General features: G+C 41.5%; 3 protein-coding genes across 3 annotated transcripts; 1 reads left to right on the top strand and 2 right to left on the bottom strand.

Annotated features, from left to right (window-relative positions):
* Positions 1-19273: 19273 nt before the first annotated feature.
* Positions 19274-31180, top strand: LOC133545403 (protein SGT1 homolog). Its single transcript, XM_061890956.1, has 3 exons — positions 19274-19760; positions 25172-25344; positions 30547-31180. Exons 1-3 carry the CDS (start codon positions 19280-19282, stop codon positions 30646-30648), a joined length of 756 nt encoding a protein of 251 aa, XP_061746940.1. The 5' UTR covers positions 19274-19279; the 3' UTR covers positions 30649-31180.
* An 8874-nt stretch (positions 31181-40054) lies between these two features.
* Positions 40055-98484, bottom strand: LOC133545399 (leukocyte cell-derived chemotaxin 1-like). Its single transcript, XM_061890949.1, has 7 exons — positions 98356-98484; positions 98133-98273; positions 76686-76826; positions 74622-74735; positions 60766-60916; positions 47253-47359; positions 40055-41006 (listed from the first exon to the last, which is right to left on the bottom strand). The coding sequence occupies exons 1-7, from the start codon at positions 98425-98427 to the stop codon at positions 40785-40787; spliced, it is 948 nt and encodes a 315-aa protein (XP_061746933.1). The 5' UTR covers positions 98428-98484; the 3' UTR covers positions 40055-40784.
* A 14407-nt stretch (positions 98485-112891) lies between these two features.
* LOC133535205 (protocadherin-8-like) lies at positions 112892-116562 on the bottom strand. Its single transcript, XM_061874807.1, has 3 exons — positions 113975-116562; positions 113665-113890; positions 112892-113602 (listed from the first exon to the last, which is right to left on the bottom strand). The coding sequence occupies exons 1-3, from the start codon at positions 116408-116410 to the stop codon at positions 113250-113252; spliced, it is 3015 nt and encodes a 1004-aa protein (XP_061730791.1). The 5' UTR covers positions 116411-116562; the 3' UTR covers positions 112892-113249.
* Positions 116563-119416: the final 2854 nt, after the last annotated feature.

Below are 119416 nucleotides of genomic sequence, written 5' to 3'. Positions count from 1 at the left end.
AAAAATTTTTAAAACTTCAAAAAATACAACAAGCAACTGGGAACTGATTGTTATTGTTTTTACCCCCTTTTGAAATTGCTGATAATGTTCCCCTTTAAGCGATATCTTCCCGTATCCTACCTTCTGTCTCTTAGCAATCAAGAATATCTTCAGCGTTCGTTTTCATCCTTACTTCACTGTTGGGACATGTATTGAAACAGATGGTCGGAGTATGGAGGCAGATAGCGAAAACGAAATTGAAGAAGAAATTGAAGCTATTGAGCGAATAGCTATTGACGGTATTCGGCCATAGCGTGGGTGTACCTAATGAAGTGGCCCATAGCATGGCTGCCTTATTAGCATCGCCGGTAAAATGTGCGGACCAAACGATCAGGACTTTCGCATCTTGTGACACTGGAGCAACTTAAATCCGTCGATTGGTAAGTGTTTGTTTCGCATTAAATGTGGGTATCTAGTTTCAAATGTACATACAGCTAGCGTAAATAGCATGTTAGCAACGATTAGTGTAGCATTTTAGCATCGATTAGCTGGCAGTCATGCCGTGACCAAATATGTCTGATTAGCACATAAGTCAACAAAACTCACCTTTGTGATTTCGTTGAGTTAATCGTTGCAAATGCATCTGCAGGTTATCAATCAATCAATCAATGTTTACTTATATAGCCCTAAATCACTAGTGTCTCAAAGGGCTGCACAAACCACTACGACATCCTCGGTAGGCCCACATAAGGGCAAGGAAAACTCACACCCAGTGGGACGTCGGTGACAATGATGACTATGAGAACATGATACTGTGAAAGATCAATCCATAATGGATCCAACACAGTCGCGAGAGTCCAGTCCAAAGCGGATCCAACACAGCAGCGAGAGTCCCGTTCACAGCGGAGCCAGCAGGAAACCATCCCAAGCGGAGGCTGATCAGCAGTTTGGTTATCCATACATCTTTGTGCCATGTCTGTCTTAGCATCGCCGGTCAAATGTGAAGACACTCTGGTACATTCAATGGGGGTCTGGCGGCAGATTTCTTGCCGGTGGTGCAACTTGAATCCCTCCCTGTTAGTGTTGTTACACCCTCCGACAACACACCCACCAGGCATGATGTCTCCAAGGTTCCAAAAAATAGTCGAAAAAATTGAAAATAACAGAGCTGAGACCCGGTGTTTGTAATGTGTTGAAAATGAAAATGGTGGGTGTGTTACCTCGGCGACGTCACATTCTGACGTCATCGCTAAAAGACCGATAAACACAAAAGCATTTAATTTGCCAAAATCCACCCAATTAGAGTTCGGAAATCGGTTAAAAAAATACATGGTCTTTTTTCTGCAACATCAAGGTATATAGTGACGCTTGCATAGCTTTGGTGATAATGTTCAATCAATCAATCAATGTTTATTTATATAGCCCCAAATCACAAATGTCTCAAAGGGCTGCACAAATCATTACGACTACAACATCCTCGGAAGAACCCACAAAAGGGCAAGGAAAACTCACACCCAGTGGGCAGGGAGAATTCACATCCAGTGGGACGCCAGTGACAATGCTGACTATGAGAAACCTTGGAGAGGACCTCAGATGTGGGCAACCCCCCCCCTCTAGGGGACCGAAAGCAATGGATGTCGAGCGGGTCTAACATGATACTGTGAAAGTTCAATCCATAGTGGCTCAAAGACCGCAGTGAGAGTCCCGTCCACAGGAAACCATCTCAAGCGGATCAGCAGCGTAGAGATGTCCCCAACCGATACAGGCGAGCGGTCCATCCTGGGTCTCGACTCTGGACAGTCAGTACTTCATCCATGGTCATCGGACCGGACCCCCTCCACAAGGGAGGGGGGGGACATAGGAGAATGAAAAGAAGCGGCAGATCAACTGGTCTAAAAAGGAGGTCTATTTAAAGGCTAGAGTATACAGATGAGTTTTAAGATGTTCCCCTTTAAAGTCCTACTGAAAGCCACTACTAGCGACCACGCAGTCTGATAGTTTATATATCAATGATGAAATATTAACATTGCAACACATGCCAATACGGGCCGCTTTAGTTTACTAAATTACAATTTTAAATTTCCCGGGAGTTTCGTCTTGAAAACATCGTGTAATGGCAAGACGTCACGCGTTTTTAGGAAGTATGAGCGCTACGCACACACAGCTAAAAGTCGTCTGCTTTAACGGCATAATTATACAGTATTTTGGACATCTGTGTTGATGAATCTTTTGCAATTTGTTCAATTAATATTGGAGAAGTCACAGTAGAAAGATGGAGTTGGGAAGCTTTAGCCTTTAGCCACACAAACGCACGGCGATTCCATGTTTAAATTCCCGGAGGTGAACATTTACTATGGATCACAGCGCGGTCAAGCGAACAGGAATTCAGAGCAAATGTTACCCAGCAGGTTTCGGTGAGAAAATTGTGGTTAAAAAGTCGCTTCTTACCGGAGAAAAGCTGAGCTTGGGCCGTCCATGAAACTGCCGTCGACTCCCCTGAGACATTAGCGTCAACACACCCGTGGAGACACCCTTCCGACTATCAGGTACTATCAAACTTGACTATCAGGTAATATTAAACTCACTAAAACACTAGCAACACAATAGAAAGATAAGGGATTTCCTAGAATTATCCGAGTAAATGTGTCTAAAAAGATCGGAATCCGTCCCAATGCATTTGCGTTTTTTTTTTTTCCTAGTCCGTCGCTATCTATATCCTCAAACACAAATCTTTCATCCTCGCTCAAATGAATGGGGAAATTGTCGTTTTGTCGGTCCGAGTAGCACTTTTTGTTGGAGGCTCCCATTAAAAACAATGTGAATATGTGAGGAGCCCTTAACGTGTGACGTCATCGTCTGCGACTTCCTTTTCTCTTAACACCGACAGTTGCGGACTTTATCGTGGATGTTCTCTACTAAATCCTTTCAGCCAAAATATGGCAATATGGCGAAATGATCAAGTATGACACATAGAATGGACCTGCTATCCCCGTTTAAGTAAGAAAATCCCATTTCAGTAGGCCTTTTAAAGGAAGACATGGAACTGCTACAGTGAAATACCAACAAAAAAAGAGAAAAAGCCACCAAAATAAGAATGCAAGACAAGAAGTAAAACACTACACACAGCAAAACAGCAAAAAAGTGAAAATAAGTCATGATGTGATGTGACAGGTGGTGACAGTACACCTGCTTTGAGACAATAGCTACAGTTGTGATCAAAATGATTCAACCCCCACACAATTTTGGTGTTTTAGCCAGTTAGACATTTATTCCATATTTTGTTTATAGTCATATCAAATGGTTTCCTGTGGACGGGACTCTCACTGCTGTGTTGGAGCCACTATGGATTGAACTTTCACAGTATCATGTTAGACCCGCTCCACATCCATTGCTTTCGGTCCCCTAGAGGGGGGGGGGTTGCCCACATCTGAGGTCCTCTCCAAGGTTTCTCATAGTCAGCATTGTCACTGGCGTCCCACTGAATGTGAATTCTCCCTGCCCACTGGGTGTGAGTTTTCCTTGCCCTTTTGTGGGTTCTTCCGAGGATGTTGTAGTCGTAATGATTTGTGCAGTCCTTTTAGACATTTGTGATTTGGGGCTATATAAATAAACATTGATTGATTGATTGATCAAATAAAGATGTGTCAAATAGACAAATGCAACTTAAATTGTAACACTGTATTTTACAAAATACCAAAAAAGGACATTTTTCTTAATATCTCATTGACAAAAGTATTCAACCCCCTAGTTCCATGCATCTTTAGTACTTAGTAGAACAGTAATGACATCCTTCAAAGGTGATACATAAGCTTCTTGCAAGCATCTCCAGGTATTTTAGTCCATTCCTCTTGGGCAAAGGCCTCCAGTTCTTTCATATTCTTGGGCTTCTTCAAGTCCCACCACAGCTTTTCTAGAGGATTTAGGTCTGGCGACTGTGAAGGCCACTCCAGAGTCTTCCAGCCCTTCTTCTGCAACCACTCTGATGTTGATTTGGAGGTATGCTTGGGATCCTTGTCCTGTTGGAAGCTCCAACGTCTCCCAAGCCTCAGCTTCCTCACTGACTTCATGACATTTGCAGCTAATATATCCTGCTAGGAAATAGAATTCATAATGCCTTGAACGCACGGGAGATTCCCGGTACCTGAGGCAGAGAAACAGCCCCAGAGCATGATTGACCCCCCACCATGCTTAACAGTAGGAAAGGTGTTCTTTTCTTTGTAAGCTTCATTTTTTTTCTCCTCCAGACATAACGTTGATTCATAGGCCCAAAGAGTTCCACTTTTGTCTCATCACTCTATAGAACAGTTTCTCAAAACCTTTGTGGTTTGTCCAGATGATTTTTGGCACACTGGAGTCTATTTTCTTGTGCCTGGTAGTCAGAAGTGGGGTGCGCCTGGGAGTTCTGGCATGGAGGCCTTCATCTCGTAGTGTGTGCCTTATTGTCTGGGACGAAACCTGCGTTCCCCCCTCTGCAATGTCCTGTTGTAGTTCCTCAGCTGTTACCCGGGGGTTTTTCACCACTGTACGCACACAGCATCCTCTTTCTACCACGCCCAGGTGGTGTTTCCACTGTGCCTTTAGCTTTAAACTTGCGAATTATGCTCCCAACTGTGTCTCTTGGAATGTGTCTTTGCTATTTTCTTATATCCATATCCTTTCTTATGAAGAGAAATGACCTCCTCTCTTGACTTCTTTGACCACTCCCTGGACTTCACCATGTTGCAAATACACCATTGAGCATCTACAAGAAGCTGAGCGTCACAGTCTTTTTCAATCAGTTTAATTGTTGCTCGTTATTGTTCTAATCACGTCTACAGGTGTTTTCAACACCTGATTTTAAAAGACCTTAGTCAAATTCTGTTCTTAAGAGTTATGATCTTCAAGGGGGTTGAATAATTTTGTCAATGAGATAGTAAGAGAAATGACACTGTTTGGTATGTTACAAAATGTAATTAAAGTTGCATTTGTCTATTTAATGCATCTTTATTTGATATGACTATAAACAAAATACAGAATAAATGTCCAACTTGCTAAAACACCAAAATTGTGTGGGGGTTGAATAATTTTGATCACAACTGCATATAAATGTATGCTTGCTTATGCTTTAAGGTCATATCCAACAATTGCGACAATCACATTTTACTCTTAAGTGAGTTTCAATTTTAAATAATTTCTGCTGATGGTGCGCCTCCGCATTTTTTCAACGCAAAAAATGTGCCTCGGCTCAAAAAAGGTTGAAAAACACTGCCCTAATTTTAAGAAAGAGAATGCATTGTTCTGGAAGCTGTTGATGTCAACCAATGTCAGGCTGCCAGTCTTCTTATTAAGGCTTCCTCTCCTCGCTGGTTTTAAAGACAACTTTGCAGGGGCAGGCTTATGGAGGTTAATTGGTGTCTTTATTGTGTGAATGCTGGGCAGCACAGGTGAACAGCGGTTAGTGCGTGTGCCTCACAATACGAAGGTCCTGAGTAGTCCTGGGTTCAATCCCGGGTTCGGGATTTTTTGTGTGGAGTTTGCATGTTCTACCCGTGGCTGCGTGGGTTCCCTCCGGGTACTCCGGCTTCCTCCCACCCCCAAAAACATGCACCTGGGGATAGGTTGATTGGCAACACTAAATGGTCCCTAGTGTGTGAATGTTGTCTGTCTGTCTATGTTGGTCCTGTGATGAAGTGGCGACTTGTCCAGGGTGTACACCGCCTTTTCCGCCCGAATGCAGCTGAGATAGGCTCCAGCAACCCCAAAAGGGACAAGCGGTAGAAAATCGATGGATGGTAGTGTGAATGCTCCAAAGCATTCACACTTATGGTTTTGTACACCAAAATTAAATCTATGTATCTACGTTTGTCGTGGTATAATACGGGACGGCTTTGGTGAAGTGGAATAGTTGCCGTCCGCAACCCGAGGGTCCCTGGTTCAATCCCCACCTAGTACCAACCTTGTCACGTCCGTTGTGTCCTGAGCAAGACACTTCACCATTGCTCCTGATGGGTGCTGGTTAGCGCCTTGCATGGCAGCTCCCTCCATCAGTGTGTGAGTGTGTGTGTGAATGGGTGAATGTGGAAGTAGTGTCAAAGCACTTTGAGTATCTTCAAGGTAGAAAAGCTCTATAGAAGTACAAGCCATTTATCATTTATTATTGTGTGAATGCTCCAAAGCATTCACACATAAGTTTTCTACACCAAAATTAATCTATTGTTATTATAGCATTCACACTTACTGTATGGTTCTCTACACCAAAATTAAATCTATGTATTATTGTGTGAATGCTCCAAAGCAAAGGTAGAAAAGCGCTATACAAGTACAACCCATTTATAAGTTTTGTACACCAAAATTAAATCTATGTAACTACGTTTGTCGTGGTATAATACGGGACGGCTTTGGTGAAGTGGAATAGTTGCCGTGCGCAACCCGAGGGTCCCTGGTTCAATCCCCACCTAGTACCAACCTTGTCACGTCCGTTGTGTCCTGAGCAAGACACTTCACCCTTGCTCCTGATGGGTGCTGGTTAGCGCCTTGCATGGCAGCTCCCTCCATCAGTGTGTGAATGTGTGTGTGAATGTGGAAGTAGTGTCAAAGCGCTTTGAGTATCTTGAAGGTAGAAAAGCTCTATATAAGTACAAGCCATTTATCATTTATTATTGTGTGAATGCTCCAAAGCATTCACACATAAGTTTTCTACACCAAAATTAATCTATTGTTATTATAGCATTCACACTTACTGTATGGTTCTCTACACCAGAATTAAATCTATGTATTATTGTGTGAATGCTCCAAAGCAAAGGTAGAAAAGCGCTCTACAAGTACAAACCCATTTATAAGTTTTGTACACCAAAATTAAATCTATGTAACTACGTTTGTCGTGGTATAATACGGGACGGCTTTGGTGAAGTGGAATAGTTGCCGTCCGCAACCCGAGGGTCCCTGGTTCAATCCCTACCTAGTACCAACCTTGTCACGTCCGTTGTGTCCTGAAAGACACTTCACCCTTGCTCCTGATGGGTGCTGGTTAGCGCCTTGCATGGCAGCTCCCTCCATCAGTGTGTGAGTGTGTGTGTGAATGGGTGAATGTGGAAGTAGTGTCAAAGCGCTTTGAGTATCTTCAAGGTAGAAAAAGCTCTATATAAGTACAAGCCATTTATCATTTATTATTGTGTGAATGCTCCAAAGCATTCACACATAAGTTTTTCTACACCAAAATTAATCTATTGTTATTATAGCATTCACACTTACTGTATGGTTCTCTACACCAAAATTAAATCTATGTATTATTGTGTGAATGCTCCAAAGCAAAGGTAGAAAAGCGCTATACAAGTACAACCCATTTATAAGTTTTGTACACCAAAATTAAATCTATGTAACTACGTTTGTCGTGGTATAATACGGGACGGCTTTGGTGAAGTGGAATAGTTGCCGTCCGCAACCCGAGGGTCCCTGGTTCAATCCCCACTTAGTACCAACCTTGTCACGTCCGTTGTGTCCTGAGCAAGACACTTCACCCTTGCTCCTGATGGGTGCTGGTTAGCGCCTTGCATGGCAGCTCCCTCCATCAGTGTGTGAATGTGTGTGTGAATGTGGAAGTAGTGTCAAAGCGCTTTGAGTACCTTGAAGGTAGAAAAGCTCTATATAAGTACAAGCCATTTATCATTTATTATTGTGTGAATGCTCCAAAGCATTCACACATAAGTTTTCTACACCAAAATGAATCTATTGTTATTATAGCATTCACACTTACTGTATGGTTCTCTACACCAAAATTAAATCTATGTATTATTGTGTGAATGCTCCAAAGCAAAGGTAGAAAAGCGCTATACAAGTACAACCCATTTATAAGTTGTGTACACCAAAATTAAATCTATGTAACTACGTTTGTCGTGGTATAATACGGGACGGCTTTGGTGAAGTGGAATAGTTGCCGTCCGCAACCCGAGGGTCCCTGGTTCAATCCCCACCTAGTACCAACCTTGTCACGTCCGTTGTGTCCTGAGCAAGACACTTCACCCTTGCTCCTGATGGGTGCTGGTTAGCGCCTTGCATGGCAGCTCCCTCCATCAGTGTGTGAATGTGTGTGTGAATGTGGAAGTAGTGTCAAAGCGCTTTGAGTATCTTCAAGGTAGAAAAGCTCTATATAAGTACAAGCCATTTATCATTTATTATTGTGTGAATGCTCCAAAGCATTCACACAAAAGTTTTCTACACCAAAATGAATCTATTGTTATTATAGCATTCACACTTACTGTATGGTTCTCTACACCAAAATTAAATCTATGTATTATTGTGTGAATGCTCCAAAGCAAAGGTAGAAAAGCGCTATACAAGTACAACCCATTTATAAGTTTTCTACACCCAAATTAATCTATTGTTATTCAACTTATTATTCTTCTCCACATTTTGGCGCGCTCTACCTTCCACATTTTTGACCCAATTCAAGCCGTTCCAACTTCAAACTGTTTAGCCTATTAGGGAATTGCGGGCAAATTCCAAAAACTCCCAGAATTCCATGTTTTCCGGCACATTTTTTTTCCAATTCAAAATGAATTGGCTACTTTTCAAACTTTCACCGTTTCCACATTTTTCAACCGTTCCGCCTTCAAAACACATTCCACCATTCTGGAAATTCAGTTAAATAAATGCAGTGTAAAAAAAAAAAAAAAAATAGATTTTGTAGCTAGATGAGGAAATTCCTGAAGAAATGATCCAACTACTACTCAGGGGTGTCAAACTCAAATACAGAGCGGGCCAAAATTTAAAACTGAACAAAGCCGCGGGCCGCGGTTGAACAAATTAACCCTTTAATAGGGACCCAAACAAGTTTTACATTGAATATTGACCAAGCAAGGCTTATATAACTTTATAGTGACATGCAAAATCGAGTTTAAAATAATAATAATAATAAAAAAATATCAATGGCATATCAAATAAAATAAAAATACAAATTGAATGCCTCTTTTCGGCAGGGTTTGGTGGTAGCGGGGGTGTATATTGTAGCGTCCCGGAAGAGTTAGTGATTCAAAGGGTTCTGGGTATTTGTTCGGTTGTGTTTATGTTGTGTTACGGTGCGGAAATGTGTTTGTCATTCTTGTTTGCTGTGGGTTCACTGTGTGGCGTATATTTGCAACAGTGTTAAAGTTGTTTATACGGCCACCCTCAGTGTGACCTGTATGGCTGTTGACCAAGTATGCGTTGCATACACTTGTGTGTGTGTGTATGAGCCGCATATATTATGTGAGTGGGCCGGCACGCTATTTGTATGGAGGAAAAGCGGACATGGCGACATGTTGAGAACGCTAAAGGCAGTGCTTTTACGGCCCGCCCCTAATATTATTGTCCAGGTGGAAATCGGGAGAAATTCAGGAGGGGCACTGAACTTCGGGAGTCTCCCGGGAAAATTGGGAGGGTTGACGAGTAGGAGTATTAGTGGGCCAGCTCTAAGGGCCAAATTAAATTACACGGCGGGCCAGAGTTTGACACCCATGGGTTAGAGTGTCCTCCCTGAGATCGGTAGGCTGTGAGTTCAAACCCCGGCCGAGTCATATCAAAGACTATAAAAAAAAATGGGGCCCATTACCTCCCTGCTTGGCACTCTGCATCAAGGGTTGGAATTGGGGGTTAAATCACCATAAATGATTCCCGGGCGCGGCCACCGCTGCTGCCCACTGCTCCCCTCACTTCCCAGAGAGTGATCAAGGGGATGGGTCAAATGCAGAGGACAAATTTCACCACACTTAGTGTGTGTGTGACAATCATTGGTACTTTAACTTAATTTTGAAGTTGGAATCAGATGAAAAATGTGGGAATTGTGGAACTTTGAAGAATTTCCCAAGAAATTGGGAATTTCGGGCAAATTGGGAATTTTTTGAAAATGGTAAAAAAAAAACAGAGTGGTCTGAATGAGTTGAAATGGTTGGTGTTGAAATTGTTCTAATCAGTCGTGAAATGCTAAAGTGGTAACATGTTGAATTGAGAAATGGTATTACGGAAAACCGGGAATTTTTCCAGTTCCAAAAACTTTTTTTGTCCTGATTAAGAGGAATGTTTTGACGGTGGAACGGTTGAAATGCCTTGAAAAATGTGGAAGGAGTAGTCTCCAGAAAAAAAGGGGCGGAAATAGGGCTTTGGAATAGCAGGAATTCTGGAAAATCCTGGAATTTTTTGGAACTTGGAAAAATTTATATTTGTTGTTTCAGAATGGTTCGAATAGGTTGAAAGATGTGGAAACGGTGACAGTTTGAAAAATGGCTAATTCATTTTGAATGGGGAAAAATGTCCCGGAAAACCTGAAATTCTGGGAAACGTGGGAATTTTTGGAATTTGACAAGGGAAAGCCAGTGATTCCCGAACAGGCTGAGCAGTTTGAAGTTGGAACGGTTTGAATCGTGTGTAAAATGTGGAAGGTAGAGCGCGCCAAAATCGGGAGGAGAAGAATAAGTTAAATCCACACTGATTTTTTTTTTTTTTTTTGCTCATTTAAAGGCCTACTGGAACCCACTACTAGCGACCAAGTAGTCTGATAGTTTATATATCAATGATGAAATATTAACATTGCAACACATGCCAAGTTTACTAAATTGCAATTTTAAATTTTGCGCAAATTATCCTGCCGAAAACGTCGTGGTATGATGACACGTATGATGACGCGTGCGCGTGACGTCACGGATTGTAGCGGACATTTTGATCCAGCACCGATCCCAGCTATAAGTTGTCTGCTTTAATCGCATAATTAAACAGTATTCTGGACATCTGTGTTGCTGAATCTTTTGCAATTTGTTCAATGAATAATGGAGACGTCAAAGAAGAAAGATGTAGGTGGGAAGCGGTGTATTACGGCCGCCTTTAGCCACCCAAACACAGCCGGTGTTTTCTTGTTTCCTTGTTTACATTCACGAAAGATGAGGGTGAAGCTTTACTATGGAACAGAGCGGTCTAGCGAACGTGGTTCCCTACCACATGTCAACCGGCAGGTTTCGGTGAGAAAATGGTGGTAATAAGTCGGCTCTTACTGTAGACATGAGCGGAGAGCTTGCGGACTCTCTTGCCTCCTCCCACCGGCTGCCCCTGACCGTTGGATGCTTACACCGTGGAGGAGGGAGGGGAAAAAAAAATCTCAGCCCGGGTGCTTTCGCCTCGTTGAGAAACTTGGCTTTCCTCGGAGACACTGGCGGTCGCCACACCCCTCCGACTTTCAGGTTGTACAGGTGCGACTATGTAATCTCACTAAAACACTAGTAACACAATAAACAGATAAGGGATTTTCCAGAATTATCCTAGTAAATCTGTCTAATAACATCTGAATCGCTCTGCCGTCTAGTTTATTTATTTTTTTTCTTTCTAGTCCTTCACTTTCACTTTCCTCATCCACAAATCTTAATGGGGAAATCCTCGCTCTCTCGGTCCGAATCGCTCTAGCTGCTGGTGGCCATGATTGTAAACAATGTTCAGATGTGAGGAGCTCCACAACCCGTGACGTCACGCGCACATCGTCTGCTACTTCCGGTACAGGCAAGGCTTTTTTTATTAGCGACCAAAAGTTGACAACTTTATCGTGGATGTTCTCTACTAAATCCTTTCAGCAAAAATATGGCAATATGGCCAAATGATGAAGTATGACACATAGAATGGACCTGCTATCCCCGTTTAAATAAGAAACATCTCATTTCAGTAGGCCTTTAAATAAGAATACAGAGGCCAAACTGTAGTCTTGACAGAAAGTGTTGTTTTTTTTTGTCATCGGTAGCACATTATCGTCAGTATGACCTCTTCCTGTCCTCAGCAACAAGAGACATTCCAACCGCAGGGGTCACCGCCTCAACAGGGAGCCAATTACACACCATTGTGTCTGATCAGAACAGACGGCTGATACGTGCGTGCATGTACAGTACGCGCTTCCCCGCAAACACTCAACGCGGCTTTGAATCCGCTTTTATTTGACCGTTCAGTTCCTCCGCAAATAGCTAATGTAGCGTCGCCCCTCTTTAATTTCCACGCCTGTCAGCGTTGGAAATGTTTAGATCCGTTTGTGCGTCTTTCGAGCTGAGGCTGTTTTGAAATTCGCAGGGGCTTTGAAAAACAGAGATGCTTATGAGGGGGGGGGTGGTGTTGACAAGTGACATGAGACCCCACTGCCCTTCTGTAAATAGCATGTGTGTGTGTGTGTGTGTGGGCCCCGAGGTCCTGATGGTGGTGGTGGGCCCTCCATGTGGCTCTGCTGTCACATCCCTTTACGGGCCGCCGCCGTTGCCTGTCACACACACGGAAACGCACACAGCGTCGGCCTGCCATGTCGTTAAAAGCCAGGAAACGCAGATGTGGCAGCAGATTAATGTTGTATGGCCCAGTTGCACGCACACCGACAGATTCACACCCAACACACACAAGGGGCGCCACATTTAGCACCGGCAAAATATTTGACGTCCCCTTTGTCCCCTGGAACACTATAGGAATGTTTTCTGACTTTGGAAACATGTATTTTCCTCTTAAATAAGGTTTTATACGGGCACTTATACCGTATTTCCTTGAATTGCCGCCGGAGTGCTAATTAAATTAAAAGCTCTTCTCACTCCGGCTTTTACCAAAGGCATGCGGTAAAGGCAAGCATGCGCAAATTATTTTATAACCTCTTCTCATTCCAGCGCTCACCAAAGGCATGCGGTAAATTTAGGCCTGCGCTTATGAATTTGAGTGTGATGTAATGATACCATCATGAAAAGCACATTTAATAAAAAAAAACATTATGGTCTTACCTTTACTTATAAATGAAGTCCATGCGCAGCTCCTTCTGATCAAAAGCATCGATAACTTGTTTATAGAATCAATCGATCATCAATCAATGTTTATTTATATAGCCCCAAATCACAAATGTTTCAAAGGACTGCACAAATCATTACGACTACAACATCCTCGGAAGAACCCACAAAAGGGCAAGGAAAAACTCACACCCAGTGGGCAGGGAGAATTCACATCCAGTGGGACGCCAGTGACAATGCTGACTATGAGAAACCTTGGAGAGGACCTCAGATGTTGGCAACCCCCCCCCTCTAGGGCAGTGGTCCCCAACCACGGGGCCGCAGAAGAATTTTTTATCCCAAAAATTTTTTTAAAATTTTTTTTTATTAAATCAACATACAAACCACAATATACACTTACAAATAGTGCACCAACCACAAAAAACTCATTTTTTCATGACAAAGAAGAAAAAAAAAAAACGAAAAAAAAATGACATCCCCCCGGGCCGCGGGAGAAATTATTAAGCGTTGACCGGTCCGCGGATACAAAAAGGTTGGGGACTACTGCTCTAGGGGACCGAAAGTAATGGATGTCGAGCGGGTCTAACATGAAGTCTTCCTTATCTTTCTTCAGTTTTAAAAGTCTTTGTCTCGATGGAGATCTTCCTTTATTACCCCCTGCTTCGATTGAAAGTCCAGTTTAGAAAACAGTTTTATTTTAGATATGTAATCCTCCATGTTAAAAGTGCAAGCGAGAGGAAAAAAATAAACCATCGCTGCTCACTCTTGCTGCTTGTTGTCACTTCTTCTGCAGCCGAGTTGGGGCAAGAAGGATCACTAGCGCCCTCTACCACCAGGAGGCGGGAGTCATTTAATGACTCATATTTGGCACACGCAGCTACGGTATATTAATAAAACATAGCTGCTTACTGTTCTTTTTAGCATATTCAATAGCTTGGACCTTAAATCCTACTGAATATACTTTTAATCTTCTTCCCTTTATGCCATTTCAAATTATTGAAATCAGCCTCCTCCATTTTGAAAATGATGACAGGTGAAGTGTCACTCGTGACGTGACGAGTTTGACCCTGCGGAAATTCTAGACATGCGCTAATAAAAATAATAATCCTGAGCCGGCGGTAATGCTAAGCGTGCGCTAATTATTTTGCGAAACGAGTTTGACCCGGCAGTAATTCTAGGCAGGCGCATACTTTATACCCGGCTGCAATTCAAGGAAATATGGTAATAATTTATTTTCTACCACTTGTCCTTAATTTGACAAAATAGTAGAATAATACATTATAATAAATTAGGAGCACTTGTTTGTTTTCTTACTAAAAAAGACAAGTTGTCAATTATGCACACTATTTTATTTAACTTAATATGAAAACAGCCTTCCCGGTAAGGTTTATTCAGGTGTACTGGAGAGGAGGCTACGCCGGATTCAGGAGGAACAGTGTGGTTTTCGTCCTGGTCGTGGAACTGTGGACCAGCTCTATACTCTCGGCAGGGTTCTTGAGGGTGCATGGGAGTTTGCCCAACCAGTCTACATGTGCTTTGTGGACTTGGAGAAGGCATTGGACCGTGTCCCTCGGGAAGTCCTGTGGGGAGTGCTCAGAGAGTATGGGGTATCGGACTGTCTTATTGTGGCGGTCCACTTCCTGTGTGATCAGTGTCAGAGCTTGGTCCGCATTGCCGGCAGTAAGTCGGACACATTTCCAGTGAGGGTTGGACTCCGCCAAGGCTGTCCTTTGTCACCCATTCTGTTCATAACTTTTATGGACAGAATTTCTAGGCGCAGTCAAGGCGTTGAGGGGTTCCGGTTTGGTGACCGCAGGATTAGGTCTCTGCTTTTTGCAGATGATGTGGTCCTGATGGCTTCATCTGACCGGGATCTTCAGCTCTCGCTGGATCGGTTCGCAGCCGAGTGTGAAGCGACCGGAATGAGAATCAGCACCTCCAAGTCCGAGTCCATGGTTCTCTCCCGGAAAAGGGTGGAGTGCCATCTCCGGGTTGGGGAGGAGACCCTGCCCCAAGTGGAGGAGTTCAAGTACCTAGGAGTCTTGTTCACGAGTGAGGGAAAAGTGGATCGTGAGATCGACAGGCGGATCGGTGCGGCGTCTTCAGTAATGCGGACGTTGTACCGATCCATTGTGGTGAAGAAGGAGCTGAGCCGGAAGGCAAAGCTCTCAATTTACCGGTCGATCTACGTTCCCATCCTCACCTATGGTCATGAGCTTTGGGTCATGACCGAAAGGATAAGATCACGGGTACAAGCGGCCCAAATGAGTTTCCAGGTCCCTCCCTTAGAGATAGGGTGAGAAGCTCTGCCATCCGGGAGGAACTCAAAGTAAAGCCGCTGCTCCTTCACATCGAGAGGAGCCAGATGAGGTGGTTCGGGCATCTGGTCAGGATGCCACCTGAACGCCTCCCTGTTTAGGGCACGTCCAACCGGTAGGAGGCCACGGGGAAGACCCAGGACACGTTGGGAAGACTATGTCTCCCGGCTGGCCTGGGAACGCCTCGGGATCCCCCGGGAAGAGCTAGACGAAGTGGCTGGGGAGAGGGAAGTCTGGGCTTCCCTGCTTAGGCTGCTGCCCCCGCGACCCGACCTCGGATAAGCGGAAGAAGATGGATGGATGGATGGATGGATGAAACATATGTTTACTTTACCCTAAGATTTTTTTTTTAAATTAAGCCAATAGTGTAATTTTTTGTGGTGCCCTTTATTTACAAAAGTGCCGATCAAAATACATTTTTAACCAGTACCAATATATTGGTACAGGGACAACACTAATCTGAACCATTCTTTTTTTTTTTTGTCACTTACCCTCTGTTTTACGGCCCTTCCTACTGTAGTTGAGACCCAGAGTTAATTTTGTCTCTGCATGGATGCATGAAATTGTGGCCCTTTAGTTGGTCTTCAAACACAAAGGTAATTCATTAGGTAGCAGAAACCTTGGTGGTTTGACACAAAGATTAGTGTCGGTCCTCTTCTGCTTCCCTCACCCCTCGCTGCACTCCTTGCCACTCTTGCCTCATATCACTAATGTCGTCCACCTCCGGTTCCCTCTCCAATCCCGGCCCTCATAAATGAAGCATTGCATTGCCCAGCGGAGCAGAAATGTTCCCTAATTGCACCGACATAACCAGCGCTGCCTTCCACATGCACACAGATACACGGGTCATTAATGGGTGGTGGCAGCACAGTAGTGGGGGGGGGGGGGGGGGGGGGTTGGTTACAATGGGCCGCAGATTGCGTGCCTTTCTGGTACAGTCGTGGTCAAAAGTTTATATACAATAATTTCTACAACTTTAATTTACTTCTACTGAAAATGTGAGCAAATCTGCTGGGTCAGAAGTATACATACAGCAATGTTAATATTTGCTTACATGTCCCTGGGCAAGTTTCACTGCAATAAGGCGCTTTTGGTGGCCTGTGGAGGGGGGCGTGGCCTACAAGCCTGGATTGATTGATTGAAACTTTTATGAGTAGATTGCACAGTTCAGTACATATTCCGTACGATTGACCACTAAATGGTATCACCCGAGTACGTTTTTCAACTTGTTTAAGTCGGGGTCAACGGGGTGTGCCAGGACTGACCTCAAAATCAGCGAAAGGTGCGTAAATGGCCCAGGTGGGCCTGTTATCTAATCACCTGTCGCCCTGTATAAGCAGCCGCCGGAGGGAGAGAGAGGGCAAGACTGACAGACTATAAAGACAATTGCTGGAAAGCAACCTGGGGAAAGACTGACTATATAAAACTGTATTGTAACTAGAGCTGTGGGAAAAATTGATTCTAATTTGAATCGCGATTCTCACGTTGTGCGATTCAAAATCGATTTTCATTTTTTTTAAATCGATTATTTTTATTTTATTTTATTTTTATCAATCCAACAAACCACTACACAGCAATATCATAACAATGCAATCCAATTCCAAAACCGAACCTGAGCCAGCAACACTCAGAACTGCAATAAACAGAGCAATTGAGAGGAGACACAAACACCACACAGAACAAAACAAAAGTAGTGAAACAAAAATGAATATTATCAACAACAGTATCAATATTAGTTATAATTTCAGCATAGCAGTGATTAAAAATCCTTTTGACATTATTATTACACATTTATAAAAAATAATCAAAAAGAACAATAGTGTCACAGTGGCTTACACTTGCATGGCATCTCATAAGCTGGACAACACACTGTGTCCAATGTTTGCACAAAGATAAAATAAGTCATATTTTTGGTTCGTTTAATAGTTAAAACAAATTTACATTATTGCAATCAGTTGAATAAACATTGTCCTTTACAATTATAAAAGCTTTTTTTTTTGTAAATATCTACTACTCTGCTAGCATGTGAGCAGACTGGGGTAGATCCTGCTGAAATCTATGTATCGAATGAATACAGAATCCTTTTAAATCGGGAAAAAATCGTTTTTGAATCGAGAAACGTGTTGAATTGGGGCTTCACGGTGACAGAGGGGTTAGTGCGTCTGCCTCACAATACAAAGTTCCTGCAGTCCTGGGTTCAAATCCAGGCTGGGGATCTTTCTGTGTGGAGTTTGCATGTTCTCCCCGTGAATGCGTGGGTTCCCTCCAGGTACTCCGGCTTCCTCCCACTTCCAAAGACGTGCACCTGGGGATAGGTTGATTGGCAACACTAAATGGTCCCTAGTGTGTGAATGTTGTCTGTCTATATGTGTTGGCCCTGTGATGAGGTGGCGACTTGTCCAGGGTGTACCCCACCTTCCGCCCAAATGTAGCTGAGATTGGCGCCAGCGCCCCCCGCGACCCCAAAAGGGAATAAGCGGTAGAAAATGGATGGGTGTTGAATTGGAAATTTTTTTTTTTTTTTTAATAGAATCGTGACCCCAAGAATCTATATTGAACGAATTGTGGGACACCCAAAGATTCGCAGCCCTAATTGTAACCCTGAATCAGGCTCTCATGTCGGTACTTGGTGGTCCGAAGAACCCCCTGGAGGGTAACCTCCACAAATTGCTTATACAGGGCGGCAGGTGATTAGATAACACGGCCCACCTGGGCCATCTACGCACCTGTCGCTGACTTCGAGGCCGGTCCTGGCACACCCCGTTCTGCTGCAGGCCTGCAGGCCACGCCCCCCTCCACAGGCTGCCAAATGCGCCTTATTACAGTGAAGCTTGCCAAGGGACATGTAAGCAAATTTTAACATTGCTGTATGTATACTTTTGACCCAGTCACATTTTCAGTCGACCCATAACACATTCATAAAAGAACCAAACTTCATGAATGTTTTTTTTTGTGACCAACAAGTCCATCCATCCATCCATCATCTTCCGCTTATCCGAGGTTGGGTCGCGGGGGCAGCAGCCTAAGCAGGGAAGCCCAGACTTCCCTTTCCCCAGCCACTTCGTCTAACTCTTCCCGGGGGATCCCGAGGCGTTCCCAGGCCAGCCGGGAGACATAGTCTTCCCAACGTGTCCTGGGTCTTCCCCGTGGCCTCCTACCGGTTGGACGTGCCCTAAACACCTCCCTAGGGAGGCGTTCGGGTGGCATCCTGACCAGATGCCCGAACCACCTCATCTGGCTCCTCTCCATGTGGAGGAGCAGCGGCTTTACTTTGAGTTCCTCCCGGATGGCAGAGCTTCTCACCCTATCTCTAAGGGAGAGACCTGAAAACTCATTCCGGCCGCTTGTACCCGTGATCTTATCCTTTCGTCATGACCCAAAGCTCATGACCATAGGTGAGGATGGGAACGTAGATTGACCGGTAAATTGAGAGCTTTGCCTTCCGGCTCAGCTCCTTCTTCACCACAACGGATCGGTACAACGTCCGCATTACTGAAGACGCCGCACCGATCCGCCTGTCGATCTCACGATCCACTCTTCCCCCACTTGTGAACAAGACTCCTAGGTACTTGAACTCCTCCACTTGGGGCAGGGTCTCCTCCCCAACCCGGAGATGGCACTCCACCCTTTTCCGGGCGAAAACCATGGACTCGGACTTGGAGGTGCTGATTCTCATTCCGGTCGCTTCACACTCGGCTGCGAACCGATCCAGTGAGAGCTGAAGATCCCGGTCAGATGAAGCCATCAGGACCACATCATCTGCAAAAAGCAGAGACCTAATCCTGCGGTCACCAAACCGGAACCCCTCAACACCTTGACTGCGCCTAGAAATTCTGTCCATAAAAGTTATGAACAGAATCAGAGACAAAGGACAGCCTTGGCGGAGTCCAACCCTCACTGGAAATGTGTCCGACTTACTGCCGGCAATGCGGACCAAGTTCTGACACTGATCATACAGGGAGTGGACCGCCACAATAAGACAGTCCCGGTACCCCATACTCTCTGAGCACTCCCCACAGGACTTCCCGAGGGACACGGTCCAATGCCTTCTCCAAGTCCACAAAGCACATGTAGACTGGTTGGGCAAACTCCCATGCACCCTCAAGAACCCTGCCCAGAGTATAGAGCTACTCTATCTAAAAAAAAAAATAACATTTGTAAAAATGACTGGAAACTCAAGACAACCATGACATTATGTTCTTTACAAGTGTATGTCAACTTTTGGCTGTATGTGCCCTGTCAATGCAGCTCAACTCCAAATGCACGTCCATGCCAGTGTCGGCCGCATTGTGTTCCGCCTCTCCCTTGTTTTCCCGATGTAATGATTGGCATCAGATGCTCCCGCCACACCCTGCTCATTTCATCGCTCACACCGGCCCTCTGGCTGACAGGCGTCTCGTTAGTGCACCGTGTCTGTCGGCGAAGTACGAGATTGAGCTGTGCCCTCGTTGTATCCCCGACGTCTCCTTCCCGCACGGTCTGAGTCGTCAGCCGAGAACAGACGGTCCTCCCTGGCCCCGTACCTTCAAGATGTCACTTTTATTAGAAATGCTATTTCTGTCCCCCTACGCACCAAAGAAAAACATTTGGTTTCACGTTGCCTCCTTTCTTTCCTCTCGCTTGTCTGGTCAGGTGGAGATGAAGATGAAGAAGACCGAGGCCATCCGATGGGAGAGCCTGGAGGGAGAGGGACAGGAATCCAACATCAAACACTTCGATCCCAGTCAGTCTACAGTTTCTGCATTTATCAACTCTCCTCCTTTCCCCTGCCTTAAACCCACGTCTTCATTCTCTCACAGTGCGAAAAAAAAAAAAAAAAAAAAAATCACCGAAATGAAAGTGGGCAGTCCAGCTCTCAAACGGTCTTTTCAGTCGTGTGACAGCCAAAACATGGACAAAAAGGCAGCGTTCTGACAGCTAAAGTGACTCCATATTTCAGCCCACACGCTCCACCGCCGACGGGATTAATGACTTTTATATAAGCGTGCAATCAAACTAGCCGCTGCATTCAACCAGCTCAACCTCAAGCTTCCTGTTTACTTGTGTCCCTTCTGAACACAAGCCTTGACATGCAATATTGTGAGATCACAGTGCCGTATGTCCGCACTTGGCCCCAATATGTCTGCCGCTTTATTTATGCAAATCTGCGTCTGGATTACATGTATCGCCCTTCCCCCTTCATCGCTTATTGCAAGGAAATGCAGAAATGAAACGATGTGATCCCTCCATTGAAAAGCAATGTAAAAAAAAATGTCTGAAACAAAGTTGTTTAGCTGACATCTCATACAGCTACAAACTGTTCTTAAAGGCCTACTGAAACCCACTATTACCGACCACGCAGTCTGATAGTTTATATATCAATGATGAAATCTTAAAGGGGGACATTATCACCAAATCTATGCAAGCGTCAATATATACCTTGATGTTGCAGAAAAAAGACCATATATTTTTGTAACCGATTTCCGAACTCTAAATGGGTGAATTTTGGCGAATTAAACGCCTTTCTGTTTATCGCTCTGGGGGCGATGACGTCAGAACGTGACGTCGCCAAGGTAATACAGCCGCCATTTTCATTTTCAACACATTGCAAACACCGGGTCTCAGCTCTGTTATTTTCGACTATTTTTCGGAACCTTGGAGACATCATGCCTCGTCGGTGTGTTGTCGGAGGGTGTAACAACACTAACAGGGAGGGATTCAAGTTGCACCACTGGCCCCAAGATGCCAAAGTGTCTGCCGCCAGACCCCCATTGAATGTGCCAAAGTGTCTCCACATTTTACCGGCGATGACAGACATGACACAGATGTATGGATAACCTGCCGATGCATTTGCAACGATAAAGTCAACTAAATCACAAAGGTGAGTTTTGTTGATGTTGCTCACTTATGTGCTAATCAGACATATATGGTCGCGGCGTGACTGCCAGCTAATCGATGCTAACATGCTATTTACCGGCGGTGCAAAAGCAGACATGGCACAGAGATGTATGGATAACCTGCAGATGCATTTGCAACTATAAAGTCAACGAAATCACAAAGGTGAGTTTTGTTGATGTTGACTGCCAGCTAATCGATGCTAACATGCTACGCTAATCGATGCTAACATGCTATTTACCGGCGATGACAGACATGACACAGATGTATGGATAACCTGCCGATGCATTTGCAACGATAAAGTCAACTAAATCACAAAGGTGAGTTTTGTTGATGTTGCTCACTTATGTGCTAATCAGACATATTTGGTCACGGCGTGACTGCCAGCTAATCGATGCTAACATGCTATTTACCGGCGGTGCTAAAGCAGACATGGCACAGAGATGTATGGATAACCTGCAGATGCATTTGCAACTATAAAGTCAGCGAAATCACAAAGGTGAGTTTTGTTGATGTTGACTGCCAACTAATCGATGCTAACATGCTACGCTAATCGATGCTAACATGCTATTTACCGGCGATGACAGACATGACACAGATGTATGGATAACCTGCAGATGCATTTGCAACGATAAAGTCAACTAAATCACAAAGGTGAGTTTTGTTGATGTTGCTCACTTATGTGCTAATCAGACATATATGGTCGCGGTGTGACTGCCAGCTAATCGATGCTAACATGCTATTTACCGGCGGTGCAAAAGCAGACATGGCACAGAGATGTATGGATAACCTGCAGATGCATTTGCAACTATAAAGTCAACGAAATCACAAAGGTGAGTTTTGTTGATGTTGACTGCCAGCTAATCGATGCTAACATGCTACGCTAATCGATGCTAACATGCTATTTACCGGCGATGACAGACATGACACAGATGTATGGATAACCTGCCGATGCATTTGCAACGATAAAGTCAACTAAATCACAAAGGTGAGTTTTGTTGATGTTGCTCACTTATGTGCTAATCAGACATATTTGGTCACGGCGTGACTGCCAGCTAATCGATGCTAACATGCTATTTACCGGCGGTGCAAAAGCAGACATGGCACAGAGATGTATGGATAACCTGCAGATGCATTTGCAACTATAAAGTCAGCGAAATCACAAAGGTGAGTTTTGTTGATGTTGACTGCCAACTAATCGATGCTAAGATGCTACGCTAATCGATGCTAACATGCTATTTACCGGCGATGACAGACATGACACAGATGTATGGATAACCTGCAGATGCATTTGCAACGATAAAGTCAACTAAATCACAAAGGTGAGTTTTGTTGATGTTGCTCACTTATGTGCTAATCAGACATATTTGGTCGCGGCGTGACTGCCAGCTAATCGATGCTAACATGCTATTTACCGGCGGTGCAAAAGCAGACATGGCACAGAGATGTATGGATAACCTGCAGATGCATTTGCAACTATAAAGTCAACGAAATCACAAAGGTGAGTTTTGTTGATGTTGACTGCCAGCTAATCGATGCTAACATGCTATTTACCGGCGATGACAGACATGACACAGATGTATGGATAACCTGCCGATGCATTTGCAACGATAAAGTCAACTAAATCACAAAGGTGAGTTTTGTTGATGTTGCTCACTTATGTGCTAATCAGACATATTTGGTTGCGGCGTGACTGCCAGCTAATCGATGCTAACATGCTATTTACCGGCGGTGCAAAAGCAGACATGGCACAGAGATGTATGGATAACCTGCAGATGCATTTGCAACTATAAAGTCAACGAAATCACAAAGGTGAGTTTTGTTGATGTTGACTGCCAGCTAATCGATGCTAACATGCTACGCTAATCGATGCTAACATGCTATTTACCGGCGGTGCTAAAGCAGACATGGCACAGAGATGTATGGATCACCTGCAGATGCATTTGCAACTATAAAGTCAACGAAATCACAAAGGTGAGTTTTGTTGATGTTGACTGCCAGCTAATCGATGCTGACATGCTACGCTAATCGATGCTAACATGCTATTTACCGGCGGTGCAAAAGCAGACATGGCACAGAGATGTATGGATCACCTGCAGATGCATTTGCAACTATAAAGTCAACGAAATCACAAAGGTGAGTTTTGTTGATGTTGACTGCCAGCTAATCGATGCTGACATGCTACGCTAATCGATGCTAACATGCTATTTACCGGCGGTGCAAAAGCAGACATGGCACAGAGATGTATGGATAACCTGCAGATGCATTTGCAACTATAAAGTCAACGAAATCACAAAGGTGAGTTTTGTTGATGTTGACTGCCAGCTAATCGATGCTAACATGCTACGCTAATCGACGCTAACATGCTATTTACCGGCGGTGCTAAAGCAGACATGGCACAGAGATGTATGGATCACCTGCAGATGCATTTGCAACTATAAAGTCAACGAAATCACAAAGGTGAGTTTTGTTGATGTTGACTGCCAGCTAATCGATGCTAACATGCTACGCTAATCGATGCTAACATGCTATTTACCGGCGGTGCTAAAGCAGACATGGCACAGAGATGTATGGATAACCTGCAGATGCATTTGCAACTATAAAGTCAACGAAATCACAAAGGTGAGTTTTGTTGATGTTGACTGCCAGCTAATCGATGCTAACATGCTACGCTAATCGATGCTAACATGCTATTTACCGGCGGTGCTAAAGCAGACATGGCACAGAGATGTATGGATAACCTGCAGATGCATTTGCAACTATATTACGTTTCCTTCCATCCACATTTAATGCAAAACAAACACTTACCAATCGACAGATTTAAGTTGCTCCAGTATCACGAGATGCAAAAGTCCTGATCGTTTGGTCCGCACATTTTACCGGCAATTCTAACGCAGCTATTCGGCCATGCTATGGCTATGAATAGCGTCAATAGCTATTCACTCAATAGCTTCAGTTTCTTCAATACTTTCATACTCCAACCATCTGTTTCAATACATGCGTAATCTGTTGAATTGCTTAAGCCGCTGAAATCCGAGTTTGAATCCGAGCTAATGTCACTATATCGTGCTGTGCTATTCGCCGTTGTTTGTTTACATTGTATGACGTCACAGGGAAATGGATAGTCGCATCGCAAATAGCGAAAATCAAGCACTTTAAAGTTTTTTTTAGGGATATTCCGGGACCGGTAAAATTTTGAAAAAAACTTCAAAAAATACAACAAGCCACTGGGAACTGATTTTTATTGTTTTTAACCCTTTTGAAATTGTGATAATGTTCCCCTTTAACATTGCAACACATGCCAATATGGTCGGTTTAGTTTACTAAATTACAATTTTAAATTTCCCGCGGAGTTTCTTGTTGAAAACGTCGCGGAATGATGACGCGTGTTTGTGAAGGGGTCAGCAACCTTTTTGAAAGCAAGAACTACTTCTTGGGTACTGATTAATGCGAAGGGCTACCAGTTTGATACACACTTTAATAAATTGCCAGAAATAGCCAATTTGCTCAATTTAACTTTAATAAATAAATCTATATGTATGAAAAAATGGGTATTTCTGTTTGTCATTCCATTGTACATTTTTTTTCCCTTTTCCGGAAATTTTTTTGTAGAAAATAAATGATGAAGAAAACACTTCATTGAACGGTTTAAAAGAGGAGAAAAAAGTGAAAATTTAATTTTCAAACATAGTTTATCTTCAATTTCAACTCTTTAAAATTCAAAATTCAACCGAGAAAAACTAGCAAATTCAAATCTTTTTGAAAAAATTAAAAAAAGAATTTAAGGAACATTATTAGTATTTTTTCCTGATGAAGATTAATTTTAGAATTTTGATGACGTGTTTTAAATAGGTTAAAATCCAATCTGCACTTTGTTAGAATATATAACAAATTGGACCAAGCTATATTTCTAACAAAGACAAATCATTATTTCTTCTAAATTTTCCAGAACAAAAATTTTAAAAGAAATTCAAAAGACTTTGAAATAAGATTTAAATTTGATTCTACAGATTTTCTACATTTGCCAGAATATTTTTTTTGAATTTTAATCATAAATTTGAAGAATTATTTCACAAATATTCTTCGTCCAAAAAACAGAAGCTAAAATGAAGAATTTAATTAAAATGTATTTATTATTCTTTACAATTAAAAAAAAAAAAAACTTGAACATTGATTTAAATTGTCAGGAAAAAAGAGGAAGGAATTTAAAAGGTAAAAAGGTATATGTGTTTAAAAATCCCCAAATGCGTTCCTCAACAGACGAGTACCCGACATCGTCCCAGCACAGCCGCAAATGGGACAAAATCGTGGTGGACATTAGCGAGGAGGAGAAGAACGAGAAGCTGGAGGGAGACGCGGCCCTCAACAAGGTCTTCCAGCAGATCTACACCGATGGTTCAGACGAGATCAGACGTGCCATGAACAAGTCTTTTGTGAGTGTGACTCTCCATACTTTATCGTTCGTTCTCTCCTCTTTACAGCCCTCATTAGGCAATAAATATTCTCTTCTTTTTTTGTTTCATCCTATACAAGCCCAAACCAGTAAAGGTGGCACATTGTGTCATTTGTAAAAAAAAACACTACAATATTTTGCAAATCCTTTCAGCTTATATTCAATTGAATAGACTGCAAAGACAAAATATTTAATGTTCCAACTGAGAATTTTTTTTTTTTTTTTTTAAATTATCATTGCAAAAAAGTTGGCACATGGGACGGCGTGGCGCAGTGGGAGAGTGGCCGTGCGCAAACCGAGGGTCCCTGGTTCAAATCCCAACTAGTATCAACCTCGTCACGTCCGTTGTGTCCTGAGCAAGACAAAACATAAAAGGAAAAGATCACAGACATGCTGACACACAAGGTCACTAACCCAGCAGCTGGCTGACTTGCAGCATTGTCGAATGCTTTGTAATCCACCGAGTTGCCATGATCCAGCGGGTCCCAATCAAGACGGGCACGCAGCCCAACCGCAGTAGCCTGAGGCGCTGACACCAGCTGGACAGGAAGGCCCCAAAAGTGCCCCCACCTCAAAAAAAAAAAAAAAAAAAATATATATATATATATATATATATATATATATACGGTGGCAGAGGGGTTAGTGCGTCTGCCTCACAATACGAAGCTCCTGCAGTCCTGGGTTCAAATCCAGGCTCGGGATCTTTCTGTGTGGAGTTTGCATGTTCTCCCCGTGAATGCGTGGGTTCCCTCCGGGTACTCCGGCTTCCTCCCACTTCCAAAGACATGCACCTGGGGATAGGCCCCTCCCACCTCCAAAGACATACACCTGGGGATAGGTTGATTGGCAACACTAAATTGGCCCTAGTGTGTGAATGTGAGTGTGAATGTGGTCTGTCTATCTGTGTTGGCCCTGCGATGAGGTGGCGACTTGTCCAGGGTGTACCCTGCCTTCCGCCCGATTGTAGCTGAGATAGGCGCCAGCGCCCCCCGCTACCCCGAAAGGGAATAAGCGGTAGAAAATGGATGGATGGATGGATGGAATATATATACATATATAGGGACGGCGTGGCGCAGTGGGAGAGTGGCCGTGCGCAACCCGAGGGTCCCTGGTTCAATCCCCACCTAGTACCAACCTCGTCACGTCCGTTGTGTCCTGAGCAAGACACTTCACCCTTGCTCCTGATGGGTGCTGGTTAGCGCCTTGCATGGCAGCTCCCTCCATCAGTGTGTGAATGTGGAAGTAGTGTCAAAGCGCTTTGAGTACCTTGAAGGTAGAAAAGCGCTACACAAGTACAACCAATAATATATATATTTTTTTACCATTGTGTTACATGGCCTTTCCTTTTAACAACGCTCAGTGAACCTCTGGGAACTGAGGAGACCAATTTTTTAAGCTTTTCAGGCGGAATTATTTCCCGTTCTTGCTTGATGTACAGCAGGGGTGTCCAAAGTGTGGCCCTGGGGCCATTTGCGGCCCGCAGCTATTTGTTTACCGGGCCACCACACATTCTGGAAATGCTATAGGGGCGGTTTAGCTCGGTTGGTAGAGTGGCCGTGCCAGCAACTTGAGGGTTGCAGGTTCGATTCCCGCTTCTGTCAACCTAGTCACTGCCCTTGTGTCCTTGGGCAAGACACTTTACCCACCTGCTTCCAGTGCCACCCACACTGGTTTAAATGTAACTTAGATAATGGGTTTCACTATGTAAAGCGCTCTGAGTCACTAGAGAAAAGCGCTATATAAATATAATTCACTAATTCACTATTGCAAAAATAACAAAAAAAATGTAAAAAGTGGAATGAGGTGAAATATAACTAGAACAAGTTGCAATGTTGACACAAAGCTGTTTTTTTTCTTTTGTCTCTTTGTTTTTCTTTTTTTGCCATCGCTCCCCCCCAAAAAAAAATCAATGTTATAATGAATTATTGACCTATTCAACGCTCCAATTATTTCAAATATTTCACTTTAAAATGTTTTATGTGGAAAATGTTGCATATTTTGTGTGGTGGCCATAAAAAAAACATTGTTTTCTTTGACAAAAGAGCATAAAACCAACAAAATAATAGTTCAAATGTAAAATCGACAGATATATCTGAAGTTGATCTAGTAACTTGATTGTTGAAAGTAAAAAAAAAAACCTAATAAAAATGTATCACTTTCTGAGTGGGGCACCTTTTGAATCCCAAATATATTTATTGGGATCTATTTTCACTGTGATTACTCAAAAATAATAATGAATTAAAATCAATGGTGTCCTGCATTATTGATATTTTTAAGGCTCTAATTACTTCGCATCAAACATTGCTTTCTGAATGTTTTGGGCATTGGGGAAAATACTGCATATTTCAGTTGTCTTTGACAGAAAAGGCATAAAACCTTTTTTTTTTTTTTTAACTTTATATCAACCTGAAGTTGATATACTGTAGATATTTACTATAAGCATTAAATAATAATTAAAAAAAATAATAGTTGTACTTGTTTTTAACATCTGAATTATTTCCCATTCTTGCTTGATGTACAGCTTAAGTTGTTCAACAGTCCGGGGTCTCAGTTGTGGTATTTTAAGCTTCATAATGCGCCACACATGTTCAATGGGAGACCGATCTGGACTACAGGTAGGCCAGTGTAGTACCCGCACTCTTTTACTATTAAGCCATGCTGTTGTAACACGTAGCTTGGCATTGTCTTGCTGAAATAAGCAGGGGCGTCCTTGATAATGTTGCTTGGATAGCAACATATGTTGCTCCAAAACCTGTGTACCTTTAAGTATTAATGGTGCCTTCACAGATGTTTAAGTTACCCATGCCTTGGGCACTAATACACCCCCATACCATCACATCACATAATGTGAATTTTTGATACTAGGTTTAACTAGCTTTTTTTACCTTATGTTGTATTTTTCCTTTGTATAATTTTTGGTAATGCATGTATTCTTTGTATTTTTATTTTGTATGCTAATGGGGATCCATTCGATAAACAATAAACAGATGCTGATGTTGCTACACGTGGCTTGGCTTTGTCTTGCTGAAATAAGCAGGGGCGTCCATGATAACGTTCCTTGGATGGCAACATATGTTGCTCCAAAACCTGTATGTACCATTCAGCATTAATAGTGCCTTCACAGATGTGTAAGTTACCCATGCCTTGGGCACTAATACACCCCCATACCATCACAGATGCAGGCTTTTCAACTTTGCGCATATAACAATCCGGATAGTTCTTTTCCTCTTTGTTCCGGCTGAAAAAACAATTTGAAACGTGGACTCGTCAGAACACTTTTCCACTCTGCATCAGTCCATCTTGGATGATCTCGGACCCAGCCAAACCAGCTTTGTTTCTGGGTGTTGTTGATAAATAGGTTTGGCTTTGCATAGTAGAATTTTAACTGGCACTTACAGATGTAGCGATGAACTGTAGTTACCGACAGTGGTTTTCTGAAGTGTTTCTGAACCCGTGTGGTGATATCCTTTACACACTGATGTCACTTTTTGATGCAGAACCGCCTGAGGGATCGACGGTCCGTAATATCATCGCTTACGTGCAGTGATTTCTCCGGATTCTCCAAACCTTTTGATGATATTACAGTCCGTAGATGGTGAAATCCCAAAATTCCTTACAATAGCTCATTGAGAAATGTTGTCCTTAAACAGTTCCACAATTTGCTCACGCATTTGTTCACAAAGTGGTGACCCTCGCCCCCCTCCTTGTTTGTGAATGACTGAGCATTTTTAACGGAAGCTGCTTTTCCACCCACCTGTTCCCAATTAGCCTGTTCACCTGCGGGATGTTCCAAATAAGTGTTTGATGAGCATTTCTCAATTTTCTCAGCCTTTTTTGCCGCTTGTGCCAGCTTTTTTGAAACATGTTGCAGGCATCAAATTCCAAAATGAGCTAAAAATAACCTTTTCTAGTTTGAACGTTAAGTATCTTGTCTTTGCAGTTTATTCAATTAAATATAGGTTGAAAAGGATTTGCAAATCATTGTATTCTGTTTATATTTCAATCAATCAATCAATCAATGTTTATTTATATAGCCCCAAATCACAAATGTCTCAAAGGACTGCACAAATCATTACGACTACAACATCCTCGGAAGAACCCACAAAAGGGCAAGGAAAACTCACACCCAGTGGGCAGGGAGAATTCACATTCAGTGGGACGCCAGTGACAATGCTGACTATGAGAAACCTTGGAGAGGACCTCAGATGTGGGCAACCCCCCCCCTCTAGGGGACCGAAAGCAATGGATGTCGAGCGGGTCTAACATGATACTGTGAAAGTTCAATCCATAGTGGCTCCAAGACAGCAGTGAGAATCCCGTCCACAGGAAACCATCTCAAGCGGATCAGCAGCGTAGAGATGTCCCCAACCGATACAGGCGAGCGGTCCATCCTGGGTCTCGACTCTGGACAGCCAGTACTTCATCCATGGTCATCGGACCGGACCCCCTCCACAAGGGAGGGGGGGACATAGGAGAAAGAAAAGAAGCGGCAGATCAACTGGTCTAAAAAGGAGGTCTATTTAAAGGCTAGAGTATACAGATGAGTTTTAAGGTGAGACTTAAATGCTTCTACTGAGGTAGCATCTCGAACTGTTACCGGGAGGGCATTCCAGAGTACTGGAGCCCGAACGGAAAACGCTCTATAGCCCGCAGACTTTTTTTGGGCTCTAGGAATCACTAATAAGCCGGAGTCTTTTGAACGCAGATTTCTTGCCGGGACATATGGTACAATACAATCGGCAAGATTTTTACCATTTACACAACGTGCCAACTTCACTGGTTTTGGGTTTTTGTATAATTATTGTAAGATGATGAAGAACAGCGGTTAAGATGCAGTTCCCACAGCTGAACATGTTTGATAAAGTTCTCTCTAGGTGAAAACACGCAGTGTACACTTTTTTTCTTGTATACAAAGTTTTTAGAAGGCAAACTTTTGGTCTTTTTTCCCCACGAGGCAATTCATCAGCGTGAAGTGCTGACTGTCAGGCCGACTGGATCTTCTGAGTCGGGTTGAGCCCTTAAGTGTTCTTTTTTTTTTTTTTTTTTAATGAATAAAACCAGTACTGCTGTCGTCAACTAATCTAAGCTGTGAGCGTTTTAAAGCAGAGCGAAGGTGTTGCATAACCAGATTGCTAATGAAATAGCGCATTCCACTGCAGTGATTTTTTTTTTTTTTCTGCAGACGGAGTCACATGGCACAGTTTTGAGCACCAACTGGAAAGATGTGGGCAAGAGAAAAGTGGATCCGAGCCCGCCGGATGATGTCGAGTTGAGGAAGTACTGAACCTCCTTACCTCGCTCTCTCTCCTCCGCTTCCTTTCCCCCCCGCCCCCCTCTCAGTTTGACCTCGGTCCCTGCATTCCACTCAGTCTCCTCCTCCGACCTGTGGTCTTCCACCAACCAGTACAGTTCATTTCAGTCCATGGGAATGCAGTGGAACCTCCATGTACAAACTTAATTGGTTCCTGGACTGGGTAGATGAATAGAAAAGTTCCTATATGCGTTTCTAAATATTAAAAAGTCTGCTTACAATAAAGCCTAAGGGAGCCGCTCAATTTTGCCTATAAAGCAGCTAAAAAAACTCCATTAAGGTTTTATATACATCAGGGGCGTCACCCTTAGAGGGCTGCTTGTTACAATAAATGTAAGAATATAAAAGTATAATCGCCTCATATTATTGCACAATTGCCTATGCATTTGGTTATTTAATTTGTGCACGTACAAATTGTGAAGTGAATTATATTTATATAGCGCTTTTCTCTAGTGACTCAAAGCGCTTTGCATAGTGAAACCCAATATCTCAGTTACATTTAAACCAGTGTGGGTGGCACTGGGAGCAGGTGGGTAAAGGGGCGGCATAGCTCGGTTGGTAGAGCGGCCGTGCCAGCAACCTGAGGGTTGCAGGTTCGAGTCCCGCTTCCGCCATCCTAGTCACTGCCGTTGTGTCCTTGGGCAAGACACTTTACCCACCTGCTCCCAGTGCCACCCACACTGGTTTGAATGTAACATAGATATTGGGTTTCACTATGTAAAGCGCTTTGAGTCACTTGAGAAAAGCGCTATATAAATATAATTCACTAAAGTGTCTTGCCCAAGGACACGACGGCAGTGACTAGGATGGCGGAAGCGGGAATCGAACCCGCAACCCTCAAGTTGCTGGCACGGCCGCTCTACCAACCGAGCTATACCCCCCAAATTGATGGATAACTTGCTTGGAAATCGTAAGTCCAGGTGACAAGCAGATATTTAAGTATTCATTGTTATTTTTATAAACTGTCCATCCATCCATTTCCTACCCTGTCTCAGCTACAAGTCGCCACCTCATCCCAGCTATAATACGGTATATAATAATCAGGGTGCTAATTTTTATATTTTTTTTTTTATCACATATGAATCCCAATTTGTGATCATCTCAATTGTAAAATTGTCTAAAAAAATGTCAAATCGCTTTTTTTTTTTGGGGACAAATTAGCTAAAAAAAACCACATTTGACTTAATTGTCATAACGTCAGCAACCAAAAATAGATTTTGTAAGCTGTTTTGTTAAGGTGTTATATAATTATTATTGTACCAAGTAATACGTTGATTAAATCGAATCGAGAATCGGGTTAAATCGAGTATCGATTATGAATCAAATCCTCACCCCAAGAGTCGTAATGGAATGGCTAAGGTGCCCAAAGATTCACCAATAACCAAAGTTTAAAACATATGAAATTTCCCGTATTACATGTTTTTTCTGTCAAAATGGAAATAATTGATAACATTTAGTCAGAAAGATGAAGTAGCAACATTTTTCCCAGGCTTTCGCAGGCCGAAATGACTTGTCGGGCCGCATCTGGCTTGAATTTGAACCATTTATAATATTATTTGATATGTACGTATTTTTGATCGTTTTAAGTATACGCGGCACATTAATTTCTAAAAATGCATCACGACGTTTGCTTTTTTCTCAACTCCATGACTGATTATTACTCACGGCAAACTTCGAAAGCCAACAAACATAGTAAAACATCACTTACTGTACAATGTCTGCTGTCATGAGGATGCTGACTGATAGGATTTTTTAATATGTTCCCTTTTAGATGAGGAATTACTCAATTCTCACAAAAAACAAAGCTGTCTTTTCGTGTCATCCTCGCCATTTTGAATAAATCGGTTTGAATCGAGAATCGGGTTAAATCGAGTATCGATTATGAATCAAATCCTCACCCCAAGAGTCGTAATGGAATGGCTAAGGTGCCCAAAGATTCACCAATAACCAAAGTTTAAAACATATGAAATTTCCCGTATTAGATAAAAAAAATTTCTGTCAAAATGGAAATAATTGATAACATTTGGTCAGAAAGATGAAGTAGCAACATCTTTCGCAGGCCGAAATGACTTGTCGGGCCGCATCTGGCTTGAATTTGAACCATTTATAATATTATTTGATATGTGCGTATTTTTGATCATTTTAAGTATACGTGGCACATTAATTTCTAAAAATGCATCACGACGTTTGCTTTTTTCTCAACTCCATGACTGATTATTACTCACGGCAAACTCTGAAAGCCAACAAACATAGTAAAACATCACTTACTGTACAATGTCTTCTGTCATGAGGATGCTGACTGATAGGATTTTTTAATATGTTCCCTTTTAGATGAGGAATTACTCAATTCTCGCAAAAACAAAGCTGTCTTTTTGTGTCATCCTCGCCATTTTGAATAAATCGGTTTGAATCGAGAATCGGGTTAAATCGAGTATCGATTATGAATCAAATCCTCACCCCAAGAGTCGTAATGGAATGGCTAAGGTGCCCAAAGATTCACCAATAACCAAAGTTTAAAACATATGAAATTTCCCGTATTACATACATTTTTTTTCTGTCAAAATGGAAATAATTGATAACATTTGGTCAGAAAGATGAAGTAGCAACATTTTTCGCAGGCCGAAATGACTTGTCCGGCCGGATCTGGCTTGAATTTGAACCATTTATAATATTATTTGATATGTGCGTATTTTTGATCATTTTAAGTATACGCGGCACATTAATTTCTAAAAATGCATCACGATGTTTGCTTTTTTCTCAACTCCATGACTGATTATTACTCACGGCAAACTCTGAAAGCCAACAAACATAGTAAAACATCACTTACTGTACAATGTCTTCTGTCATGAGGATGCTGACTGATAGGATTTTTATATGTTCCCTTTTAGATGAGGAATTACTCAATTCTCACAAAAAACAAAGCTGTCTTTTTGTGTCGTCCTCGCCATTTTGAATAAATCGGTTTGAATCGAGAATCGGGTTAAATCGAGTATCGATTATGAATCAAATCCTCACCCCAAGAGTCGTAATGGAATGGCTAAGGTGCCCAAAGATTCACCAATAACCAAAGTTTAAAACATATGAAATTTCCCGTATTAGATACATTTCTTTTCTGTCAAAATGGAAATAATTGATAACATTTGGTCAGAAAGATGAAGTAACAACATCTTTCGCAGGCCGAAATGACTTGTCGGGCCGCATCTGGCCCCCGGGTCTTGAATTTGAACCTTGTAATATACATGATGTAAGTATATATATAACAGGCACATTTATTTTTGATCATTTTAACTATACGTGGCGCATTAATTTAGAAAAATGCATCACGACGTATGCTTTTTTTTCAACTCCACGACTGACTATTACTCACTGCAAACTTTGAAAGCCAACAAACATAGTAAAACATCACTTACTGTACAATGTCTGCTGTCATGAGGATGCTGACTGCCAAAATGTTCATGTTTTCCCTTTTTAGATGAGGAATGATTCATAATTCTCGCCCAAAAAAAGCTGTCTTTTTGTGTCGTCCTCGCCATTTTCGAGTCTAAACTGGCTGTCAAAGTCTACCAGCTCGTTGGAATACGTCCTCAGCCTTCTGCCGTCCGGGTGAGAGGCGTGATTTATGATCTAGAATAAACTTGCAAGGAGCAGGGAAGTAAGGAAACAACTGAACACTGGATGATGTAAACATTACAAACAAGCTGCTATTAATAGTCTGTCTGCGTTAGCACTTATAATAACAATATCACTAATACTTTATTAATAGTCAAGTCATAAAATGTAAATGGGGTATTGTTGGCGCCTTTTGGAAGTTTTTATTGGATTTTATGGCCCTTTTAGAGGACCTCACATTGGCTCTTCTGTAGAATGCATTAAAAAAAACATCTGTCATGTCTTTCATGATTATGAAGGATAGGCAAAATACCAAAACAAGTGCAGTTTCCCTTTAAATAAAAGCATATTTCTGTTCCTTTCCTATCCAGTTGCTCCCTGGCGGTATCGAATCTTTGTCAGCCAGTAAGCAGACCACAGTTGGTAACCAGTGAATGCCAAAAGTTTGAACACCTTCTGCATTTTCACTGAAGGCATCAAACCTACTAATAAACACATGAGAACTTATGTACTAACTAAAAACATGTTTTATATTCTAGTTCCTTCAAAATAGCCACCCTTTGCTCTTGATTACTGCTTTGCACACTCTTGGCATTCTCTCGATGAGCTTCAAGAGGCATTCACCTAAAATGAAGTGAAGTGAATTATATTTATATAGCGCTTTTCTCTAGTGACTTAAAGCGCTTTACATAGTGACACCCAATATCTAAGTTACATTTAAAACAGTGTGGGTGGCACTGGGAGCAGGTGGGTAAAGTGTCTTGCCCAAGGACACAACGTCAGTGACTAGGATGGCGGAAGCGGGGATCGAACCTGGAGCCCTCAAGTTGCTGGCACAGCCGCTCTACCGCCATGTATTCATATAGTGATGAATACATGGCCTATAGGACATAAAGGTAGTGTGTGTATAGTCTGTGATATCATGAAGAACCCAGCAGAAGTGTTGGGTTTGAGAATCAGGGAATAAAAGCAGTCGCATGACTTTTGGAAGGGACTAATAAAAACCGAGGTATTGCTGGAATTGTGAAGTGAATTATATTTATATAGCGCTTTTCTCTAGTGACTCAAAGCGCTCTACACAGTAAAACCCAACATCCAAGCTACATCCAAAACAGTGTGGGTGGCACCGGGAGCAGGTGGGCAAAGTGTCCTGCCCAAGGACACAACGGCAGTGACTAGAGTCGGGGAAGCGGGTTTTCATTTCAAAGCTGTGCTTGATTGAAGCTCATCAAGAGAATGCCAAGAGTGTGCAAAGCAATGATTAAGAGCAGCGGGTGGCTATTTTGAAGAAACTAGAAAATAAATCATGTTTTCAGTTATTTCACCTTATTTTGTTGTGTTCATTCATAGTTTTGTTGTCTTCAGTGACAATCTACAATGTAATTAGTCGTGAAAATAAAGAAAACGCATTGAATGAGATTTGGTCTGTACTGTGTATGGTACCGTACTGCTTGGTGGAAACAAGGTCATAGAGTTCCCATTATCATCTCCCCAGACCTCCTTGTCCTCTCCTGTCAATTTGAAAAGTCAGTAGGACAGAAGGATTTGCATTGTAGGATTTCCTTAAGGCCAAAGTACTTAGAAGGAAAGAGTGGATTAGAACATGACGGACAGACCTAAAACAATCCAACCCGACGTTCATATCAGGGGTTTTAGTACATAATTCAACCCTTGTCTGTTTGCCTTCAGCATTTCTATGTTAAAGCCCTTTATGACTTCCCGTTATCAGCACATGTATAAAAAAAAAATGTATAGTTAACAATGAGAAGTAATTTAGATGTTTTAAGCGATAACTCGGAGTGATTTTCTCGGCTTCCGCACCCACGCTTTGCAAGATATCTCCGCGCCAATAAGTGGCTTTGTACCGCTTGAGTGCGATTCAATCCAAGGTATGAATAAAAGGCTTGTCCGGCTAACGCTCTCAGGAGTTTTGTCGTCTCTGGGAACTGTTCCATACAGGTTGGAAAGTCTCCGAGTGGGAGGGGATGGTTGGTTAGCCCGTCAGCCCCCACGAGGGTAATATAGGATGGCAGGGAGCCACATTCTGTATGTGTGCCGAGAGGAATGAAATGTGGCGTCACTGATACCAGTGAAGGGGGGGGGGGCTTAGATATGTCCTGCAGCTGCAGCTTTGCCTGGGATAGTCTCGGAACGCCGGGAGATGTTTGGCCCTTCTGCAACTTAAGAGTTGCAGAAGTGGGAAGCGGCGACCATGAATGGGCGTCCTTCCGTGGAGAAAGAGCATTAATATGGATCAGCCCCCTAACCGCCTCGTCGAGCCGCTCGCACTCAACCACGTGCGGAATTCTTCACACACCGTTTCATCTCCGGGGACGATCAAACGCTCATTTGTGGCTCAGGATTGAACTCTTCATTTTATGGCGGCTCCATCCAGGATACTTGACACACACACGCCACTCCGCTCGTCTTTACCCAACCCAAGCCCGAGGCGGCATTGGGTGACATCAAAAGGAGCTGAGCGCTTTGCATCGTGGGTACGATCTGTTAGCATGACGGCTAAGGAGTCTTTAGTCCCATTAAAGACTTCGAGAGATGCAACTCTCACGGTAAAGAACTCTGGAAAGTTATTTCTGCAGGGTCCTTTTGTTAAAGTACCAATGATTGTCACACACACACTAAGTGTGGTGAAATTTGTCCTTTGCATTTGACCCATCCCCCTTGTTCACCCCCTGGGAGGTGAGGGGAGCAGCGAGCGGCTTCGAAGAAACAGTACACCATTTATATACCGACCGCTGGAAACCAGTTCACTGTTCTGAACGGTTCCTTCTCTCTGGAGTTGTACTGGAAGGTGAACAAACCCATGGAGCTCTACTTGCCCCCCACCAAGGAGCACAAGTAGAAGCCTCACGCAAGGTGAAATGTGTCTGAAGGAAAAAGGACTCTTGTATAAACAAAAGCCAGTTGTCTTTATTCCCGTCCTTAGAAGGTAGGACCCTAACCTAACCCAAACCCTAGAGCTGTGATTTAACCCCCAATTCCAACCCTTGATGCTGAATGCCAAGCAGGGAGGTAATGGGTCCCATTTTTACAGTCTTTGGTTTGACTCGGCCGGGGTTTGAACTCACAACCTACCGATCTCAGGGCGGACACTCTAACCACAAGTTCATTGATAGCTCACATGTCTTGGAATGTACTCCGAGACCTGGACCCTCTCAATGCGAGCCTTCACAAATGCCTTGACGGTTGCTATACCAACCTGCTGCGAAGGGTTCAAGGCTTTGTCCCCATCCTACTTTGGACCAAATTAACGGCAACCTACCTCCGGCGATCACCCCGTCTGAGCCAACGTTGCACACGGTTTGCTGGTCACAGCTTCCTCCTTTGGAAACAATCTACCAGGGGTCGCCTCTCCTACCCCGAAGTAATAGCACAGGACACTAGGGTCGTTGTTTCAGAGCTCAGGGCAGACACTATAACCACAAGGCCACTGACCTGTCACATGTCTCAGAATGCACCCCGAGACCTGGACCCTCTCAATGCGAGCTTTCACAAACGCCTTGACAGTTGTTATACCAACCTGCTTCGAAGGGTTCAAAGCTTGGTCCCCATCCCACCTTGGACCAAATTAACGGCAACCTACCTCAGGCAAGCACCCGTCTGAGCCAACGTCGCACACGGTTTGCTGGTCACTGCTTCCGTGCAAAGACAGAGCTTGGTATCACGGCTCCTCCTTTGGAAACAATCTACCAGGGGTCGCCTCTCCTACCCCGAAGTAATCGCACGGGACACTAGGGTCCTTGTTTCAGAGCTCAGGGCGGACACTATAACCACTAAGTCCACTGACCTGTCACATGTCTCGGAATGTGCCCCGAGACCTGGACCCTCTAAATGCGAGCCTTCACAAACGCCTTGACGGTTGCTATACCAACCTGCTTCGAAGGGTTCAAGGCTTGGTCCCCATCCTACCTTGGACCAAATTAACGGCAACCTACCTCCGGCAATCACCCCGTCTGAGCCAACGTCGCACACGGTTTGCTGGTCACTGCTTCCGTTCCAAGACGGAGCTCGGTATCACAGCTTCCTCCTTTGGAAACAATCTACCAGGGGTCGCCTCTCCTACCCTGAAGTAATCGCACGGGACACTAGGGTCCTTGTTTCAGAGCTCAGGGCGGACATTCTAACCACAAAGTCCACTGACCTGTCACATGTCTCGGAATGTGCCCCGAGACCTGGCCCCTCTCAATGCGAGCCTTCGCAAACGCCTTGACGGTTGCTATACCAACCTGCTTCGAAGGGTTCAAGGCTTGGTCCCCATCCCACCTTGGACCAAATTAACGGCAACCTACCTCCGGCAATCACCCCGTCTGAGCCAACGTCGCACACGGTTTGCTGGTCACAGCTTCCTCCTTTGGAAACAATCTACCAGGGGTCGCCTCTCCTACCCCGAAGTAATAGCACAGGACACTAGGGTCGTTGTTTCAGAGCTCAGGGCGGACACTATAACCACAAGGCCACTGACCTGTCACATGTCTCAGAATGCACCCCGAGACCTGGACCCTCTCAATGCGAGCTTTCACAAACGCCTTGACGGTTGTTATACCAACCTGCTTCGAAGGGTTCAAAGCTTGGTCCCCATCCCACCTTGGACCAAATTAACGGCAACCTACCTCCGGCAATCACCCCGTCTGAGCCAACGTCGGACACGGTTTGCTGGTCACTGCTTCCGTGCCAAGACGGAGCTCGGTATCACAGCTTCCTCCTTTGGAAACAATCTACCAGGGGTCGCCTCACCTACCCTGAAGTAATCGCACGGGACACTTGGGTCCTTGTTTCAGAGCTCAGGGCGGACATTCTAACCACAAGGCCACTGACCTGTCACATGTCTCGGAATGTGCCCCGAGACCTGGCCCCTCTCAATGCGAGCCTTCACAAACGCCTTGACGGTTGCTATACCAACCTGCTTCGAAGGGTTCAAGGCTTGGTCCCCATCCCACCTTGGACCAAATTAACGGCAACCTACCTCCGGCAATCACCCCGTCTGAGCCAACGTCGCACACGGTTTGCTGGTCACTGCTTCCGTGCCAAGACGGAGCTTGGTATCACAGCTTCCTCCTTTGGAAACAATCTACCAGGGGTTGCCTCACCTACCCTGAAGTAATCGCACGGGACACTAGGGTCCTTGTTTCAGAGCTCAGGGCGGACACTATAACCACAAAGTCCACTGACCTGTCACATGTCTCGGAATGTGCCCCGAGACCTGGACCCTCTCAATGCGAGCCTTCACAAACGCCTTGACGGTTGCTATACCAACCTGCTTCGAAGGGTTCAAGGCTTGGTCCCCATCCCCATCCCACCTTGGACCAAATTAACAGCGACCTACCTCGAGCAAGCATCCCGTCTGAGCCAACGTGGCACACAGTTTGCTGGTCACTGCTTCCGTGCCAAGGTATCACAGCTTTGTCCTTTGGAAACAATCCACCAGGGGTCGCCTCTCCTACTCCGAAGTAATCGCACAGGACACTGGGATCCTTGTTTCAGAGCTGGGCTTTTCCATGGGTGACCCCGACACGCTGGCGGAGGGTTGTGCAAGGTCCCTCGGCTACGGCCGGACATTGATGATGATTACCATACCATACCATACCAACTTTATTTTCAAAAGCTCTTAAAGAACAACCACAGTTGAAGAACAAAGGACTGTACACCACAAATAAATAGAGGCGAAGGACAGACTAAAAAATAACATTATAACATATGTTATATGATTGATGATGTGCTTTTATTGTGAAAGAGCGCACCGTAGGTACAACCCCACCTTCAAACTAATTTGTACCCAAAACAGTGGTGACGCGACAAATTTTACTTAAAAAAAAAGGTTTATTGTGTAACATTAGATGAAAGGTGAACGATTACAGGACATTACACGTGGGAAAAGGGCTTGAGAAATTGCAAGTGTCACATATATTGTTGAGAAGTTTCTAGAAGCTGACAGAAAATGTATATACAGTACAGGCCAAAAGTTTGGGCACACCTCATTCAATCAATGCGTTTTCTTTATTTTCACGACTATTTACATTGTCGATTGTCACTGAAGGCAACAAAACTATGAATGAACACATAACTAAAAAAACATGTTTCATGACTCTAGTTTCTTCAAAATAGCCACCCTTAGCTCTTACTACTGCTTTTCCACACTCTTGGCATTCTCTCCATGAGCTTGAAGAGTCACCTGAAATGGTTTCCACGTCACAGGTGTCATAGTTTTGATGCCTTCAGTGACAATCCACAATGTAAATACTGGTGAAAATAAAGAAAACGCATTGAAATGAGAAGGTGTGGCCTGTAGTGTACATCCAAACAGGAAGTGGAGAATGCACGGATGACATTTTCATAAATACGTTTTCATCCTACAGCTAAATAGATGTGAAAGTGAAATGCCGTTTACAAGTCTGTGTCCAATCTTCTCAGCGTCACATTTATTTTCTCCTTTTATGCCCAGATATCTTGCTCCGAGCAAAGCCGAACAAAGCCGTAATTTCTGTCTAGACGATGCCCAGAATGCGAGCCACCCACCAGTTGCAAGGCATGATCACCCTGCAGGCCACTCTGCAGCCGCGGTAGTGGTATGGCCACGGGTGGTACCCTCCCAAGGGCTCGCAGATCCGCTGGCAGTGGGTGTAGCTGCGGCGGCACTCCCTGCAGCAAAGGCCCTGGTGGTCCAACATGGGGTCGATGTTCATGGTGTCTTCCCCCTGGAGGTTATTCTTGTGGGGAGCAAAAAGAGTGGGATCAGAAAAATGTTGACTTTGTTCGACATGGTTTTGCAGACATAGCTAGAGCCCGTCACTGAAAATGCCGTCCAACGCTTTGAAGTCCAGATGAGTTTGGGCAAGTATTTAACATTTGTGCTTTTCACTTGGGGACTATCATGGCAGACTAAACTTCAAGTTTGAAGCCCAGATTTGAATGGATGTGCAGTGCAAAAAGCAGCTCGCCACTGCCATTAAACTGGTTTTTTTGCTTCTTGCTGTCTGGCAGATTGCATCGAGGTGAAATGTGTTCGTATAAAACAGACAAAGACGCTTGGAAATAATTAGGAAAGGTTAATTGTGTTGCATAAAAATAACGCTCGTGATCTACAGTAGTTGACACTTTGGAATGTTTTTAATTCAAGGCTTTTTTTTTTTATCACCCAAATTGTTTTCTGTAGTGAATATATGTTCTGAAAAAGTAAATGCTGACGTGCTCTTTCATCACATCAGATGAACACATTTTGTTCAAACATTTATACGTACATATGTATCCATTATGTATATGTACATATGCGTATATATAAGTATATTTCTATATGTGTATATATATATGTATGTATACATATATATGTATGTGTACACATTTATATATATGTGTGTGCGTGTGTGTATACATATGTGTGAGTGTGTATACATTATATATATATGTGTGTGTGTGTGGATACATATGTATTTGTGTGTGTATGTATGTGTATATGTATGTATATGTGGATATACCATGAATTGATTAACGTGGACCCAGACTTAAACAAGCTGAAAAACTTATATATATATATATATATATATATGTATGTATACATGTGTATATAAATATATATTTATATGTATGTGTGTATACGTATACTTAGATGTATGTATGTGTATATGTGGATATACCATGAATTGATTAACGTGGACCCAGACTTAAACAAGCTGAAAAACTTACCATTTAGTGGTCAATTGTACGGAATATGTACTTAACTGTGCAATTCACTAATAAAAGTTTATATATATATATATATATATATATACACTAAATTGGCCCTAGTGTGTGAGTGTGAATGTTGTCTGTCTATCTGTGTTGGCCCTGCGATGAGGTGGCGACTTGTCCAGGGTGTACCCCGCCTTCCGCCCGATTGTAGCTGAGATAGGCGCCAGCGCCCCCCGCGACCCCGAAAGGGAATAAGCGGTAGAAAATGGATGGATGGATGGATATATATATAATATGTATGTATATATATATATATATATATAATATGTATGTATATATATATATATATATATAATATGTATGTATACATGTGTATATAAATATATATTTATATGTATGTGTGTATATGTATACGTATACTTAGATGTATGTATTTGTATATGTATGTAAATATATATATATATATATATATACACACACTTGTCCAGGGTGTACCGAATGCAGCTGAGATATACACTCTTATACATACATGTATAGCGGTTAAGGTAAAAGCTTGGACGGTTAAAACATTTTTAAAAATGCATGATTAGTTTAGGTGTGTAGATCTTTAATGTGATACTTTTGGGGGGATTAATTACACGAGTAACATATTCACTCCCTCCTTGCTCCTGGTGGGTCGTGGTTAGGGCCTCGCATGAACGTGGAAAAAGTATCAATGCGCTTTGAGTACCTTGAAGGTAGAAAAGCGCTATACAAGTATAACCCATTTACCATTTACTTATATGACCCAATGCAAACAACCTTCCCTAGTCATGGTGCAAAAAAAAAAAAAAAAAAAGATGAATCATAACACAACCTGTTCACTAAACTTTGTGACTATTACAAAAAATGTCAATGAACCATTAAAAAAATCCCAAATTACACCCTACAGGAAAATTTAAAAAAAAATCTCCACACTTATCCATTTTTAGCTGCTTGATATTTCTGATTGATTACAAAACTTTAGGAGGTTGTCACACGTTTTATCCATTCATCCATTTTCTACCGCTTGTCCCGTTCAGGGTGGCGGGTGGTTCTAAAGCCTATCTCAGCTGCATTCGGGCTGAAGGCAGAGTACACCCTGGACAAGGGCCAACATAGATAGACAGACAACATTCACACCTTTAGACATCCTTAATTTCAATCAAGCAACCTTATTGTTACACTTTCATGGCCGTACTTATTATAAAATAACATTAATGACTTACAAGTTCCATATTGAAACGACAGAAAAAAAACTGAAAACTCCTAAATTTGTGGTATCATCCAAAACTAATGTAAAGTATCAAACGAGAAGAATAAGTGATAAACAGAAGTGCAGATAGCACATAAGCAGAAATGACCAGTAAATGAACAAGTAGATAATAATCAATGTTCTACCACTTGTCCTTAATAATTTTGACAGAATGATAGAATATAAATGACACAATACGTTTCTGCATATGTCAGCAGACTAAATTAGGAGCCTTTGTTTGCTTACTTACTACTAAAAGATATGTTCACTATTTTATTTAAGGACAAACTTGCAATAAGAAACATATGTTTAATGTACCCTAAGATTTTTCTGTTTAAATAAAGCCAATAATGCAGTTTTCTGTGGTACATTTAATTTGGAAAAATATCGAAATACATTTGGCTACAGGTCTCGGTACCAAAATATTGGTATCGGGACAACATTGGTAAGAACAGAATTTGTCGGTTGATTCTTACACTACTTTTAGTAGTCATTTTTTCACCGGAGCGCTTAGTTTCTAGGATGCAGCCAAGATAGGTAATCAAATTTTTGTTTGTTGTAATATTGTCACCCATTTAGACTGCGAAGTTATCTACTTTTCTGAGGTTATGAATGGACCCAAACACGTGTGTACTTGCAAGCACCAAGGCCAGTCTTAATTTGGCAGTTTGTCCTTAAAGGGGAACATTATCACAATTTCAAAAGGGTTAAAAACAATAAAAATCAGTTCCCAGTGGCTTTACCGGTCTCGGAATATCACTAAATAAAGCTTTAAAGTGCCTTATTTTCGCTATCTTCGAAACTACTATCCATTTCCCTGTGACGTCATACAGTGCTGCCAATGTAAACAAACAATGGCGAATACCACAGCAAGATATAGCGACATTAGCTCGGATTCGGACTCGGATTTCAGCGGCTTAAGCGACTCAACAGATTACGCATGTATTGAAACAGATGGTTGGAGTATGAAAGTATTGAAGGAGAAACTGAAGCTATTGACGCTATTCATAGCCATAGCATGGCCGAATAGCTGCGTTAGCATCGCTGGTAAAATGTACGGACCAAACGATCAGGACTTTAGCATCTTTTGACACTGGAGCAACTTAAATCCTTCGATTGGTAAGTGTTTGTTTCGCATTAAATGTGGGTGGAAGTAAACGTAATATAGTTGCAAATGCATCTGCAGGTTATCCATACATCTCTGTGCCATGTCTGCTTTAGCATCGCCGGTAAATAGCATGTTAGCATCGATTAGCGTAGCAGGTTAGCATCGATTAGCGGGCAGTCAACATCAACAAAACTCACCTTTGTGAATTCGTTGACTTTATAGTTGCAAATGCATCTGCAGGTTATCCATACATCTCTGTGCCATGTCTGCTTTAGCACCGCCGGTAAATAGCATGTTAGCATCGATTAGCGTAGCAGGTTAGCATCGATTAGCGGGCAGTCAACATCAACAAAACTCACCTTTGTGAATTCGTTGACTTTATAGTTGCAAATGCATCTGCAGGTTATCCATACATCTCTGTGCCATGTCTGCTTTAGCACCGCCGGTAAATAGCATGTTAGCATCGATTAGCGTAGCAGGTTAGCATCGATTAGCGGGCAGTCAACATCAACAAAACTCACCTTTGTGAATTCGTTGACTTTATAGTTGCAAATGCATCTGCAGGTTATCCATACATCTCTGTGCCATGTCTGCTTTAGCACCGCCGGTAAATAGCATGTTAGCATCGATTAGCGTAGCATGTTAACATCGATTAGCTGGCAGTCAACATCAACAAAACTCACCTTTGTGAATTCGTTGACTTTATAGTTGCAAATGCATCTGCAGGTTATCCATACATCTCTGTGCCATGTCTGCTTTAGCACCGCCGGTAAATAGCATGTTAGCATCGATTAGCGTAGCATGTTAACATCGATTAGCTGGCAGTCAACATCAACAAAACTCACCTTTGTGAATTCGTTGACTTTATAGTTGCAAATGCATCTGCAGGTTATCCATACATCTCTGTGCCATGTCTGTCTTAGCATTGCCGGTCAAATGTGGAGACACTCTGGCACATTCAATGAGGGTCTGGCGGCAGATTTCTTGCCAGTGGTGCAACTTGAATCCCTCCCTGTTAGTGTTGTTACACCCTCCGACAACACACCCACTAGGCATGATGTCTCCAAGGTTCCAAAAAATAGTCGAAAAAACGGAAAATAACAGAGCTGAGACCCGGTGTTTGTAATGTGTTGAAAATGAAAATGGTGGCTGTGTTACCTCGGCGACGTCACATTCTGACGTCATCGCCTCCAGCGCGATAAACAGAAAGGCGTTTTAATTTGCCAAAATTCACCCATTTAGAGTTCGGAAATCGGTTAAAAAAATAGATGGTCTTTTTTCTGCACCATCAAGGTATATATTGACGCTTGCATAGGTCTGCTGATAATGTTCCCCTTTAAGGACCCGGTACAACATCTCCACTTTGACGCCTCTGGACACGGAGTCCAATGAGGTGTCACCAGACTGAACAGGTCTGGCAGTTATCCGGCCTGTGTGTGAATGCTAAGACTGACCTCAGCTCTGTCTTTGAAGGGTTGATTTATTAAGAGGGGTATTGCTTTTCCCCACACCGAGCCAGCTCACTAATTAATTGAATCATTTGCAAAAGCTGTATTCGCTGTCAGGTTATCCTCGTCTGACAACCTCCTTTAGAACCGCGATCCTCTGCAGTGGATCTTTGTGTTTTTCAGGAAATTCTCATTTAAAAAATGCGTTCAAAAGACTCCGGCTTATTAGTGATTCCTAGAGCTCAAAAAAAGTCTGCGGGCTATAGAGCGTTTTCCGTTCGGGCTCCAGTACTCTGGAATGCCCTCCCGGTAACAGTTCGAGATGCTACCTCAGTAGAAGCATTTAAGTCTCATCTTAAAACTCATCTGTATACTCTAGCCTTTAAATAGACCTCCTTTTTAGACCAGTTGATCTGCCGCTTCTTTTCTTTCTCCTATGTCCCCCCCTCCCTTGTGGAGGGGGTCCGGTCCGATGACCATGGATGAAGTACTGACTGTCCAGAGTCGAGACCCAGGATGGACCGCTCGCCTGTATCGGTTGGGGACATCTCTACGCTGCTGATCCGCTTGAGATGGTTTCCTGTGGACGGGACTCTCACTGCTGTCTTGGAGCCACTATGGATTGAACTTTCACAGTATCATGTTAGACCCGCTCGACATCCATTGCTTTTGGTCCCCTAGAGGGGGGGGGGTTGCCCACATCTGAGGTCCTCTCCAAGGTTTCTCATAGTCAGCATTGTCACTGGCGTCCCACTGGATGTGATTTCTCCCTGCCCACTGGGTGTGAGTTTTCCTTGCCCTTTTGTGGGTTCTTCCGAGGATGTTGTAGTCGTAATGATTTGTGCAGTCCTTTGAGACATTTGTGATTTGGGGCTATATAAATAAACATTGATTGATTGATTGATTGATATTCTAATGTCCAAACACGCATTCATTTAGATTGCAAACGTGATTATTGGAAGGCGGTCTGCTCTTTCTTGAGCGTCCTTGTCATTAAATATTTTCCCCGTTTGGCGCACAGGGTTCAAACCGCTCTCTGTTTACCGTCTTCTAGTTGTCAGGTGTGTGTGGCAGAAGTTGCGGTGGGGGAGGACGGGGGATTAGGAAGAGACAAAGATGTGTGTATGGCTGCGAGGGAAGGGCAGGGGTGACCATGTGTATGTGTGGAGTCTGTGTGAGCTCGGTAGGGCAAACAGTCCCGAGGAGGAGGAGGTGTCTGTGGAATTATTCATAGACCCTCGCCGCTGAAAGGAAAGTTCTCCTAAAGAGCTCCTCACCCACGGATACGCTCAGATTCGCAGTGACAATCCACGGCCCTCCGCCGTGACCTCGGCATCTGCTGCTGTGAGAAACACCTCCTCCCGCAAAGCCTCCTCAGGTGGACGGCAGATTCGAGCGGACAGTTTTGGCTCTCGCGGCCGACGAGGACGCGTTTGCACGTCCCGTGGTCCTGACTCACCTGATAGGGGTTCTCGGGGTTGAACTCTGCCTCCACGTCCTCTTCCTCCTCATCCCTGCGTGCCTGACGGCGGCGGCGGGAGGCGGCCCCCGTCTTCCTTTGTCCGCCTGCACGACATCACAAACTTTTAAAAGAGCAGTAGGGCGCTCCTGCAGGATGCCTCTGTTTTTTTGGGCTATTTTTTGAAATGGTGAAGAAGAAGGTTTTGACAACTTTTAAACCTTCTGCCAGGCTACAAAAAGTGCATTTGGGAAACTTTGAAAAGCACGTTTGAGACTATTTTATGTCGATTGGAACCACACTGTCCAAAACATATCTGGAATTTCTGGTTTATGTTTGACTGATGAACAGTTTAGGGTGTGCCCCGTTGCTCAATCTTTGGGGGGACACGTCTGGAAATTGCTGTAAGCAAACAATCATCAACCCAAACGTTTCAAACCACTTTCTAGTAATTAAACCTCCCTTTTCCTTAAAAGAAAACAGTATATCCAACTATTAAGGCCTTTCCTAAACAGAGGAGAACATACCGCCCGACATCCCATTGGAATGAGACAATCTTTGGGGGATATGTCCAGAAATTGCCGTGAGCAAGCAATCATTGATCCAAACTTCCTCCTTTCAAACCACTTTCAAGTAATTAAACCTCCCTTTTCCTAAATAGACAACAGTATATCAAACTACTAAGGCCTTTCCTAAACAGAGGAGAACATACCGCCCGACGTCCCTGTGGAATGAGACGATCTTTGGGGGATATGTCCAGAAATTGCCGTAAGCAATCATTGACCCAAACTTCCTCCTTTCAAACCACTTTCAAGTAATTAAACCTCCCTTTTCCTTAAAAGAAAACAGTATATCCAACTATTAAGGCCTTTCCTAAACAGAGGAGAACATACCGCCCGACGTCCCTGTGGAATGAGACAATCTTTGGGGGATATGTCCAGAAATTGCCGTAAGCAAACAATCATTGACCCAAACCTCCTTTCAAACCACTTTCAAGTATTTAAACTTCCCTATTCCTAAAAAGACAACAGTATATCAAACTAGTAAGGCCTTTCTTAAACAGAGGAGAACATACAACCCGAAGTCCCTGTGGAATGAGACAATCTTTGGGGGATATGTCCAGAAATTGCCGTAAGCAAGCAATCATTGACTCAAACTTCCTCATTTCAAACCACTTTCAAGTAATTAAACCTCCCTATTCCTAAAAAGACAACAGTATATCGAACTACTAAGGCCTTACCTAAACAGAGGAGAACATACCGCCCGACGTCCCTGTGGATTGAGACAATCTTTGGGGGATATGTCCAAAAATTGCCGTAAGCAAACAATCATTGACCCAAACCTCCTCATATCAAACCACTTTCAAGTATTTAAACTTCCATATTACTGAAAAGACAACAGTATATCGAACTACTAAGGCCTTTCCTAAACAGAGGAGAACATACCGCCCGACATCCCATTGGAATGAGACAATCTTTGGGGGATATGTCCAGAAATTGCCGTAAGCAAGAAATCATTGACTCAAACTTCCTCCTTTCAAACCACTTTCAAGTAATTAAACCTCCCTTTTCCTAAAAAGACAACATTATATCAAACTACTAAGGCCTTTCCTGAACAGAGGAGAACATACCGCCCGACGTCCCTGTGGAATGAGACAATCTTTGGGGGATATGTCCAAAAATTGCCGTAAGCAAACAATCATTGACCCAAACCTCCTCATATCAAACCACTTTCAAGTATTTAAACTTCCATGTTACTGAAAAGACAACAGTATATCGAACTACTAAGGCCTTTCCTAAACAGAGGAGAACATACCGCCTGACATCCCATTGGAATGAGACAATCTTTGTGGGATATGTCCAGAAATTGCCGTAAGCAAGAAATCATTGACTCAAACTTCCTCCTTTCAAACCACTTTCAAGTAATTAAACCTCCCTTTTCCTAAATAGACAACAGTATATCAAACTACTAAGGCCTTTCCTAAACAGAGGAGAACATACCACCCCACGTCCCTGTGGAATGAGACAATCTTTGGGGGATATGTCCAAAAATTGCCGTAAGCAAACAATCATTGACCCAAACCTCCTCCTTTCAAACCACTTTCAAGTAATTAAACCTCCATTTTCCTAAAAAGACAACAGTATATCAAACTACTAAGGCCTTTCCTAAACAGAGGAGAACATACCACCCCACGTCCCTGTGGAATGAGACAATCTTTGGGGGATATGTCCAGAAATTGCCACAAGCAAACAATAATTGACCCAAACTTCCTCCTTTCAAACCACTTTCAAGTAATTAAACCTCCCTTTTCCTAAAAAGACAACAGTATATCGAACTACTAAGGCCTTTCCTAAACAGAGGAGAACATACCGCCCGACATCCCTGTGGAATGAGACAATCTTTGGGGGATATGTTTAGAAATTGCCGTAAGCAAACAATCATTGACGCAAACCTCCTTTCAGACTTCTTTCATACTATAAAAATCTCCCTATTTCTGACAGGACATCTCCAGAATATCAAACTTGTAAGGCCTCTCCTAAACAGAGGAGAACATACCGCCCGACGTCCCTGTGGAATGAGACAATCTTTGGGGGATATGTCCAGAAATTGCCGTAATCAAACAATCATTGACTCAAACTTCCTCATTTCAAACCACTTTCAAGTAATTAAACTTCCCTTTTCCTAAAAAGACAACAGTATATCCAACTACTAAGGCCTTTCCTAAACAGAGGAGAACATACCGCCCGACGTCCCTGTGGAATGAGACAATCTTTGGGGGATATGTCCAAAAATTGCCGTAAGCAAACAATCATTGACCCAAACCTCCTCATATCAAACCACGTTCAAGTAATTAAACTTCCCTTTTCCTAAAAAGACAACAGTATATCGAACTACTAAGGCCTTTCTTAAACAGAGGAGAACATACAACCCGAAGTCCCTGTGGAATGAGACAATCTTTGGGGGATATGTCCAGAAATTGCCGTAAGCAAGAAATCATTGACTCAAACTTCCTCATTTCAAACCACTTTCAAGTAATTAAACCTCCCTTTTCCTAAAAAGACAACAGTATATCAAACTACTAAGGCCTTTCCTAAACAGAGGAGAACATACCGCCCGACGTCCCTGTGGAATGAGACAATCTTTGGGGGATATGTCCAGAAATTGCCGTAAGCAAAAAATCATTGACTCAAACTTGCTCATTTCAAACCACTTTCAAGTAATTAAACCTCCCTTTTCCTTAAAAGAAAACAGTTTATCAAACTACTAAGGCCTTTCCTAAACAGAGGAGAACATACCGCCCGACATCCCTGTGGAATGAGACAATCTTTGGGGGATATGTCCAGAAATTGCCGTAAGCAAGCAATCATTGACCCAAACTTCCTCCTTTCAAACCACTTTCAAGTAATTAAACCTCCCTTTTCCTAAAAAGACAACAGTATATCAAACTACTAAGGCCTCTCCTAAACAGAGGAGAACATACCACCCCACGTCCCTGTGGAATGAGACAATCTTTGGGGGATATGTCCAGAAATTGCCGTAAGCAAGCAATCATTGACCCAAACTTCCTCCTTTCAAACCACTTTCAAGTAATTAAACCTCCCTTTTCCTAAAAAGACAACAGTATATCAAACTACTAAGGCCTTTCTTAAACAGAGGAGAACATACCGTCCGACGTCCCTGTGGAATGAGACAATCTTTGGGGGATATGTCCAGAAATTGCCGTAAGCAAGCAATCATTGATCCAAACTTCCTCCTTTCAAACCACTTTCAAGTAATTAAACCTCCCTTTTCCTAAAAAGACAACAGTATATCCAACTACTAAGGCCTTTCCTAAACAGAGGAGAACATACCGCCCGACATCCCTGTGGAATGAGACAATCTTTGGGGGATATGTCCAGAAATTGCCGTAAGCAAGAAATCATTGACTCAAACTTCCTCCTTTCAAACCACTTTCAAGTAATTAAACTTCCCTATTCCTAAAAAGACAACAGTATATCGAACTAGTAAGGCCTTTCTTAAACAGAGGAGAACATACCACCCGACATCCCTGTGGAATGAGACAATCTTTGGGGGATATGTTTAGAAATTGCCGTAAGCAAGCAATCATTGACCCAAACTTCCTCCTTTCAAAACACTTTCAAGTAATTAAACCTCCCTTTTCCTAAAAAGACAACAGTATATCAAACTACTAAGGCCTTTCCTAAACAGAGGAGAACATACCGCCCGACGTCCCTGTGGAATGAGACAATCTTTGGGGGATATGTCCAGAAATTGCCGTAAGCAAACAATCATTGACCCAAACCTCCTTTCAGACTTCTTTCATACTATAAAAATCTCCCTATTTCTGACAGGACATCTCCAGAATATCAAACTCGTAAGGCCTCTCCTAAACAGTGGAGAAGGTATCGCCTGACATCTCCCAAATATTGTCTCATTCCATGGTCCTGTGGAATGAGACTAACTTTGGGGGACATGTCTGGACATTGCCGCAAGCAAACAAAGACCCAAACCTTTTCCTTTCCAACCTCTTTCTAACTATAAAACCTCCTGTAGATGTCCCGAAGAGGACATCTACAGAATATCAAACTAGTAAAGCCTCTCCTAAACCGAGGAGAACATACTGTATCTCCTGACATCCCCCCCAAAGATTGTCTCATTCCTTGGTCCTTTGGAATGGGACTAACTTTGGTGGCGATACGTCTAGACATTGCCAAAAGCAACCCACGACCCAAACCTCCTTTCACACCTCTTTCAAACCATCAAACTTCCCTTTTCCCTGAAAGGACATCTACAGAATATCAAACTAACAAGGCCTTTTCTAGACAGAGGAGAAGGTATCGCCGGATATCCCCCAACCATTGCGGAGTGTGTTCACTATCAAATTGTTTTGTCACCAGAAAAGGCAAAGTACCAATTTCTGATACCAGCCACACAACAACAGCCAAAACTCTATTTTTGGTTTTCAGTCATGTGACTGTTTTGGACACTTTACATTCCGGTTAACAAAGCGGTGGTCGATCAAACCAATATTGGCTACCGTGCAGCAAACAGAGTACGTAAGGGGCCTGGATCTCAAAAAAATTAAACCGTGCAGTAGAATCGATCCCTGTACATTATTTAAAAACAGATTAGTCGTGTGATATCAAGGATTATACGTCTTGAGTTCCCAGACATCTGGTGCTCGAGACATCAGTCTACATGGCAAAACTGGAAACTTGGAAAAGCATGGAGGTCTACATCTTCTCTGTTCGTAGCTGGGTCAAGGAAACGACTATCAAGGCTTTCCTGGATAAGTACGCCTCATTTTTGCCCGGGTAAGGTTGCATTTCATGATTTAACTTGGCTTCCTGCGAGGATGCGTCCTTGTAAACCAACTGCGTGTAGCACTCGATAGCCGCGATTGACTGTTTTCCATTTTCCCCTCATAAAGATAATCAGGGACGCCACTAAAGACTTTGCTGGCTGTGAAAGAAAACGGGACAAGCGATCACAGCTCAGTTTAACTGCAAGTCCGGGGGTGAGTTTCAGCCACGTTGATGCACGCTTCATTACAAACGTGGGCTTTCCCCGGTCTTTATCAAAATAGAACTATAGCAGTGGCGTGCGGTGAACTAAACACCAGGTGAGGCACACATACCTTTTTTTTCTTATTATTTTTATTTTTAGGGACCGAATCTCCCTTTAGGACAGAGGACCCTATTCTATTTCTAAGGTTAATTTATTATTATACCACCGCCTCTTTGAGCTGTAGTTTGACCCCCTTAACATGCTTCAAAACTCACCAAATTTAACAAACACATCAGGACTGGCGAATTTTGCGGTCTAATCAAAAAAAACAAAACTCAAAATTGCGCTCTAGCGCCCCCTAGGAAATAACACAGACAAAACTGCTTGTAACTTCCATTAGGAATGTCGTAGAGATATGAAACAAAAACCTCTATGTAGGTCTCACTTAGACCTACATTTCATACACTGACCTCCTTTCAGCAAAAATCAACAGAAAGTTGGCAAAAACCCCTTCAAAACAAAAGTTTCCTAAAAAATGTCATTTTTGCCTCTTTGAGCTGTAATTTAACCCACTTAAAATGCTTCAAAACTCACCAAATTTAACAAACACATCAGGACTGGCGAATTTTGCGGTCTAATCAAAAAAACCAAAACTCAAAATTGCGCTCTAGCGCCCCCTTGGAAATAACACAGACAAAACTGCTTGTAACTTCCATTAGGAATGTCGTAGAGATATGAAACAAAAACCTCTATGTAGGTCTCACTTAGACCTACATTTCATACACTGACCTCCTTTCAGCAAAAATCAACAGGAAGTTGGCAATTACCCCTTCAAAACAAAAGTTTTGTAAAAAAAACATCACCTTTTTTCAAACATTATCTCCTCTGAGTGCGTTTGTTGTGTCGGCTTCAAACTCGCACAGGAAAAAGATTGAATCCTTCTGATTAAAAGTTGCGCAAAGAGTTTTTCTAACTGCTCCGGTTTCGATTTTAAGAGCCTTCAAAGAAGAACTGCTGCGCTGATGCTGCTGCGCTGCTGCCGTCTCAAGATGGCCGCTTAAAAGCAGGAAGCACCAGCGTGACCACACAACGCAGAGAAGGTAGGTAATGTGCGGGTAAAGATATGTTGACTGGGTGAAAGAAGGGGGCACCTGTTTGACTCCAGGATACAGAGAAGGTAGGTAATGTGCAGGTAAAAATATGTTGTCTGGGTGATGGCAGGAAGCACCAGCGTGTATGGGTGAAAGAAAGAGGCACCAGTGCGACCCCAGGATGCAGGGACGGTAGGTAATGTGCAGGTAAAGATATGTTGAATGGGTAAAGGCAGGAAACACCAGCAAAAGTCGATCCCGTCCATCGCTGCTTGCAGCTTTAACTTTACTTAAATTCATATGTGCAGCTGTAGTCATTGTTGATATATGTTGCACATTAGAGTTACAGAATAAAAATAGGGAGTTATTCGCTTTCATAAAAACGTTATCATAATAATATTATGATATGATTGATAAATGGGTCCAAAAACTATCTGATAAAGTTGTTATTAAATACTTTTTGGTCCCATTTCCTTTTAACAAAATGAATATAATATTGTGCGTGTATATTACCTTTCTGTATTTGTATCTGAAGCAGCAATAGCTATCCTCCATGAAAACTAACTTTGTATGATCTCATTCATTGTGTCTTAAAGTCCAGTTTAAAGAAGTATTTCAATCTTTGGATACAGTATATAATCCTCCATATTGGCAGAAACATTCATTTAATTCAATTTCGTTCCAAGAAATTAAACAATATTTTTGCATCCAACAAAAAACAGCCACAAACGCTGGCTTACTCTAATAACAATGCCATGTTTGTTATAAATACAGTTAAAACAAAATTAAGAAAAAAAATGCTTCCGCTGGAGAGACCTGTGTCTGCTAGCTTGAGCGCCCCCACTTCGCCCCATTATACTGCAAGTTGACAATATATCGCCCCCTACCTTGAGGCAGAGGTACTTGCTGTCTCAAAACCTGCCTTTTCCACGTGGCAACAAGCACGCATGCCCAATACACACTGTGTGTAGCCGTGGAGGCACCGCCTGTGTCTGCCTCACGTCTCATCTGCTGCATTGTTTTGATCAGGAAACATGGAACTTCTGTGATTTTTGACCATGAAAATGATCAAAATATACAGGAACCACACCAAAATCACATAAGAAAGCATAAACCAAAAGAGAAATATTTAAACGTATTTTATTTTATTACTTCGTTTTGGAACATCTCATGGTTAAGCCACCTGGTGGCAGGTGAGGAATGTGTTTTACAGAGTTTCTGACAGTTGATGCAGGATGCGCCGTTTTGTGGGCGGGTCTTATTTACATGGCTCACCTTCGGCAGCGTCTTCTCCCCGTCGTCTTTGTTGTAGCGGTGTAGCGTGCAAGGACGGCAGTGAGAGAAGCGTCACATTCAGAGTTTACTTAAATCAACGATGAGCAGCATTTCCTCATCCGTGGCTCACTAGTGCAACAACAATGATTGAAATGTGTCCCATGAAAAACCGTCCGACCTGAACTTTCTAATAACTAAACTTCCTTGGGTGAATAATGTAAACTCACTACACCGGTATGTTTTAATGCTTTGTTAGCGAGATATAAGTAAGAATTTTACACTACTTTATATTAGAAATGCCAACAGCGGAGGATGAATGTCCCATGACAAGAAGATAGCGACAAAGAAGAAGTTTATCCACTATGGACTACAATGGCGGACGTGTGCAAATTTCCAGGACTTATGCAGATCCCAAATACACATCAGCAGGTACAACAATGAGCAGCATTTCTTCATCCATAGCTCACTAGTGCAACAACAAGGTCGGAAATGTGTAAAAAAAAAACAAAAAAACGTCCGACCGGAACTCTCTGTCTAAAGCTTCTTGGGTGAATAATGTAAACTCACTACACCGGTATGTTTTAACGCTTTGTTAGCGAGATATAAGTAAGAATTTTACACTACTTTATATTAGAAATGCCAACAGCGGAGGATGAATGTCCCATGACAAGAAGATAGCGACAAAGAAGTTTATCCACTACGGACTACAGTGGCGGACGTGTGCAAATTTCCAGGACTTATGCAGATCCCAAATACACATCAGCAGGTACAACAATGAGCAGCATTTCCTCATCCATACCTGAATAGTGCAACAACAAGGTCGGAAATGTGTAAAAAAAAACCAAAAAAACGTCCGACCGGAACTCTCTATCTAAAGCTTCTTGGGTGAATAATGTAAACTCACTACACCGGTATGTTTTAACGCTTTGGAAGCGAGATATAAGTAGGAACTTTACACTACTTTATATTAGAAATGCCAACAGCGGAGGATGAATGTCCCATGACAAGACGATAGCGACAAAGAAGAAGTTTATCCACTACGGACTACAATGGCGGACGTGTGCAAATTTCCAGGACTTATGCAGATCCCAAATACACATCAGCAGGTACAACAATGAGCAGCATTTCCTCATCCATACCTGAATAGTGCAACAACAAGGTCGGAAATGTGTAAAAAAAAAACAAAAAAACGTCCGACCGGAACTCTCTATCTAAAGCTTCTTGGGTGAATAATGTAAACTCACTACACGGTATGTTTTAACGCTTTGTTAGCGAGATATAAGTAGGAACTTTACACTACTTTATATTAGAAATGCCAACAGCGGAGGATGAATGTCCCATGACAAGAAGATAGCGACAAAGAAGTTGTTTATCCACTACGGACTACAGTGGCGGACGTGTGCAAATTTCCAGGACTTATGCAGATCCCAAATACACATCAGCAGGTACAACAATGAGCAGCATTTCCTCATCCATAGCTCACTAGTGCAACAACAAGGTCGGAAATGTGTAAAAAAAACGTCCGACCGGATCTCTCTAACTAAAGCTCCTTGGGTGAATAATGTAAACTCACTACACCGGTATGTTTTAACGCTTTGAAAGCGAGATATAAGTAACAACTTTACACTACTTTATATTAGAAATGCCAACAGCGGAGGATGAATGTCCCATGACAAGAAGATAGCGACAAAGAAGAAGTTTTTCAACTACAGACTACAGTGGCGGACGTGTGCAAATTTCCAGGACTTATGCAGATCCCAAATACACATCAGCAGGTAGCAGAAGGTAAGAAAAGTTTCTTTTGCATAATATTGGGAAACAAAACCCCAGATAATGTCTGCTAATGCGGTCCGTATAAACAAACTATAGTATTACTTGTATCTCTGACTATGGTAGCCGTAATGCTCCGACAATCCATCAAAATCATACTTAACGATTTGGACAAATTCTTTAGTTCAGTTAGTTAAATAGGGCTGGGCGATATATCAAGTTTGTAAGATGTATCGATATATTTTTAAACAAGATATGAATTAAGAAAATAAAGGTTCTGGATCATATTTTGGCCAAAGTAGTAGTAGTTGTTGGTGGGGAAGGGATCTGCAGTCCCTACCAGGGCTCTGGAATCTCTGTCGGATTGAAACTATTTTGATCATATCAATTTATTTGCAAACTCTGTAAGTCTTTAGGTGTCATAAATCAGATATATATATATAATAATAGATTTAATATAGAGGCCCAGCGATGAGGTGGCGACTTGTCCAGGGTGCACCCCGCCTTCCGCCCAAATGCATCTGAGATAGGCTTCAGCAACCCCCCGCGATTTCAAAGGTGACATGGCTGGATCGTAGTATCGATATCATTTATTTCACGTAAAAATGACCAAACGCCGCTTATTTGTTGTGTTCCTTGTTCCCTTAAGCCCCTCCCCTTCCGCCTTCCAAGACGTGCTTGTTTACCATGGTGAGTCAGGATTGGTCAGGGACAGGCCAATCAGAGGCAAGATAGGGCGGATCATCGAACCAGGAAGGGAAATCACAAAGTTCCTGCCTTCAAATGTTTTTTTGTTTTTTTTTTATCTCGAGTTTGATACATTTTGTATTAATTGCACAGCTATGTTATACATTTTTCGATTTTATTTATGTTATGTGAGTCTGTACTAAAACAAGTTTATTTTCTGTGCTGTTAAAACCCATCTGGACTAACTGGGTTAAAAAAGAAAATCACTTTAATTTTAGAGAATATCACTCAAAAATGAATATCTTTACATGTATACTCTCACCGAAAAATATATCGAGTTTAAATAGCGTTTTTTCTGAGTATAAGTCGCTCCGGAGTATAAGTCGCACCTGTTGAAAATGCATAATAAAGAAGGAAATAAACATATATAAGTCGCATTTTTGGGGGAAATTTATTTGATAAAACCCAACACCAAGAATAGACTTGAAAGGCAATTTACATAAATGTGGGCGGCATGGCTCGGTTGGTAGAGCGGCCGTGCCAGCAACTTGAGGGTTGCAGGTTCGATTCCCGCTCCCGCCATCCTAGTCACTGCCGTTGTGTCCTAGGGCAAGACACTTTACCCACCTGCTCCCAGTGCCACCCACACTGTTTTTAATGTAACTTTGATATTGGGTTTCACTATGTAAAGCGCTTTGAGTCACTAGAGAAAAGCGCTATATAAATATAATTCACTTCACTAAAGAATAGTGAACAGGCTGAATAAGTGTAGGTTATATGAGGCATAAATAACCAACATAAATAACCTAACATATTATGGTAAGAGTCATTCAAATAACTATAACATATCGAACATGCTATAACTTTACCAAACTATCTCTCACTCCTAATCCATAAATCCCATGAAATCTTATACTTCTAGTCTCTTACGTGAATGAGCTAAATAATATTATTTGATATTTTACGGTAATGTGTTAATAATTTCACACATAAGGCGCACCCCCGGTCAAACTATGAACAAAAACTGCGACGTATAGTCCGAAAGAATACGGTACAAAATATATCTACCGTATTTCCTTGAATTGCCGCCGGGGCGCTAATTAATTTAAAACCTCTTCTCATATTTCGGCGCTTACCAAAGGCATGCGGTAAATTTAAGCCTGCGCTTATAAATTTGAGTGTGATGTAAGGATACCATCATGAAAAGCACATTTAATAAAAAAAACGTTATTATGGTCTTACCTTTACTTATAAATGAACGATAACTTGTTTAGAGAAGTCTTCCTTATCTTTCTTCAGTTTTAAAAGTCTCTCTGTCTCGATGGAGATCTTCCTTTATTACCTCCTGCTTCGGTTGAAAGTCCAGTTTAGAAAACTGTTTTATTTTAGATATGTAATCCTCCATGTTAAAAGTGCAAGCGAGAGGAAAAAATAAAGGATCGCTGCTAACTCTTGCTGTTTGTTGTCACTTCTTCTGCAGCCGAGTAGTCGCAAGAAGGATCACTAGCGCCCTCTACCACCAGGAGGCGGGAGTCATTTAATGACTCATATTTGACACACGCAGCTACGGTATATTAATAAAACATAGCTGCTTACTGTTCTTTTTAGCATATTCAATAGCTTGGACCTTAAATCCTACTGAATAGCTCTTAATCTTCTTCCCTTTATGCCATTTCAAATTATTGAAATCAGCCTCCTCCATTTTGAAAATGATGACAGGTGAAGTGTCACTCGTGACGTGACGAGTTTGACCCTGCGGAAATTCTAGACATGCACTAATAAAAATAATATTTTGTGAAACTAGTTTGACCCGGCAGTAATTCTAGGCAGGCGCATACTATATACCCGGCGGCAATTCAAGGAAATACGGTATATATACTTTTTCGCCCATATTGCCCGGCCCTACCGTGTGTAATGTTCGTCATTCTGAATGGAACATTCAAGGTTTTAGTGTTGTTTACTGCTATCATATTGCAGTCTAGACGTATCTCCTATGTGTGCCTGCCATTACTTGCAACATGGACCAAATAAAATTGCTACAAGGTCGGTAAGCACAACCAGAATTATTCCGTACATTTGATTTTTGAGAAAATGAAAGGATTTTAAAGACCTACTGAAATGAGATGTTCTTATTTGAACGGGGATAGCAGGTCCATTCTATGTGTCATACTTCATCATTTTGCGATATTGCCATATTTTTGCTGAAAGGATTTAGTAGAAAACATCCACGATAAAGTTCGCAACTTTTGGTCGCTAATAAAAAAGCCTTGCCTGTACCGGAAGTAGCAGACGATGTGCGCGTGACGTCACGGGTTGTGGAGCTCCTCACATCCTCACATTGTTTTCAATCATGGCCACCACCAGCAAGAGCAATTCGGACCGAGAAAGCGACGATTTCCCCATTAATTTGAGTGAGGATGAAAGATTCGTGGATGAGGATAGTGAGAGTGAAGGAGTAGAGAAAAAAAAAGGCGATGGCAGTGAGAGCGATTCAGATGTTATTAGACACATTTACTAGGATAATTCTGGAAAATCCCTTATCTGCTTATTTGGTTACTAGTGTTTTAGTGAGATTATATAGTGCCTGAAAGTCGGAGGGGTGTGGCCACGGGTGTGGTGACCGCCAGTGTCTCCGGTGGGAAGAGCCGACTTATTACCACAATTTTCGCACCGAAACCTGCCGGTTGACATGTGGTCGGGAACCATGTTCGCTTGACCGCTCTGTTCCATAGCAAAGCTTCACCTTCGGGAATGTAAACAATGAAACACCGGCTGTGTTTGTGTTGCTAAAGGCGGCCGCAATACACCGCTTCCCACCTACATCTTTCTTCTTTGACGTCTCCATTATTCATTGAACAAATTGCAAAAGATTCAGCAACACAGACGTCCAGAATACTGTGGAATCATGCGATTAAAGCAGACGACTTAAAGCTTGGCGGGCTGGAAAAAAATGTCCGCGCACGCGTCATCATTTCGCGACGTTTTCAACAGGATACTTTGCGCGAAATTTAAAATGGCAATTCAGTAAACTAAAGCGGCCGTATTGGCATGTGTTGCAATGTTAATATTTCATCATTGATATATAAACTATCAGACTGCATGGTCGCTAGTAGTGGCTTTCAGTAGGCCTTTAAGTGCGCCTCATAGTCGGGAAAATACGGTAGTTGCTAATGACCGCTTACTTGTGGAGTAGGTGGGGCGGAGCCAGAAGATGGGCAGGTCTCCGCACAAATCCTTGATCTTCTTGCTGAGGAAGGCAGAATCCGAGAGGGGCGCGCCGGCCGCCACCCACACCAGGTCGTCCTCGAACCTGGCCGGCATCACTTCGTCGTCCTGCGAAAAACGGTGAGAGGAAATGAGTCGAAACTACACCGACCAAACAGCCACTCGATTGATGGCGTCAGCCTTTCCCCCGTGTGCGTGGTGTCGCCCTTGCAGAGCGACGACACATCCCGCCAGGATCCCACCCCCCCAGGCTCGAGTGCACCAACCCTATTTACGCCACATTTAGCTGAATACTCCCAACGTCAGATGTCATCAAGATCTGCAGGGAGGAGAAGATTGGATGGGCCGACTTTTCCAGGTTGCTAAGAAATGAGCATCAGTGAAGGTTTGTAGACGTCGGTACTGTAAACACGGCCTGCAGGTGTGAGTGGTTTTTTTACCCACAGGCATTTGTTGTTGCAGACATATCTTCTGCCTTTTGTGGGTTGTTTTTTTTTCTTTCCCCAGCACAAATGATTTGCTAGAGGGGAAAATAAAGGCGAGGGTCCGTCTTCACTGATAAGAGTTTATCTGACCCATTCTCTCTGCTTGGGGATATGTGTGTGTGTGTGTGTGCGTGTGTGTGCGTGTGTGTGTGTGTGCGCGCCTATCCAGCCCGTATTTGCCATCACTCTAAATTATAGTAAATGGCCAGCCTGCAGCAACCATTAGAACAACATCTCCCTGTTTACACACACACACACATTTATGTAGTTCTGAACTTCTTGGGACCTGCAAAAAAAATGCCTACCTCTTTAAGACCACCCTTTCTTTGATTGATTGATCGAAAATGTTATTAGTAGATTGCACGGTACAGTATATATTCCGTACAATTCACCACTAAACGGTAAGTTTTTCAATTTGTTTAAGTCTGGCTCCACGTTAATCCATTCATATATACCGTATTTCCTTGAATTGCCGCCGGGCATATAGTATGCGCCTGCCTGGAATTACTACCGGGTCAAACTCCGTGTGTGTGTGTGTGTGTGTGTGTGTGTGTGTGTGTGTGTTTGCGTGTGTGTGCGCGCCTATCTAGCCCGTATTTGCCATCACTCTAAATTATAGTAAATGGCCAGCCTGCAGCAACCATTAGAACAACATCTCCCTGTTTACACACACACACACATTTATGTAGTTCTGAACTTCTTGGGACCTGCAAAAAAAAATGCCTACCTCTTTAAGACCACCCTTTCTTTGATTGATTGATCGAAACTTTTATTAGTAGATTGCACGGTACAGTATATATTCCGTACAACTGACCACTAAACGGTAAGTTTTTCAATTTGTTTAAGTCTGGCTCCACGTTAATCCATTCATATATACCGTATTTCCTCGAATTGCCGCCGGGCATATAGTATGCGCCTGCCTTGAATTACTACCGGGTCAAACTCCGTGTGTGTGTGTGTGTGCGCCTATCTAGCCCGTATTTGCCATCACTCTAAATTATAGTAAATGGCCAGCCTGCAGCAACCATTAGAACAACATCTCCCTGTTTACACACACACACACATTTATGTAGTTCTGAACTTCTTGGGACCTGCAAAAAAAAAATGCCTACCTCTTTAAGACCACCCTTTCTTTGATTGATTGATCGAAACTTTTATTAGTACATTGCACGGTACAGTATATATTCCGTACAATTGACCACTAAACGGTAAGTTTTTCAATTTGTTTAAGTCTGGCTCCACGTTAATCCATTCATAGATACCGTATTTCCTTGAATTGCCGCCGGGCATATAGTATGCGCCTGCCTTGAATTACTGCCGGGTCAAACTCCGTGTGTGTGTGTGTGTGTGTGTGTGCGCGCCTATCCAGCCCGTATTTGCCATCACTCTAAATTATAGTAAATGGCCAGCCTGCAGCAACCATTAGAACAACATCTCCCTGTTTACACACACACACACATTTATGTAGTTCTGAACTTCTTGGGACCTGCAAAAAAAAATGCCTACCTCTTTAAGACCACCCTTTCTTTGATTGATTGATCGAAACTTTTATTAGTACATTGCACGGTACAGTATATATTCCGTACAATTGACCACAAAATGGTAAGTTTTTCAACTTGTTTAAGTCAGGCTCCACGTTAATCCATTCATATATTCCGTATTTCCTTGAATTGCCGCCGGGCATATAGTATGCGCCTGCCTTGAATTACTGCCGGGTCAAACTCCGTGTGTGTGTGTGTGTGTGTGTGTGTGTGTGCGCGCCTATCCAGCCCGTATTTGGCATCACTCTAAATTATAGTAAATGGCCAGCCTGCAGCAACCATTAGAACAACATCTCCCTGTTTACACACACACACACATTTATGTAGTTCTGAACTTCTTGGGACCTGCAAAAAAAATGCCTACCTCTTTAAGACCACCCTTTCTTTGATTGATTGATCGAATTTTTTATTAGTAGATTGCACGGTACAGTATATATTCTGCACAATTGACCACTAAATGGTAAGTTTTTCAATTTGTTTAAGTCTGGCTCCACGTTAATCCATTCATAGATACCGTATTTCCTCGAATTGCCGCCGGGCATATAGTATGCGCCTGCCTTGAATTACTGCCGGGTCAAACTCCGTGTGTGTGTGTGTGTGTGTGTGTGTGTGTGCGCGCCTATCTAGCCCGTATTTGCCATCACTCTAAATTATAGTAAATGGCCAGCCTGCAGCAACCATTAGAACAACATCTCCCTGTTTACACACACACACACATTTATGTAGTTCTGAACTTCTTGGGACCTGCAAAAAAAAATGCCTACCTCTTTAAGACCACCCTTTCTTTGACTGATTGATCGAAACTTTTATTAGTACATTGCACAGTACAGTATATATTCCGTACAATTGACCACTAAACGGTAAGTTTTTCAATTTGTTTAAGTCCGGCTCCACGTTAATCCATTCATATATACCGTATTTCCTTGAATTCCCGCCGGGCATATAGTATGCGCCTGCCTTGAATTACTGCCGGGTCAAACTCCGTGTGTGTGTGTGTGTGTGTGTGTGTGTGTGTGTGTGTGTGTGTGTGTGTGTGTGTGCGCGCCTATCTAGCCTGTATTTGCCATCACTCTAAATTATAGTAAATGGCCAGCCTGCAGCAACCATTAGAACAACATCTCCCTGTTTACACACACACACACATTTATGTAGTTCTGAACTTCTTGGGACCTGCAAAAAAAATGCCTACCTCTTTAAGACCACCCTTTCTTTGATTGATTGATCGAAACTTTTATTAGTAGATTGCACAGTACAGTATATATTCTGCACAATTGACCACTAAACGGTAAGTTTTTCCACTTGTTTAAATCAGGCTCCACGTTAATCCATTCATAGATACCGTATTTCCTCGAATTGCCGCCGGGCATATAGTATGCGCCTGCCTTGAATTACTGCCGGGTCAAACTCGCGCCGCAAAAGAATTAGCGCATGCTTAGTATTACCGCCGGGTCAAACTCGTGACGTCACGAGTGATACTTCCCCTGTCATCATTTTCAAAATGGCGGAGGCTGATTTCAATACCGGTAATTTGAAATTGCATAAAGGTAAGAAGATTAAGAGCTATTCAGTAGGATTTAAGGTCCAAGCTATTGAATACCGGTATGCTAAAAAGAACTGAAAGCAGCTATGTTTTATTAATATACCTGTGGAGAGGCGGGGCCGACGGTCCGGCCCAAGATGGCGGCGAGGAGACGGCGAGCGAGCTGGACTCAGGTTTTATTTAAAAAAATAAACAAAGTCAAACTGCTCAAGCCATGTCCTTCCTTGGTGTTCCTGGGAACCCGCAAGACGACGGCTTGAGACCGTCACAATACCGTAGCTGCGTCTGTCAAATATGAGTCATCAAATGACTCCCGCCTCCTGGTGGTAGAGGGCGCTAGTGATCCTCCTTGCGACTACTCGGCTGCAGAAGTGACTGAGTGACGTGATATGTGCTGGGACGGATATGACGGACCTTCTGATAGCAGTTTTCTAAACTGGACTTTTAATCGAAGCAGGAGGTAATAAAGGAAGATCTCCATCGAGACAGAGAGACTTTTAAAACTGAAGAAAGATAAGGAAGACTTCTATAAACAAGTTATCGATGATTTTGATCAGAAGGAGCTGGCATGTACTATATTTATAAGTAAAGGTAAGACCATAATAACATTTTTTTTTTAATTAAATGTGCTTTTCATGATGGTATCCTTAAATCACACTCAAATTTTTACTGCATGCCTTTGGTAAGTGCCGGAGTGAGAAGAGGTGTGAAAATAATTAGTGCATGCTTACTTTTACCGCATGCCTTTGGTAAGCGCAGGCGGGAATTCAAGGAAATACGGTATATAAAGATTAGTATTATCTATCTGTGTTGGTCCTGAAATGAGGTGGTGACTTGTCCAGGGTCTACGCTGCCTTCCGTCTGACTGGAGCTGATATAGGCTCCAGCGACCCCAAAAGGGACAAACAGTAGAAAATGGATGGATGGATGGAAATACTACGCCAGTATGGGAAAGCTTTTTGTGAAAAACGACTTGGAATTTCACAACAATTTGGCAGTATTATAATAAAACGTGGCCATTTGACTCAACACAAGTCAAAAGAAAAACCGAACATGTGTGCAATATTATGATTAAAGTCGCAATTTTACAAGAAAAAAGCTGAACTTGTTGGCAATTTTTTGAAAAAAGTCGTAATTTTACAAGAAAAAAGCTGAACAGTTTGGCAATTTTTTGAAAAAAGTCGTAATTTTACAAGAAAAAAAGCTGAACAGTTTGGCAATTTTTTGAATAAAGTCGTAATTTTACTCGAAAAACGTCACAATTTTATAAGAAAACTTAAAAATTTTGGCAATGTTATAATAATAATAATCGGAATTTTATTTGGCAAAATGACGACAAAAGCCATATTTCTACTCCCCAAAAAAAAAAGGTCACTCTTTTACAAGAACAACAAAAAAATTGGCAATATTGTGATAAGTCAGAATTTTAGATGACAAATGTCACCATTTTGCGTTTAAAAGTAATAATTTTACATAAAAAGGTAATAATTTTACAAGAAAATATTGCAATATTGCAGAAACAGAAATAGGAGAATTTGTTCCCTATTTTATAAGAAAAAGTCAACATACTGTGTAATTGTTTTTTAATCATTATTTACTTTAGTACAGTATGTCTCTATATAAATATTGAAATTAATTACTAATTAACTTTGGCCCAAGGGGGCTCATTTCAATTCCTTACACACACTTGTTATTTCATATGTTCACCAGAGGATGAGCACTTCACATTTTTACAACTACTTGTTATTTCATATGTTGACCAGAGGGGGAGCACTTTTAAAACCGACACCCAGTTAATGTGAAAAATCCCTCCTTTTTGGGACCACCCTCATTTTGATAGATTTCACCACCAGGGGGTGCAAATGAGATCTCAATTCTTTGTAATGTGCTTAAGGCCGGTCACAAACGAGTCACGTACCACACTTTGGGCAACCCAGCTGTAGAAGCTAACTGTTAATGGCCACCATAGTCCTAGTACCGTAGTGTATTTGTTCATCCTACGGGCACATATCGGACGCGGGTTGTCTTACCTCAGCACCGGGAGTCGCAAAATCCGCCGTTCACCCGGCGTTTTTTTTTTTTCGGGGATGAATAGGGAAGTCCTTCTATACCTGCCGTCTTATTTTATCATATATTGCTGCCTGTCAATGTTCACTTTTGTACGCACGCTACATCAACAAAAAATCCTGACTTTGGAGCAATGTTCACAGACTCTAATATTTGCCGATGGTTTTTCCGTATCGGGACCATGAGTTCGGTCGTAACTTGTTCACCGGTCCTCATATGGACGGTACTTTTCCTAGTGGATGTCTCAAGAAGGGCAGAAATACAAGAACTCACACACACACACACACACACACACACACACACACGGAACAATCATTTAGGAGGCAAAGAGAGTAACACAATCATGCACAAAAGCACAAATGTGAAATAAATGATCGTTTATGGCGCATGCAGCGGCAATAAGAACAGCCTTGGCGTGATAATGACGTCTCTGTGTGTGTGTGTGTGTGTGTGAGAGTGTGTGTGTGTGTTTACGAAGGCCGTTGTGGTGATGTGGATTTATGCGGACGTGAAGCTTATGGAGAATTAAATGATTTTAATTATCACACAGCTTCAGTTGAACAAGCACAATGGCTTGACTCTAAGCGTGTGTGTGTGTGTGTGTGTGTGTGTGTGTGTGTGTGTACAGTATATTGAATGTATAATAGACATGCCTTTGCTCCCTCACCACTAATGCCTGCACACTCTGTTCCAATTCAAGGGTGTCAAAATTCGATTTATGCCCCCCGTTTGTTTTTTTTATCGGCCTACAGCGTGTTCTAAAAATACATTTTATTGATGAACACCATTAGCTGTTACTCTGATACAAGGAAAATGTCTTGTTTGAATAGTTGAACATGTACAGTAGGGAAGGGGGGGATCCTTATGGCCCCATTTGTGGCGAATAACCTGACACAGGAAACGTGACGGATTTGGGGGGAGAAGGGGTTGCACTCTTAGAATGTCTTAAAACAGGCTTGTCAGACTCAAATAGAGAGTGGGCCAACATTTAAAACAGAACAAAGCCGCGGGCCAAGGTTGAACAAATGAACCTTTTAATAAGGAACTAAACACGTTTTGCATTAATATTAATAATAATAATAATAGATTTTATTTGTAAAAAGTACTTTGCGTTGAGCAAACAACCTCAAAGTGCCACACTGTAAAAAAAAATAGTAACAATAAAAATAAATACGCATTTTTCAATTTTGCAGACTGCTGGCCACATTTACACGTCTTGTTCTGTTGGCCTTTCGACTCTTTAAGTTCCTTTTTTTTCACTCCCTTGTTTTGTTGCCATGGTTGCAAATGACGTTCACCTGTCTCTGATTAGTGTTCGGCCGCTCACCTGCTACCCGAGCCCTAATTAGTGGCATTATTTAAGCCTGCCTTTGCCAGTCAGTCGGGGCTGGCGTCATCCTGCGGGGTCGTTCTCCCAGGAAAGCAGACGGGACTACTTGGGACACGGCGTTTAGGTAAAAACATGATTTATTTGAACTAAAAAAGGTACAAGAGCGGAGGCACAACTTTGCTAAGGAACAAAACTAACGCATAGACTATGAGCATAAAACAAACGACACTTTCTATGGCTTGACAAGAGCAGCATGGACTTTGGCATGAAAAAAACTAGCAAGAAAAGAACACAATGACGCCAGCCCGACTGGCAGGCTTAAATAATGCCTCTGATTAGTGCTCGGGGAGCAGGTGAGCGGGCGAACACTAATCAGAGACAGGTGAACGCAATTTACAACCATGGCAACAAAACAAGGGAGTGAAGAAAAAAAAACAGGAACTTAAAGAGTCCAAAGGTAACAGAACATACCCGAAAAAGACATGACACCTTTTTATGTAGTTTTTTTTTCTTACAGGAGAGATATTAAAATGTTTCTTTTCTAAATGAAAACCAATTCTTGCAACTGGATCATTTAGTAAAGACTGATAGAAAAAACATTTTAAGGGTGTTATATTACTCTAAATTGCTTTAACTACAAAACAAAGCTAAGTTGGGAATGTTTTGTCCAGATACTTTATCATATTTTGATTGACCTACATCGTATTGGTTTTAGTATCATTAATATATCAAAGTGGCCCACGCATTTTTCAATTTTGCAGACTGCAGGCCGCGTTTAAATTACGTTTTTATGTAGTTTTTTTTGCTTCTTATAGGTGTGATATTAGGAAGAAAACACAGACAAAACTGCTTGTAACTTCCGGTAGGAATGTCGGAAAGACATGAAACAAAAACTTCTAGGTAGGTCTGACTTAGACCTACATTTCGATAATTGACATCCTTCGGCAAAAATCAACAGGAAGTTAAAAATTGCCCCTTCAAAATAAAAGTTTTTTGAAAACCCGTCACCTTTCTTCAAAAGTTATCTCCTCTGAGCCCGTTTGTCGTTTCAGCTTCAAACTCGCACAGGGGAGACTTTGAACCCTTCTGATTAAAAGTATAGATCAAAGTTTTGATAAGTTTTCAGGTTTTGATTTTACGCGCCTTCAAAAAACCCCTGCGCAACTTTTCCTAAAAAATGACGTTTTTGCCTCTTTGAGCTGTAATTTGACCCACTTAAAATGCTTGTAAGTGCTAGTTAAAGCTCTGTTATGCAGACCGAAAGCCATTTATCAACAACATCCAGAATCGCCGATCTGTAATTTCACCCCCTTAACGTGCTTCAAAACTCACCAAATTTTACACACATCAGGACTGGCAAAAACTGCCATCTAATAAAAAACCAAACCCCAAAAATCTAAATTGCGCTTAGCGCCCCCTAGGAAAAAACCGAGACAAAACTGCATGTAACTTCTGTTAGAAATGTCGTAGAGACATGAAATAAAAACCTCTATGTTGGTTTGACTAAGATCGGGACACGGCGGCGGCGGCCAACAGCGGACCCGACCAACGCTGCTTGTTTTTTTTGCTTCTTATAGGTGTGATATTAAAATAGTTTTCCTCCTCTATGAAAACAAATTCTTGCAACATACATTTTCTTGCACCTCGATCACCATTTCAATTCTTGTTCTCGGGACAATGGCGTCACGTTCATGGTGCTTAAAAAAATAAATTTTGTTTTCTAGACAACGTTTCTAGTCAGCGTCGAGAAGATGGAACAGTTTTAGTAGAGCAATTTTAAAATTTGCACACGCTATTTAGTTAGTTAGTTTGGTTGTGAGTATCTGAGGCCCAAGTGTATCGCCCCAAAACTAGCCTTTAGTTTAAAAATAGCACTATGCTGTTGTTGTGTGTGACTATCGCTTCAATGCTAATGAGCTGTTTTTGTTAGCACATCTTTAAAAAACGTCAATTTTGCAACTAACATATAACAATCTTATTAAAATGGACCAAGGTCAAGCTGTTTATCGTTTATATCCTGTCTCTGAAAGTAGTTTTAGGTCTTTAATTTTAATTAAAAAAAATACATTTTGAACTAATTTTGCGTTTTTTTTTTTTTTTGCGATAATCAGTGGTACAATGGTATGGTTTTAGTATGGTTCCGAAAAAGGGTTGTACTGTAAATTGTAAATATTTATTTTTTTCCCATTTTTCCACCTATTTTAACACCTTTGTGGTGTTGCATTTAAGGACATCACGTTTATATTTGCTGTATTTAACCAGAATGAAAAGGAGTAGGAAGAAGCAGAGCTCTTGATTTTGACTCTACATTTGATTTTTGGGTGGGAAAAATACAAATTTAAACTCTTAGTTTTCATTAGTTATTCATTCCAAAACCCACATCTACGCGCTATTTATAAAAATAAAAAAAAGAATAATTACAAATTAAAATTTACTATCATTTGTACCTTTTGTAAATTAAGGCTCTTGCCTTAAAATTGAATTCTTTGAAATTTCGAAGTGCTGGCACTCACAACTTTTTCTGGCCCCAATGGTTATTTTGCTTATATAATGCTTATTTTGCAATAATAGTCCACAAAGAAAAGCACATAGACCGTCCCCAAAGTGTGGGATTCTTTGTTTGGGCGCCCAATTTTTCATGTAAACAAACATGTATTTATTTTTAAAAACTAGCAATGCTGATCGTACGTTTACTGAGAAACTATACGAAAACCGGAAAAAAATGTTGGTGAAAATTGCAATCGGGAACCAAATAGCCGAAAAACTGTTATTTATTATATTGTTTTGTATGAATTTCAAATTTACCTGCGGGTAGAAATAAAGACATTTTTCAGTTTTCATTAGTTATTCGTTCCGAAACCCACATTTACGTGCAATTTTTTTTTTTTTAACAAAGAATAATTACAAATTAAAATTTACTATCATTTGTACCTTTTTAATTTAGGGCTCTTGCCTTAAAATAAATTCTTTGACATTTCGAAGTGCTGGCACTCACAACTTTCTCTGGCCCCCATGGTTATTTTGCTTATATAATGCTTATTTTGCAATAATACTCCACAAAGAAAAGCACATAGACCGTCCCCAATGTGTGGGATTCTTTGTTTGGGCGCCCAATTTTTCATGTAAACAAACATTTTTTTATTTTTTAAAACTAGCAATGTTGATCGTACGTTTACTGAGAAACTATACAAAAACCGGAAAAAAATGTTGGTGAAAATTACAATCGTGAACCAAATAGCCGAAAAACTGTTATTTATTATATTGTTTTGTACGAATGTCAAATTTACCTGCGGGTAGAAATAAAGAAATTCTTCAGTTTTCATTAGTTATTCGTTCCAAAACCCACATTTACGCGCTATTTTTTTTTTTAACAAAGAATAATTACAAATTAAAATTTACTATCATTTGTACCTTTTTAATTGAGGGCTCTTGCCTTAAAATGAATTCTTTGACATTTCAAAGTGCTGGCACTCACAACTTTCTCTGGCCCCATGGTTATTTTGCTTATATAATGCTTATTTTTGCAATAATAGTCCACAAAGAAAAGCACATAGACCGTCCCCAATGTGTGGGATTCTTTGTTTGGGCGCCCAATTTTGCATGTAAACAAACATTTATTTATTTTTTTAAACTAACAATGTTGATCGTATGTTTACTGAGAAACTATACAAAAAAACAGAAAAAAATGTTGGTGAAAATTGCAATCGTAAACCAAATAGTCGAAAAATTGTTATTTATTATATTGTTTTGTACGAATGTCAAATTTACCTGCGGGTAGAAATAAAGAAATTCTTCAGTTTTCATTAGTTATTCGTTCCAAAACCCACATTTACGCGCTATTTTTTTTTTTTTTTTAACAAAGAATAATTACACATTGAAATTTACTATCATTTGTACCTTTTTAATTTAGGGCTCTTGCCTTAAAATAAATTATTTGACATTTCGAAGTGCTGGCACTCACAACTTTCTCTGGCCCCCATGGTTATTTTGCTTATATAATGCTTATTTTGCAATAATAGTCCACAAAGAAAAGCACATAGACCGTCCCCAATGTGTGGGATTCTTTGTTTGGGCGCCCAATTTTGCATGTAAACAAACATTTCTTTTTTTTTTTTTCAAACTAGCAATGCTGATCGTACGTTTACTGAGAAACTATACAAAAAAACAGAAAAAAATGTTGGTGAAAATTGCAATCGTAAACCAAATAGTCGAAAAACTGTTATTTATTATATTGTTTTGTACGAATGTCAAATTTACCTGCGGGTAGAAATAAAGGAATTCTTCAGTTTTCATTAGTTATTCGTTCCAAAACCCACATTTACACGCTATTTTTTTTTCAACAAAGAATAATTACAAATTAAAATTTACTATCATTAGTACCTTTTGTAAATTAAGGCTCTTGCCTTAAAATGTAATTCTTTGAAATTTCGGAGTGCTGGCACTCACAACTTTCTCTGGCCCCCATGGTTATTTTGCTTATATAATGCTTATTTTGCAATAATACTCCACAAAGAAAAGCACATAGACCGTCCCCAATGTGTGGGATTCTTTGTTTGGGCGCCCAATTTTGCATGTAAACAAACATTATTTATTTTTTTTAAACTAGCAATGTTGATCGTACGTTTACTGAGAAACTATACAAAAAAACAGAAAAAAATGTGGGTGAAAATTGCAATCGTAAACCAAATAGCCGAAAAACTGTTATTTATTATATTGTTTTGTACGAATGTCAAATTTACCTGCGGGTAGAAATAAAGAAATTCTTCAGTTTTCATTAGTTATTCGTTCCAAAACCCACATTTACGCGCTATTTTTTTTTTTTTTTTTACAAAGAATAATTACAAATTAAAATTTACTATCATTTGTACCTTTTTAATTTAGGGCTCTTGCCTTAAAATGAATTCTTTGACATTTCGAAGTGCTGGCACTCACAACTTTCTCTGGCCCCCATGGTTATTTTGCTTATATAATGCTTATTTTGCAATAATACTCCACAAAGAAAAGCACATAGACCGTCCCCAATGTGTGGGATTCTTTGTTGGGGCGCCCAATTTTGCATGTAAACAAACATTATTTTTTTTTTTTAAACTAACAATGTTGATCGTACGTTTACTGAGAAACTATACAAAAACCGGAAAAAAATGTTGGTGAAAATTGCAATCGTGAACCAAATAGCCGAAAAACTGTTATTTATTATATTGTTTTGTACGAATGTCAAATTTACCTGCGGGTAGAAATAAAGAAATTCTTCAGTTTTCATTAGTTATTCGTTCCAAAACCCACATTTACGTGCTATTTTTTTTTTTTAACAAAGAATAATTACAAATTAAAATTTACTATCATTTGTACCTTTTTAATTTAGGGCTCTTGCCTTAAAATAAATTATTTGACATTTGGAAGTGCTGGCACTCACAACTTTCTCTGGCCCCCATGGTTATTTTGCTTATATAATGCTTATGTTGCAATAATACTCCACAAAGAAAAGCATAAAGACCGTCCCCAATGTGTGGGATTCTTTGTTTGGGCGCCCAATTTTGCACGTAAACAAACATTTATTTATTTTTTTTAAACTAGCAATGTTGATCGTACGTTTACTGAGAAACTATACAAAAAAACAGAAAAAAATGTTGGTGAAAATTGCAATCGTAAACCAAATAGTCGAAAAATTGTTATTTTTAATATTGTTTTGTACGAATGTCAAATTTACCTGCGGGTAGAAATAAAGAAATTCTTCAGTTTTCATTAGTTATTCGTTCCAAAACCCACATTTACGCGCTATTTTTTTTTTTTAACAAAGAATAATTACAAATTAAAATTTACTATCATTTGTACCTTTTTAATTTAAGGCTCTTGCCCTAAAATACATTTTTTGACATTTCGAAGTGCTGGCACTCACAACTTTCTCTGGCCCCCATGGTTATTTTGCTTATATAATACCTATTTTTGCAATAATAGTCCACAAAGAAAAGCACATAGACCGTCCCCAATGTGTGGGATTCTTTGTTTGGGCGCCCAATTTTGCATGTAAACAAACATGTATTTATTTTTTTAAAACTAGCAATGTTGATCGTACGTTTACTGAGAAACTATACAAAAACCGGAAAAAATGCTGGTGAAAATTGCAATCGTAAACAAAATAGTCGAAAAACTGTTATTTATTATATTGTTTTGTACGAATGTCAAATTTACCTGCGGGTAGAAATAAAGAAATTCTTCAGTTTTCATTAGTTATTCGTTCCAAAACCCACATTTATGCGCTATTTTATTTTTTTTTAACAAAGAATAATTACACATTGAAATTTACTATCATTTGTACCTTTTTAATTGAGGGATCTTGCCTTAAAATAAATTATTTGACATTTCGAAGTGCTGGCACTCACAACTTTCTCTGGCCCCCATGGTTATTTTGCTTATATAATGCTGTGATTCTTTGTTTGGGCGCCCACTTTTGCATGTAAACCAACCTTTTTTTTTTTTTTTTTTTAAACGAGCAATGTTGATCGTACGTTTACTGAGAAACTATACGAAAACCTGAAAAAAATGTTGGTGAAAATTGCAATTGTCAATCAAATAGCCGGGGGGAAAAAGTTTTTACTTTATTTATTATATTGTTTTGTATGAATGTCTCTAACTGTGAGCCAAATTTACCTGCGGGTAGAAATCAAGAAATTTGACTGAATATTACAAAAACGTGAAAATAATGTTTTTAAAACCAAAAATAAATTATATTTAATTTTGGTGGGGAATTAATTTCCTGTCCGACTTCCGTGTACTTGTCCGCTTACATGGTTTCTCCCTATTTTTGCCTAAAAGTGTAATAAAAGCAACAACACACAATTGACCAACCCACCAAGTCAAAGGTCATGGAGTCCTTGTCGAGGGGCTCCACGTCGGGCAGGTGAGCTTTCACCTGGGTCTTGATGTAGCACTTCTCACTGCCTGAGAAGCGAATCCCAGTGATTCCCTGCAGAAAATGTGTAGTTAACATTGCTGCCATGCAGTATTTGACCTTTTTTAAGGTCAAGGCAAGTGTCAGGTTAAAGGCCTACAGAAATGAGATGTTCTTATTTAAACGGGGATAGCAGCTCCATTCTATGTGTCATACTTCATCATTTTGTGATATTTTTGCTGAAAGGATTTAGTAGAGAACATCGACGTTAAAGTTCGCAACTTTTGGTCGCTAATAAAAAAGCCTTGCCTGTACCGGAAGTAGCAGACGATGTGCGCGTGATGTCACGGGTTGTGGAGCTCCTCACATCTGAACATTGTTTATAATCATGGCCACCAGCAGCGAGAGCGATTCGGACCGAGAAAGCGACGGTTTCCCCGTTAATTTGAGCGAGGATGAAAGATTCGTGGATGAGGAAAGTGAGAGTGAAGGACTAGAAAGAAAAAAAAGACTATACAGTGGGAGCGATTCAGATGTTATTAGACAAATTTACTAGGATGATTCTGGGAAAATCCCGTATCTGCTTATTGGGTTACTAGTGTTTTAGTGAGATTATATGGTCGTACCTGTACAACCTGAAGGTCGGCCCCGCACCTTTCTTCAGCTCCAGTCGACGGGTGGTGGCGATGCCGATCTCTGCCCTTTGCAAGGGACCCTCTTCGAAACACGATCTTTCGAAATGATCGCTACATAATACACTGTACTTTGTGTGTGTGGTCCAATCCAACCGTGTTCGCTTGACATCTCTGTTCCATAGTGAAGCTTGACTGTCATCTTTCGGGAATGTAAACAATGAAACACCGGCTGTGTTTGTGTTGCTAAAGGCGGCCGCAATACACCGCTTACAGCTTTCTTCTTTGACGTCTCCATTATTCATTGACCAAATTGTAAAAGATTCAGCCACACAGATGTCCAGAATACTGTGGAATTATGCGACGAAAACGACTGTGCTGGAACAAAATGTCCTCTGCAATGCGTGACGTCACACGTCATCATACCGCGACGTTTTAGCATGATACTTCCGCGCGAAATTTAAAATTGCAATTTAGTAAACTAAAGCGGCCGTATTGTCATGTGTTGCAATGTTAATATTTCATCATTGATATATAAACTATCAGACTGTGTGGTCGCTAGTAGTGGCTTTCAGTAGGACTTTAAAAGAAGGTTCATATTTCAGGGCTCCAAGGCAAATATTATTTTCTGTCCTAAAGAATTTGGAGGTAATCCTCCTTTTTTCATTGCCCCATTTAGTCTCTGTAAAGCACCAGTTCCATTGGCAGCAAAACTGGTCCGGAGCTTAATACTACCACCACCATGCTTTACGGTAGGAATGCTGTTCCTGGGATTTCTCCTCCAAACATATTGCTGGGCATTGAGGCCAAACAGCTCCATTTTTGTTTCATCTGACCACCGAACTTTCCTCCAGAAGGTCTTATCTTTGTCCATGTGATGTCAGATGGAACAAAAATGGAGCTGTTTGGCCGCAATACCAAGCAACATGTTTGTTATTGTTTAATCCCAGGAACGCCATACCTACCGTCAAGCATGGTGGTGGTAGTACTATGCTCTGGGCCTGTTTTGCGGCCAATGGAACTGGTGCTTTACAGAGAATGAAAAAGGAGGATTACCTCCAAATTCTTTAAGACAACCTAAAATGTGACGGTTCCACGCTGGAAATCACTGAAAGCGGCCCGTTCTTTCGCAAATGTTTTGTAGAAACAGTCTCCATGCCTAAGTGCTTGATTCTATACACAAGTGATTAGGACACCTGATTTAAATCATTCGGCTGGGGTGGCCAAATACTTGTTGTGTATATTCTAAATATAATCAATAGGTAGAATTCACCTACTTGAGGGGATCTGGAACGTAAAAAACAATCGAGAGAAGGCTATTGTACTCAATGTTAAATCACAATTTAAAGGTCTTTCATTGAGATCTGACATTCTTAAGTGTTTGATGACTCACAATCTCGAAATCGTGGACCTCCACGGCCTCGTCCGCCCCGCTGCCGGTGCTGAACGTCTCCATGTTGTTTTCTGTGTCGATCTCCATCGTGCCCTCCTCCACTTTTCCATTGATGCTCATGCTGTAGTGGACATTGTAGACCTAAACACACACACACACAATCTTGTATTTCCGAACTTCTGGGGACCTCCGAAGAATGCCTACCCCTTTAGGACCACCATTTGTGGACATTGTAGACCTAAACACACACACACACAATCTTGTATTTCCGAACTTCTGGGGACCTCCGAAGAATGCCTACCCCTTTAGGACCACCATTTGTGGACATTGTAGACCTAAACACACACACACACACAATCTTGTATTTCCGAACTTCTGGGGACCTCCGAAGAATGCCTACCCCTTTAGGACCACCATTTGTGGACATTGTAGACCTAAACACACACACACACACAATCTTGTATTTCCGAACTTCTGGGGACCTCCGAAGAATGCCTACCCCTTTAGGACCACCATTTGTGGACATTGTAGACCTAAACACACACACACACACAATCTTGTATTTCCGAACTTCTGGGGACCTCCGAAGAATGCCTACCCCTTTAGGACCACCATATCTAGATATATAAATATTTGTATTTACAACATTGATAATATATACATACTATGCAAGTATAGAAAAAAAAAGCTTGTTGTGAAAAATTATTTGGAATTTCACAAGAGAAAGGTCACGATTTCCCAGGAAAAACTTTCCATTTTGGCAGTCTTCTATAATAACAGTCATCATTTTACTCAACGCAAGTCAAAAATGTGCAAGAAAAACGGAACATTTGTGCAATGTTGTGATACAAGTCGGAATTTTACTCAATTTTACAAGAAAAGCTTAACATTTTGGCAATTTTATGAAAACAAGTCAAAATTTTACTCGACAAAAGCCACAATTTTGTAAGAAAATGTCCCAATTTTGGCAATACTATAATCCATCCATTTTCTACCGCTCGTCCCTTTTTTGAGGGCGTCATTGGGGTACTGGAGCTTACCTCATCGCAGGACCAACACAGATAGACGGACAACATTCACACTCACATTCACACACTAGGGACCATTTCGTGTTGCCTTTCAACCTATAATGGGAATTTTACTCGACAAAAGTCATGATTTTACTCAAAAATTGTTACTATTTTACAAGAACAACAAGTAAATTGGCAATATTGTGATAAAAATCAGAATTTGTATGCACAATGAATCAACAAAAAAAAACTTGACTTTGGAGCAATGTTCACAGACTCTAGTATATGGTTCTCTATTAGATGCAATGGTTTTTTAGTATTGGGACCATGATTTAGGCGGAAGGCGGTTTACACACTGGACAAGTCGCCACCTTATCGCAGAGCCGACACGGATAGACAGACAACATTCACACACTAGGTCCAATTTAGTGTTGCCTATCAACCTATAATCGGAATTTTACTCGGCAAAATGATGACAGAAGTCACGATTTTACTCAAAAAAATGTTACTATTTTACAAGAACAACAAGTAAATTAGCAATATTGTGATAAAAATCAGAATTTGTATGCATAATGAATCAACAAGAAAATCTTGACTTTGGAGCAATGTTCACGGACTCTAGTATATGGCTCTCTATTAGATGCAACGGTTTTTCCGTATTGGGACCATTATTTGGGCGGAAGGTGGGGTACACCCTGGACAAGTCGCCACCTCATCGCAGGGCCAACACAGATAGACAGACAACATTCACACTCACATTCACACACTAGGTCCAATTTAGTGTTGCCAATCAACCTATAATAGGAATTTTACTCGACAAAAGTCATGATTTTACTCAAAAAATGTCACTATTTTACAAGAACAACAAAAAAATTGGCAATATTGTGATAAAAGTCAGAATTTGTACGCAAATGAAATCAACAAAAAATCTGGACTTTGGAGCAATGTTCACAGACTCTAGTATTTGCCTCTCTATTAGATGCAATGGTTTTTCCGTTTTGGGACCATGATTTGGGCGGAAGGCGGGGTACACCCTGGACAAGTCGTAACCTCATCGCAGAGCCGACACGGATAGACAGACAACATTCACACACACATTCACACATTAGGTCCAATTTAGTGTTGCCAATCAACCTATAATCGGAATTTTACTCGGCAAAATGATGACAGAAGTCACGATTTTACTTGAAAAAATGTTACTATTTTACAAGAACAACAAGTAAATTAGCAATATTGTGATAAAAATCAGAATTTGTATGCACATTGAATCAACAAAAAAATATTGACTTTGGAGCAATGTTCACGGACTCTAGTATATGGCTCTTTATTAGATGCAATGGTTTTTCCGTATTCCGTATCGTACACCCTGGACAAGTCGCCACCTCATCGCAGGGCCAACACAGATAGACAGACAACATTCACACACACATTCACACATTAGGTCCAATTTAGTGTTGCCTATCAACCTATAATCGGAATTTTACTCGGCAAAATCATGACAAAAGTCATAATTTTACTCAAAAAATTGTTACTATTTTACAAGAACAACAAGTAAATTGGCAATATTGTGATAAAAATCAGAATTTGTATGCACAATGAATCAACAAAAAAAAACTTGACTTTGGAGCAATGTTCACGGACTCTAGTATATGGTTCTCTATTAGATGCAATGGTTTTTCCGTAATGGGACCATGATTTGGGCTGAAGGCGGGGTACACCCTGGACAAGTCGCCGCCTCATCACAGGGCCAACACGGATAGACAAACATTCACACACACATTCACACACTAGGGCCAATTTAGTGTTGCCAATCAACCTATAATCGGAATTCTACTCGGCAAAATCATGACAAAAGTCATAATTTCACTCAAAAAAATGTCAGTATTTTTCAAGAACAACGACTTGTCCAGGGTGTACCCCGCCTTCTGCCCGATTGTAGCTGAGATAGGCGCCAGAGCCCCCCGCGACCCCAAAAGGGAATAAGCGGTAGAAAATGGATGGATGGATGGAACAAAAAATTGGCAATATTGTGATAAAAATCAGAATTTGTATGCATAATGAATCAACAAGAAAATATTGACTTTGGAGCAATGTTCACAGACTCTAGTATTTGCCTCTCTATTAGATGCAACGGTTTTTCCGTATTGGGACCATGATTTGGGCGGAAGGTGGGGTACACCCTGGACAAGTCGCCGCCTCATCGCAGGGCCAACACGGATAGACAAACATTCACACTGACATTCACAGACTTGGGCCAATTTAGTGTTGCCAATCAACCTATAATCGGAATTTTACTCGACAAAAGTCATGATTTTACTCAAAAAATGTCACTATTTTACAAGAACAACAAAAAAATTGGCAATATTGTGATAAAAGTCAGAATTGTACTCAAATGAAATCAACAAAAAATCCGGACTTTGGAGCAATGTTCACAGACTCTAGTATTTGCCTCTCTATTAGATGCAATGGTTTTTTAGTATTGGGACCATGATTTGGGCGGAAGGCGGGGTACACCCTGGACAAGTCGTAACCTCATCGCAGGGCCAAAACAGACAGACAACATTCACACACACATTCACACACTAGGGCCAATTTAGTGTTGCCAATCAACCTATAATCGGAATTTTACTCGGCAAAATGATGACAGAAGTCACGATTTTACTCAAAAAAATGTTACTATTTTACAAGAATGAAAAGTAAATTAGCAATATTGTGATAAAAATCAGAATTTGTATGCACATTGAATCAACAAAAAAATATTGACTTTGGAGCAATGTTCACGGACTCTAGTATATGGCTCTCTATTAGATGCAACGGTTTTTCCGTATTGGGACCATTATTTGGGCGGAAGGTGGGGTACACCCTGGACAAGTCGCCGCCTCATCACAGGGCCAACACGGATAGACAAACATTCACAACACATTCACACACTAGGGACCATTTAGTGTTGCCTATCAACCTATAATCGGAATTTTACTCGACAAAAGTCATGATTTTACTCAAAAAATGTCACTATTTTACAAGAACAACAAAAAAATTGGCAATATTGTGATAAAAGTCAGAATTTGTACGCAAATGAAATCAACAAAAAATCCGGACTTTGGAGCAATGTTCACAGACTCTAGTATTTGCCTCTCTATTAGATGCAATGGTTTTTTAGTATTGGGACCATGATTTGGGCGGAAGGCGGGGTACACCCTGGACAAGTTGTAACCTCATCGCAGGGCCAACACAGACAGACAACATTCACACACTAGGTCCAATTTAGTGTTGCCTATCAACCTATAATCGGAATTTTACTCGGCAAAATGATGACAGAAGTCACGATTTTACTCAAAAAAATGTTACTATTTTACAAGAATGAAAAGTAAATTAGCAATATTGTGATAAAAATCAGAATTTGTATGCACATTGAATCAACAAAAAAATATTGACTTTGGAGCAATGTTCACGGACTCTAGTATATGGCTCTCTATTAGATGCAACGGTTTTTCCGTATTGGGACCATTATTTGGGCGGAAGGTGGGGTACACCCTGGACAAGTCGCCGCCTCATCACAGGGCCAACACGGATAGACAAACATTCACAACACATTCACACACTAGGGACCATTTAGTGTTGCCTATCAACCTATAATCGGAATTTTACTCGACAAAAGTCATGATTTTACTCAAAAAATGTCACTATTTTACAAGAACAACAAAAAAATTGGCAATATTGTGATAAAAGTCAGAATTTGTACGCAAATGAAATCAACAAAAAATCCGGACTTTGGAGCAATGTTCACAGACTCTAGTATTTGCCTCTCTATTAGATGCAATGGTTTTTTAGTATTGGGACCATGATTTGGGCGGAAGGCGGGGTACACCCTGGACAAGTTGTAACCTCATCGCAGGGCCAACACAGACAGACAACATTCACACACTAGGTCCAATTTAGTGTTGCCTATCAACCTATAATCGGAATTTTACTCGGCAAAATGATGACAGAAGTCACGATTTTACTCAAAAAAATGTTACTATTTTACAAGAACGAAAAGTAAATTAGCAATATTGTGATAAAAATCTGAATTTGTATGCACATTGAATCAACAAAAAAATATTGACTTTGGAGCAATGTTCACGGACTCTAGTATATGGCTCTTTATTAGATGCAATGGTTTTTCCGTATTCCGTATCGTACACCCTGGACAAGTCGCCACCTCATCGCAGGGCCAACACAGATAGACAGACAAAATTCACACTCACACACTAGGGACCATTTAGTGTTGCCTATCAACCTATAATCGGAATTTTACTTGGGAAAATCATGACAGAATTCATGATTTTACTCCAAAAAATGTCAGTATTTTACAAGAACAACAAGTAAATTGGCAATATTGTGATAAAAATCGGAATTTGTATGCACAATGAATCAACAAGAAAATCTTGACTTTGGAGCAATGTTCACGGACTCTAGTATTTGCCTCTCTATTAAATGCAATGGTTTTTTAGTATTGGGACCATGATTTAGGCGGAAGGCGGTTTACACACTGGACAAGTCGCCACCTTATCGCAGAGCCGACACGGATAGACAGACAACATTCACACACTAGGTCCAATTTAGTGTTGCCTATCAACCTATAATCTGAATTTTACTCGGCAAAATGATGACAGAAGTCACGATTTTACTCAAAAAAATGTCAGCATTTTACAAGAACAACAAGTAAATTGGCAATATTGTGATAAAAATCAGAATTTGTATGCATAATGAATCAACAAGAAAATCTTGACTTTGGAGCAATGTTCACAGACTCTAGTATTTGCCTCTCTATTAGATGCAATGGTTTTTCCGTATTGGGACCATGATTTGGGCGGAAGGCAGCGTACACCCTGGACAAGTCGCCACCTCATCTTAGGGAAAACACGGATAGACAGACAACATTCACACTCACATTCACAAATTACGGCCAATTTAGTGTTGCCAATCAACCTATAATCGGAATTTTATTCAGCAAAATCATAACAGAAGTCTTGATTTTACTCCAAAAAATGTCACTATTTTACAAGAAGAACAAAAAAATTGGCAATAATCAGAAAAAAAATCCTGACTTTGGAGCAATGTTCACAGACTCTACTATTTGGCTTTCTACAAGATACAATGTTTTTTTTGTATTGGGACCATGATTTCGGTCCTAACTTTTTCACCGGTCCTCACATGGACGGTACTTTTCCTTGTGGGTGTCTCAAGAAGGGTAGAAATACAAGAAATTCTTCAGTTTTCATTAGTTATTCGTTCCAAAACCCACATTTACGCGCTATTCTTTTTTTTTTTTTAACAAAGAATAATTACACATTGAAATTTACTATCATTTGTACCTTTTTAATTTAGGGCTCTTGCCTTAAAATAAATTATTTGACATTTCGAAGTGCTGGCACTCACAACTTTCTCTGGCCCCCATGGTTATTTTGCTTATATAATTCTTATGTTGCAATAATACTCCACAAAGAAAAGCACAAAGACCGTCCCCAATGTGTGGGATTCTTTGTTTGGGCGCCCAATTTTGCACGTAAACAAACATTTATTTATTTTTTTAAACCAGCAATGCTGATCGTACGTTTACTGAGAAACTATACAAAAAAACAGAAAAAAATGTTGGTGAAAATTGCAATCGTAAACCAAATAGTCGAAAATTTGTTATTTATTATATTGTTTTGTACGAATGTCAAATTTACCTGCGGGTAGAAATAAAGAAATTCTTCAGTTTTCATTAGTTATTCGTTCCAAAACCCACATTTACGCGCTATTTTTTTTTTTTTTTTTTAACAAAGAATAATTACAAATTAAAATTTACTATCATTAGTACCTTTTTAATTTAGGGCTCTTGCCTTAAAATAAATTATTTGACATTTCGAAGTGCTGGCACTCACAACTTTCTCTGGCCCCCATGGTTATTTTGCTTATATAATGCTTATTTTTGCAATAATACTCCACAAAGAAAAGCACATAGACCGTCCCCGATGTGTGGGATTCTTTGTTTGGGCGCCCAATTTTGCATGTAAACAAACTATTTATTTTTTTAAACTAGCAATGTTGATCGTACGTTTACTGAGAAACTATACAAAAAAACAGAAAAAAATGTTGGTGAAAATTGCAATCGTAAACCAAATAGTCGAAAAATTGTTATTTATTATATTGTTTTGTACAAATGTCAAATTTACCTGCGGGTAGAAATAAAGAAATTCTTCAGTTTTCATTAGTTATTCGTTCCAAAACCCACATTTACGCGCTATTTTTTTTTGATTAACAAAGAATAATTACAAATTAAAATTTACTATCATTAGTACCTTTTGTAAATTAAGGCTCTTGCCTTAAAATTGAATTCTTTGAAATTTCGGAGTGCTGGCACTCACAACTTTCTCTGGCCCCCATGGTTATTTTGCTTATATAATGCTTATTTTTGCAATAATAGTCCACAAAGAAAAGCACATAGACCGTCCCCAATGTGTGGGATTCTTTGTTTGGGCGCCCAATTTTGCATGTAAACAAACATTTTTTTACTTTTTTTAAACTAGCAATGTTGATCGTACGTTTACTGAGAAACTATACGAAAACCGGAAAAAAATGTTGGTGAAAATTGCAATCGTAAACCAAATAGCCGAAAAACTGTTATTTATTATATTGTTTTGTACAAATGTCAAATTTACCTGCGGGTAGAAATAAAGAAATTCTTCAGTTTTCATTAGTTATTCGTTCCAAAACCCACATTTACGCGCTATTTTTTTTTTTTTTTTTTAACAAAGAATAATTACAAATTAAAATTTACTATCATTTGTACCTTTTTAATTTAGGGCTCTTGCCTTAAAATAAATTATTTGACATTTCGAAGTGCTGGCACTCACAACTTTCTCTGGCCCCCATGGTTATTTTGCTTATATAATGCTGTGATTCTTTGTTTGGGCGCCCAATTTTGCATGTAAACCAACCTTTTTTTTTTTTTTTTTTTTAAACGAGCAAAATTGATCGTACGTTTACTGAGAAACTATACGAAAACCGGTACTTTTCTCAAGAAGGGTAGAAATACAAGAACACACACGCCGGGTTTTAGAATGGCATCTAAGGTATGAGAGTCACCCTTTAGCCTGCCGTCTTTTAGCACCACTTGCCCAATTTCTCCTGTCTTCCCCACTCAAGGTTTGCACTCATACGTGAAGGATTTCTTGCTAAAGTCTGTGTTTTCCTAACGAAAACACCCCATAAGCTAACTGATGATTGGAAAACCATGTTGCAATTGTAAGAATAGTTTGAATGTTGGAATGTTGAAGAATTTCCAGGAAAACGGGAATTTGGTTCGGAACTTGGGAAAGTCTTAGTCTGAATGTCCAGGATGAATGGAATGTGTTGATGTTGGAATGGTTTGAATAGGTGGAAAAATGTGGGGAATTGTGCAACTTGGAAAAATGTTCCATTCATTTCAATGCCACCTTCCTGGAAATTTGGGAATTTTGGGAAAAGCGAGATTTAAAAAAAAAAATGAATGAGCTGTTATGGTTTGTGTTTGAATTGTTTAAATCGGGCAAGAAATGTTGAAGTAGTAAATGGTTTTAGGGAATTGTATCACGATCAGCTACTTGGGTCATGTCATATTCTGTTTTTGTTCCATCTTTGTATTGTGTTCTGTTATTTGACTTCCTTAGTTCCTGGTGGCACTTCCTGTTCTGTTCCGCCTTTTGCTTTTAGACGCGCACCTGCCTCTTAATGTCTCTCCTTATTTAAAGCCTGCCTTTTTCGTTACTCGCTCTCGGAATCTGGTTTGTATTTGATGCAACAGGTGACGTCGCTTGTGGTAAAAGACTTTGTGTACTTTAGTTTCCCCGCTATTCCCTTGCTTGTCCCTAGCTCTCATGCTAGCGCTTTTTTTGTACGTTTTGTTGTTAGTGCCTTGTGCAAGTGTTTTCTGTTCCTAGTCGGTTCTTAGTTGGTTTTGTTAGTGATAATAAATCATCATTTTCTACCTTCACGCTGTGTCCATCTCCGACTGCATCCACGAGAGAACAAACCCGCACCACGATGCCAGTTAAGCGTCACAGAATTTCGGGAAAATATGGAAATTTTTCTTGAACTTGGAAAAAGGGTAGTTTGAATTTCCAAAATGGTTTGAATGAGTTGAAGAATGTTGGAATTGTTGAAGTTTGAAAAATGGCTAATTCATTTTGAATGGGGAAATGCATAAAAAAAAGGGAATTATGGGAAATACGGGAATTTTTTTTCTTAGAATTCTTTGATTAGAGCACACAATTCCTGAACAGGCTGAATATTTTGAAGTTGGAACAGTTTGAATCGGATGAAAAATGCGGGAGTTGTGGAACTTTGAAAAATGTTCCATTTCCGAAAAATTGAGAATTTTGAAAAGAGCGGGAATTTTTTTGAAAATGGTTAAAAAAAAAAAAAAAACTTGAATGATCGGAGTGAGTTGAAATTGTTGGTGTTGAAATTTTTCAAATCGGGGGAGAAATGTTGAAATTGAGAAATGGTATTACGGAAATCCTGGAATTTTGGGAAAACCGGGAATTTTTCTAGTCCGAAAAACAATTTCGTTTTTGTCTTGATTAAGAGGAATATTTTGACGGTGGAACGGTTGAAATGCGTTGAAAAATGTGGAAGGAGTAGTCGCCAGAAAAAAGGGTGGAAATAGGGCTTTGGAAAATCTGAAAATCTGAAAAATCCTGGAATTTTTGGGAACTTAGAAAAATGATAGTTTGAATTTCCAGAATGTTGGATTGTGTTAAAGGTGGAATGGTTTGAATAGGTCGAAAAATGTGGAAATGGCAAAGGGTTGAAAAATGGCCAATTCATTTTGAATGGGGAAATGCATAAAAAAAAGGGAATTATGGGAAATACGGGAATTTTTTTTTCTTAGAATTCTTTAATCAGAGCACACAATTCCTGAACAGGCTGAATATTTTGAAGTTGGAACAGTTTGAATCGGATGAAAAATGCGGGAGTTGTGGAACTTTGAAAAATGTTCCACTTCCGAAAAATTGAGAATTTTGAAAAGAGCGGGAATTTTTTTGAGAATGGTTAAAAAAAAAAAAAAAACTTGAATGATCAGAGTGAGTTGAAATTGTTGGTGTTGAAATTTTTCAAATCGGGGGAGAAATGTTGAAATTGAGAAATGGTATTACGGAAATCCTGGAATTTTGGGAAAACCGGGAATTTTTCTAGTTCGAAAAACAATTTCGTTTTTGTCTTGATTTAAGAGGAATATTTTGACGGTGGAACGGTTGAAATGCGTTGAAAAATGTGGAAGGAGTAGTCGCCAGAAAAAAGGGTGGAAATAGGGCTTTGGAAAAGCAGAAATTCTGAAAAATCCTGGAATTTTTTGGAACTTGGAAAAATGATAGTTTGAATTTCCAGAATGTTGGATTGTGTTAAAGGTGGAATGGTTTGAATAGGTCGAAAAATGTGGAAATGGCAAAGGGTTGAAAAATGGCCAATTCATTTTGAATGGGAAAATGCATAAAAAAAAGGGAATTATGGGAAATACGGGAATTTTTTTTTCTTAGAATTCTTTAATTAGAGCACACAATTCCTGAACAGGCTGAATATTTTGAAGTTGGAACAGTTTGAATCGGATGAAAAATGCAGGAGTTGTGGAACTTTGAAAAATGTTCCATTTCCGAAAAATTGAGAATTTTGAAAAGAGCGGGAATTTTTTTGAAAATGGTTATAAAAAAACAAAAAAAACTTGAATGATCGGAGTGAGTTGAAATTGTTGGTGTTGAAATTTTTCAAATCGGGGGAGAAATGTTGAAATTGAGAAATGGTATTACGGATTCCTGGAATTTTGGGAAAACCGTGAATTTTTCTAGTTCGAAAAACAATTTCGTTTTTGTCTTGATTAAGAGGAATATTTTGACGGTGGAACGGTTGAAATGCGTTGAAAAATGTGGAAGGAGTAGTCGCCAGAAAAAAGGGTGGAAATAGGGCTTTGGAAAAGCAGAAATTCTGAAAAATCCTGGAATTTTTGGGAACTTAGAAGAATGATAGTTTGAATTTCCAGAATGTTGGATTGTGTTAAAGGTGGAATGGTTTGAATAGGTCGAAAAATGTGGAAATGGCAAAGGGTTGAAAAATGGCCAATTCATTTTTGAATGGGGAAATGCATAAAAAAAAGGGAATTATGGGAAATACGGGAATTTTTTTCTTAGAATTCTTTAATTAGAGCACACAATTCCTGAACAGGCTGAATATTTTGAAGTTGGAACAGTTTGAATCGGATGAAAAATGCGGGAGTTGTGGAACTTTGAAAAATGTTCCATTTCCGAAAAATTGAGAATTTTGAAAAGAGCGGGAATTTTTTTGAAAATGGTTAAAAAAAAAAAAAAAAAACTTGAATGATCGGAGTGAGTTGAAATTGTTGGTGTTGAAATTTTTCAAATCGGGGGAGAAATGTTGAAATTGAGAAATGGTATTACGGAAATCCTGGAATTTTGGGAAAACCGGGAATTTTTCTAGTTCGAAAAACAATTTCGTTTTTGTCTTGATTAAGAGGAATATTTTGACGGTGGAACGGTTGAAATGCGTTGAAAAAGGTGGAAGGAGTAGTCGCCAGAAAAAAGGGTGGAAATAGGGCTTTGGAAAAGCAGGAATTCTGAAAAATCCTGGAATTTTTTGGAACTTAGAAAAATGATAGTTTGAATTTCCAGAATGTTGGATTGTGTTAAAGGTGGAATGGTTTGAATAGGTCGAAAAATGTGGAAATGGCAAAGGGTTGAAAAATGGCCAATTCATTTTGAATGGGGAAATGCATAAAAAAAAGGGAATTATGGGAAATACGGGAATTTTTTTTCTTAGAATTCTTTAATTAGAGCACACAATTCCTGAACAGGCTGAATATTTTGAAGTTGGAACAGTTTGAATCGGATGAAAAATGCGGGAGTTGTGGAACTTTGAAAAATGTTCCATTTCCGAAAAATTGAGAATTTTGAAAAGAGCGGGAATTTTTTTGAGAATGGTTAAAAAAAAAACTTGAATGATCGGAGTGAGTTGAAATTGTTGGTGTTGAAATTTTTCAAATCGGGGGAGAAATGTTGAAATTGAGAAATGGTATTACGGAAATCCTGGAATTTTGGGAAAACCGGGAATTTTTCTAGTTCGAAAAACAATTTCGTTTTTGTCTTGATTTAAGAGGAATATTTTGACGGTGGAACGGTTGAAATGCGTTGCAAAATGTGGAAGGAGTAGTCGCCAGAAAAAAGGGTGGAAATAGGGCTTTGGAAAAGCAGAAATTCTGAAAAATCCTGGAATTTTTTGGAACTTGGAAAAATGATAGTTTGAATTTCCAGAATGTTGGATTGTGTTAAAGGTGGAATGGTTTGAATAGGTCGAAAAATGTGGAAATGGCAAAGGGTTGAAAAATGGCCAATTCATTTTGAATGGGGAAATGCTTAAAAAAAGGTAATTATGGGAAATACGGGAATTTTTTTTCTTAGAATTCTAAAATTAGAGCACACAATTCCTGAACAGGCTGAATATTTTGAAGTTGGAACAGTTTGAATCGGATGAAAAATGCGGGAGTTGTGGAACTTTGAAAAATGTTCCATTTCCGAAAAATTGAGAATTTTGAAAAGAGCGGGAATTTTTTTGAAAATGGTTAAAAAAAAAAAAAAAACTTCAATGATCGGAGTGAGTTGAAATTGTTGGTGTTGAAATTTTTCAAATCGGGGGAGAAATGTTGAAATTGAGAAATGGTATCACGGAAATCCTGGAATTTTGGGAAAACCGGGAATTTTTCTAGTTCGAAAAACAACTTCGTTTTTGTCTTGATTAAGAGGAATATTTTGACGGTGGAACGGTTGAAATGCGTTGCAAAATGTGGAAGGAGTAGTCGCCCAGAAAAAAGGGTGGAAATAGGGCTTTGGAAAAGCAGAAATTCTGAAAAATCCTGGAATTTTTGGGAACTTAGAAAAATGATAGTTTGAATTTCCAGAATGTTGGATTGTGTTAAAGGTGGAATGGTTTGAATAGGTCGAAAAATGTGGAAATGGCAAAGGGTTGAAAAATGGCCAATTCAGTTTGAATGGGGAAATGCATAAAAAAAAGGGAATTATGGGAAATACGGGAATTTTTTTTTCTTAGAATTCTTTAATTAGAGCACACAATTCCTGAACAGGCTGAATATTTTGAAGTTGGAACAGTTTGAATCGGATGAAAAATGCGGGAGTTGTGGAACTTTGAAAAATGTTCCATTTCCGAAAAATTGAGAATTTTGAAAAGAGCGGGAATTTTTTTGAAAATGGTTAAAAAAAAAAAAAAAAACTTGAATGATCAGAGTGAGTTGAAATTGTTGGTGTTGAAATTTTTCAAATCGGGGGAGAAATGTTGAAATTGAGAAATGGTATTACGGAAATCCTGGAATTTTGGGAAAACCGGGAATTTTTCTAGTTCGAAAAACAATTTCGTTTTTGTCTTGATTAAGAGGAATATTTTGACGGTGGAACGGTTGAAATGCGTTGCAAAATGTGGAAGGAGTAGTCGCCAGAAAAAAGGGTGGAAATAGGGCTTTGGAAAAGCAGAAATTCTGAAAAATCCTGGAATTTTTTGGAACTTAGAAGAATGATAGTTTGAATTTCCAGAATGTTGGATTGTGTTAAAGGTGGAATGGTTTGAATAGGTCGAAAAATGTGGAAATGGCAAAGGGTTGAAAAATGGCCAATTCATTTTGAATGGGGAAATGCATAAAAAAAAGGGAATTATGGGAAATACGGGAATTTTTTTTTCTTAGAATTCTTTAATTAGAGCACACAATTCCTGAACAGGCTGAATATTTTGAAGTTGGAACAGTTTGAATCGGATGAAAAATGCGGGAGTTGTGGAACTTTGAAAAATGTTCCACTTCCGAAAAATTGAGAATTTTGAAAAGAGCGGGAATTTTTTTGAGAATGGTTAAAAAAAAACAAAAAAAAACTTGAATGATCAGAGTGAGTTGAAATTGTTGGTGTTGAAATTTTTCAAATCGGGGGAGAAATGTTGAAATTGAGAAATGGTATTACGGAAATCCTGGAATTTTGGGAAAACCGTGAATTTTTCTAGTTCGAAAAACAATTTCGTTTTTGTCTTGATTTAAGAGGAATATTTTGACGGTGGAACGGTTGAAAAATGTGGAAGGAGTAGTCGCCAGAAAAAAGGGTGGAAATAGGGCTTTGGAAAAGCAGAAAATCTGAAAAATCCTGGAATTTTTGGGAACTTAGAAAAATGATAGTTTGAATTTCCAGAATGTTGGATTGTGTTAAAGGTGGAATGGTTTGAATAGGTCGAAAAATGTGGAAATGGCAAAGGGTTGAAAAATGGCCAATTCATTTTGAATGGGGAAATGCATAAAAAAAAGGGAATTATGGGAAATACGGGAATTTTTTTTCTCAGAATTCTTTAATTAGAGCACACAATTCCTGAACAGGCTGAATATTTTGAAGTTGGAACAGTTTGAATCGGATGAAAAATGCGGGAGTTGTGGAACTTTGAAAAATGTTCCATTTCCGAAAAATTGAGAATTTTGAAAAGAGCGGGAATTTTTTTGAGAATGGTTAAAAAAAAACTAAAAAAAACTTGAATGATCGGAGTGAGTTGAAATTGTTGGTGTTGAAATTTTTCAAATCGGGGGAGAAATGTCGAAATTGAGAAATGGTATTACGGAAATCCTGGAATTTTGGGAAAACCGGGAATTTTTCTAGTTCGAAAAACAATTTAGTTTTTGTCTTGATTAAGAGGAATATTTTGACGGTGGAACGGTTGAAAAATGTGGAAGGAGTAGTCGCCAGAAAAAAAGGTGGAAATAGGGCTTTGGAAAAGCAGGAATTCTGAAAAATCCTGGAATTTTTTGGAACTTAGAAAAATGATAGTTTGAATTTCCAGAATGGTGGATTATGTTAAGGGTGGAATGGTTTGAATAGGTCGAAAAATGTGGAAATGGCAAAGGGTTGAAAAATGGCCAATTCATTTTGAATGGGGAAATGCATAAAAAAAAGGGAATTATGGGAAATACGGGAATTTTTTTTTCTTAGAATTCTTTAATTAGAGCACACAATTCCTGAACAGGCTGAATATTTTGAAGTTGGAACAGTTTGAATCGGATGAAAAATGCGGGAGTTGTGGAACTTTGAAAAATGTTCCATTTCCGAAAAATTGAGAATTTTGAAAAGAGCGGGAATTTTTTGAAAATGGTTAAAAAAATTAAAAAAAACTTGAATGATCGGAGTGAGTTGAAATTGTTGGTGTTGAAATTTTTCAAATCGGGGGAGAAATGTTGAAATTGAGAAATGGTATTACGGAAATCCTGGAATTTTGGGAAAACCGGGAATTATTCTAGTTCGAAAAACAATTTCGTTTTTGTCTTGATTAAGAGGAATATTTTGACGGTGGAACGGTTGAAATGCGTTGCAAAATGTGGAAGGAGTAGTCGCCAGAAAAAAGGGTGGAAATAGGGCTTTGGAAAAGCAGAAATTCTGAAAAATCCTGGAATTTTTTGGAACCTAGAAAAATGATAGTTTGAATTTCCAGAATGTTGGATTGTGTTAAAGGTGGAATGGTTTGAATAGGTCGAAAAATGTGGAAATGGCAAAGGGTTGAAAAATGGCCAATTCATTTTTGAATGGGAAAAATGTCCCAGAAAACCTGAAATTCTGGGAAATCTGGGAGTTTTTGGAACTTGTCAAGGTAAAGCCTGCTTTGGAGCGTTCACACAATTCAACAGTGAAGCATTTGCACGGAAATCCCATGACGTTACCCCCGTTACCCCAATTTAACAGTTATTTTTGTCTCTTTGTACTTCCTGTTTCCGCTTTGTAAAATCTGCGGCTGTACCTTGTCTCAAGTCTGTTTTCTTTTGAGCCGTATTTCTGCTCTTGTCATCCTAGTCCGGTCACGTCAGTGCGGCCGGATTCAAAATTGACGTCGGAAAAGTTTGTTTTTTTTTACAAGTGAGTGTCATTTACAAGGGACTGCAGTTCCTGGAGGAGGTCGGGTGAGGAAAAATGAGCCGCTCCTAACTTGGAAAAGCCAAACTAACTGTTGTCTATTCCTCCTTCCTGTCTCTGGGTGTGTGCTAAGTCAGGACAGCACACCTTTTGACCATAAAAGGAGATTTTCGTGTGTAAGTGTCATATGTACAGTAGCTCGTATCTCAGATTAAGCATTAAGCTAAAAATGTAGTGTCTTCTCCAGGATAGGGCTGTCCCCTTTGCAGTTTGAACGTCCGAAAATAAAAAATGTGCAAAATAAAACGCAAAACGGGGCTACCGAATCGGTGATGAGTGTCGATAAATCACATTGCGTGTGCTAAGTAATGCAAAAGCTGCAAAGGCCCGATCGGAATTGCGCCGTTAAAAATGTATTCTGCCATCTCAATCGCTTTTTGAGGCTCTTGATGTATACAAAAAGTCACCGATTTTTGCAAGCTTTTTTAGTCTGAAAAAAAAAAAATCTATATTTTCGTGATCACGTACACAACATTTTAAAATTGACTACGTAGCATTCCCTAGAAATTAAACAAAACAAAAAAAAAAATCTGCCCCTGCCACCGGGTTTACGTTCCGTCCCCAGACGTCATAAAAGTCTCAAGAAGCCATATTTTTAAAAAACAAACAGGAAGTCGGCCGTCCCGTTTTCTATCAACCATTTTTCGTCCAAAAACAGGGGTCGTACTTTTTAACGAAATCCTCGGGACTTGGACCAAAATGCTACGATTAAATTTGACATTTACTACAAATATAGGCGATGATAAATTGCCAAGAAATTTCGCCCACGCCAAGGGATGGCACCAAAATTTTAACATTTGTTACCCGGTTCTGCAAACCCAGATCTTGATTCCAATTTGGTACAAATGATGATGATGATGATGATGACATCCTGATGTGCCGGATGGGTCAGTGACTGGTCAAACCCCTTCCTAGTGGGCGGGGCCTGTGGGCGAAAACTGCTCCTCGACATCAACCATCAAACAGTCATTCATTTAATTTAAATAATCATCTTTCTTTCCAAACTAATATGCGGCTTAAAGATCTGGAATTGATCGTGACTTGCGGTGCCAATATTGCCCCCTTGTGGTCAAAAATGATAACAGCTACATCTTCCTTCCACATGGTCCGATTTTCTTAAAATATTTGCGAGTAAATCTCGACTTTGGGTGGGTCGCCAACGTACGACTACTGTGGTGCCAATATGGCCCCCTTGTGGTGGAAAATTATAACGCTCATAACTTACTTACACATGCTCAGATTTTCTTTAAATTTTTGTGAGTAAATCTCGACTCCGGGTAGGACGCCAACGTACGACTACTGTTGTGCAAAATCGACCCCTTGTGGTGGACAATTCTAATCGCTACAACTTCCTTCCACATGCTCCGATTTTCTTGACATTTTTGCGAGTAAATCTCGAATCTGAGTGGGACGCCAACGCATGACTACTGTGGTGTCAGAATCGCCCCCCTTGTGGTAGAAAATTATAACAGCTACAACTTCCTTCCACATGCTCCGATTTTCTTGAAATATTTGCGAGTAAATCTCGACTCTGGGTAGGATGCTAACGGACGCCTACTGCGGTGCCAATATTGCCCCCTTGTGGTCGAAAATGATAACAGCTACAACTTCCTTCCACATGGTACGATTTTCTCGAAATATTTGCGAGTAAATCTCGACTTTGGGTAGGACGCCAACGCACGACTACTGTTGTGCAAAATCGACCCCTTGTGGTGGACAATTCTAATCGCTACAACTTCCTTCCACATGCTCCGATTTTCTTGACATTTTTGCGAGTAAATCTCGAATCTGAGTGGGACGCCAACGCATGACTACTGTGGTGTCAGAACCGCCCCCTTGTGGTCGAAAATTATAACAGCTACAACTTCCTTCCACATGCTCCGATTTTCTTGAAATATTTGCGAGTAAATCTCGACTCTGGGTAGGATGCTAACGGACGCCTACTGCGGTGCCAATATTGCCCCCTTGTGGTCGAAAATGATAACAGCTACAACTTCCTTCCACATGGTCCGATTTTCTCGAAATATTTGCGAGTAAATCTCGACTTTGGGTAGGACGCCAACGCACGACTACTGTGGTGCCAATATGGACCCCTTGTGGTGGAAAATTATAACGCTCATAACTTACTTACACATGCTCAGATTTTCTTTAAATTTTTGTGAGTAAATCTCGACTCTGGGTAGGACGCCAACGAACAACTACTGTGGTGACAATATCGACCCCTTGTGGTGGACAATTATAACGGTCATAACTTAATTTGACATGCTCCGATTTTCTTAAAATATTTGCGAGTAAATATCGACTTTGGGTGGGTCGCCAACGCACGACTACTCTGGTGCCAATATCGACCCCTTGTGGTGGAAAATTTTAACGCTCATAACTTACTTACACATGCTCCGATTTTCTTGAAATTTTTGTGAGTAAATCTCGACTCTGGGTAGGACCCCTACGCTCGACTACTGTGGTGTCAGAATCGCCCCCTTGTGGTGGAAAATTATAACAGCTACAACTTCCTTACACATGCTCCGATTTTCTTGACATTTTTGCGAGTAAATCTCGAATCTGAGTGGGACGCCAACGCATGACTACTGTGGTGTCAGAATCGCCCCCTTGTGGTCGAAAATTATAACAGCTACAACTTCCTTCCACATGCTCCGATTTTCTTGAAATATTTGCGAGTAAATCTCGACTCTGGGTAGGATGCTAACGGACGCCTACTGCGGTGCCAATATTGCCCCCTTGTGGTCGAAAATGATAACAGCTACAACTTCCTTCCACATGGTCCGATTTTCTCGAAATATTTGCGAGTAAATCTCGACTTTGGGTAGGACGCCAACGCACGACTACTCTGGTGCCGATATGGACCCCTTGTGGTGGAAAATGTTAATGCTCATAACTTCCAATTTTCTTGAAATATTTGCAAGTAAATCTCTACTCTGGGTAGGACGCCAACGAACAACTACTGTGGTGACAATATCGACCCCTTGTGGTGGAAAATTATAACGCTCATAACTTACACATGCTCCGATTTTCTTAAAATATTTGCGATTAATCTCGACTATGGGTGGGACGCCAACGCATGACCACTGTGGTGCCAATATCGCCCCCTTGTGGTGGACAATTATAACGGTCATAACTTAATTTGACATGCTCCGATTTTCTTAAAATATTTGCGAGTAAATATCGACTCTGGGTGGGTCGCCAATGCACGACTACCGTGGTGTCAATATCAACCCCTTGTGGTGGAAAATGTTAATGCTCATAACTTCCAATTTTCTTGAAATATTTGCGATTAAATCTCTACCCTGGGTAGGACACCAACGAACAACTACTGTGGTGACAATATCGACCCCTTGTGGTGGAAAATTGTAACGCTCATAACTTACTTACACATTCGTCGATTTTCTCGAAATTTTTGCGAGTAAATCTCGACTTTGGGTAGGACGCTAACGGACGACTACTCTGGTGCCAATATCGCACCCTTGTGGTGGAAAATGATAACAGCTACAACTTCCTTCCACATGCTCCGATTTTCTCGAAATATTTGCGAGTAAATCTCGACTCTGGGTAGGACACCAACGCACGTCTACTGTGGTGCCAATATGGACCCCTTGTGGTGGAAAATTATAACGCCAATAACTTACTAGATATTCGTCGATTTTCCTGAAATATTTGTGAGTAAATCTCGACTTTAGGTAGGACGCCAACGAACAACTACTGTGGAAACAATATCGACCCCTTGTGGTGGACAATTATAACTGTCATACACTGATAACAGCTACAACTTCCTTGCTCATGGTCCGATTTTCTTGAAATATTTGCAAGTAAATCTCGACTTTGGGTGGGACACCAACGCACGTCTACTGTGCTGCCAGAATCGCCTCCTTGTGGTGGAAAATTATAACGCTCATAACTTCCTTCCACACGCTCCAACCTTCCCGAATGTTTTGATGGTGGGTCGGGGCTTAGGGTAGGACGTGACCGCACGCGTTTCCCGAGTTTTGTATTTGCATTATCGCCGCCCAGAATTCTGGCTGCTCTGATGATCGGCATATATTTTGCGTATCAATGAAAACCGAGGCGCAAAACGGATCGCACGCCTTCTTACTTGACGGACCCGATCCACTTTGCACACGTTTCGTAGGTCGGCTTTTCGCTTGTTTTAGCCCTAATTGGAGCTCTCAACCAGGACTGGAAGGAGCTTGGCGTGTGGATTTCTCCACTTCCTTCACTTTCCTTTTCTTTGATGCACTGCCATCAGAAAAGTCACACTGGAGTTCGGAAGGTAACTAAAAAGCCGTCAGCCCTATAGTTCCAATCTCTGGTGATGGGTCTCCTTAACATCTTAAGGCCCGAGCTGTTTGTTTACATGCTTTTTTTTTCTTTGCTATTTAGGCTTATTGGACCCTAATTAGAGTAAAAATTAAGAGTCATCTTTTGATATAATGTATTTAGTCCATAAGTACACAAACGTGTACTTCATGCTTAGTCACATGCTAATTCTTATTTTTACACTTTTTTTCCCCAAATTCATCGTATGTTATACTCTTCTGGGTTAGTGCGTCTGCCTCACAATACGAAGGTCCTGCAGTCCTGGGTTCAAATCCAGGCTCGGGATCTTTCTGTGTGGAGTTTGCATGTTCTCCCCGTGAATGCGTGGGTTCCCTCCGGGTACTCCGGCTTCCTCCCACTTCCAAAGACATGCACCTGGGGATAGGTTGATTGGCAACACTAAATTGGCCCTAGTGTGTGAATGTGAGTGTGAATGTTGTCTGTCTATCTGTGTTGGCCCTGCGATGAGGTGGCGACTTGTCCAGGGTGTACCCTGCCTTCCGCCCGATTGTAGCTGAGATAGGCGCCAGCGCCCCCCGCGACCCCGAAAGGGAATAAGCGGTAGAAAATGGATGGATGGGATATACTCTTCTGACACCACCAGACGGCAGTATAAGTGTCCACATAAGTGGCCATAAGACCCCAATTCAGTAGCGTACACAATTTTGGAAATAAGAGCTAAAAACTTGCTGTCCACGCATGTGGCCTCTAGGCCTTTAAAGGTTTTTAATACCACTTCTTAATTACAGTAGCAGCCACGTCCTCGTAAAAAAAATACCCAAAAAGCTGCGAGTTTTCCCCTCTGTCCTCACACCTCTTGCACCCGGACCGTCAACCGGACCAGAGAGGACCCCCTCCACCCCCACCCCACCCCACACACACAAGGGCTCCATTCATGCACTCCATCATGTAACATGTCTTGTTTAACTCCATGTTTGCCCACCCTCCCAAAAAAAAAAAAAAAAAAGAGTCCCACTCTAAAGTTGATGACTCTTTTTAGCGTTTAAAAAAAAGGTAAATTCGCTGCTTAAGTGGACTTCGATGATCCCCCGCATGCTGTCCGGTCTGAGTGTCTTACACCACACACTTACGTGTTTTTCATTGTTGTTCCAGAAGTAAAAGGCTCCGACGGCCCCCAGCAGCAGCAGCAGGGCCCCGGCGACCAGCACCGCCATCCCGGCCTTGAGGAAGCGCCCGGTGGCGGCGGGCTTCACCGCCAAAGTAGAGTAAGCCTGCGCAAACAAAACCAAACAAAAACCAAAGACCTGGAGCGTTAATGATCACGTCCCACAGACCCAGTGCACGGACTCTCACCGGAGGCATGAACTGCTGCACGTCTTCCGGCCCCGCTGAGGCGATCGCTACTTTCTCTGAATTCCCGGCCATGACTGGAGCCGAACACCTGAGGATCCCAGGTCCACTTGCACACTCTCTCTCTCTCTCTCTCTCTTTCTCTCCTCCCTCTCTCTCTTAGTGGGAGTGAGGGGTCATTCCAACCACTCCCTTCTTCCTGAAATGGAAAAAAAAAAAGTTGCCCATTTACGCACAGGTTGCCTCCACAAGCATTTGTCCGACTTAAAAAAAAAAAAAAGTGTTTCACGATGTTGACAATTATAACGGTCATAACTTAATTTGACATGCTCAGATTTTCTTAAAATATTTGCGAGTAAATATCGACTCTGGGTAGGACGCCAATGCACAACTACTGTGGTGCCAATATCGCCCCCTTGTGGTGGAAAATGTTAATGCTCATAACTTCCAATTTTCTTGAAATATTTGCAATTAAATCTCTACTCTGGGTAGGACACCAACGAACAACTACTGTGGTGACAATATCGACCCCTTGTGGTGGAAAATTGTAACGCTCATAACTTACTTACACATTCGTCGATTTTCTCGAAATATTTGCGAGTAAATCTCGACTTTGGGTAGGACGCTAACGGACGACTACTGTGGTGCCAATATGGACCCCTTGTGGTGGAAAATTATAACGCCAATAACTTACTAGATATTCGTCGATTTTCCTGAAATATTTGTGAGTAAATCTCGACTTTAGGTAGGACGCCAACGAACAACTACTGTGGAAACAATATGGACCCCTTGTGGTGGACAATTATAACGGTCATAACTTAATTTGACATGCTCCGATTTTCGTAAAATATTTGCGAGTAAATATCGACTCTGGGTGGGTCGCCAATGCACGACTACCGTGGTGCCAATATGGACCCCTTGTGGTGGAAAATGTTAATGCTCATAACTTCCAATTTTCTTGAAATATTTGCGATTAAATCTCTACTCTGGGTAGGACACCAACGAACAACTACTGTGGTGACAATATCGACCCCTTGTGGTGGAAAAAGATAACAGCTACAACTTCCTTCCAAATGCTCCGATTTTCTCGAAATATTTGCGAGTAAATATCGACTCTGGGTGGGTCGCCAACGCACGACTACTGTGGTGTCAATATCAACCCCTTGTGGTGGAAAATGTTAATGCTCATAACTTCCAATTTTCTTGAAATATTTCCGATTAAATCTCTACCCTGGGTAGGACACCAACGAACAACTACTGTGGTGACAATATCGACCCCTTGTGGTGGAAAATTGTAACGCTCATAACTTACTTACACATTCGTCGATTTTCTCGAAATATTTGCGAGTAAATCTCGACTTTGGGTAGGACGCTAACGGACAACTACTGTGGTGACAATATCGACCCCTTGTGGTGGAAAATTGTAACGCTCATAACTTACTTACACATTTGTCGATTTTCTCGAAATATTTGCGAGTAAATCTCGACTTTGGGTAGGACGCTAACGGACGACTACTGTGGTGCCAATATCGCCCCCTTGTGGTGGAAAATGATAACAGCTACAACTTCCTTCCACATGCTCCGATTTTCTCGAAATATTTGCGAGTAAATCTCGACTCTGGGTAGGACGCTAACGGACGACTACTGTGGTGCCAATATCGACCCCTTCTGGTGGAAAATTGTAACGCTCATAACTTACTTACACATTCGTTGATTTTCTCGAAATATTTGCGAGTAAATCTCGACTTTGGGTAAGACACCAACGAACAACTACTGTGGTGACAATATCGACCCCTTGTGGTGGAAAATGATAACAGCTACAACTTCCTTCCACATGCTCCGATTTTCTCGAAATATTTGCGAGTAAATCTCGACTCTGGGTAGGACACCAACGAACAACTACTGTGGTGACAATATCGACCCCTTCTGGTGGAAAATTGTAACGCTCATAACTTACTTACACATTCGTTGATTTTCTCGAAATATTTGCGAGTAAATCTCGACTTTGGGTAAGACACCAACGAACAACTACTGTGGTGACAATATCGACCCCTTGTGGTGGAAAATGTTAATGCTCATAACTTCCAATTTTCTTGAAATATTTGCGATTAAATCTCTACCCTGGGTGGGACACCAACGAACAACTGCTGTGGTGACAATATCGACCCCTTGTGGTGGAAAATTGTAACGCTCATAATTTACTTACACTTTCGTTGATTTTCTCGAAATATTAGCGAGTAAATCTCGACTTTGGGTAGGACACCAACGAACAACTGCTGTGGTGACAATATCGACCCCTTGTGGTGGAAAATGATAACAGCTACAACTTCCTTCCAAATGCTCCGATTTTCTCGAAATATTTGCGAGTAAATCTCTACCCTGGGTAGGACACCAACGAACAACTGCTGTGGTGACAATATCGACCCCTTGTGGTGGAAAATTGTAACGCTCATAATTTACTTACACTTTCGTTGATTTTCTCGAAATATTAGCGAGTAAATCTCGACTTTGGGTAGGACACCAACGAACAACTGCTGTGGTGACAATATCGACCCCTTGTGGTGGAAAATGATAACAGCTACAACTTCCTTCCAAATGCTCCGATTTTCTCGAAATATTTGCGAGTAAATCTCTACCCTGGGTAGGACACCAACGAACAACTGCTGTGGTGACAATATCGACCCCTTGTGGTGGAAAATTGTAACGCTCATAATTTACTTACACTTTCGTTGATTTTCTCGAAATATTAGCGAGTAAATCTCGACTTTGGGTAGGACACCAACGAACAACTGCTGTGGTGACAATATCGACCCCTTGTGGTGGAAAATGATAACAGCTACAACTTCCTTCCAAATGCTCCGATTTTCTCGAAATATTTGCGAGTAAATCTCTACCCTGGGTAGGACACCAACGAACAACTGCTGTGGTGACAATATCGACCCCTTGTGGTGGAAAATTGTAACGCTCATAACTTACTTACACATTCGTCGATTTTCTCGAAATATTTGCGAGTAAATCTCGACTTTGGGTAGGACGCTAACGGACGACTACTGTGGTGCCAATATCGCCCCGTTGTGGTGGAAAATGATAACAGCTACAACTTCCTTCCAAATGCTCCGATTTTCTCGAAATATTTGCGAGTAAATCTCGACTCTGGGTAGGACACCAACGAACAACTGCTGTGGTGACAATATCGACCCCTTGTGGTGGAAAATTGTAACGCTCATAACTTACTTACACATTCGTCGATTTTCTCGAAATATTTGCGAGTAAATCTCGACTTTGGGTAGGACGCTAACGGACGACTACTGTGGTGCCAATATCGCCCCGTTGTGGTGGAAAATGTTAATGCTCATAACTTCCAATTTTCTTGAAATATTTGCGATTAAATCTGTACCCTGGGTAGGACACCAACGAACAACTACTGTGGTGACAATATCGACCCCTTGTGGTGGAAAATTGTAACGCTCATAACTTACTTACACATTCGTCGATTTTCTCGAAATATTTGCGAGTAAATCTCGACTTTGGGTGGGACGCCAACGCATGACTACTGCGGTGCCAATATCGCCCCCTTGTGGTGGAAAATGATAACAGCTACAACTTCCTTCCACATGGTCCGATTTTCTCGAAATATTTGCGAGTAAATCTCGACTCTGGGTAGGACACCAACGCACGACTACTGTGGTGCCAATATGGACCCCTTGTGGTGGAAAATGTTAATGCTCATAACTTCCAATTTTCTTGAAATATTTGCGATTAAATCTCTACCCTGGGTAGGACACCAACGAACAACTACTGTGGTGACAATATCGACCCCTTGTGGTGGAAAATTGTAACGCTCATAACTTACTTACACATTCGTCGATTTTCTCGAAATATTTGCGAGTAAATCTCGACTTTGGGTAGGACGCTAACGGACGACTACTGTGGTGCCAATATCGCCCCCTTGTGGTGGAAAATGATAACAGCTACAACTTCCTTCCACATGCTCCGATTTTCTCGAAATATTTGCGAGTAAATCTCGACTCTGGGTAGGACGCTAACGGACGACTACTGTGGTGCCAATATCGACCCCTTGTGGTGGAAAATGTTAATGCTCATAACTTCCAATTTTCTTGAAATATTTCCGATTAAATCTCTACCCTGGGTAGGACACCAACGAACAACTACTGTGGTGACAATATGGACCCCTTGTGGTGGAAAATTGTAACGCTCATAACTGACTTACACATTCGTCGATTTTCTCGAAATATTTGCGAGTAAATCTCGACTTTGGGTAGGACGCTAACGGACGACTACTGTGGTGCCAATATCGCCCCCTTGTGGTGGAAAATGATAACAGCTACAACTTCCTTCCACATGCTCCGATTTTCTCGAAATATTTGCGAGTAAATCTCGACTCTGGGTAGGACACCAACGAACAACTACTGTGGTGTCAATATCGACCCCTTGTGGTGGAAAATGTTAATGCTCATAACTTCCAATTTTCTTGAAATATTTCCGATTAAATCTCTACCCTGGGTAGGACACCAACGAACAACTACTGTGGTGACAATATCGACCCCTTGTGGTGGAAAATTGTAACGCTCATAACTTACTTACACATTCGTCGATTTTCTCGAAATATTTGCGAGTAAATCTCGACTTTGGGTAGGACGCTAACGGACGACTACTGTGGTGCCAATATCGCCCCCTTGTGGTGGAAAATGATAACAGCTACAACTTCCTTCCAAATGCTCCGATTTTCTCGAAATATTTGCGAGTAAATCTCGACTTTGGGTAGGACGCCAACGCATGACTACTGTGGTGCCAATATGGACCCCTTGTGGTGGACAATTATAACGGTCATAACTTAATTTGACATGCTCCGATTTTCTTAAAATATTTGCGAGTAAATATCGACTCTGGGTGGGTCGCCAATGCACGACTACTGTGGTGTCAATATCAGCCCCTTGTGGTGGAAAATGTTAATGCTCATAACTTCCAATTTTCTTGAAATATTTCCGATTAAATCTCTACCCTGGGTAGGACACCAACGAACAACTACTGTGGTGACAATATCGACCCCTTGTGGTGGAAAATTGTAACGCTCATAACTTACTTACACATTCGTCGATTTTCTCGAAATATTTGCGAGTAAATCTCGACTTTGGGTAGGACGCTAACGGACGACTACTGTGGTGCCAATATCGCCCCCTTGTGGTGGAAAATGATAACAGCTACAACTTCCTTCCAAATGCTCCGATTTTCTCGAAATATCTGCGAGTAAATCTCGACTCTGGGTAGGACGCCAACGCACGTCTACTGTGGTGACAATATCGACCCCTTGTGGTGGAAAATGTTAATGCTCATAACTTCCAATTTTCTTGAAATATTTGCGATTAAATCTCTACTCTGGGTAGGACACCAACGAACAACTACTGTGGTGACAATATCGACCCCTTGTGGTGGAAAATGTTAATGCTCATAACTTCCAATTTTCTTGAAATATTTGCGATTAAATCTCTACTCTGGGTAGGACACCAACGAACAACTACTGTGGTGACAATATCGACCCCTTGTGGTGGAAAATTGTAACGCTCATAACTTACTTACACATTCGTTGATTTTCTCGAAATATTTGCGAGTAAATCTCGACTTTGGGTAGGATGCTAACGGACGACTACTGTGGTGCCAATATCGCCCCCTTGTGGTGGAAAATGATAACAGCTACAACTTCCTTCCAAATGCTCCGATTTTCTCGAAATATTTGCGAGTAAATATCGACTCTGGGTGGGTCGCCAATGCACGACCACCGTGGTGTCAATATTAACCCCTTGTGGTGGAAAATGTTAATGCTCATAACTTCCAATTTTCTTGAAATATTTGCGATTAAATCTCTACCCTGGGTAGGACACCAACGAACAACTACTGTGGTGACAATATCGACCCCTTGTGGTGGAAAATTGTAACGCTCATAACTACACATTCGTCGATTTTCTCGAAATATTTGCGAGTAAATCTCGACTTTGGGTAGGACGCTAACGGACGACTACTGTGGTGCCAATATCGCCCCCTTGTGGTGGAAAATGATAACAGCTACAACTTCCTTCCACATGCCCCGATTTTCTCGAAATATTTGCGAGTAAATCTCGACTCTGGGTAGGACGCCAACGCACGTCTACTGTGGTGCCAATATGGACCCCTTGTGGTGGAAAATTATAACGCCAATAACTTACTAGATATTCGTCGATTTTCCTGAAATATTTGTGAGTAAATCTCGACTTTAGGTAGGACACCAACGAACAACTACTGTGGTGACAATATCGACCCCTTGTGGTGGAAAATTGTAACGCTCATAACTTACTTACACATTCGTCGATTTTCTCGAAATATTCGCGAGTAAATCTCGACTTTGGGTAGGACGCTAACGGACGACTACTGTGGTGCCAATATCGCCCCCTTGTGGTGGAAAATTAGAACAGCTACAACTTCCTTCCACATGCTCAGACTTTCTCGAAATATTTGCGAGTAAATATCAACTCTGGGTGGGTCGCCAATGCACGACTACCGTGGTGTCAATATCAACCCCTTGTGGTGGAAAATGTTAATGCTCATAACTTCCAATTTTCTTGAAATATTTGCGATTAAATCTCGACTTTGGGTAGGACGCTAACGGACGACTACTGTGGTGACAATATCGACCCCTTGTGGTGGAAAATGATAACAGCTACAACTTCCTTCCACATGCTCCGATTTTCTCGAAATATTTGCGAATAAATCTCGACTTTGGGTAGGACGCTAACGGACGACTACTGTGGTGCCAATATCAACCTCTTGTGGTGGAAAATGATAACAGCTACAACTTCCTTCCAAATGCTCCGATTTTCTCGAAATATTTGTGAGTAAATCTCGACTGTGGGTAGGACGCCAACGAACAACTACTGTGGTGCCAATATGGACCCCTTGTGGTGGAAAATTATAACGCTCATAACTTACTTACACATGCTCCGATTTTCTTAAAATATTTGCGATTAATCTCGACTATGGGTGGGACGCCAACGCATGACTACTGTGGTGCCAATATCGCCCCCTTGTGGCGGACAATTATAACGGTCATAACTTAATTTGACATGCTCCGATTTTCTTAAAATATTTGCGAGTAAATATTGACTCTGGGTGGGTCGCCAATGCACGACTACCGTGGTGTCAATATCAACCCCTTGTGGTGGAAAATGTTAATGCTCATAACTTCCAATTTTCTTGAAATATTTGCGATTAAATCTCGACTCTGGGTAGGACGCCAACGAACAACTACTGTGGTGACAATATCGACCCCTTGTGGTGGAAAATTGTAACGCTCATAACTTACTTACACATTCGTTGATTTTCTCGAAATATTTGCGAGTAAATCTCGACTTTGGGTAGGACGCTAACGGACGACTACTGTGGTGCCAATATGGACCCCTTGTGGTGGAAAATTATAACGGTCATAACTTAATTTGACATGCTCCGATTTTCTTAAAATATTTGCGAGTAAATCTCGACTCTGGGTAGGACGCCAACGAACAACTACTGTGGTGACAATATCGACCCCTTGTGGTGGAAAATTGTAACGCTCATAACTTACTTACACATTCGTCGATTTTCTCGAAATATTTGCGAGTAAATCTCGACTCTGGGTAGGACGCTAACGGACGACTACTGTGGTGCCAATATCGCCCCCTTGTGGTGGAAAATGATAACAGCTACAACTTCCTTCCACATGCTCCGATTTTCTCGAAATATTTGAGAGTAAATCTCGACTCTGGGTAGGACGCTAACGGACGACTACTGTGGTGTCAATATCGACCCCTTGTGGTGGAAAATGTTAATGCTCATAACTTCCAATTTTCTTGAAATATTTGCGATTAAATCTCTACCCTGGGTAGGACACCAACGAACAACTACTGTGGTGACAATATCGACCCCTTGTGGTGGAAAATTGTAACGCTCATAACTTACTTACACATTCGTCGATTTTCTCGAAATATTTGCGAGTAAATCTCGACTTTGGGTAGGACGCTAACGGACGACTACTGTGGTGCCAATATCGCCCCCTTCTGGTGGAAAATGATAACAGCTACAACTTCCTTCCAAATGCTCCGATTTTCTCGAAATATTTGCGAGTAAATCTCGACTCTGGGTAGGACGCCAACGAACAACTACTGTGGTGCCAATATGGACCCCTTGTGGTGGAAAATTATAACGCCAATAACTTACTAGATATTCGTCGATTTTCCTGAAATATTTGTGAGTAAATCTCGACTTTAGGTAGGACACCAATGAACAACTACTGTGGTGACAATATCGACCCCTTGTGGTGGAAAATGATAACAGCTACAACTTCCTTCCACATGCTCCGATTTTCTCGAAATATTTGCGAGTAAATCTCGACTCTGGGTAGGACGCCAACGCACGTCTACTGTGGTGCCAATATGGACCCCTTGTGGTGGAAAATGTTAATGCTCATAACTTCCAATTTTCTTGAAATATTTGCGATTAAATCTCTACCCTGGGTGGGACACCAACGAACAACTACTGTGGTGCCAATATCGACCCCTTGTGGTGGAAAATTGTAACGCTCATAACTTACTTAAACATTCGTTGATTTTCTCGAAATATTTGCGAGTAAATCTCGACTTTGGGTAGGACGCTAACGGACGACTACTGTGGTGCCAATATCGCCCCCTTGTGGTGGAAAATGATAACAGCTACAACTTCCTTCCACATGCTCCGATTTTCTCGAAATATTTGCGAGTAAATCTCGACTCTGGGTGGGACGCCAACGCATGACTACTGTGGTGCCAATATCGCCCCCTTGTGGTGGACAATTATAACGGTCATAACTTAATTTGACATGCTCCGATTTTCTTAAAATTTTTGCGAGTAAATATCGACTCTGGGTGGGTCGCCAATGCACGACTACTGTGGTGACAATATCGACCCCTTGTGGTGGAAAATGTTAATGCTCATAACTTCCAATTTTCTTGAAATATTTGCGATTAAATCTCTACCCTGGGTAGGACACCGACGAACAACTACTGTGGTGACAATATCGACCCCTTGTGGTGGAAAATTGTAACGCTCATAACTTACTTACACATTCGTTGATTTTCTCGAAATATTTGCGAGTAAATCTCGACTTTGGGTAGGACGCTAACGGACAACTACTGTGGTGCCAATATCGCCCCCTTGTGGTGGAAAATGATAACAGCTACAACTTCCTTCCACATGCTCCGATTTTCTCGAAATATTTGCGAGTAAATCTCGACTCTGGGTGGGACGCCAACGCATGACTACTGTGGTGCCAATATCGCCCCCTTGTGGTGGACAATTATAACGGTCATAACTTAATTTGACATGCTCCGATTTTCTTAAAATTTTTGCGAGTAAATATCGACTCTGGGTGGGTCGCCAATGCACGACTACTGTGGTGACAATATCGACCCCTTGTGGTGGAAAATGTTAATGCTCATAACTTCCAATTTTCTTGAAATATTTCCGATTAAATCTCTACCCTGGGTAGGACACCAACGAACAACTACTGTGGTGACAATATCGACCCCTTGTGGTGGAAAATTGTAACGCTCATAACTTACTTACACATTCGTTGATTTTCTCGAAATATTTGCGAGTAAATCTCGACTTTGGGTAGGACGCTAACGGACGACTACTGTGGTGCCAATATCGCCCCCTTGTGGTGGAAAATGATAACAGCTACAACTTCCTTCCACATGCTCCGATTTTCTCGAAATATTTGCGAGTAAATCTCGACTCTGGGTAGGACGCCAACGCACGTCTACTGTGGTGACAATATGGACCCCTTGTGGTGGAAAATTATAACGCCAATAACTTACTAGATATTCGTCGATTTTCCTGAAATATTTGTGAGTAAATCTCGACTTTAGGTAGGACGCCAACGAACAACTACTGTGGAAACAATATGGACCCCTTGTGGTGGACAATTATAACGGTCATACACTGATAACAGCTACAACTTCCTTGCTCATGGTCCGATTTTCTTGAAATATTTACAAGTAAATCTCGACTTTGGGTGGGACACCAACGCACGTCTACTGTGCTGCCAGAATCGCCTCCTTGTGGTGGAAAATTATAACGCTCATAACTTCCTTCCACACGCTCCAACCTTCCCGAATGTTTTGATGGTGGGTCGGGGCTTAGGGTAGGACGTGACCGCATGCGTTTCCCGAGTTTTGTATTTGCATTATCGCCGCCCAGAATTCTGGCTGCTCCGATGATCGGCATATATTTTGCGTATCAATGAAAACCGAGGCGCAAAACGGATTGCACGCCTTCTTACTTGACGGACCCGATCCACACATTACAGCAGTTTTAAAATCACTGCATTGGCCCCACAGTGTGTTTCAGGGTCAATTTTAAGGTTCTTGTTATGGTTTATAAATGTTTATTTTATGGTATTGAGCCTTCCTACCTTTCAGATTTACTTTTACCCTATGAGCGTGCGATCTCTTAATTATTACCAAAGTCAGGACACAAAGTCTATGGAACAGCTTGCTGGAGGACCTCATTGTCAGGCTTGTTTTGGTTTTTCCTCTGTGTGTGTGTCTTTGTTTCCTGTCAGCGCTTTTATTTATCCCTGAGCGCTGTTTCCCCTTAGCTGTGGCTGATTGGCACCTGGCCACACCTGGTGTCAATCAGCCCGCTGTCATCTAAACCTGCTTTGTCCTCCAGTCAGAGCTGGATTATTGTCGTTTCGATGTCACCACTACCTGTCAATGCCATTATTACTTATCGTTGTGGTTGTGTCTACTTCTGTTCACTCTGCTCATGTCAAAGTAAGTGTTTCTGTTCATAGCCAAGTTTGTTATCCGCCTTGTGCGCGCCTATTTTTTGCTCTTGTTTTAGCGATAAATTAAATCGTGTTTTCTTATTCAATGCCTGCCACCATCTCTGCATCTTGGGGTTCGTCACAAACTCAACCTGACACTCATGATTTTGAGATCAGGCTTTAGACCCACCTTTTTGATTTGGCTTCTACCTGATTATTTTATTGAAGTCATTTTGTATTTTACTTTTTATCCTATTAGTTATGCAAGATTTTAATTTAGGTATAGTCGTGGATACACTTGTAAATAACATAATGTCATGGCTGTTGTGAGTTTCCTGTCATTTCTACGACTCTTATTTTTTGGAGCACATACTTGTTCGTCCAAAAAAAATAACATTCATGAAGTTCGGTTCTTTTAGTGAGCAAATCTGACCACAGAACTCTCCTCCAGAAGGTCTTATCTTTGTCCATTTGATGTCAGATGAAACAAAAATGGAGCTGTTTGGCCACAATACCCAGAAATATGTTTGGAGGAGAAAATGTGAGGCCTTTAATCCCAGGAACACCACACCTACTGTCAAGCATGGTGGTGGTAGTATTATGCTCTGAGCCTGTTTTGCTGCTAATGGAACTAGCACTTTAAAGAGACTAATTGGGACAATTAGAAAAGGAGGATTACCTCCAAATTCTTCAGGACAAACTAAAATCATCAGCCCAGAGGTTGGGTCTTTGGCACAGTTGGGTGTTCCAACAGGACAATGACCCAAAACACATGTCAAAAGTGGTAAAGGAATGGCTAAATTAGGCTAGAATGAAGCTTTGAGGATGGCCCTCCCAAAGTCCTGACTTAAACGTGTGGACAATGCTGAAGAAACAAGTCCATATCAGAAAACCAACTAATTTAGCTGATCTGCACCTATTTTGTCAAGAGGAGTGGTCACAATTTCAACCAGAAGCTTGTGGCTGGCAACCAAAAGCACCTTATTGCAGTGAAACTTGCCAAATATTAACATTGCTGTATGAATACTTTTGACCCAGCAGATTTGCTCACATTTTCAGTAAACCCATAATAAATTCATAAAAGAATCAAACTTCACGAATGTTTTTTTTTTTTTGTGACCAACAAGTACGTGCTCCAATCACTCTATCACAAAAAAAATAAGAGTTGTAGAAATTATTGGAAACTGGGAGAAGATGCAAATATTATTTAGCACACGCAATGTGATTTATCAACACTCATCTCAGCTTTGCGAGCTCGGTTTTGCATTTTATTGAGCACGTTTTTTAAAAAAAGGACATGCAAACTGACAGAGAGAATCCTCCATCTTGCTTGTGTGCGTCAACGTATTTGGGCGGTCTGAAAAAAAATAAATAATAATTCAGCAACATCATTTTATAGTTTCATAGCTGCTAAAGGGAATTCAATTGATGTCGTCCTTTTGTATTTTTTTCAATGGTGTTTATTTTTTCACATTACTGTGTATCGGCTGGGGACATCTCTGCGATGCTGATCCGCCTCCGCTTGGGATGGTTTCCTGCTGGCTCCACTGTGAACGGGACTCTCGTTGCTGTGTTGGATCCGCTTTGGACTGGACTCTCGCGACTGTGTTGGATCCATTGTGGATTGAACTTTCACAGTATCATGTTAGACCCGCTCCACATCCATTGCTTTCCTCCTCTCCAAGGTTCTCATAGTCATCATTGTCACTGACGTCCCACTGGGTGTGAGTTTTCCTTGCCCTTATGTGGGCCTACCGAGGATGTCGTGGTGGTTTGTGCAGCCCTTTGAGACACTAGTGATTTAGGGCTATATAAGTAAACATTGATTGATTGATTGATTGAAATATATATTACTAACATACAATACTCCATCATTATTATTTTAGTGCATTTCCTGGGAGTATAGTCCCCCAAAGTCTTTAAAACCTAGTGACGCTTTTGTTTCTAACTTTAATCCAGGGTCCTTGAATGCACCACTGTTATACATGTTACACATTTAAGATGTATTTTTTACAAGTTTTCTTTTTTGAGCACCAACAAACTTGATATAAAGTGGCCATTATATGTATTTGCATAATCATATAACCTGTTATTATTCACTTAAATATGATTATAAATCTGTCCTATACTAGAGAGGGTAAAGTGGAGAGTAGCTGATACACATAGGGTTATTTTTAGAATAATATTATAATTATATTGTTTTTAGTGCATTTCCTGGGCATTAAGTCACCCCTCTGTTCTTCAAAACTAGTGATGCCTCTGTTTCTAACTTTAAGGGTCCTTGAATGCACCACAGTTATGTGCAATGAAATAAATGAACATGTATGCATTGTTGCGTTTGGACCAGATGTTCCTCCAAGGGAATTTAACTTGCTGGTCAATCCCAAATTCTTTATAAGACACATAAACTTGAGTTTAAATGATCACCCAGAACAGAATAGGTATTTTGCAATTTATGCCAAAGCTTTGGAGAGACCAACCTAAAAACAACACATTCAAATTGCGTCCCCTAGTTGATCTGAAAACCTTACGGAAGTGTTGTCTTTTGTGTGTATATGTGTGTATGTATATATGTATGTATGCATATATATATATATATATATATATATATATATATATATATATGTATGTATTACTGTTTATGTACATAATTATTTTGTACATCTTAAGTACTCTATCGAGTGCCTTCAATTACACTCCCTGTATGAAATGCATCTTTTGCTAATATATTAGGTACATAAAAGCAACGTGTGTTCAGGTTTATCGCTAATGAATTGACAAGTTAGTCTTTAAGTTGTGTGGGAGTGGACGCTCCAGTGTTTAAATGATCACCCAGAATAGAATAGGTATTTTGCAATGTATTCCAAAGCTTTGGAGAGACCAACCTAAAAACAACACGTTCAAATCGCGTCCCCTAGTTGATCTGAAAACCTTACTGAAGTGTTGTCTTTTGTGTGTATATGTGTGTACGTATATATGTATGTATGCATGTATGTATATGTATTTATATATATATATACATACTGTATATATGTATTACTGTTTATGTACATATTTATTTTGTAAATCTTAAGTACTCTATCGAGTGCCTTCAATTACACTCCCTGTATGAAATGCATCTTTTGCTAATATATTAGGTACATAAAAGCAATGTGTGTTCAGGTTTATCGCTAATGAATTGACAAGTTAGTCTTTAAGTTGTGTGGGAGTGGAAGCTCCAGTGTTTAAATGATCACCCAGAATAGAATAGGTATTTTGCAATGTATTCCAAAGCTTTGGAGAGACCAACCTAAAAACAACACGTTCAAATCGCGTCCCCTAGTTGATCTGAAAACCTTACGGAAGTGTTGTCTTTTGTGTGTATATGTGTGTACGTATATATATTAGGTATATAAAAGCAATGTGTGTTCAGGTTTATCGCTAATGAATTGACAAGTTAGTCTTTAAGTTGTGTGGGAGTGGACGCTCCAGTGTGCATATTTCACTGGGGCCGTGATTCATTTATACGAGGACAGCCTAAGTGTGGTTTAATTTATGAGGTCATTTTAAAATGTTTCGATAGTCTCCTCGTTATTGAAGCTACACATGATTTACCGCCACCTGCGGATTAATTGTACTAACAAAAAAAAAAAGAGGTAAAGTGACCTTCAGTGTGCTGCAGGGACGTAAGAGCACTGCTGCAATAACAGCGACACCTGGTGGCATTATCGCAGTATTTCAAAAGTTTATTTCCCCCCTCACAGCATTGTGATGATACAAAAAAATATGTACAATTAGTTATTTTTACATTCAAAATGATTCCATTACATCTCCATCTTTGTCCCAGCCTCATGGGACTGGGGCCGATTTAAATAGAAGCATGCTTTTATTATGGCTTTCATAAAAAAATAAAATCTCTCTATGTACAAAACTTGCATATCAGACATGTTCAAGAAAGAAGAAAAGTGATTGAGTACATTAAACCAAAAATGCACAAACACAATATTTGTTTTTTACAATAACGGGTAATAAATAATTTTTTTTTTTTTGGAGTATACTGAAAGTACGTGTGCGGAGTTGTGCTTCAGTTGTCGTCGTTGCAGTGCGTGGGGGTGGGGGCGTAGACCGGAATGGTGACGTCACTGCACACCTCCTGGACCCTCGCAGGCCGGGTGGGGGTGACCATGACGTAGTCGTACTCCCTGTGCAGGACTTTCTCGTACACGCTCTGGAGCCCCACGGTTTTGGGTATGTGCGCTTGGTAGTAGTTGTCCCTGCGTTGCGGGTCCCTGGGCAGGGACGCCGTCTTGGACTGACCGGTGAAGGAGGAGACGGTCGGCGCCGGGGAGGGCGCCGCGTTGGCTCGCACGGCCGAGGGGCTCCAACAGCGGTCGGAGTGACCCAGGACCTTACACTCGCTGGTGCACGCCCACAAAGCTGTTGAACGGAGAAGCGTTAGACTCTGAGGGAAATCGGTAGAACCGTCCTAATTTCCTCACCGTTTTGGGCGCATATCGGGGGAGCGGGTGCGTCTTTCTTCAAGCCGGCGGTGTCTCCGCTGACATCGCTGTCGCTGTCATTGAAGTCGCTGTCCCCCTTGCCGCTGTCCTTGCCGCTGAAGGCGGGGTCTCGGGCGGAGATGGTGGTGTAAGAGTTGCCCTTCCAGATGGTGATTGGCCTCACGGCCTCCTTCCCGTTGCCGTAGCCAGGCAGAGTCGAGTACCCCTGCGAAAGGTAGAGAAAAAGCAGAGTTAAGCAGGACGAAAATGATGATTAGCTGCGCCGGACGTCCTGAAAAGGGGCGCTCACCTCGTGTTTGTTCGCCCTTGGTTTGTTCGTGTCCGAGTCATAAACACACGGCACCTCGCTGCCGTCCTCTGAGGCCGAGCACATGTCGCTTCTCCCAACATGGGCAGGGTTGAACCCTCCGGCCTGGCTGCTGTAGGAGTGTCCCTCAAAACCCGCCTCCCCCGCGGCCGCGTGCAGAGGAAGGAGCGGGTTGCCGGCCACGTGGTTCCTGCCCCGCTCCAGGGTGTCTTTCTCCCCGTACGAGTCGCTGTCCTCGCCAACTTTGTCCTCTCTGTGGCGGTTGCATGTGGTGGCGATGAGGATGATGGCAAGCAGCAGGAGGGTGCAGCTCCCCGCCAGGACGACGATGATCACCACCGACAGGTCCCACTGCGCCACCACCTCGCTCCCGCTGCCCGCCTGGTACACGGCACGGTCACTCGGCGGGGAGCCGGCGATGATGAGGAAGCGCAGCGTGGCTGTGGCGGTGAGAGCCGGCCTGCCGTTGTCGCTCACCGTCACGGTGAGGCTCAAGGTGTCGTCCACGTCGTGGTTGAGCGCCTGGTTCAGGTAGATCTCCCCCGTCACTTTGTTGACGGAGAACACGGAGGGTTCACCGGTGGCCAACCCGAAGGAAAGCTCAGAGTTGATGCCCTCATCTGCGTCTCTGGCCTCCACACGGGTGACGATGTACCCGGTCGGGGCGTCCCGGGGCAGGAGGAGCTCAGCCGAGCCGTTGTTGAGCGCCGGGTGAGTGATGGCGGGTGTGTTGTCGTTCTGGTCTGCGATTCTCACGAAGACATTGGCGCTGCCAGACAGGGCCGGGGAGCCGCCGTCGCTGGCTGTGATGCGAAGCTCCAGTTGTTTCATGACCTCAAAGTTAAAGCTCCGCAGCGCGTAAAGAGACCCACTGGCGGGGTCCAGGGACACAAAAGTGGAAATAGGCGAGCCCATGAAGTAGCTATCTGCTAGTTTATAGGTGACCTTTCCGTTTAAGCCCATGTCCATGTCCCGTGCTACCACTGTTGTGATGTAAGCGCCAGGTGCGTTGTTCTCCACCACTGTGACCTCGTACACCGGTTTACTGAACACCGGAGCGTTGTCATTCTCGTCCGTGAGACGGATTGTGTACTGGGTGATGGTCCTGAAAGGAGGGGAGCCCAGGTCTTCGGCTACAACAGTGAGGTTGTATTCAGGAATTTTTTCACGGTCTAGCGGATTGGTGCTCACGATCATGAAGCTGTCCTCGTAGGCCTGCTGCAGTCTGAAGTGGTCATGTCCATAAAGTGTACAGTGCACTTGTCCGTTGGCACCAGAGTCTTTGTCTGAGGTGCTGACCAGAGCCACGAAACTCTCCTTAGCCGCCGCCTCGGTGATGTACGCTATCCCTGCAGTGATTGACGTCATGGGCGTGATGGAGATCTCTGGTGCGTTGTCGTTAACGTCTTGCACCTGCACCACAATTTTGCATACAGCCGGACTCGGGTTCGGACCCAAGTCGGCGGCCTGGACGTCAAACTCGTACGTGTTCTTACTTTCAAAGTCAATTGGGTTCTCCAAGGTGAGTCGCCCGCTCTTTCGGTCCACTTTGAAGAGTTGGCGGATCTCTAAGGGGACCTGGTTCCCAAAGCCGTACACCACCTCGCCGTTAAGCCCTTCGTCTGGGTCCTCCGCATTCAGGTCCAGCAGCAAGAACCCTACTGGGGCGTCCTCTGGCAGGTCCACAGAGAAGCTGTTCCGGTCAAAAACCGGACTGTTGTCGTTGTAGTCTTTCACTTTGATGTTAATGCGCGTCGTTCCGGAGCGGGAGGGGTTCCCGCCATCCATGGCGACCAGCTCCAGGGCGTAAGACGGCTGAGTCTCCCGGTCCAGCTCCTTCATGAGCACCAGCTCCGCATATTTAACCCCGTCAGCCCTGCTGAGCACGTCAATCGAAAAGTGACTGTTGACTGAGATCTGATAGCTCTGGATGTAGTTCACCCCAACATCCTCATCCACGGCAAAGTCCAGAGGGATCCGCGTCCCCACGGCGGTGTTCTCCGAGACCTCCATACTGGACTCCTTGCGGGGGAACTCCGGGGAGTTGTCGTTGATGTCCTTGACCTCCACCTCCACGTGGATGAGCTTGAACTGCTCCTTGGAGAAGCTGACCACGTCGAACGCGACGAGGCACTGCAGGGTGTGTTTGCAGAGTCGCTCCCGGTCTATCCTCTCCCCGATGCTCAGTTGCCCGTCGCTCTCCCGCAGGCGGATGAAAGAGGAGTTGAACTGTTTCATCATCCGGAAATTGGCCCGGGAGCCCGTGGAGGAATAGGCGGGGGAGACGTCCTTGGCTAAGTTGCCGATCACCGTGCCCGGGGCGTCCTCCTCGAAGGTCTGGTACTTGACCGTCTTGGCGTGCGTGGCAGCTGCCAGGCTTGCCAGAGAGACAAACAGCAGCCACCTTCCTCCCTCCATTTTAACGCCTTGAATTCACCAAAGTAGCAGAGTCCAACTTTTTCTTTTTAGATGGTTCCACAAAAAAAAATGTCCTGCAGAAACTGCTTAAAAGAAGATTGGTAAATGTTCCATGGGTCTGTCCGTGGGTGCGCACCGGTGAAGGTGTGCAGTTCTCGCAGCAAGGAGAGCTGCGGCGGCTGCAAGGGGGTTTATAGGGGGAGGGTATGCAAATGAGCCCGGCCGTGGCCAATAGGGAAGTCGGGGAGGGGAGGGTGACTTCTGAAAGACCTCCAAAGCCCCCACGCGTGGAGATTCCTAGACTGTCAAGGAAGCTTGGCATCCAATATGTGTGCTAAGTGCACGCCGTGATTTAGTAGTGGCGTGATTTTTTTATTTTAGTAGTGCTTTACTTTTCCCTTGTCTTTCCCCCACAGAGACATTAGAATAGGGAGGGTGCACCGTTTGCATGCATTGTGGGTGTGATCACTTAGTAATGCGTGGGGGGTGGGGGTGGGGGTAGGGGGTGAGGGGGTGAAAGTGGTGGAAGGCATCTTTTTTTTTTATTGCTCGTTAATAAATTCCATCGTTCGCCCCCCCCCTCGGGTGTCGTAATCCGCTAATTGTCTGCCTATCAGGAACATCATCCACTTAAACGTGGATCTTGTTCAAGTCCCACACCCCCGCACGAGACGCGTAAGAGGCGATGCGGTTATCTATTTGATACCGACTGTTGACTTTTTTGTTTGATTTATTTTGTCCATTAATCCATTTCCTACCACTTGTCACTTTTTATTTTTATAATTTTTTTTTTTTTTTTTTAATGTTGACTGTTTTTAAAGCATACTTGCCAACCTTGAGAACTCCGATTTCAGGAGGTGGGGGGCGGGGTTTTTGTTGGGGGCGTGGTTAAGAGGGGAGGAGTATATTTACATCCATCCATCCATTTTATACCGCTTATTCCCTTTCGGGGGCGCTGGCGCCTATCTCAGCTACAATCGGGCAGAAGGCGGGGTATACCCTGGACAAGTCGCCACCTCATCGCAGGGCCAACACAGATAGAAAACATTCACACTCACATCCATCCATCCATCCATTTCCTACCGCTTATTCCCTTTGCGGTGGCGGGGGGCGCTGGTGCCTATCTCAGCTACAATCGGGCGGAAGGCAAGGTACACCCAGGACAAGTCTCCACTTCATTGCAGTATGTGTCGAAATCTTTATTCATAATTGCATCACTTGTTTATTTTTCCAACAAGTTTTTAGTTATTTTTATATCTTTTTTTTCTCAAATAGTTCAAGAAAGACCACTACAAATGAACAATATTTTTGCACTGTTATACAATTTAAGAAATCAAAAACTGATCACATAGTGCTTTTTTTTACTTCTTTATCTTTTTTTTTCAACCAAAAATGCTTTGCTCTGATTAGGGGGTACTTGAACTAAAAAAATGTTCACTGAAAAAAGGTTGAGAACCACTGCTCTAAAAGCCGTAGATGTTATTGTCACATTTGCATGCGCAGTAGATGGCAGTATTGTTCTGTTTAAGAGTGTCCCAACATTGCTGTTTACGGCAGACCAACTGCTTTACGTTAGACGAAAACGTGACTGCTGTTGTTGTGTGTTGTTGCCGCGCTGGGTGGACGTTAAAGAAAATGCCTAACAATAAACCCGCATAAGAAACCAAGAACTCGCCCTCGATCATTCTACAGTTATAACGTTATTGGGCAGGCACTCTGTTTATATCGCGGGAAAGTGGACGTGAAAACAGGGGGCGTGGCCTCCAGCTCCGTCTGAATTTCGAGAGATTTTGGGGAGAAAATTTGTCCCGGGAGGTTTTCGGGAGAGGTGTTGAATTTCAGGAGTCTCCCGGAAAATCCGGGAAGGTTGGCAAGTATGATTTAAAGTTGTTTCAAGCTCATGACGTAATTGTACCTTTTAAAAAAAAAAAATGTGTTGGTGGTGGTTGTGACGACAATAAAAACGAGGACTAAATATCAAAGGGAAACAAAAAATGTATTTGTGAACATTTTAACAATATCAATGGCATAATAAAAAAATAGGTATTAGCTTTTATTACGTGCAGTTGCTTGCGTATAGCGCCACATTCAAGACTGGATAATAGTAAAGACAGATGGATAATATCTGGGGAAAAGTTTCTTATAGAAGAATTTGGTTGAATAGCTTTTAAACCAGGGGTGTCCAAAGGACGGCCCGGGGACCGTTTGCGGACCGCAGCTAAGGTTTTGATGGCACATGGCACAGTAAAATAATTATATAAAAAAATTATAAATGGAATAAAATAAGGAGAATATTGCAATGTTTGTGTTTGCCATATTAAAAAGAAACATGTTTTACAGTAAAGGCATAAAACCAACAAAAACTTATGTGTGTGTGTGTGTGTGTGTATGTATATATATATATATATATATGTGTGTGTGTATTTGTATGTATATATACATAAATATGTATATATTTGAATATATATGTATATATACACATATATATATGTGTATGCATATATATATGTGTGTGTGTGTATATATACACACACACATATATATATATATATATGTGTGTGTGTATTTGTATGTATATATACATAAATATGTATATATTTGAATATATATGTATATATACACATATATATATATGTGTATGCATATATATATGTGTGTGTGTATATATACACACACATACATATGTATACTTATATATGTGTGTATATGTATGTATACATGTGTATATGTATATATACTTGTATATGTATATATATATACATGTATATGTATATATACATGTATATATGTATGTATACATGTACAGTATATGTATATACATGTATATGTATATTTGTATATGTATGTATGTATATATATATATATATATATATATATATATATATATATATATATATATATATATATATCACTTGTTTGTAACACTTTAATGAGAGGGGTCTTTTGGATCCCCGAGAATTTTAGTGTGACTTAATTTTCAATAACTGTCATTGCTCAAAAATCAAT

The sequence above is a fragment of the Nerophis ophidion genome, linkage group LG02 (genome assembly GCF_033978795.1).
Source record: "Nerophis ophidion isolate RoL-2023_Sa linkage group LG02, RoL_Noph_v1.0, whole genome shotgun sequence".
Taxonomy (NCBI): Eukaryota; Metazoa; Chordata; class Actinopteri; order Syngnathiformes; family Syngnathidae; genus Nerophis; species Nerophis ophidion.
Note: the sequence above shows the minus strand (reverse complement) of the source record. Positions and strands in the feature narration are given on the sequence as shown.

What these genes read in the sequence shown, in the direction of transcription:
- LOC133545403 (XM_061890956.1), top strand. Translation starts at nt 19,280, where the DNA reads ATGCAGCTCAACTCCAAATGCACGTCCATGCCAGTGTCGGCCGCATTG. An exon ending in CATCAAACACTTCGATCCCA is followed by an intron (nt 19,761 to 25,171) that starts GTCAGTCTACAG and finishes GTTCCTCAACAG; the next exon opens with ACGAGTACCCGACATCGTCC. An exon ending in GTGCCATGAACAAGTCTTTT is followed by an intron (nt 25,345 to 30,546) that starts GTGAGTGTGACT and finishes TTTTTTCTGCAG; the next exon opens with ACGGAGTCACATGGCACAGT.
- LOC133545399 (XM_061890949.1), bottom strand. Translation starts at nt 98,427, where the DNA reads ATGGCCGGGAATTCAGAGAAAGTAGCGATCGCCTCAGCGGGGCCGGAA. An exon ending in AGGTCCACGATTTCGAGATT is followed by an intron (nt 74,736 to 76,685) that starts GTGAGTCATCAA and finishes CATTTTCTGCAG; the next exon opens with GGAATCACTGGGATTCGCTT. An exon ending in ACTCCATGACCTTTGACTTG is followed by an intron (nt 60,917 to 74,621) that starts GTGGGTTGGTCA and finishes CGTTTTTCGCAG; the next exon opens with GACGACGAAGTGATGCCGGC.
- LOC133535205 (XM_061874807.1), bottom strand. Translation starts at nt 116,410, where the DNA reads ATGGAGGGAGGAAGGTGGCTGCTGTTTGTCTCTCTGGCAAGCCTGGCA. An exon ending in CAAGGGCGAACAAACACGAG is followed by an intron (nt 113,891 to 113,974) that starts GTGAGCGCCCCT and finishes TACCTTTCGCAG; the next exon opens with GGGTACTCGACTCTGCCTGG. An exon ending in CCCGATATGCGCCCAAAACG is followed by an intron (nt 113,603 to 113,664) that starts GTGAGGAAATTA and finishes TCCGTTCAACAG; the next exon opens with CTTTGTGGGCGTGCACCAGC.